This window comes from Amborella trichopoda, chromosome 7 (genome assembly GCF_054954075.1).
Source record: "Amborella trichopoda isolate Santa Cruz 75 chromosome 7, AtrichopodaSantaCruz75HAP2 v2.0, whole genome shotgun sequence".
NCBI lineage: Eukaryota > Viridiplantae > Streptophyta > Magnoliopsida > Amborellales > Amborellaceae > Amborella > Amborella trichopoda.
The window spans coordinates 21294467-21438645 of NC_142342.1; the positions used below are offsets into that span (position 1 = coordinate 21294467).

General features: G+C 40.3%; 1 protein-coding gene and 1 pseudogene across 1 annotated transcript; both read left to right on the forward strand.

Annotated features, from left to right (window-relative positions):
* The first annotated feature begins 52175 nt into the window (after nt 1-52175).
* On the forward strand, nt 52176-117018 carry LOC18441104 (bifunctional dihydroflavonol 4-reductase/flavanone 4-reductase-like; annotated as a pseudogene).
* A 15518-nt stretch (nt 117019-132536) lies between these two features.
* On the forward strand, nt 132537-135415 carry LOC18441103 (alpha-L-fucosidase 1). Its single transcript, XM_006851213.4, has 2 exons — nt 132537-134249; nt 134923-135415. Exons 1-2 carry the CDS (start codon nt 133714-133716, stop codon nt 135161-135163), a joined length of 777 nt encoding a protein of 258 aa, XP_006851276.4. The 5' UTR covers nt 132537-133713; the 3' UTR covers nt 135164-135415.
* The last annotated feature ends 8764 nt before the right edge of the window (nt 135416-144179 follow it).

Below are 144179 nucleotides of genomic sequence, written 5' to 3' on the forward strand. Positions count from 1 at the left end.
TGTAAATAAGATTTTTTCAATAAGATGGTATTATAATATATTTATATTTGTTCTTATTTGTGTATTAAATATTTATAAAATATAAACCCATGATTTCAATTTCAGTATATGCTATTATAATTAGTTAGGTTGTGATAATTTTGGACTAGAAAAGTGAAATAATAAATGTTTGATGCTTTGATGAGATATTAATTTTTTGATGCAAATATTATAATAGTATATTATAACTAATAATTATACAGATATCCAAATAAGAAAACAACATCTCAGTAATCACCTATTTTTACAAAGTAATAAAATTGCATAATGCATCACTGCTAATTTCTTTTACAAAGTAAAAGAACACTGTTTTTAGAGATTTAGTGATTTTTTGAACTTTTTTTGAGATAGAAATTGTCAACTCAGCCGATTCTCCAATCCGATCCGCCGATTCTCCAATCTGACATGGGTATGGGTGTCACATATTTGAGTCACTAATCTGTTTCTTTAAACATTGCTTTCATCCAACAATTCCATTATTTTTAACCACGTGCTCCATGAGGAACTTTTCCTTGATGGACAAGTAAAAACTCTTCTTGCCCTTCATCCAACAATTCCATAGTGATTTGTAATTTTATGGTGTTTTAACCGTGCAGTGAAATATTTCCTTAGGGCCCGTTTGGGTACATGGATTTTGGGGCATAGATTTTTAATATCGTGGATATTATTGAAATTCACCGTTTGGTTTGCTCAATGGCTAGGCTATTAGAACTCCATGGAAATTAAAAATCTTGGAATCACCTAACTTTTCCCTGATTTCGTATCCAGACAAAAACATGTTTTTTTTAATTTCCAAGCTTCATGGATTCCACTCGTTGGCCCCCTCGACCCTAAACATATGACACATTTGGTAAGTATGAAAATTTTAGAGAGAGAGTAGCTAAAAACTGTTAAAGATAGAAACTTTCACAAAAAAAGTTTAGAGAGAAATAATCTCAAATTTTAACTTTCAAGTATGTTAAAATTTTAGAGAGAGAAACTACATCAAATTTTAGAGAGAGAAAGTACCTAAATTTTTTTAGAGATATAAACTTGGACTCTCTGAAATATGAATGTCGTAAAAAAGGGATATGGATGTTATAAAAGACAATAGAACTTAAAACATACAAAGACTCCAATTAAATGTTTTATCAGAGGACATCACACTCGAGGCCAAATTCGTAAATGTATTCCATATAATATAAATACAGGTTTTTCATATATCACATACTAGGAACAAAATAGTTTCAGGAGTTTAATCCCCTATTACGATTTACAATGAGCAAATAATACAATAAAAGCAAATAAGGCAAATTACCCTTGATTATACCTCAAGAGCTATACATTCACTTCTAACAAAACAAGACGCATAGATATATTAAATAAAATGAGATAACATCAAATGGGATAACAACTTATATACATGATCTATGGCAGGGATGCTAATCCGACATCTTCATCCATTTTTAGAGAACATGCCTAAAGCTGGTATTTCAGAGCACGAAATCAATCTCTTTCTCTTTCTCTTTTTATCACTCCATCTGAGCACTGCAATCAATATTTGAGCAACCTATGGCAATGAGATATGTGCTCGCATGGAGTGCCTATCTCAAAGAAAAATATGTGAACCCCTTTCTCATCTGCTTTCTCGACTTTTATAATCCTTTCCAAGTGATGAACTTCAATATCTCTTTGATAACCACCAAAAATCATCTTGACGTCTCCATCGTTGATCTCTTGATGATGCTTATCCTCTACCTAACCTTCCACTGAATCCTTACTTCTGTCTTTATCCTTTATAAAAATTTGAATATGTGAGCTAATCTTCCAGTTTAAACGAGAAAATTTCATAGATTTGAATTTGAACTCAAGGCTTCATGTGAATTTAAATCCGCAAGTAAATCTATTGAGCCGAATCTCAATCACGTGTAAAATTGAATTTGTGCTTATCGTGTGTAGTTAGGTGCCTCGATCTCGCCCTTCGAACCCTTTGAGGATTGGGCGACACGAGTCTCGAGTTTCGAGGGAAGACTCAAGACGTTTTTGAGATCGCTCTCTCGAGAACCTCAATAGAGAATGGGGACAGGTGTTACCAACCTGTGAGAGAGGAATTTGAGGTGGGTTCGGGACTTACTCTGGCTGGCTTACGTGGGCGCCCTCTTAGATCACGAAGAAATCCTCCCAGTAATGAAACTGGTGCGAAATCACCTCCCTTGACTTGTATTCTTCTATTTTTTACAATGACACACATATATTGTAAAGGTTGTAAGACAGGTGTGTTAGACCTCACCCTTTTCCTCTTTGATGAACGTACACTACAAGCATGCACATTCAAAAAGAAGAAGAGAAGAAAGACGAGGGAGAGAAGAATTCGACTGAGCAAGAATATCAGAGCGGTGACTAAGCTGGTGAATAATTGGCCTGACGTGGTAGTAAAACGGGCTTGGTAACTAAGACCGACTCATAGGATTACTACTAGATTTCACTAGCAATACTGATTAGCTAGGCATGATGGTCAGTCTGTCGTTATAGTAAAGCGAGCCAAGTAATGCTGGAACAACAACATTACGGCTAGATGACAGGACTACCATGAGAGGCTAAACTCAGTCCCTCTTAGTTGAATGAAGGAATAACAGAATTAAGGCAATGAGGAAACAATAAGAAGAGAAGAAGGGAACAAAAGTGAGGAGGGAGAAGAAACGAAGAGAAGAGTGCAAAAGGAAAGACGATAAAAGAGAGAGAGGGAAGGAAGACGCAGTCAGCGTTAAGCATTGCCAACTGTGTTACAAGAAAGAGAGAGAAAACACAGTCAGTGCTAAGCTTTGCCGACTGTGTTTCAAAGGAGAAGAGAGAGAAAAAGTAGTCAGTGCTAGGTTTCATGTACTGTTAGAAGAAGAGAGAGAAAATGTAATCGGTGCAAGGCTTCATCAACTATGTCAAAAGAGAAGAGAGAGAAAAAGCAATAGGTGCTAGGCATCACCTACTGTTAGAAGAAGAGAGAGAAAATACGGTCGGCACTAGGCCTTGCCGACTTTTTTAGAAGAAAAGAAAGAAAATATACCGATGTTAGGCTTCGCCATCTGTGTCAAAAGAGAAGAGAGAGAAAAAAGCAGTCGACGATAAGCTACACCGACTGTGAAAGAAGAGAAGAGAGAAAAAGGAACTCGGCGTTAAGCTTCGCCGACTGTGACAAAAGAGGAGAGGGAAATCCAACCGGTGCTAGGCTTCGTCAATTGTGATAGAAGAGGAGAGAGAAATTTAGTCGGTGCTAAGCTTCACCGATTGTGACAGAAGAGGAGAGAAATCCAACTAGTGCTAGGCTTTATCGATTGTGACAGAAGAGGAGAGAGAAATCTAGTTGGTACTAGGCTTCACCCACTGTGAAAGAAGGGGAGAGAGAAATCCAACCGGCGCTAAGCTCTATCGATTGTTACAGAAGAGAAGAGAAAAAGAGAAGAAACCGGCACCATGGTTGTGCAGGTTGGGATGGGAGAGAAGCAAGGAAAAGAGATCGAGCTGGCATTAGGTTTCACCAACTGCAACAACGGAGAGAGAGAGAGAGAGAAAAATCCAGTCGGTGCTAGGCTTCACCAACTGTGACATTAGAGAAGAGAGAGAATTCTAGTCAGTGTTAGGCTTCATCGACTGTGACAAACGAGAGGAGATGGATAGAGACGAGAAGAAGAGAGATAGAGATAGAGACATGAGAAAGAGGAGAGAGAAAGATATAGAGGCATGAGAAAGAGGAAAGAGAAAGATGTAAAGGCATGAGAAAGAGGAGAGAGAAAGAGCGACGAGAAGATGAGAGAGATGATAAAAGGGGCAAAGAGAGAAAGAGGGGAGAAGAGAGAAATAGGGAAGGACAGAGAAAATTACCTGCTTGAAGGGTACCGGCCCTTTTCTTCTCTGTCCTCTCTCTCTCTCTCCAAGACGTACTCACAAGCTCAAGAAAAAATCAGAATTTTATTGATTGATCCAAGAAGAATAAATCCGTCCTTTGTACAATGAGGCAGTGCTTGTTTATATAGAATTGGGCTAAAGTTTTGGTGTACGCCCAAAAATTGAAGATAATTACAATTTAATTGAATTTAAAGAAAATCTAAAAATGGGTGCAAAAGGACTATTTTTCCCCCGCCTAACAATATGTGGAATTTCAGAACAGTCCCTGCTGCTGCCCGAGAACTTGCATGGTCTTTCAAGGTTGACCCAAGGTCGTTCTGAAGCTCATTTGATCGAAAGATTATTGTGTTCTTGTAGGGCTCGGCATGGCGAACATTTTGATACCAACTTCGAGCCATGAATCATGTTTTTGAGCCACGATCTTGAGACTTGAATTTTGGATGAATCTAGAAATCTTTGAATAAATTGTGTGTTCGTTCCTTGATGTTTTTTTGTGACTTCTTCACAGAATCACTCTGAGCATGCCATCACAATCACGTTGCAACAACGTAACTTGATTTCGTGTCCGGATGTAGATTTTGTCGTCTTGAGTTTTTGACCGAAATCTTGAAATCCGGCTGCCGGAATCTATAGAAGCTTTGATCTCTTCGTGTGTGAGATCCAATTGTTCATCCAACGAGAGGTTTGGACCAAAGATATCCTCGGATCTCACACACATAACGCAATTGGTTTCGTGTCGATCGGGTATGTGAGTGTCGTTAGCTGGCTGCTCAAATGAGGCATGCAGCTGCTGAATTTTTCTCAACTTCCTTCACAGATCAGCGACTTTCATTTAGTTTTTCTCTTCGCTTGGGTGTCGTCACGGAGCATACCACATATCGAAACGCTCGTCTCAACGAGACGAACACACTCACAAAATTTGATTGCGATTCAACTCTGAAAAAGTGAGATATGGGCTTCAAATATTACTTCACGTGACCGTTAAAACAACCACCTTTCATGGTGTTTTGGTGCAGTGAGGCGACACGGGAATAGTATGTGACCTACCCCTTTTAGTAATTTACCCATAATTTTGTCTTGGAGTGCTCGATTAACCCGAAACTTGACCCATAAGGGTTTTTTACCGTGCTAGATCTAATGGTGGTGCTCCCACAATTTTTTGATGCACCAAAAGTATGGATCTAGTTACAGAGTCCATTTCAAGGTGCTAGAGACTGATTTCACTGAAATTGTTTTATTATGTTCACTACCTTTGACATGTCTGATCGTGTGAAACTTGGCAGGTGGTCTTTTAAAATGCTGATGAAGATCTTGACCAATTTTGGAGCCATTATAAGATTGTCAAGAATTTCACTGTTTTGTAGGCTTTATTGACCTGCTTCCTATCAGGGACCAAGGTGCTGAAAAATACGTTTAAACAGCTTGGCCCGTCGAATGTTGTGCTTCAAGAGAAACGAGAAGGACAATCATTTGAAAAATTTCCTTCGGCTTTTACTTTTTTCCTTCCTAGCCACAGGACCACGTTAACATCGAGGAGAGTCACTTAATGGTGTAACTAAGCTACTCAAACGTAGGGATGCATTGTTCACGGGTCCGGCTGTGGAGACTTTAGGGGGAGAAGACACTTTTTTCAGGGATCTTGTGGAAGTCCTCACCCTCGAGCGGACTGTTGGTGATTTTGACGCTAAGGATTTTGTACGGACTTCGTCAATCAGAATTAGGCCTGTCTTGCAATTGAATGCCATGCTGAAGGGAATTGTTCCCATTTGGTCTGGGTTTGTTTGTTTGCTTTTGGTCAGCACAGTTTGCTTCTACACCAGGTTTGCTTTTGACGATCAGAGTACCACTATAGATCTCATCTACTGAGTCCAGTCGGAGGCAGATTTATTAGCCGATCTCGAAGTTCTGGGCACGTCGGCTAAGAGAGATGAAGTCTCTGGCTGGTTTCCCCCTGGCTTTGTCAGTTTCTTACCTTTTTAATGGTTGTTTCTAGAGTGTATTTGTGACCTTGTGGGAATAATGTATTTGTGACCTTTTTAAGTGAGGGCTAAAACCGCCTCTTGAGGCGAACGCTGCATCAACCTGTTTATTAGTCTAAGCATTCGTTGTGGCTTGAATTTAGGAAGCGGCATCGTAGAGATTTTCACCAACTTCTTTTTATTTTGGGGCTTTTTTACCCGTGACCTTTCAGCCATGTCCACCCTTTTCATCCATTTTTACTCACGAGCCCTTTTGAGTTTTCACCATGCCCAATTCTTTTATTCACAGAACTTACTCAAGGTTTAGCGTTCCCTTGTTAAGGTATATATTATGCCCGTTATTTCATCATGTTTTTGTGAAGGCATGTTTAAGGTCATGCCTTCAAAACTTGTACAAAATAGTTTAACGTCATGCGACCAGGGCATGCACTATGGTTTAAGGTCATGCAACTGGACCGTGGTGGTGATGAATGATAGTCTGTGGAGGCCATAGAGTGAGTATGGTGGTGGGTTTGACTCACTTGGGGAAATGACACTCGGCTACCTATGAAAGATGGATGATGTATGAAATGTGAGTAGATGATGGTGACCCAATAACTTACAACGAATATGGATGGCGGGATGGTTCACCATTTTGTGAGTACAGGTGAGACTCACTGGGGAATGAGGTATGGTGATGAAGTGTATAGACACACTGGGGAGGTAATGAAGGTGGCGCGCACACACTAACAGGTAGGTTAGGGAAGGCATACGTGAAAGTGCACGTAAAGGCTTGTGCACGTAAAGGCTTGTGCACGTATGTGGGGGCAAGTTTTAAAGGTCATGATGCCTGGACCTGTGCTAAGCAGTTTATCGTCATGAGATTAAGGTGTGCACTATGGTTTAAGGACGTACAGGTGGACTGTTGTTATGCAGTTTAAAGTCATACAACTAGGACCCAGTACAAGGTAGTGCAACTAGACCTCCACTACAGTTTAAGGTCATATAGTTTGGACCAAAGCTAGGCAGCTTAGGGTAATGCAACATGAACCAAGGCTGTGCAATTTAGGGTCATGCAACACAGACCATGCAATTTAAGGTTGTGAAACTAGACCTCCGCTACACTTTAAGTTCATATAGTTTGGACCAAAGTCATGCAATTCAGGTCATGCAGCACGGACCATGCTTGGGTCTCCATGTAAGTGGAGCTCCATGGAGACTAGGTCTATGGATGGCAATCCGACTCCCTGGGAATAAAATGGTTAAGACCATTCACAAACTGAGGGCTCAGATGAAAATGGTGACCTGATGAAGGATGGCTAACAAAAGCGGACTTCACCAGGGCTTAGGGAGGGTAAGCATACTTCTTGAGACTAGAATAGCTTGGTGTGAACCAGACCCACTAGGAATTGAAGATGTAAGAATGACCCTAACTCCACTGGGGATAATGGGCTGCAGTATGGGTGTGACTCCTATGGGGATAATGGATAGCTCTTGACTCCATTAAGGATGATAGGTCACAGTTTGGGTGCAATGGTCTGGGTGCAATTCCACTGGGGATGACAGGTCACGACTTGGGTGCAACTCCACTAGGGATAGTGATAAGACACACAAGGCTTCAACTTGGAGTAGGTGACAATATGCTACTTGAAATACAACCGGCACCAGGTGTAGCGCTAATGGTTTCTTGCGAGTATTCAACCGGCGCAATCGGTGCTGGATTGTTAAAAACTCAGCTGGCGCTGTGAATGGCCCATGATATTGTTTGAACACAACCGGCTCTAAGTTAACCGGCACTAGGGTCATTCTGAAATTCACCCGACGCCAAGTCGACTGGTACTAGTGTGTTTGGAATTCACCAGGTGCCAAGTCAACTGGTGCTAGGATTGTTTGGAATTCACCCAACGCCAAGCCAACCGGCGCTAGGGTTGTTTGGAATTCACCCAACGCTAAGTCAACCAGTGCTAGGGTTGTTTGGCTTATATAAGGCAGTAAAATCCCATTTCCCTCACTTTTCACCACGGGTAAAAAAAACTTAAGCAAAAATTTCCTTAACGTTGAGGAGAGGGCGTTCGGTTGAATTCGTACGAGCAATGGGAATCTAGCAATGGTTTTGTAGGGAAGGTTTTTGGTAAATATGGTTTTGCAGGGAAGGTTTTCGGCAGACAGTGGTACTCCCAGTGGTTTTGCAGGGAAGGCTGTCGGCGAGCAGACTTTGCAAAGAATTTGGTGAAGTTGCACGGAAAGAAGAAGGAACGGAGAGTTCTTCAGGGAATTTTCGGGAAACAGAAGAGGTTCTGAATGCAATTTTTTTTTGTAGAAGAGGCAGGAAGTGAAACAGTGAGCACTTCCGCACATCTTGGGAGTTTTTCAGGGAGTTTTAAGGGGTTTCTCGGGGGTTGTGGTAACTTTTCGACACTGTTAGTGGTGTTGCAGAGGTTCCCAAAGACTTAGGGGAAGTTTGTAGAAGTTTTCGTTGAGGTTTTGGTGACATCTAGGTGAAAAATGCAGGCGAGAAATTTTTTTGGTGGGTTTCCGGCAATGTAGAAGAAGTTCTGGTGGGAGACGAACAGTCGCGAGAGGTGGACCGTCGTGGAAGGTGTACGGTTGTAGGAGTTGAACCATCGTGGGAGGTGAACCATCGCAGGGAAGGTGTACGAGTACCTCTTTCGTATGTCCAGTGGATCAGTGAGACTTGGTGACGGTTGACATTCGCTCGTGTGTCAAGCGGCGCCGAAGAACTTGGAGACGGTTGTCAGTCGGCACAACTGAGTTCGAGGTGTCATGATTAGGATATGTGGCACGTGCGAGAGATCCTATCACAGCCGGCGCTGGCCTTTGAAAAGCTCAAACAACGCTGGGTATTGGCAATCTAAACTGACGCTGAGTGTTGACAGACTCAACTAGCGCTAGTCGCTTGGCACGCAACAAGCGCTGAGCATGGACAAGTTGAACCGACGCTGACCGGCGCTAGTCATTGACACACAACCAAACCTGGGCATTGACAAGCTCAACCGATGCTAATGGTTAACAGACTCAACTGACGCTAGTTGTTGGCATGCAATCGACACTAAGTATTGAGAAAAATAACCAGCGCTAAGAGTTGGCAAACTCAACCGGTGCTGATCCAATGTCTTAGCAACATTTGGAAGTAAACCACCGAGCCCTTTATAATGGCTGGTTCTTCTAACCAAATTCCTCATGTGAAGAGGCTTTCAAGGGAGGGAGAGATCGATGCCTTTGATTTTACAAGCGATATTTTATCAAGGGGTGAGCCCATATGGCTGACTCAGCCAGTATGCGAACTAGAGTGCCCTCAGTGTCACTTTAATTATTGACCCCGTTTGTTTCGAAGCACAGGAGGGCAATGACGACAATATCAGTAATAACGAAGGGATGGCGCTTCTTCATTGCATGCATAGGAACATAGCTTCCGGGGAGAACTTGCCTACCTTAGGGAAGCGAATGGTATAGGCAAAGGGACTACTAAAGTGGTCAACAAAAGGCCTTCTGATTCAGGGGGAGCACCAATACCTGAAGGGATACACCCCAGAATTGCCAAGGTATTGGCGTTGTACAGAAGCACTCTTGAACATGCTTCCCTATTAGCAGCGGTTCAGTGTTCAGGCAGCTACTATGACTGTTGCTCCAATATAATAAAGGTGTTGCTGGAGACATGGAGCCATGTTAGTAATACTTGACCGTTGGGCATGGGGAAGCAGGAATCTCTCTACTAGGTCGTCATTTTATTGGAGGTCTACTGATGATCGGGGCTATGTAGACGAGTATGTGCCTTCGAACTCGGTCATCTTCGGTTGTGCTAACTTAGGAAATGAAAAGTTGTCTGCCCGTCTACAAAAGATCTTCGAGGCCTACCAGTCGACTGCCAGTCAGTCAAGTAATGGCAAGGTCACTTTCACAGAGTGGGTGAAATTCTTTTATGGGGATTATCTTGAAGGTGGTCAGGGCACCCCGAAAGGGAAAGGGAAGGCAGATGCAAAGGAGACGCCTCCCATATATCAACTCGAGACCGTTGATGATAGTGTCTTCTTGGCCATGTATTTAGCCTGATTTTTGTGCAAATTCGTGCTTTCTGGCTAGAGGGACGTCCCTCATCCAGGCGTATTATGTGTGGTCTGTGACATGGCCAGAGGGCGTGAGTATGCCCTTGCTCAGCCGGTCTTGTGCAACATATACCATAGCTTGGGGGCCATCTCCCGTGGAAAGGCCTACAGGGGAAAAGATGGAGGGAATGGTATTATCGGAGGAGAGGCATTTCTCTAGGATTTTAAAACTCCATTCCCTATGCATTACGTGGACAGGTGGCTAGGGGCCGATTTCACCTACATCAAGCATTAGTGCTCAGGAGATAAACGGTGGCCCTTCTTGATGAGGATTGTCAACCATAGGGCTATCTTTCATACCCCAGGAGAGGCTCAGGGTCTATTTGAGAATGATTCTTTGAACGTGAGGCAGGTGCCCTTTCCGATCGGGAGCTTCACCGACCGTGCTTTCATTGATGAGTTGGGGAAGGAGCTAAACAGTGCTCCAACAATGATTAAGGAGCTCATGTTCATTCTGAGCATCAGAGGGGGAGTCTTACCTTATCGGACTCCGCACAATTTCAGGTTAGAGGGGTATTTCCCTCATCGCTTCGCCCGTCAGCACTGCTTGATCAAGGCTGCCCGTTCTCGATGTTTTTCGAAAACAGACGGAGTAAGGTGAATAAGGGGAGGATGAAAGAGTTTGGAACATTTTGTGAGTGTTAGCTGCCAGAGCATATATGGATCGCTTGGTCTATGTGTCTAGAGATGATAGAGACCAGCAAATATGTGTTACCTCACTTCGACTGGAGGGTCTGCACGACCAAGGCCTATGTGAACTGGTGGAGAATCACGAGCAAGGGATATTAGAATAAAGATCACCCTTGGAAAGGGGTGAACGGTAACTGGCGTAAGGATACCAAGCAAAGGAGATTGGCGGATGTTCTTGCTCCTAGTGTGGTATTCATCTTAGATTATCCCTCTAACTAGCAATCTTTAGGGCTTCCGTGTGAGATAGCTATTGATGAGGCCTCGCCAGAATTTCTTGAAATGAAGACGAGGACTGGGAGTGTCTTCGACAATCTTAGTTCGAGGGGCGACAAGTCCCTGGTTATGAGAAGTGTCCCCCAGAGGACTTGAACTCCCCAATCGAGAGTGGTCTCCACAGTAAATTAGCAGGAGGGCCTTCTTTGGGAGGTGGATCTGAAACGGCTGCTCCTACTCGAGCAGGGGGGAAGAAAAGAAAGCGCTCGACCGCTGCCAATACCCGTGCACCGCATTCAGTTAGAGGGCGTACTCGGAGGCACAAGAGTTCCAAACTTCTTATGATGTCAGAATTCAGGAGGTAGCTCTTCCTCTTCTGATCTTTTAGGAACTACTCCAGTATCACCTTCTGCTCTCTCTAGACCACCTTCTGCTTCTCTTGAATTGTTTTGTTTTTCTTCAGAAACTGAGGCAGACGACTCCGGCCACCTTGATCCCATTGTCATTGCTTCTAATCGGGAGGTGACTCCGGATCTTGGGGAGGTACCCTTGAGTCCAGGGGTAGTTCTTAAGTTAGAGGCGACTTGGATGGAGACTGACGAGGATGAAAGCCTTGAAGCAACTGCTCCAGATAGGGGCTCTGATGTTGATGTGGCCTCCATGCCTTAGGAACTTAGTGCCCCACCCGAGGCAAGGGCTATGACTCCAGGAGAAGAGCCTTAAGCTGATGACATGCCTGAGCACCAAGAGGTCACTGCCCCCGTGGACATAGGTCGTGAAGATAAGGGAGTTGAAATCTTCGTGGCCGAGGTTCTGGTTATTGAAAGCACAAGCTAAATGGAAGAAACTGTGGCTAGAGATGAATTGGCTGGCAAAGGCCAAAGAGAAGAGATGGTTCTTGAACTTAATAATGTCGAGGCGACAATTCAAGAGGATGAAGAGCAAGTAGAGGTCCCCATAAGAGAGAGTCAAGACAGCGAGACTGGCATTGAAGAACCCAGGCACGTTGAGGCTGGGGTTGCTTATGAGTCTGAGGGGCAAGAAGCTCTATGTTTTGCCCTTGTTTCAGAGGAGCCAGTGGCTCAGATGGCCTCACTTCAACAAGCCCGTTCCTTGAGGTCGAGGTTTCCTCAACAATAGTGGTCTCAGTAGCACCAACTAGGCCTGTTTTCTGTGGTGTTTCTAGCATGATTGCAGGCATGGTTAGAGTTTCAAGGCTTGAGGGAGCTACCTTTCAATGAGTTGGACAAAGCTTTTGCAAAGCTGAGGGAGTTAGCTCCGACTACTATGGTTGAGAGTGCACCAAAAGTGCTTTCCCATTTTGATGCCACTCTAAACGAGTTGGGGAGCTGGCGGTTGGGAGCACTACATCATGAGGAAGAAACTCGGAGGCTAGCCTCTTTGGAGGAGTCGATCTTGCACCATCGCGAGAAGATAGATGCTTGCATTGATAAGAAGGCCACAATAACTGGCTGTTAGCAAGATCTTAAGAGGGAGGCACAAGGAAGCTTCAAGAGAATGATTGAAATCCAAGAGGAGATGAGACTATTGAGGCAGGAATTCAAGAGCCTTGAAACAGAGATCATTCAGAGGAGGGCCATGGAGGCCTCTTTGGTTGAAGATTTGTCCGAACTCAATGGAACAATTGTGTAAGAAACTGTGGCGATGACAAAGGAGACTCAAACGGTGACGGAGCTGAAGGAGAGTGTCTAGGGCATTGAGACATCTCCTGCAGTGTAGAGATCAATAAGATGATTGATCGTTTCTGAACTTGACATTTCCTCTTGCCAGTATTGTAAAAGTTTTAACTGATGAATAAAGCACTTCTCTCTTTTGATTGACTTTGCTGCATGATTTCATTCTCTTCTTACTTTTACTGCACCTCATGTGATTTTTTTTTTCAAGGCCTCTCAACACTGTTATCACCGCAAGAGGCTAATACCCTAGGCCTTGTTTAGCCCCATTGTGGGCTGCCACAGCTTGGATAGCTTCGAAATGGGGAGTCATTGCTTTTTCTCCCCTTAATGTCTGATCAGCCAAGGGTCATAGTTCATTTTCCTCATGATTTGGTGAGCCTGGTTGCAACAGATAGTTCAGTTAGGAGGGGCCTCGGCCTCTGTTAGTGACACATTTACCTCAAGCTCATCATAGCCGTTAGTCTCCGGCATGAACTCCTTGAAATGTTTTGAAGCGATACGCATAACCTCCAACTAACTCTGGAGATTGCGAACTTCTGTTCTTAAGTTTGCTAGGGGATCCTGCCCTTGAGGGGAAGAAAGTTTCTCTTCATCAAACTGCTCTCCTCCTGAGAGTTCGGGGAAAAGTAAAACTTTTAGTTGGTCAACGGTCTAAGGAGCATCCTCTATACTTATAGCAACCAAATTTTGAAACACATTTTACGGTGGTTGTCATGCCGCTTCGGCTTTCAAGAGTGCAATGGGGATATCTAACACTTTCTACTGGTCCGGAGTATAGGTGATCCTTGGAGTTGGGAATTCTACCCTCTTGGCTTGCTGGATCTCAGGAATAACCTTTGGTTCATCTTCCAGTCAAGGTGGCTCAGAACAAGGAGAAGAGGGCAAAAACTCCTTTTCAAATGAAGAAGGTGTTTCTTGAGAGATGATTGTTGGGATGTTAGAATGAAGGGTGGTTAGGGGTAAGATTCTGCCCTGCATTTCATCCTCTTTGAACATGTTCTCCCAACATCTTCGACATCTTCATGAGACAAAGACACTATCTTGATTGTAGACATGTGACCTCCATCATTCTGCTTATGAGATGATGTTAGATCCGTGAAGTAATATTTAGATCCCCATGGTGGGCTGTCGCGGGTTGGAGAGCTTCGAAATGGGGAGTCATTGCTTTTTCTCCCCTTAATGTCTGATTAGCCAAGGGTCATAGTTCATTTTCTTCCTGATTTAGTGAGCCTGGTTGCTATAGATAGTCCAGTTAGGAGGGCCTCGGCCTCCATTAGTGACACATTTACCTCCCGCTCATCATAGCCGTTACTCTCCGGCATGAACTCCTTGAAATGTTTTGAAGAGATACGCATAACTTCCAACTAACTCTGGAAATTGCGAACTTATGCTGTTAAGTTTGTTAGGGGATCCTGCCCTTGAGGGGAAGAAAGGTGCTCTTCATCGAGCTGCTCTCCTCCTGAGAGGTCGGGGAAAAGTAAAAATTTTAGTTGGTCAACGATTTAAGGAGCATCCTCTATACTTATAGCAACCGAATTTTGAAACACATTTTACGGTGGTTGTCCTTCCTCTTCGACTTTCAAGAGCGCAATGGGGATATGTAAGACTTTCTGCTGGTCCGGAGTATAGATGATCCGTTTAGCTGGGAATTCTACCCCCATGGCTTGCTCGATCTCATGAATAACCTTTGGTTCATCTTCCAGTCAAGGTGGGTCAAAACTAGGAGCAGAGGGTGAAACTCCTTTTCAAATGAAGAAGGAGTTTCTTCAGGGATGATGGTTGGGATGTTGGAATGAAGGGTGGTTAGGGGTAAGATTCTGCGCTGCCTTTCATCCTCTTTGAACATGTTCTCCCAACATCTTCGACATCTTCATGAGACAAAGACACTGTCTTGATTGTAGACTTGTGACCTCCATCATTCAGCTTGTGAGATGATGTTAGATTCGTGAAGTAATATTTAGCAACGGCATAGTGAGTTTCGACTACAGGGAACAATCTCTTATCAGCGTAGACCGTATGCTGTCTCCCATCTCGACTATATTTGAATCACTAATGCAATGTTGATGGAATCAACCCTTGGTCATGGAGCCATGGCCGACCGAGGAGAATATTGTAGGAAGTGTCGATGTTGATTACATGAAACTGGGCGTAAGTGTTCAGCTCACCGATCTTAAAACGAAGGCATCTCGTGCCAGCTAGCTTCACCCTTGATTGGTTAAACCCTTGAACTGTGACGTGGGTCGGGGTAAGATCTTCGAACCCCAACCCTAATTGAGCAAGGATCCTCCTTGGAATAAGGTTGACTGTCGACCCTCCGTCTAACATAATTCGATTGATGGGGCATGCATGTAATTCACCAGTAACATAGAGAGGGTGATTATGAAACTTTTCCCCTAGGTGCAGATCGTCCTCTAAAAAGGTGATTGGCATACATCCTTGTAGAAATGTCGGTCTACCTCAATGGATTCTACTTTGGTTTTGTACACTTCTGGGTTAGAGAGAGCTTAAACCAAAGCCACCTGGTAATACTTCGAGAGCATGAGGGCATCGTAGACACTGTGAAGAGCTAGAAGCTTCCGTAGATGCTCTATCACATCATATTTCACCTTTTCTTGATCAAGGCCTTGTCCTCCTGGTCCTTCCACTGATTTGGGTGGTATATTGGGTTGAGGAGTAGGTTTGGATAGAAAATGTTTTTTTGGGCCGGTTGGTTGACTTGATTCACAGCGGGCTTGGCTTGAGTGATGGAAGTTTGAGGTTTTGGATGAGACTGAGTGCATGGGATCAAAGGAGTCCCAAGGAATTGGAGAATAAGTGTATTGTTTGAAGTATTGGGATTAGGAAGGAGCCCAGGGAGCTGTAAGATAGGACGACTAGTCTTTGGATTAGGGGGTAGTGGCAGATTGGGGAACTTCAAGGTACCCGACTTCTGCGCTACAGTCTGCCACGTCTTCCCTGATCTAAGATTTATTTGCCCAAAGGTGAGTATTACTCTTGAAATTTTCACCATGTGGAAAGCTCCTTGAGAATTGGAGCGTTGTCCATTTGACTCTCTCAGTCTCTGCTCGAATTCAAGCTTAGGGGCCACTGGGGTTTCTTAGGCTTCGACTTCTTATGCTTATTTGACGAAGGTGGCTCTGCCTTGGCTTTAGCTGCCAGGGCATGGGCAACTATTAAGAATCCTGCTGCCTATGCCAAGGTCTTTCTCAATCGCTTCCATTGTGTCTTAGTTATGTTTGATCCCTCAAGTTCTCTGTCGAGAGCCTCGAAGTCCGGACATATCAAGGTTGTACTTGTAAGACACATAGACAAGGAAGAATGAGAAGCAGAAGAAGGGTTAGAAGGTGGGGGACTTTGAAGGTCGTTCCCCACATCAGACCGATCTGGGCAGCTTTCTACATCATCATTAGGGCTGGACGGGCACAGGGGGTCTTTTAGGCCTTTCTTTTGGTTGACTATTCAGGAGTGCTTTTAATGTCGTCACCCTCATTGGACATATGATGAGTGGGAGATGGCACGGGGATGTCTTCTTGGCAGGATAAAGAAGGAAGAAGGATCGTGTCAGGGATTAAGTTCCGTAAAGTTGGCAGTGGGGGAAGGGGCCTGAGAAATTTCTGCTCGACTGTGGGTTGAGTGGTCTTATTTCTTTGGAAAGTAGCCCTTGGTGCCTGTCTCTTTCTAGTTTTCTGAGGTGATGTTTGATTCGTCTCCCTAGGCTGGTGAACAGCTCTAGCTTCGCGAACTGGTTCTCACCTTAAGGACTTGAGTCTGCTTCGGCTATGGTAGACTATCCATGACTGGGAAGGTGAGAATTCGGTGGAGTTCAAGTAATTGATAGGAAGGTCCTGCTTTGTGAGACCTTCTTGACCCGATAGAGGAATGACTTAGGGATCACTTATAGGGAGATTGGAACACTCCTGACACTCCCTCATTTTCTTTGTGAATATATCAAGGAAACTTGTGCGTTCTGACAGGTAAGGGCCTCTAATTTGATGATACAGGCACCAACAATCTTCAGTCCCCATAGCAAGGCAATGGGGTTGCCTTGCTTACTTCAATGTGATTATGCCTTCTTGAAGCATTATAATGAAAAAGGCATAAAGTATATCGGTCATTTTGTCTTCCACTTGGATGGTTACGGCATGGGAGGCATCTGCTGCCCCAAAGGCCTTCTTTAAATCTTCAAGATTTATCTGACCCTTCTAAATCAGGGCCTCGATAATATCCTTCAGTGTGTAGGCACAATAATTCGCCTGGGTGTCAAGGCCAGGTTGCTCAAGGAATTTGGTTTCTTGGAGCTGGATCATAATGTTTTCCAATAATAATCGGAACAGTGCAGGGACTCATTCCTTCTTGAAGGGGTAGACCTTGTCCCTACGCCTATTGAAATAATCACCCCGATCAAGGTTGGCTGGTGGGGGTATCCGATTGTAGGACTGTTGTTGCTTGCCAGCCTGGGGTGTTACCTTTGCCGTGCTTACCCCTTTAGAGAGGTCTAAAGTTTGGGATGGAGCCTTCTTTGAATCAGTGACCATGATGGCTGCACTGATTACCCCTTTCTGTTGGTTGCCCCATGTGTTATTCCGAGAGCTACTATTGCCCCGATTGTTTGCTGAACTTGTAGATGGTTGTCATGTCCCACCATGATGGCGTGATAAACTTTTTATGAGAACTAATTTAGCGATCAACTCTAACATGGAGGTCGGATTAGCAGCCTCGACATGTAGAGCGATCTCAAGTCGCTTGCTCCAGATGCAAGTTTGGATTGCTTCCTTCTCAGGTGTAGGATTAAGATGGCGGGAAGCCAAGCCTTTTCTTCTTGATATGAACTAATCCACGGGCTCCTCAGGGTCTTGAGTCAGGGTGAGAACTTCGATGGTTTAGACCTCTATCTCGACTTCATAGAAGCGTTGATAGAACAGTTTCTCCATCTCCTCCCACGTATGCACTGGGTTTGGAGGAAGTCGGGCATACCATTGAAATGCTGGATCATCGAGGGTCTCAATGAACTGTCGGAGAAGAAGTCTCCTGTCAGCCGCTGTTTCTTGACATGCTACCTGAAAGTGGGCAATACGCTCATTTGGGGACGCGGTTCCATTAAATAAAGGAAACTTCCCTTTCTTATAATATGAGGGAAATGTGACTTGATCAATATACGAGGGGTATGGCCTTTGATAAGGCGACTCACCTTGTATCCCCGAAATTTGTCTGTTCTTTAAGCTATAGGTGACCATAGCGTCAATGTTTGTTTGAGAGACAAGATGAGGGACATAATTGTCCTATGAGGTAGAGAGAGGGGACTGCCGTGGAGGTGTACCATCAGAGTGATGGCAATTAACCTCATGGTTAGCCGACTGGCGTGCGACGTCGATACGATCAATCTTTTCCATCATCACGTGCACCATATCCTCAAACTTGTTCATGCGCTATTCCTGCGCATCCTTGGCTCGCTTTCAACGATTCGCTGATCGTTTCTCTATGGTGGTCAACGTTAGAGGCAACTGAAGGCTTGTGAGTTTGACGGGTCGTACGTGGTAGGTCAGTGAATAGGGGGTAACTAAAATCGACTCTTGTATGCTGATCGTGTTTGGACCGGTTCTCGATGGTCTTGGGATCATGGCTGCTGAGTGGCTAGGTCTTCTTCTATGACAGTAACCACAACACAAGGCTCATGGAGCTCTTTTTCAAGCTTCATCATCTGAAGGGAGTAGAAGCGATTCTGGTGAAGAGGGTCATCAGAATTGGTTATTTTGACTGCCTTGGTCACCTCCCTAGTCAAAATTTACAGGCCTCTATTGCATTTAGCCTTGAGGTTTTGATGGACCTCGCGCTAAAATTACGATCTAGGTTGCGGCTAGTCAGCTCTTCTTGCACATGAGAGAGTTGTCTCCATCAGGTGAAACTGGAATCATCTTGGGCCGGGGAGGTTGAAGGACTCGATATTCCATCAGGTCAATGCCTCGAGCTCTCTTGTGGGCTCCAGAGACATGACCCAAGTAATGGGGCTGGTTCAGGATGACACTCTTGAGTTAAACCTTCGAGTGACCAAGGCTGAAAGCGCTTGATCGATGAAGGAAAAGTGGGTCGGAGTAGTATTGACTCATAAAGGAGGCCTGAGTCGAGGGCGAAAGGGCGTTTGTGATGGTGACGCGTGTGCACCCCTTGTAGAAGGATTACGGGAGACTAGGGGGTCAGCCAGGGCTTGTGCAAGTGATCTGGCCTTAAGAGGCCGAGAACTAAGAGCAGGTGTCTGTACGAGAACAGGTGTAGGCTTTCCCCTTACAGGGTGCGCTTGTGTGTGCAAAGTAGGAGGACGGGGAGGTTTTCTCTTATGTACTCAGGTTAACATAACAATGGCATTGCCTCGAGCAGTGGGATGCAAATGGATAGCATGCACAAGACCTAACCTTGGAAGGTTCGATCCGGGACACAGACTCGAGGTAACATAAGGGTTGCCCTGAGGTGTGACTCGAGTGGGTAACCCATGAGCCTTGTGGTGTGTGTGAGGGATGAAGACCATGGGGTTTTTGCCTTGATGTGTTGAGCCTCTAGGGATAGAGACCAATGGTGCAGAAATGTCGGGGGTAGCCTTATGGCGACCCACAGAAGCAAATGGCAAACTATTTGCCACTTGCAGAAACGGAGTGGGCTGCCTTCCGACATACCTTAGGAACTCGACCAGCAAGTGAGTTGCCGGTGGTTGGGTGCATGTTGTGTGGGGCAACAGAAGTGCAATTGATGCAGGGCACTTTGATAGAGTTTCCACCAGAGCGAGGAGATGGGGAATGAGGGATTTTTAGGTCTCGCCTCACGCCGGTCTAGGTTAAGACCTAGGAGCTAGACAAGGGGTCTTTGCTCAGAAGGATAGCTGGGAATGAAGTTGAAGGAACTTGTTCCTTAGGGACACTCTCAAATACAGGGATAAGAAATTCCCTGAACTGGATAAATGGGCTACCGAACCCATAAGCCATAATAGAATGTGAAAAGATAATGAAAGCAGATAATAAATGAAGAAACTTATCAAACAAGAATGATCCGACTAAGGGAGAGTATGTCCCCAGTGGAGTCGCTAAGCTGGTTAAGTGCCTCGATCTCGCCCGTCGGACCCTTTGGGGATCGGGCGGCATGCGTCTCAGGTTCCGAGGGAAGACCCAGAATGTTTTTTAGACCGCTCTCTCAAGAACCTTGCTCAAGAACAAGGGCAGGTGGACCAATCGATGAGAGAGGACTTTAAGGTGGGTTTGAGACTTACTCGAGCTGGCTCATGTGGGTGCCCTCTTAGATCATGAAGATAGCCCCCCAGTCGTAAAACTGGTTCGGAATCTCCTCCCTTGGCCTGTATTCTCCTTTTTCTGCAATCGCACACATATGGAAAATGTTACGAGACAGGTGGGTCAAGGGACCCCACCTTGCCTTTAGGGATCATACACGAGTCTGCACATTCAAAAAGAGGAAGAGAAGAATGAGAGAAGAAATATTGGGGTTAAAAGAATTTGACCAGATAGTGAGACTGACACAGTGACTAAACTAGTAAGTAATTGACCCGACATGGCAGTATAATAGGCTTGGTAACTCAGACCGGCTCAATAGAATTACCACTAAACGACAATACCAATACCAACTAGCTAGACACAATGGCTAGTTTATCATGGCGATAAAGCGGGCATGAAAACTATGACTGGCACAACGACATTACTTAAATGATAGGACTACCATGAAAGGTTGTTCTCGACCCCTCTTCATCAAACGAAAGAATAAAAGAAAGAATAAAGGTCAGGGAGAGAGAGAAAAGAAGAAGGATAAGAGAAGAAGAAGATAATAGAAAGAAGGGGAGAAAGAGAAGGAAAGGAGAAGTAGAGCATGAGAGAGGATAGAGGGAAAAGAAAAGGTAAAGAAAGACACAAACGACACTAAGAGAAGGAGAGAGAAAACTTAGACAGTGTTGTGTCCTCTCCGGCTATGACGAATAAGGAGAAGAAAGAAAAGAGACAGGCGGCGATGCACTTCCGCCGACTGTGACAAAAGGAAGGGAGAAAAGACACAAGCGGCGCTGAGCCTTCACCGGCTGTTGTGTTAGAAGAAGAAGAAATAGAAGAAATAGAGGGCGTCAAGCCTTTGCCAGCTGCAGTGGAAGAAGAGGAAAGAGAAAACACAGGCAACGCTAAGCCTTCGCTGGCTATGTTAGAAGGAGAAGAAAGAGAACACATAGATGACATCGAGCCTTCACTGGTTATGTTAGAAGCAGAAGGGAAAGAAGACACAGGTGTCACTGAGCATTCGTCGGCTATGTTAGAAGAAGAGGAAAGCAAAGACATAGACGATGCTGAGCCTTCGCCGGCAGACGGAATTTATAATCACTTCATCTCCTTTGTGTACAAATTTCAACCGTTCATCATGTGTGGGGTTTAGACTAATGGTAGCCCTAAACCTTATACACATGATGGATTCGATAAGCGAGCGTCGTGATTTGGCTGCTTGAGCAAGGCGTGTTGCTGCTGAATTTTTTGAAACTTCTTCACGGATCAGCAACTTCTCTCTAGCTTTTCTCCCTGCTTGGGTGTCGTCACGGGGCATACCACATATTGAAACGCTCATCTTGATGAGACGAAGACGCTCACAAAATTTGAGCACGATCTGACTCGATACTAGTGAGATATGGGCCCCAAAACTCATTACCTATGATTATGAAAACATTCACCTTTAATGATGTTTTTCGTGCAGGGTGCCCATATGGGAATAGTGTGCGGCTCCTCCTGTTTCAATGTTTCTCTCATAACTTTATCTTGGATTGTCCGATTAAGCTAAAACTTGACTCATGGAGGTTTTCGACCATGCCAAATCCAATGCCAGTGGTCCCATAGCTGTTTGACGCACCAAAAACATAATTCTAGTTGTAAAGGTCCATTTCAGGGTGCTAGAGGCCATTTTCTCGAAATTGTTTCTTTGTGTTCACTGCCTTAGATATGTTGGAATGCGACAAAACTTGGCAGGTGGCCTTTTAGAGTGGTTACAAAGATCTTGACCAATTTAGGAGCTATTCTTAGACTTGTCGAGAATTCCACTTGTTTTGTCAGGGTTTATTGACCGGCTTCCTCTTTATTCCGCATCAGGGACCAAAGTGCTGAAAATTGTGTTCAAACAACTTGCTCCACTAAATGTTGTGCTTCGAGGGAAGCGAGAACGACAACATTCGAAAAATTTCTTTTGGATTTTTTAATTTTTTCTTTCAAGCCACAGGACTACGTGAACACCGAGGAGATTCATGCAATGCTGCAACTAGGATGCTCAGACGTTGGGATGCATTGTTCGCAAGTTCGTCCATAGAGACTTTAAGGGGAGAATAAACTTTTTTTAAGGTTCCTGTCGAAGTCCTCACCCTCAAGGGACTAGTGTAATTCTAATACCTGAGGATTTTGTACAAACCTCGTTAATCAGAATCAAGCCCATCTGTCAATTGAGTGCCATGTCGAAGAGCATTGTTACCACTTGGTCTGGGTTTGTCTGCATCCACTAGTGTTGAGCTACATTTCAAGGATTTTGTAAATGGTGTGCTTGGTTAGGTGCCTCGATCTCACCCTCCAGATCTAGGTGACCTGGCGACATGTATCTCAGGTGTCTAGTGAACCCAAGGATTGAGATCGCTCTCTCAGGAAGCTCAAGACCAAGGGCATGTATACCAATCGATGAGAGAGGAATTTAGGTGGGGTTCGGGACTTACTCGGGCTGGCTCGCGTGGGAACCCTCTTAGATCACGAAGAAAGCCCCTCAACTGCTTTAGCTGGTTCAGTGACCTACGATAACCTTGTTTTCTGCACAACAGTACTATCATTAATTTGCAAGACAAGTGGGCCAAAAGGCCCACCCTTGTCTTAAGGCAAGGCACATTTGCATGGCTAAGAATGTGAGAAGTTTGAGTGATGAAGTGGAAAGTTCAAATCAAGATAAAAAAGAGAAGAAAACTTGATGAAGAGGCGAGACTAGCATGACAACTGGAAAGTTATTTACTTGAATTGGTAGCAAGATGGGCATGGTACTCGGGACTAGTGCGACGACAATACTACTTGAAACCCAGGCAGATATGGCAATGCTAGGCCAAGTCTACCCTCAGTCAAGTGAGAATAGAAAATAAAGAAGAGAAGAAAAGGAAATGAAAAGAGAAAAAGCGAGATGGAGAAGGGGGGAAGAATCAAGACGACAGTGGACCTCGCCGTTAGCATCATGAGAAGACAACGCGTCCCTTGCGGGTGGCAATGGCTTCTGGTGAGGCTCGCGGTGATAGCTCCCTGTGAGGCACACGATGCTAGACGTGGGACATGAGAGAAACCCATGGACTCTAAGAAGCATTGATGTTGGCAACGCGAGAAAGCCACACATCTCTTGCGGATGGCGATAGCTTCTGACGAGGCGCACGACAATAACTTCTCATGGGTCATGCGACGATTACCTCTCGTGGAGCGAACGACAATAATCGTGGGGCACAAGGGAAGCTTGTGCACGACGATAGACACAGAGAGGCGCAGAAGGATCCTACGCACGATAATTCTAAATACCTTAAAAGTGCCCCAACATCCTCAACATCTTCATGAGACAAGGACAAAGTCTTGCTTGTAAACTCGTGACCTTCTTCTCTCATCTTCTGACGGGACGCCAGATCTGTGAAGTAATATTTTGCATCTGCATAGTGAGTTTCGGCCACAGAGAATGGTCTTTTGTTAGCATAGACCGTATGTTGTCTCCCATCTCGACTATACTTGAAACATTAGTGTAATATTGAACCACCCCCTGATCATGGAGCCATGGCCAACCCAGGAAAATCTTATAAGAAGTGTCGGTGTCAATTACATGAAACTGGGCATATTCATTCAGCTCATCGATCTTAAGATGAAGGCATATCGTGTCAGCCGGTTTCTCTCCTGATTGGTTAAACCCCTTAACTGTGATATGAGTTAGGATAAGGTCTTCAAACCCCAACCCTAATCGAGTAAGGATCCTTTTTGAAATGAGCTTGACTGTTGAACCTCCATCTAACATGATTCGGTTGATGGGGCATGCATGTAATTTTCCAGCAACAAAGAGAAGGTGATTGTGAAAATTTTCCCCTAGCTGCAGATCGCGCTCTGAAAAGGTGATTGGCATACATCCTTGTAGAATTGTTGGGACTACCTCAATAGGTTCTACTTTGGTCTCATACACTTCTGGGTCATAGTGAGCCTGAACCAAATCCATCTGGTAATCCTTTGAAAGCATGAGGGCATCATAGACACTGAGAAGGGTTGGAAGCTTCCATAGATGCCCTATCACATCATATTTCACTTTCTCTTGATCTGTGCACTCAGTCCTACCACTGGTTTGGTGGGTATATTGAGTTCAAGAGCTGGTTTGGGTAAAGAGGGTTTATTTTGGCTGGTTGGTGACTTACTTGCACAATGGGCTTGGTTTGAGTGATGGAAGTTTGAGGCTTTGGAAGAGACTGAGTGCATGGGGTCAAAGGAGTCTTAGGAAATTGGAGAATAAGTGTATTGGGATTAGGAAGGAGCCCAGGGAGCTATAAGATAGGTAGACTAGTCTTTGGATTAGGGGGCAATGGTGGACTGAGGAAGTTCCAGGTGCTCGACTTTTGTGGTGGAGGTTGCAGCGTCCTCCCTGATCTGAGATTTATCTGCCCCCGTGGTGGGTATTGCTCGTAAAATTTGTATCATGTGGAAAGCCCCTTGAGAATAGAAGGTTTGCCCTCTTGATTCTCTCAATCCCTTCTCGAAGTCAGGCTCAAGGGGCCACTGGGGCTTCTTTGGCTTTGACTTCTTGTGCTTTTTTGATGAAGGTGGCTGTGCCTTGGCTTTAGTTGTCAGGGCATTAGCAAATGTTAAGAATCCTGCTACATATGCCAGGGTCTTTCTCAATCACTTCTGCTGCATCCTGATTATATTGATTTCTTCGGATTCCCGATCGGGCGCCTTGAAGTCTGGGTACATCAAGGTCGTATCTGCAGAAGACAGAAGAGAATGAGAAGTAGAAAATGAAGTTGGAGAAGGGTTGGAAAGTAGGGGACTTTTAAGGTCGTTTCCCTCATCAGACCGATTTGGGCAGCTTTTTACATCATCACCAGGATTAGAAGGGTGCAGGGTATCTTTTAAGTCATTCCCTTGCTCAGACCGTTGGGGAATGCTTTTAACCTCGTCACCCTCATCGAACGTTTACTGAGTGGAAAATTAGATGGGGCCATCTTCTTGACATGACGAAGAAGGAGAAAGGATCATGCTAGGGATGAAGTCCATCAAAGTTGGCAATGGAGGAAGGAGCCTGAGAAAGTCCTGCTCAACTGTGGGTTGAGCGGTCTTATTTCTTCAGCGAGCAGCCCTTGGTGCCCATCTCTTTCTGGTTTTCTGACGTAATGTGTGATTCATCTCACTGGGCTGGTGAACAACCTTAGCTTGACGAACTACTTCTCACTTCAAAGACTTGAGTCTGCTTCGGCCATGGTAGATAATCCATGACTGGGAAGTTGAGGGTTCCGCAGGGTCTGAGTAATTGATGGGAAGGTCTTGTCTTGTGAGATCTTCTTGCCCCGATGAGGCAATGATTTGAGGATCACTTATGGGAAGATTTTATAATTCTTGATACTTTCGCATCTTCTTTGCGAATATGTCAAGGAAAGTTGTGCATTCTGACAAGTAATGACCTCTTATGTAATGGTATGAACACCAACGATCTTCAGTCCCCTTAACTAGATGAAGGGGATGCCTTGCCTGCTTTGGTGTGATTATGCCTTCCCAAAGCATTATAATGAAGAAGGTGTAGAGAATTTTAGGCACTTCATCCTGCTCTTGGATGGTTACAACATGGGAGGCCTAAGCTGCCCCAAAGGCCTTCTTTAGGTATTCGAGCTTTATCTAACCATTCTGAATTAGGGCCTCAATGATGTCCTTTAGCGTGTAGCAGTCATCTGTAGGATGATTAATCCTTTGATGGTAAGCACAATAATTCACCTGATCGTCGAGGCCAGATTTCTCTTGAACTTGATTTCTAGAAGCTGAATCATATTCTGCTCCAATAATAACTTGAAACACATTGGGACCCATTCCTTATTGAAGGGATAGACCTCATTCCTATGCCTGGAGAGAAATTCCTTCTTGTCAAAGTTGGCTGGTGGAGGTACCCTATTGTATGACGGTTGCTGCTTGATAGCCTGGGGTGTTACTGTTACCGCGGTTATCCCTTTAGAGAGGTCCAAGGTTTGGGGGGAAGCATTCTTTGAATCAGTGACCAAGACGGCTGCACTGATCACCCCTTTCTATTGGCTTCCCCGTGTGTTATTCCGAGAGCTACCATTGCCCAGATTATTTGCTAAACTTGTAGATGGCTATCATGTTACACCATGATGGTGTAAAAAACTTTCTATGTGGACTAATTTGGAGATCAACTCTGACATGGAGGTTGGATTGGAGGCCACAACATGTAGAGCGATCTCAGGTCGCATATTCTGCACGCAAGTTTTGACTGCTTCCTTCTCTGACATAGGATTAGGATGGCGGGAAGACAAGTTTCTCCATCTTGATATGAACTAATCTACTGGCTCATCAGGGTCTTGAGTTAGGGTGAGAAGCTTGATGGTTTGAAGCTATCTTTCGACCCCATAAAAGCATTGATAAAACCATTTCTCCATCTCCTACCATGTATGCGCCGAGTTTGGAGGAAGTCGGGCATACCATTGAAATGTCAAGCCATCAAGGGTCTTGATGAACTGGTGGAGAAGAAGTCTCATATCAGCTGTCGTTTCCCGACATGCTGCCTAGAAGTGGGCGATATGCTGGTTTGGGGAGGTGGTTCCACTGAATAGAGGAAACTTTCCTTTCTTATAGTCTGAGGGAACAGGACTTGATCAATATAAGAGGGGTATGGTCTTTAATAAGGCGTCACCCCCTGTATGCCTGGAATTTGCCTGTTCTTTAGGCTATGGGTGACCATAGCATCAACATTAGACTAAGAGACTAGATGAGGGACAGAATTGTCATGTGAGGTAGATGGAGGAGGCTGCCGTGGAGGTATACCATCAGAGTGATGGGAATTGACCTCATGGCTAGCCGACTGATGTGCAGCATCAATACAGTCTATCTTCTCCATCATTGCGTGCACCATATCCTCAAACTTGCTCATGCAATCTTCATGTGCATCACCGGGCTCGCTTACAACCATTACGCTGACCGTTTCTCTAGGGAGGTCAATGTTAGTGGCAGCTGAAGGCTTACGAGTTTGACGAGTCATACGTGGTAGGTCAGTCAATAAGGGGTCAACATGCCCTGATTGACCTCGACTTTTGTACGTAGATAGTGTTTAGATCAGTTCTCGACGATCTTGGGATCGTGGCTTGGAAGCCGATGGTCTTGGGACCACGGTTGTTGATTGGCTGGTCTTCTTCTGCGACAGTAACCACAGCACAAGGCTCATAAAGCTCTTCTTCAGGATTCATCGTCTGAAAGGGGTAGAAGGGATTTAGGTGAAGAGGGTCATCAAAATCGACTGCTTTGACTGCGTTGGTCACCTCCCTAGTCAAAATTTGCAGGCCTCTATCGCATTTATCCTTGAGGTTTTGATGGACCTCTTGCCAAAAATGTGATCTAGGTCGTGGTTGGTCAACTCTTCTTGCACAAGAGAGAGCTGTCTCCATCAGGTGTGGCAAAGGATGAGAGCCAAGAACTGGGGTCATCTTGGGCCCGGGAGGATGAATGACTTGATATTCTGTGAGGTTCATGCCTCGAGCTCTCTTATAAGCCCTAGAGACATGACCAAAGTGTTGGGTTGGTTCAGGATGGTACTCTTAGAGAAAACCGTCGAGTACCAAGGCTGAAGGTGCTTGCTCGATGAAGAAGGAGCGAGCTGGAGAAGGGTTGACTCATGAGGAGGCTCAAGTCGACGATGAGGGAAGCATCTTGAGGGACCTTGGGGCCCGCCCAGGCTTGTGTGTCCTTAAGAGCCCAAGAACTACAAGCAGGTGTCTGTAAGAGAACAGGTGCAGACCTGCCCCTTACAGGGTGTGCTTGTGTGTGCGTAGGAGGAGGACGAGGAGGTCATCTCCAGTGTACTCGAGTTGGCGCAATAATGGTGTTGCCCTGAGTAGTGACATGCACATAAGTGGCGTGTGGAGGATGTTGCCTTAGAAGGTTCAATCCTAGACACAGACTTCAAGTAACATAAGGGTTGGCCCGAAGTGCGACTCGAGTGGGTGACCCACAAATCTTGTGCTGTGTGTAAGGGATGGAGACCGTGGGGTTTCCGCCTTTCTATGTTGAGCCTCTAGGGATAGAGACCTCTTATGTAGTAATGTGGGGGCTAGCCTTATGGCGACCCACAGAAGCAATGACAACTCGCTTGCCTTTTGCATAAGGGACTGAGCAGCCTTTCGGCATACCTCAGAAACATAACCGGTAAGAGACTTGTCCATGGCTAGGTGCATGTTGTGTGGGGCAACATAAGTGTCCCCCATGCAAGGCACATTAGTAGAATTTCCACCAGAGCGAAGAGATGGGGAGTGAGGACCTTCATGTCCCTCCTCACACCGATCCAGGTTAAGACCTGGAAACCGGTGGAAAGTCGGGAATGAAGTCAAAGGGCCTTGTTTCCCTAGGGACACTCTCGAATAAGGGGATAAGAAAATCCCCGATCCGGATGAATGGGTTAAAAAACCCAGCAGCCATAAGTGAATGTGAAAAGATGATGAAAGCAGATAAAGAAGAAATTACACTAGCAAGAATGATCCGACTAAGGGGTGGTAAGTCCCCAGTGGAGTCGTCATGCTGGTTATGTGCCTCGATCTCGCACTCTGGATCCCTGAGGGATCCGGTGGCTTGCATCTCGGGTTTCAGAGAAGACCTAGGACTTTCGTGAGATCGCTTTCTCGGGAACCTCATTCGAAAATGTGGGAAGGTGTTACCAACAGGTGAGAGAGAAATTTTAAAAGGTGGGTTCGGGACTTACTCGGGCTTACTCACGTGGGCGCCCTCTTAGATCACGAAGAAAGCGCCTCAGAAATGAAACTGGTTCGGAATCGCCTCCCTTCTCTCGTATTCTTCTTATTTTCTGCTTTCGCAATCACCCACATATATGGCAAAGGTTATGAGAAAGGTGAGTCAGACCTCACCCTTTTCCTCTCTGATGAGCATACACAAGCATGCGCATTCAAGAAGAAGAAAGAAAGACAGGGGGGGGGGGGGGGGAAGAATTCAACCAAGCAAGAAGGTCAGGGCAGGGACTAGACTGGTGGATAATTGATATAGCGTGGTGGTGAAACAGAATCGGCAATTGAGACCGGCTCATGGGATCGCTACTAGACGTTATCGTCGACATCGACTAATTAGGCACGATGGTCGGTCAGTCATGGCAATAAAGCGGGGCAAGCGATCCTAACACAAAAACATTACGGCTAGATGATAGGACTGCCACGAGATGCTAACCTCAATCTCCCTTGGTCAAACAAGAGAGCAGTAGAGAAATGCTTAAAGGGAGGAAGGGGATAGACAGAAGGAGAGAGCAGAAGGAAGAGGAGATGCATTCGATGCTAGACATCACTGACTATTTCAAGAGATAGGAGAGAGAGGAAGCAGTCGACACTAAGTTTCACCGACTGTATCAGATGATAAGAGAGGAAGGGAGCCGACTGGAGCTTAGTCTTGCTAACTGACAGAAGAAGAGAGGGAAAACCAGTTGGCTCTAAGCCTTGGCGACGGACAGAAGAAGAGAGAGGAGACCAACTGGCGCTGGGTCTCACTGACTGGTAGAAGGAGAGAGAGGAGACCAACTGGCGCTAGGTCTCACTGACTTGTAGAAGGAGAGAGAGGAGACCAACAGGCACTAGGTCATGTCGACTAGTAGAAGGATAGAGAGGAGACCAGCCAGCCTAGGTTTCATCGATTGATTGATGAAGAGAGAGGGGACCAACTGGTGCCAGGTCTCGCCGACTGATAGACGAAGAGAGAGGGGACCAACCGGAGCTAGGTCTCACCGAGTGATAGACGAAGATAGAAGGCACCAACTGGCGCTAGGTCTCGCTGACTCGTAGACAAAGAGAGGGAAAGCCAACTGATGCTAGGTCTCGTCAACTGATAAACAAAGAGAGAGGAGACCAATCGACACTAGGTCTCACCAGTTGACAAAAGAAGAGAGAGAAAGCCAATCGACGTTAGGTCTTACCGACTGATAGACAAAGACAGAGGAGACCAATCGGTGCAAGGTCTTGCTAGTTGATGGAAGAAGAGAGAGAAACGGAGAGAGAGAAGAGAGAGAAACAGAGATAGAGAAAGAGAGAGGGGAGGAGAGAGAAAGTTGCTTTCTCAAAGGGTACCGACCATTTTCTTCTCTCTCCTCTCTCTCTCTCTCCAAGACGTACACATAGGCTTAAGAAAGGAATTAAAATTTTTTTTGAATCTTCAAAGAATCCACTCAAAATCGAGAGGTTGTGGGAGGTTTGCGTGCTGTACTTTTACAATGAGGCAGTGCCTATTTATATACAGTTGTGCCCAAACATGGGTGGATTGATCAAAATTAACCTAATTGCTGAAAATTAAGATTTAATTGAATTAAAAGAAATTCTAAAAATGGGTTCAAAAAGATTGTTTTTCCTTGCCTAACAATGTGTAGAGTTCTAGAACAGTCTCTGTGGCTGCTCGAGAACTTGCGTGATCTTTCGTGGCTGATCCAAAGTTGTTCTGATGCGCAATTGATCGAAAGATTATTGTTTACTTGTAAGGCTCGACATGGTAATTTTTTTTATACCAACTTCGAGTCATGAATCATGTTTTTGAGTCATGATCATGAGACTTAAAGTTTGTTTGAATATTGGAAACTTCAGATTGATAGTGTGGTCTTTCCTTAATGTTTTTGTGTGATTTATTTGTCGTAGAGCAGTAAGCATGTCATCATGATCGCATGGCAACAATCAGAATGCTATTTGGAGCCCGAACGAAGATTTCGTAAATTTTGAGTTTTGGCCAGAACATAGAATCAGGCAACCGAAACTTCAGTAACTTCATCAGCTTTGTGCATGAAATCTGACCGTCTATTACGTGCATGGTTCTGTCCAATGGTAGCTCTGAACCTTATGCACACAATAGAATTGGTTTTGCGTTGATCCATTGTACGGGAGTTATGATTTAGTTCATCAAGCGACGCGTGTCGTTGCTGAATTTTCTGCAATTTCTTTACTAGTCTTCTCTCAAGATTTTCTCCCTACTCAGCTATCTTCCCGGGGCGTGCCACATATCAAGTTGTTCATCTTAATGAGACAAATATGCTCACCAAATTTGGGAGCGATCCGATTTGGAACGAGTTAGTTACAGACCTCAAAAGTGACTGCCCGTGACTGTAAAAACAGCCACCTTTAATGGTGTTGTGTTAGTGAGGCCATACGGGAATAGTGTGTGACCTCTCTTGTTTCAATATTTTTCTCATATGTTTGTTTTGGAGTGTCTGATCAAGCCAAAACTTGGCCCATGGGGGTTTTCGACAGTGTTGGATTCAATGGCGGTGGTCCCACAGTAATGTAAGACACTGAAAATGTAACTCCAATTGTAGGGTCCGTTTCAAGGGGCTAGAGGCCAATTTTCCAAAAACTGTTTCTTTGTGTTCATTGCCTTACACATGTCTGATCGTGACGAAACGTGGCAAGTAGTCTTTTGAAGTGCTAATGACAATCTTGAGCAATTTTGGGGCCATTATGAGACTGTGGAGAATTTCCCACTGTTTCGTAAACTTTCTTAACTTGTTTCCTTACCAGGGACCAAGGTGATCAAAAATACGTTCAAACACCCCAGCACCAGTCGACTTGGCATTGGGTGAATTCCAAACAACCCTAGCACTATTGAATTAGCTCCGGTTGTGTTCAAACGATTTCACGCGTCGTTCACAGTGCTAGTTGAGTTTTTAACAACCCAGCGCCGGTTGTGTTTTTAAGAACTCAGCGTAGGTTGAACACTCGCAAGAAATAATCATTACTACACTTGGCACCGGCTGTATTTCAAGCCATCTATGGTTGCTTATTTCCAGGTGAAGCATTGTGTGTCCTATCATCCCCAGTGAAGTTGCACCCAAGCCGTGACCTATCATCCAATGGAGTCGGGAGCAGGCCACTGTCCCTCATCCCCCATAAACGTCACACCTATACTGCAACTCATTATTTCAGTCTAGTTAGGGTCATTCTTACCTCTTCAACCCCCGGTGGGTCTGTTTTACACCAAGCTATCTTATCCTCAAGGAGTCAGGTTTCCTGTTGTAAGCCAATTCTCCATAGAGTCTCATCTTTCACCATAGGGAGACAAGCTTGCCCCCCTAAGCGCTGGTGAAATCCGCTTCTGTTGGCCATCCTTCATCAAGTCGTTATTTCCAGCTGAGCCCTCAATTTGTGAATAGTCTTAAATATTGTATCCCGAGGGAGTCGGATTGCCATCCATAGACTTATTCCCCATGGAGCTCCACCTACATGGGGACCCAACCTCGATCCAAGCTGCATGACCCTAAACTGCATTGCCTCGGTCCGAGTTGCATGACCCTAAAATGCATAGCCTTGGTCCGTGCTGCACGAGCCTAAACTGCACAGCCCTGGCCCGTGCTACATGACCTAAACTGCACAACCCCGGTTCAAGCTGCATGACCCTAAACTGCACAGCCTCGGTCCGTGCTGCACGACCCTAAACTGCACTGCTCAAGTCTAATTGCATGACCCTAAAACTGCATGGTCCAAACTATATGACCATAAACTGTAGCAAAGCTCTAATTACACGACCTTAAAATGCACGGTCCTAGTTGTATGCCTTTAAACTATATAACCACGGTCCAGTTGTATGACCTTAAACCATAATGCATGTCCTAGCCGCATGACGTTAAAAGGACTCAACACCAAGGTCCAAACTATATGACCTTAAACTATAGCGAAGGTTTAGTTGCATGACCTTAAACTGCACGGTCCTAGTTGTATGACTTTAAATTGCATAACCATGGTCCAGCTGTATGACCTTAAACCATAGTGCACATCTTGGCCGCATGACGATAAACTGCTTAACACAACTCTAGGAGGCATGACCTTTAAAATTTGCCCCCACATATGCGAACACGCCTTTACGTGCACTTTCACGCACACCTTTCCTAACCTACCTGTTAGTGTGCATGTGCCACCTTCATTACCTCCTCAGTGTTTCCATTCACTTCATCACTATTCCTCATTCCCCAGTGAGTCTCACCCGCGCTCACAAAATGGTGAACCAACCCGCCATTCATAATTGTTGTAAGTTAGTGGGTCACTATCCTCCACTTACATTTCATACATCATTCATCTTTCATAGGTAGCCTAATGCCATTTCCCCACATGAGTCAAACCACCACCATACTCACTCCATGGCCTCCACAGACTGCCATTCATCACCACCGTGGTCTAGCTGTATGACCTTAAACCATAGTGCACGTCTTGACCGCAAGATGTTAAACTATTTTGTATAGGTCCCGAAGGCATGATCCTAAACACGCGTTCACAAAAAATAAATGATGAAATAACGGCCATGGTGTATACCTTAAACAAGGGAACGCTATGAGTAAAATTGACGGACGGGCATGGTCAAGAAACCACGAGTAAAAGATCTCCGTGAATAGAAAAAAAATGAGCATCGTGAAAACTCGAAAGGGTATCGTGAGTAAAAATGGGTGAAATGGTTGGACATGGCAGAAAGGTCATGGGTAAAAGAGCCCCAAAATAAAAAGAAGTTGGTCAAAACTGTCTCTACAGTGCGGCTTCCCAAGTTCAAGTGAAAATCCGCAAAGGACGCTTGGACCAATAAACAGGTTGATGCAGCACTTACCTCAATAGGCGGCTTCAGTCCTCACTCAAAAAAAAAAAAACCCTAGTAACACAATGTCAGGAAACCAAAAATACAAGCTTCAAGGAAAAGATTCCAACAGCCTGAGTCCAGCTGCAAAGGACTCGAAAGACCGAAGACTCGCCAAGATGGCAAGACAAGTCTCATGAGGAAGATTATTATTCCCACGAGGTCACAAACACACTCTAGAAACAAACACTACAAATGTATGATACTAACAAAGCCAGGGTGAAACCTACCAGAGACTTTAGCTCACCTGGCCAGCACGGCCAGACCTTCGGGATCGGTTAATAAAACTACCCCCGACTGGACCCAGTAGACGAGACTTACAGTGGTACTTTGATCGTCAAAAGCAAACCTGGTGTAGCAGCAAACAACGCCAACCAAAAGCAAACAAACAAACCCAGACCAAATAAGAACAATGCCCTTCGTCATGGCACTCAATTGCCAGACGGGCATGATTCTGACTGACGAGGTCCATACAAAATCCTCATATTCAGAATCACAAACAGTCCGCACGAGGGTGAGGACTTCAACGATGTCCATCAAAAAAATCTCTTCTATCCCAAAAGTCTCCACGGATAGACTTGCGAACAATGCATCCCTACATCTAAGCATCCTAGTTACACCATTACGTGAATCTCCTCGACATTCACGTGGTCCTGTGGCTAGGAAGAAAAAAAATTAAAAGTCGAAGGAAATTTTCCAAATGATTGTTTCTCGCTTCTCTTGAAGCACAACATTCAGCGGTGCAATCTATTTGAACGCATTTTTCAGCACCTTGGTCCCTGATAGGAAGCAGGTCAATAAAACCTACAAACAGTGGAAATTCTTGACTATCTCAGAATGGCCCCTGAATTGGTCAAAATCTTCATCAACAACTCAAAAGACTACCTGCCAAGTTTCATCGCGATCAGACATGTCTAAGGCAGTGAACACAAAGAAACAATTTCAGCGAAATCGATCTCTAGCACCCTGAAATGGACCCTATAACTAGAGCAATAATTTTGGTGGACAAACAATGGTGAGACCACTACCATTAGAACTGACATGGTCGAAAACCCCCATGGTTCAAGTTTCAGCTAAATCGGGCACTCCAAGATAAAGTTATGGGCAAAAGACTAAAAAAGGGTAGGCCGCACACTATTCATCTGCATCAAAACACCATTAACATTGGTTGTTTTTACAGCCACGGGTACTCACTTTCAGGGCCTATAACTCACTCGTTCCAAGTCGAGTCGTCTCAAAATTAGTGAGCGTATTCGTCTCATCAAGACGAGAAATTCGATATGTGATACGCCCCTTGACGACGCCCGAGCAGGGAGAAAAACTAAATGAAAGCCATTGATCAATGAAGAAAGTTGCAAAAAATTCAACAGCAGCACTCCTCGTTCGAGCAGCCAGATCACGACGCTCGCATACATGATCGGTATGAAACCAATTGCATTATGTGCATGAGGTCCGAGGCTATCTCTACTCCGAACCTCGCGTACAATGAACAGTTGGATTTCATACATGAAGGCGTAAAATTTGCTGTAAATTCCAGCTGCCGAATTTCAAGATTTCAGTCAAAAACTCAAGACGACAAAATCTTCATCCGGACACGAAATCAAGCTACGTTTGTTGCAACATGATCATGATGGCATGCTTAGTGTGATTCAATGAAGAAGTCATTAAGAAATATCAGGGAACGAGGACACAATCGATCCGAAATTTTCGAGATTCATCCAAAATTCAAGTCTCATGATCATGGCTAAAAAACATGATTCATGGCTCGAAGTTAGTATCAAAATGATCGCATGCCGAGCCCTATAAGAAAACAATAATCTTTCGACCAAACAGGCATCAGAAAGACCTTGGGCCGGTCATGGAAGATCACGCAAGTTCTTAGGCAGCAGCAGGGACTGTTCGAGAATTCCACACATTATTAAGCAGGGGCAAAACAGTCCTTTTGTACCCATTTTTAGAATTTCTTTAAATTCAATTAAATTGTAATTATCTTCAATTCAAGGTAGTTTTTGGGCGTACACCCACGTTTTAGCCCAATTCTATATAAACAAGCACTGCCTCATTGTTCAAAGGAAGGATTCATTCTTCTTGGCTCAATCAATAAAATTCTGAATTTTGCTTGAGCTTGTGGGTATGTCTTGGAGAGAGAGAGAGAGAGAGAGAGAGAGAGGAGAGAAGAAAAGGGCTAGTACCCTTCGAGCAGGTAACTTTCTCTCTCCTCCCCTCTTTCTCTCTATGCCTCTCTTCTCTCTCTTCTTCTCATCTCTATCTCTCTCTCTCTCTTCATCTTGTCTATATCTCTTTCTCTCTCTTCCTCTCATCTCTATCTTTATATCTCTTCCTCTCGTCTCTATCTCTATCTCTCTCTGTTCTTCTCATCTCTTTCTTTCTCTTCTTCTCTTCTGTTGCAGTCGGCGAAGCCTGACGCTGGTTGGATTTCTCTCTCTCCTTCTCTTCTGTTGCAGTCGGTGAAGCCTAGCGCCGGCTGGATTTCTCTCTCTCCTTCTCTTCTGTTGCAGTCGGTGAAGCCTAACGCCAGCTGGATTTCTCTCTCTCCTTCTCTTTTGTTGCAATCGATGAAGCCTTGGGCTTGCTGGATTTCTCTCTCCTCTTCTATTGCAGTTGGTGAAGCCTAGCACCGGTTGGATTTCTCTCTGCTTTTCTATCACAGTTGGTGAAGTTTAGAGTCAGCTCGATTTTTCTCTCTCTTCCGTAACAATCGACGAAGCCTAGCGCTGGTTCGATTTTCCTCTCTTCCTTTTTTTCCATCACATTTGGTGCAAGCTAACGCTGGTTGGGTTTCTCTCTTTCTTCTCTTCTGTCACAGTCAACGAAGGCTAGCGTCGGCTCGATCTCTCTCTCTCTTGCTTCTCCTCCACCACAACCGGTGCCAGCCTAGCACTGATTGGGTCTCTCCTTTTCTCCTCTTCTGACACAGTCGGTCAAGCCTAAAGCCGACTGTATTTTCTCTCTCTTCTTCTGACACAGTTGATGAAGCCTAGCACCGACTGCATTTTTGCTCTCTTCTTCTGACACAGTCAATGAAACCCAGTGCCAACTGTATTTTCTCCCTCTTCTTTTGACACAGTCGGTGAAGCCTAGTGCTGACTATATTTTCTCTCTTTTCTTCTGACACAGTGGATGAAGCTTAGCACAGACTGCATTTTCTCTCTCTTCTTCTAACACAGTCGGTGAAGCTTAGCACCAACAGCATTTTCTCTCTCTTCCTTTTAACACAGTCAGCAATGCCTACCGCCGACTACGTCTCCCTTCCCTCTCTCCCTTTTATTCTCTCGCCTTTCAACTCTTCTCTTCCTTTCTTCTGTTCTCTTTTTCTCTTATTTAGTTCCTTATTATTTCCTCATAACCACTATTATGTTATTCTTTCATTCGACTAAGAGGGATAGAAGTTAGCATCTCATGGTAGTCCTGTCGTCTAGCCGTAATGTTGTTGTGCCAGGATTACTTGGCTTGCTTTATTGCCACGACAGACTAACCATTGTGCCTACCTAGTTCGTACTGGTAATGACGTCTAGTAGTAATCTCGTGAGCCAGTCTTCATTACCGAGCCCGTTTTGCTACCACATCAGGACAATTATTCACTAGCTTAGTCACCAATCTGATCCTCCTGCTCAGTTGAATTCTTCTCTCCCCTGTCTTTCTTCTCTTTTTCTTCTCTCCTTTTTTAATGCACATGCTTGTATGTTCATCAGAGAGGAAAAAGGTGAGGTCTGACCTACTTGTCTTATAACCTTTGCAATATGTGTGTGATCGCATAAAACAAGAAGAATACAAGCTAAGGGAGGCGATTTCAAACCAGTTTTATTACTGGGGGGCTTTCTTCATGATCTAAGAGGACGCGCATGCGAGCCAGCCCGACTAAGTCCCGATCACATCTTAAATTCCTCTCTCACCAGTTGGTAACACCTACCCTCGTTCTCGAACAAGGTTCCCGAGAGAGCGATCTCAAAAATGTCCAGTGCCTTCCCTCAAAACCCGAGATGCATGCAACCTGATCCCCAAAGGATCCGGAGGGCAAGATTGAAGCACCTAACTAGACTCCCCAACGGCAGTAGCAAAAAACGTGAGGGTTCACACTCGAGCTCTAGGGAGAGAAAATTGGGAGAAGAAGAACGGAGATGAGCAAATGGCAGAGGGGTAAAGAAGAGTGGGGCTTAAGAACCCATGGATAGGTGGGGTTCGTTGTGGCTGACTCTGGTTATGCACGGCGCTGACAGGTATGGCACGGCGCTGATAGTTGTACAACTTTGACCAAGCACACACAACGCTACACTCGGGGCGATGCCTTTCCCTCTCTCTCTTCACAGTCGGCATTAGGCCTCTTCTACAGACAGCGATGCTCTTCCCTATCTTCACGGGCGACGCTGACTTCCTCTCATTTCTGCCTCCTCATAATAGATGGTGTTAAGCTCTTATACATGTGAGGCATTCCTCTAATACACACACGGTGTTTCCCCATGTCATGCATGACGTTGACCCATTCACGCTCAAAGTTAATCCAGTTCGCACGCGACGTTAGCCTCTTGCATCTGCAGCGATGCACAGACGGCGTTAGGCCAATTTACACAGATGACACTAGGACAATTTCACGTGCTGCAATAGCCTTACGCACACAGCGTTAGCCTTCTTCCTTAGCGTCGGGCACGCAATTCCTTCTCTCTACTACCGTGAGGGTCTAAGTCTAGAAATTTGTGGTCCTTACGCTATTCCTCCCCTGAAAAAGGATTTTGTCCCCAAAATCATACATATGAAATCCAACAATCTGGGGAGGGAACCCACACATCCACTACCATCTCATCCAATTGTCTAAAGTCTTATCTTTAGCATCTCATAGTCTTTCACATTTCACACAGTGTCATGCACCAACCATTCAGATACCTTAGTAATTCAGACACCCCATTAACCCAACCAGTCAATATTAACAAGTTGACACACATAAATCAAATCAAGCCATTCAACTTTAATCAATCTCAACCAATTCAGCCACTACCAACTGACTATCAGTATTAGTCTCTAAATAAGGTTTGGCAATACTCACAAAGTGCAACCTTACAAGCATCAAGCATGTAATACACTCAAAACACACACCACAGAATCACAGTCACAAAACTAGGCCCTACAATGCGCCCAAAGCAAGCACCTCACTACTATCAATCATAAGGTCAAGCCCTATTACAAGCTTAGAGCAGGCTTTCTGTCAGTATCAATCACAAAGTCAGGCCCTACAATATGCTCAAGGTAGGCACCTCCGTACAATCACAATATCAAGTCTTGCAATACGTTCAAGTTAGGCACCCTATCAGTGTCAATCACATAGTTGGGCCCTACAATACACTCAAAGTAAGCACCTCAGTACAATAACAGTATCAAGTCCTACAAGACACTCAAAGCAAGCACCCTATCAGTACCAATCACATAGTTAGGCCCTACAATACGCTCAAAGTAGGCACCTCAGTACAATCACAAAATCAAGTCATACAATACGCTCAAGGCAGGCATCCTATCAGTGTCAATCACATAGTTGGGCCCTACAATACGCTCAAAGTAGGCACCTCAGTACAATCACAATATTAGGTCCTGCAATACGCTCAAAGCAGGCACTTTATCAGTATAAATCACATAATTAGGCCCTACTCACAGTAGGCACCTTAGTACAATCACAATATTAGGTCATGCAATATGCTCAAAGTAGGCACCCTATCAGTATAAATACATAGTAAAGCCCTACAATACGCTCAAAGTAGGCACCTCAGTACAATCACAATATCAGGTCCTACAATACACTCAAAGCAGGCACCCTATTAGTATCAATCACATAGTTAGGCCCTACAATACGCTCAAAGTAGGCACCTCAGAATCACAAAGTCAGGCCCTATAATATGCTCAAAGCATGCACCTCAATACAATCAACTAGGGTCATGCAATATGCTCAAAGCATGCCCAAGAGACCACGTAGCACTCGCTACATTCACACCTTGTTTCGTACATCGAATTCCATTCATTACACCATTTGGCCATACAGGTCATATCATACAGTACTTGTTACTTCAATTACATGGCACCTATTAGCCCTCAACTAAAAGTGATAAGGATACCCCTCAAGTGAAGTTCCACACAGTTATCATATTAAAGGATCTCTATAGGATCCCCAATCAGTTGTACACAATTTAAACACAGTCAAACAATAAAATTTCAAATTCTATTATATGTGCCAAAATATGGTGTTACAATAATAGTGAGAGGAAACAAGGTCCAACAACATTTTAGATTTCACACTACAATCAAAACACATTCTAGTTCTCTAAAGTTGAGGCCTTAACTCCTTCCCCGTGGGTTTGGGCTCATTCTTCAATATCGGACAGTCTCTATCAGTTGGCCCGACTTGCCACAGTTGTAACATGCTTTTGTCTTTAGCCAGCACACGAAAGCCACATGGCCTTGCTTCACACAAGAGGAACAATGCATAAGCTGGCTCTGCTTGAAGTTGCCTTGTGAGGTCTTTTGGGTCTTGTCATTCGTCTGGCTTTCCTTTTCTCGTGGACCCCCAGGGGGCGGAGGTCTTATCCTTCGCTTCTCTTTCCATTGTCGATATTCATCACAGTCTTTTTCCACCTTTCTAGCCAAGTCCACCAATTGAGAGAAGGCCTTAAGATTGACCGACAAAAATCTCCCTCTGATGTCGGGCCACAAAACTCTCTCAAACTTGCTTGCCTTCCTAGCCTCCGTGTTGATGATATGCGGCGCGTATCTAGATAATTATGAAAATTTGGCCACATACTGATCAACAGTTAGATTCTCTTGTTGTAACTCTATGAATTAAACCTCCTTCCTCTTCTTTATTGATTCAGGGAAATATTCATCATTGAAGGCTTCTAAAAATCATTCCCAAGTAAGTACTATCTCATCCTCTTCCTATGCCTACTGGACTGAACACCACCAATGTTTGATGTCCCCTTTTAACATGACAGAACCTAGTCTCAACTTCTGCTCATCAGAGCATTGTAGAACTACAAAGATCTTTTCCACTTGCATTAGCCATCTCTCTGCTTTCGCTGCACTTCCCTGCCTTAAGAAAGTTGGGGGTGCCAACCTCTTAAACCTCTCTATCAGGTTACTATCATTATGTTCTGGGGTAGGGGTGGATAGGGTCGGCATTGAATTTTTCATCAATTGTGTCATAACCCCCAGATTTCTACAAAATTCACTGAGGGCCTCAGTGTTATAATCACTGGAAGTCGCATAGTAGCCATGACGTCTCAACATCTTCAACCTAGTCACAGGAAGACCCAGTCACCACTCTACCCTAAACCACTCTAAGGACACTCCTAAGGCTCCTTAAGCCAAGGAACTTATCCTAGTTGCTCTGATAACATATCTGTCGCAACCCCGCCCCCGACCCCCTTGCTTGTACTCGATGGAGGGTGATCGAGCATGGGTTCGTGATTCAGAGGTAGCGAATGCCGCTCAAGTCGAAGTGAGCTCATCGCGTCAATAATGTGGTAAACAAAGCAAGCCATGGAAAAATAACTAAAACAATAAATCTAAATACAGGAAGACATAAGTTAATAACCAAATCCCATATTCCGAAGATCCACTCTATAAAATTTTTCCAAAATTATACACTTCAGTTTGGGGAATCAGGGCCCACTAGTACAAGTGTTCCACAATAATAATAACTAGGGCCACACTACCCACTAACGTACAACGAAGGAGGGTGTCTTCGTCAGCTCCAAATCCCGACCGTCAACTGCTTCCACTAAGCCACACCTTCCACCTATGACTATTACTCTACAGAGATGGTAAAATAATAGAATGAGCTATACAGCCCAGTAAGTAAGTCTAGATACTAAGCATCATTAATCAATCTATCACCATATAAATATCAGATAAAACGGGAACCTCATCAGTGTATCAATCACAGACATCATTTCAGTTATCAAAATTCTCATTCATTCGATATTCGATACAATAATCATTATTCACATTCACAATGTGGATAATAGATATCATAAGAACTAACAGTCCAGAAAACCTTTCCTTAATGAACACCATCATGATGCATAACAGTCATGCACTTCACATTATCATTCATTCACGTTTCACAGTACACGTCTTTGTCTTAACAAAGTATACTCTTGCTTAATCATAGAGCACATTTCATTTCACAGTAAGCAGAAGGTTAGGTAGTGCAATACGCCCAAAGCATGCACCTCGCTGGCATTAGTCACATAAGAAGGCCCTACAATACTCTCAAAGCAGGCACCCCTCAATCTCAATCTTGGCCATACGATACGCGCAAAGCATGTCAAGGAATTCTCTTAACATTAATCGCATTAGTTCCACTACCAATGGATGGCGCATTGTGTAGTGATCAGTATAACAGTATCAAAACATAATAGTAAAGCATTAATCATTACTTCGTACTTAGTCAGTACCCTGTGAAAGATAATTTTGGTTTCGTTGCTAAGGTCTGAGTCTCATTCAGAGCTATCAAATTAGCATGTACACTATGCCACTCAGCATAAGGCATCCATCATAAAAGGGCTATCTCATGACATATCTACTCGTCAATTAACATTCATAACTTGGTAGTCTCATTTATGCAATATGTATTACAGGGCTATCACAGAGCATACACATTTATCAAATGATCGCTTATTGCACGGTTGCATAGCATTATTCGTACAGGTCCAAGGCAGTTAATAAGTAGCACTCATCACAGGGAGGCTATTCAATAACATTTAAATTTATCAATTATCAGTCTACACTTGTTACTTAAAAGCATCAGCGAATCGCTCAGCAAGTGAATATAATTTCATTTCATCCACAATTGTGACGTCCTCATATGAAAAGAGCACTATCTTCACACAGTGGAAAGGATTTTGAAATAAACTCACTTAAGGCTCATCAGAAAGTTAATTGAACGCATTTGAACAAAGTTCGAGTGAAAAGCCATATATTTCTAAAACATGCACAAATCTGAAAATCTCCATGTTATGTAACAGTGATGTACCCCCCCCCTTCTCGGAGGCATAACTCCCAATCTAAGGAGAATCTCAAAATGATTAAAATATGCAGCTCTAGGCTTACACACATATCTTTAAAATGGCGGTAGTTTGAGAGCATTTGGAAATGATTAGGTAGGTTAAAAGCTTCGTACAAAATGGATGATGGCCGCTGGGATTTCCTGCCGCTGTTAAAAGTGACTTACTCTCACATTTTGGGACGTAACTCACAAGCCATAGAGAATTTCAACATGGTGTCAACATGATCACTCACAAATATTTCAAATAGTGGTGGTTTGAAGACATTTGGACAATGTTTCATGGTTCAAAACTCAGTATAAAGTGAGTGACAGTTGCTGGAACTCCTGCAACTGTTGCAGTGACACACCCCATATTTTGGGGTGTATCGCTTAATCCATACACAATTTTGAAATGGTGAAAAAATCATGATTAGAATAGACAAGTATATCTTTCATTTAAAACTAGTTTGAGCTCATTTGGATATTGTTTGCTTACAGAAAAGAGCGATGCAAGAGCAGTTGTAGTTCCGAAAATTCTCATCCTCATGCTTAGCATACATTCAAGGACATTCAATACTGCATAAGCCAAAGAAAATCTTGATGCAGAAAAAAGTTCATATTAAACTAATCCCATAAGTGAACTACTTCGCACATTTCCACTACAAATAGAGTTATATACAGGGCTCAATCAATCATACCATATGAAATTTCAAGCTCATCACAATGCATTCATACTCATACATTTCATCTTAGCATTTTCCCCCACTTTCAACACTTAGCATAAATTCATACAATTTTATTGATGAATAAAAGCTACACTCACTTACCTGATGCTCACGGTGCTCCTAAACTCCACACACACAGGCCACTTCAACCTCCTTGGCAGGGCTTCCCAACGGCAGTAGCAAAAAAAAGACGGGGGGGGGGGGGGGGGGGGGGGGGGGGGGGAGGTCACACTCGAGCTCTAGAGAGAGAAATTTGGGAGAAGAAGAAGGGAAATGAGAAAATGGTGGAGGGGTGAAGAAGAATGGAGCTTAAATATCCGAGGGTAGGTGGGGTTCACTATGTATAACGTTGGCGGTGCACGGCGCTGACAGGTATGGCGCGGCGTTGACAGTTGTACAAGTTTGACCAACCACACACGGTGCTACACTCTCGGCGAGGCCTTGAGCGGCACTACACTCGCGGCGATGCATTTCCTTCTCTCTCTTCACAGCCACCATTAGGCCTCTTCCACAGATAGTGATGCTCATCCATATCTTCACGCGTGGCGCTGACTTCCTCTCATTTCTGGCTCTTCATCACAGACGGTGCTAAGCTCTTATACCCGTGCGGCGTTCCTCTAATACACACACGGGGTTGCCCCATGTCACACATGGCGTTGATCCATTCATGCGTGACATTAGTCCAGTTTGCACGCGGCATTAGCCTCTTGCACGTGAGGCGATGCATAGACGGCACTAGGCCAATATACACAGACGGCGCTAAGACAATTTAATGCATGGCAGTAGCCGTACGAATGCAGCATTAGCCTTCTTCCTTAGCGTCGGGCGCCAGCTGCCTTCTCTCTACTGTTGTGAGTGTCTGAGTCCAAAAATTTGTGGTCCTTACCATGGTCTAGGGAGTTACTAGGATAGTGTGGTCTTAAAGGTTCAAGAATATAACAAAATTTGCCAATTTTAAAAATGGGGTGTCTACAACGAGGTACTTGAGGATTGTTTGAGGCTTTAAGGGTGTCTTTGGCTGCACACAATGCCACAAATGGGCATGGTGGCATTCCGGGAATAACCACCACTCATTGTCACAGTCGAGTCCATCCACAAGCTCGATGTGTCTCCATTCTACTACCCATATTGATACAGTTTCTTTCATCGATATCTAGACGTAGCTTAGTGAGCACATCTGCCTGGGAGTTGAGTCTTCATAGAATGTGCTCGAGGGAGACTTCTTCAAGTTCCACCATCTGGGATTTGGCAGTGTTGTAATAAGGTTTGAAGCTGTCTTTTCTCACATCATATATCCCTTTGAGTTGGCGTACAACCATTTCAGAGTCTCCAAAGATGGCTAGGCATTTTATCTCCATGTAAGAGGCAATGTCCAGGCTTATAATGAGTTTATGATACTCAGCCTTGTTGTGACATTCCACCTTTTGAAGGAGGGAGTAGAGAACACCACTCCGGCAACGCTACGCTCTGCTTGGAAGGCTCCATCAAAGTGCATCTTCCAATCAAATGAGAGTTCGATGTAAAACACTTTTTCATCTGGGAGACCATCTGATAGGGGAGAATTTGCTAGGAGAGGGGTGTGCAACTAAGAAGTCTACAAATGCCTAGCCTTTGATAGAATTTTGAGGCACATAGGTTATGATAGAGTAGTGACCATTTCGCAAGATGACCCGATAGACAAGGACCCGTCATGAGAAACTTAATAGGATCGACTAGTGAAATAAGATGGATTGGGTGTGCTAACCAATAATGTTAGAGCTTTGGCATAGCAAATTTTATGACCTGACACATCTTGTCAATTGGAGAATAATTCCCCTTGGCTTAATGTATCCTTTAGCTGAGGTAGTACAAGGTTGTCTCTTTTTCCTCTCCATTGTTTTGTGCGAGCAAAGCACCAAGTGACTCACCAAGAGCTGTCATATACAGTATGAGAGATTTCCCAGGGATAGGGGCAGATAGAAGAAGTGGGTTCAGAAGATATGGTTTAATCCTCTTGAAGGCCACTTGACACACTTCATCCCATTCGAAGGGCATGTCTTTCTTTAGCAGGCCAGCAAAGGGTTTGCATCTTCTCATGTATGCGAGCTTACCATGGAGAGACCTAAGCTCTATAAGATTTCAAGGAGATGAAATCTCTTGTATAGCCTTGATTTTAATAGACTCGATTTGCAAGCCATGATATTTGACAATGAATCCCAGGAACTTTCCAAATCGCACGTTATAGGCATACTTTAATGGATTCATCTTAAGCAGATAGAGATGAGATCAGTCAACGATCTTGTATATGGGTGCTCCTTTTGCCTGATTTGATCAAAGACACATCCACGTAGCTTTCCACTTCTTCATGTAGCATGTCTTCGAACGGTGCTCATGGCTCGCTGATAGGTAGCCCCCAAATTCTTGAGTTCATAATAATAGCCCCCTTAGGAGTCAAGAAGGCTATAGCTTCCTCATGTTCAAGATTCATCCTTATCTGGTTATACCTCGAATAACCATCCATGAAGGAGAAGACTTGGCAATTGGCCATCGAGTTAATTAGAGTTTCGGTGAAGGGAAGTGGCAAGTCATCTTTCGGACATGAAAGTCTATGGATACGCAGATTTGTCCATTCATCATCTTGACTGGAACAACAATGGATAGCCATTTTGGATATTTGACTTCCTTGATGAAGCCAGCTGCCTTGAGTTTGTTCATCTCAGCATCGATCTGTGTCTTGAGCTAGGTTCAGAATCTCCTCGACTTCTGCTTTACGGGTTTAAAACATGGGTCTATCTCGAGCCTATGTACTGCAACTTGGGGATCAAGACCGGGCATCTAATGATAATGCCATATAAAGACATCTCGGTTGGCTTGAAGGAAGCTGACATACTTTTATTTCTCTTTAGGCATTATGATTGCTAAAATGATGATCAGCCTCAGGTCAGTTTCATCACCCAAGTTTATCTCCTCCAAGTCATCGACCGTAGCTTGACCTCCATCTTCCATCAGTTCAGGAGCTTCTTCTACCTCTACCTCATCAGAAGGGTAGGGGGTCAGCTGGTTCATGGGTTATCTCGAGCAGCTCCATCCTTTGGTCGATGATTGACAGCTTTTCTTCATCCTCTTTCTCCTCCAAGGTCTGAGTTTCTTGAGAACCATGGGGAACATTTGCCTCTTGAGTAGCAGATCTTGAGATGCTACCACATGGGTTGTCTGATCAGCCATAGATGGTCGGGGAGGTAGGTAAGTGAGCCCCAGGTAACCAAGGCCTGGCTTACCAGAGTGCTGCCCCGCGGTGGACTCAAGACTGCAAAGGGTGCCACCATGCCTTCAACAATTTTCATCCCTTGATTAGTAGAAGGCTCGTAGTCCATCTTTCTTATGATTTGATGGGCTTGGTGACTGTAAAGATCCCACTTTTGAGGGGCTGTTGTGTTTGCAAATGTTGAGCTTTGAGAGGACACCGGCTCATCGAGTTTTCGATACTAAGGGACAAATCCGGGCAAGGGATTAGAGGTAATGAACATCAGGGAGAATTTCCTTCCCCAACTCAGGGATACTAATTTTCTCTTTCTTTACAAATTGAGGAGCTAGATGTCAGTGAAGACTTTGGTGGGAGGTGGAGGGTTGGCCTCAATAGCATGGGGAGCAACATCTTTCTCCAACAAAGGGATTGGGATGTCCAAGATCATTTAGTTGTCATCAGAATAGCTAACCCTAGGGGAAAGGCAAGCAATATCTCCCTCCCTCAAATGGATTTAGACATGTGAGACCTTTTTGGAGGTAAGGTCAACCACGACACGACGAGCATCATCTTCTTGCATTAAGGGGATTGGAATGTGTAGGATCGTTTGGTTGTCATGAGAAAGATGAGCAGCAGCATTTCTTTCCATCATGATGTCCATATCAATTCAGGTCTATGGTTTTCTGGCAATTGACACCTTGTCGGGCAGTCTTGTCCTCCTCAATGTGATGGCTATCTCATCATACTCCTTGACCTGCTCTGTTTGGGCCACCATAGGGGGTAACACTTGGAGATGAGGAGTGGATGTTTTCCCTTTGTGGTACTGAGGCAACACCTCCAAAGGGGAGTAAGGTATACTTACATCAATCGGGGTCAAGGGGATTGTTTTGCCACATCTCTCCTCTTTTTTAAACATATTTGCGAATAATCTTGCCACATCTTTAACATAATCATGGGGGGAATTGTCAATCTTCCTCATGGTGTGGTTTGGTGCAACTATTGCAGATGGCACTTGCTCTTGGGCTTGCATTGCATTCGTAAAGTAGTACTTGGCATCCGTATAATATGATTCAGCGGTGGGAAATGGTCTCTTGACAACATAGACCGTGTGCTGCCTTCCATGTTGGCTGTATTTGAAACATTGTTGGAGTGTGGATGGAACCACCCCATGATCATGGAGCCAAGAACGACCAAGCAGTATAGGAAATAGTATCATTATCGATCACGTGGAATTGGGCATAAGTGTTTAGATCGCGAATTCTTAGGCGAAGGTGAACGGTTCCGACTGGTCTTTCCCCTGACTTGTTGAATCCCTAGACCAAGAGGTGCGAGGGTTTCAAATGCTTGACCCCCAACCCTATGTAGGTGAGGATCCTCTTAGGAATAAGATTCATTATAGAATCTCCAACAAGCATGATCCGATTGACCGAGTGAGAATGCAACTCGCCAATCAGAAATAAGGATTGATTGTGAAACTTTTCCCCCAACTGAAGATCATCATTTGAGAATGTAATTTCCATGCAATTGTTAAGGATTGTCGGGTCTACTTCAACTCATTCCATCTCTAGTCGCGAGAGATCTTGAATTAAGGCCATGCAGAAGTATCTTGATAACATGAGAGCATTATAGACGCTCAACATGGTTGGAAGTCTTCTTATATGCCCAACCACATCGTATTTGACCTTCTCCTCATCTAGGTCAAGTTCTCCTGGTTTTACCATAGGGCTTGAGGGTACAGGAGGTGGTGGAGCCACTTCGCCTAAGGAAGGGTTGGTTATGGCCATGGGTAGAAAAGGAGAAGGCTGGCTAGGTTGCACAGTCGGGAGTGGTGTTGGCAAAACAAGGTACTTTGTAGGAATTGGTGGTCCAGGTTATTAAAAAAGAGGTGGTGGACCTAGGTATTTAAGCAAGGTGGATGATGGATTTTAATACTTAAATTGGGTGGATGGTGGATTTGGTAAGGGACAGGTCGTAGAGCAAAGTATTTCAAGAGTCTTGGCTACTTTGGCCTTTGAGGAGGTTGGAGTTTTATTCCCGATCTTAGCTCAACTTGGTCAACTTCTGCCATTCTACTCCCCACAGTAATTCGCATCATATGGCATGCTTCATGAGAAGAGAAGCTTTCTCTTACAATTTCTTTCCATTCTTTCTCGACAGGCCAATGAGACTTTTTGGGCTTTGGGTTTTGGAAGCACTCCGTCAGCTCATCAAATGAGGGAATGGCTTCTTCTTATTGGCGAAGGCCATGACATCACTAATGCTTAAGAAGCCAACCTTTTGAGCCACCATCTTTCTCATATGTTTTCGATGTCGTCAGCTGGTATTGCATTGTCTTAGCACCCCATCGAAGGCCTCAAAATCTAAGCATTCAAGAGTGAGTTATGAAAGAGGTGTTGTGAGAGAAGGAGGTTTGAAGAATATGGGGTAAAAGAGGAGGGATGGGTTTTCGGGTCATCACTCAAATTGGACCGAGCCGAGTAGCTTTTGGGGGTCATGACGTGTATTGGACTCAAATAAGCTTTTAACATCTTCACTCTCATTAGACTTGATCGAGGATCTTTTAACGTCATAACCCTTATTGCTCGAATGTGAGGGGTCTATATCATTTTTCGTATTGAAAATTTTATAACTAAAGATGAAAATAGCTTCTCATGCCATTCTAGAAATTTTCAACACTATAATTGAATCTTATAGCAAAATTTAAAGATGCCCCCTTTTTTAATTGTTTAAGGTAGTGATTCAAAAGTCAGTGAGTCGAATCGGACTCTTCCGATTCGACTCGGGAACTGGCAGACCCAATCCGGTTCCAATGAAATACCGGAAATCACCCGGTTTTAGAGAAGATCTGGCGATTCCATGCCGTAAATAGCCGTGTGACGTCATGATTCTCCCGATTCTTCGATTCATGATGTCATGGCCCGCCGATTCTTCAATGGCCTTTTTTGTAAATTTTCTTCAATGGGTATTTTTGTAAATTTTAAAAAGTACAAGTAACTTAAGGTCCGCACACCTCGTCACGTGACTCTCCTCGCTTCGCATGTGTTATCCTCGTTAACTACAAAGAGGTATTTATTCACTACAACTTTGCTTTTTGTAAATCAAATTTCTTATCAATAAAATAAAAGGTTTCTTATAAAAAAAAATGAAAGGTTCTTATCAATTATTTTTCTTGTCAAATTTCTTTTTTTATCAAAAAATAAAATGTTTTGTCAAAAAAATAAAAAGTAATAAAAAGTTATTGTCAAAAAAAGAAGTTCTTATAAAAAAAAATAATACAACAAGCATTTTTTGTCAAAAAAATGTTCTTGCTAAAACCAAAAAAAAATGTCATACGACAAACATTTCTTGTAAAAAAATAAAAGGTTTTGTCAAAAAAACTAAAATGTTCTTATAAAAAAATCATTCTTTATTGTAGTTCATGTATGATTATATAATTCATCCATGATAGTTCTATGATTTTTATTTTGTGTGATGTAATTTAATAGTTAAAATAAGTTCATACAGAGAAAAAATATCTCAATATTCACATATTGATACAAAAAATGAAAATTAATAATATAGTACCCCGATTTCTTATTGGATTCCTTAAAAAAAACATTTATAATAAATTTTAATATATTTTTTATATTGTTTTTACTATTTAATCCGACCGATTCGGCTGATTTCCTATCCGGGTCGCCGATCCACCGATCCGAATGGGTTTCTGAGATGCTCGATCCGAGCCACCGATCCGTTTTTTAAACCACTGGTTTAAGGTGATAACGTTATACAAACCACACTTTAAACATATAGATATTTGTAGCGGCGATTTGACATAAATACCATATTTCACCGTTGCATGAAACAACGATATTTGACATAAATACCATATTTCACCGTTGTATGAAACAACGATAGTAAATATAAAGACCTTTCTCCGTTGTATGAAACAACGATATTTGTATCATGAAACAATATACAAGAGACCCATCTTCGTTCACTAAAACAACTGTCATCCGCTTTTGTTTGCTAGATAGAAGAATTAGCTATTTCAATTATGGAAGAATTTTATATAAGTGTTAACCTTATATTGTATGAGTAAGGTGTACCTAAAACACCCACTACAGGCTGTTTTTATATTGGAAACCTCTCAAATCTATCATCTCGACCTCTAGATTCATAATATAAAACAAAAGGGATTTTTAGTCCTAAAAATAGTTAATCTTCTAAGATATTATCTGGACCATCCATTTTTAAGGTTTTAAAGTGTTTATAGAACTGTTTGATCGTCGACATTTCTTAAATTTTAAATTTAATAATTAAGGGCAACAATTGGTTTTCATATCATTGCAAGGCTTTGCGACACCAAAACTGTATTTTCAGCATTGTTTTAAGGTCCACCTTACTTCAATAGTATAAGGTTGACACGTTTACAAACCTCACCCTTCAATTATTATTTTTTCATAAAAGCTATGGGGCCTCTCTTGATGTGTGGCCAAAAAAAAAGCTAAACCAACGGCCCAATACAACCTCAAGGAATTGGGGAAAGATTACATGCAACAGTTGTATAATAATGCAACAGTTGTATAATAATGTAATGCAACCACATTTCTAGAAAACTATGTGTATAGCATTTATATGACCCAAAAATTGCACATACTCTCTCTTCATCCCAATAGATATTTTTTAAAAAATAAAATTCAATTTGCATCATAGATATGGTTAAAATGAGTCCCTTCCAATATTGATTCTACACCGTCCATTTTATGAATTTCAAGATCTAGGCCTTTACGAATTCAAAACTTTTTATTTATTTATTTTTGAACATTATTTATCTAATTATAACAAAGCTATCTAAAAATTTCAAAAAGAGAAGAATCCTTCTAAGGTCTAGATCTAAACATTGCAACAAAATGGACGGCTTATATTGATTGGGCTAAGAAAACACTTTCTAGAATGCATTTTCAAATTTTGTTTTTCTGTGAGTGTTCAATAAAATGAAAAGAGTGTACCTTTCAAGAATGGGATCAAACAAATGGCACTAACATGGTTTTTGAAGGTTGGTACATTATATTACTATACAACCGTTGCATGAAATCATTCCCCCAAGGAATTTGTATATGGCATTGGTGAAAGGGAAAAGACCTGGAGAAAAATAAGAGAATTCATTTATGGCATTCTTATGAATAAAGTAAATGGAAGAAATTGGAATGGGGCTAGGAAGTATTATGATATATTTTTTATAATTTTTTAATGCAACTTGAAACAATTTTGAGGGTAGATACCATGAAATCAATGTTTTAAAACTTGGATAGGTGGATTGTTTACCCACATATTCGTGTCAGATCCCTGGGTTAGTGACCTAGATTAGGTTGGATTGATATGAATCAATGAACTAAAAAAATATTAAAAATAAATAAAATAAAAATTAAAATAGAGGTTTACAACGGGGACTTAGAGAGGACTTAAAGAATATTAAATAAGTTTAAAAAAGAAAAGAAAATATAGAACGGAGGGGGCGGAGTAGGAAGTCCAGGCCGATTTTCACCTATTTGGTGATCCGGATCAGAAATGGTCATGTTTCAAAACGCTCCATGAAATCGATTTAAAAATTATTGTGATATTTTTTTCGAAAAAAAAAAAAGTTTTGAGTAGTTTTTGTGGTTTGTGCATAAAGAAACCTTTACCCAACTCCATTTATCTAAAGCTCCATCATTTTAAGGCCCCATAGCACGGACTAAACTGTGATCGCCAGGAAAATCCCAATTTTCATCTCGCATTTCATATCCCGTAGAGGGGGAAAGAGAGAGAAGACGTAAAGAGTGAGAGAGAGGGGAAGGGTTAAAAAGAGAGTGACGGCTCAGCAGAAGGGCAGTGTGTGTGCAATGGGAGCGGCTGGGCTCGTGGGTTCAAGGCTGGTGAAGCGGCTTCTTGAGGAGGGCTACACCGTCCGGGCCACCTTCCGCGACCCAAGTAATTCTCCATTCCTCTCTCTCTTCTTACTGTTTTATTTTTCATCTCCCTTACATGTCTTTTTGGTAAAGTTTTTTATTTCATGTCATTTATGTATCATTTGTTAGTTTTCACCCCGTCCGCTGCCCATTGCCTTCAATTAAATGAATAGAGAGAGGGTTGAAGATACAAGAATGAGAATACACCTAAAACTTATCCCTTGCAATCTCTTAGTGGGTCATGTTTGTAGAAGGTGTTTACCAATGTTTTAAAAATTGCCGGTTCAAAATGGTTTTGTACTGGTTCTGGGCTGGTCCATACAAGTTTTCCGACCTGTTTTGTCAGAGAACTTGTTTATGTTATTTTTTAATAAATATTTTTTAAAAAATTGCTATTTGGAATCCGTTCATGCTTTTGTTTAATTTTTCAAACATGTTTTTTTTTAGGATACGGTTTCTATGCGGCCAGCATGCATATTGTAGAAATGCGAGCACGGCAATAAATATATTTTTTAAATATAATTTGTTCCTAATTTTTAGAGAATATATAATCTTTAACATGGAGATCATGAATATGAAAAAAATAAAAATTACAAAATTTAAAAATAGAAATAATAATTATATAAAAAAGATATTTGGGCTGTTATTTACAATTGTTTTTAGAAGGACCACCTACTTGCATCCATCTTTAATATGGATGCTTTATAATAGTAGCTTACGCTAAATGGCAAATAAATGTTCACATTTAAGTTAAACTACCATAAATAAATTAATTTTTATGGCAAAATTAACCCACCTTTTTCTTAAATCTCTCGCTCTCTCTCTCTCCTTAACAATCTATTCCATTAAATCTTTTTTCTCTCTCACCCTCTCTATATTAACAACCCTTCTTTCTCTTTATTAACAACCTATTCCACTAAAATTGTTTTCATATAGCTTCTTTTAAGAACCAAAACTCCTACGGTTATGCCTATCCAAAAAAACAATAAAAAATGCAAAGTAAATTGAATGAGAGAGTTCCATTTTATTGCCTTAAGTTGCAATTTTAACTTCATTTTGACTATAGAACGAATTTCATAGATAACAAAACTCTCAGACATGAGACAGGTTCTCAATATTTACATATTTTTTATGCAGTAATGAAAAGTTATAATGCAATTGTCACTTCTTTTTTTAAAAAAAAAAAAGAAAACTAGAAAGCTAGATTTTTGAGAAATTATAGTAAATTTTTAGAATTCTTTTTAGACTGGGACCGGCTGATTCACCGATCCGGGTCACTGATCCACCAATCCGACACGGTTTGTAGAGTAGCCAATCCAAGACACCAAATGGTGTTTTTAAACCTTGGTGCTTACCTTATACTATACAAGTAAGGGACAACTCTAAATTTTGCTACTAGATGTAGTTCTAATGTGAGATACCTTACAATAGCCTGAAAATACATGTTCAACCTGAATTATGAATTTGAAATTTTGAAATGCGATGCCAGTAGAGTAGATCTATATGCACTTGAGAATCGTGAAAAAAAAAAGATTGTACGACTTCTTATACTATTTTAAGGACTTAAAATTTATTTTCCTTTCTATATCCATACATCTGTAAGCTGGATATCCATTAAAATTTCTTTTCCTCTTTCAAATTTTACTTCAAACTTACGACCCATAGGGTCTAAATGGGACATTTGAAATAAAGGATGACTTCTCCACAAGCCTCGAATGAAAAAAAGAAAAGTGTTGGGGAAAAACTTGTAAAGACGTTTACCTCTCACTTAATAAAACTCTCTCTCACCTGATGAAAACAACGCAGCAACTCTGCCTCTTTACTATATAAAAGGTTGGACGTATAACACCAGTCATTCTTTTAACCTTTTAAATTATGTACGGACCTTAATGTTTTTTTTTTAAATATGTAATGTTCTATTTATAGGTGGAAATTATAAAGAATGTCAATCAACCTTTTTTTAAAAAAAATAAAAAATTGTCTCTCTGTTCGAGGACATCTAAGGACCAAATTTTAATTTTTATATCTTTTTTAGTCTTTTTTGTTACTAGGGAACTACTCTAAAGCTTTGGGGCATTACCCGAATGATGAAAGAACTAAAAAAATTAAAACTCAGACCGAGTATTCTATCCTTAGACTGCAGGGCAATTTTGAAAAAATTTAAAAATAAAAGATAGCTGACTTTTTACCTATAAATAGAGCATTTCGTATTTTTTTTAAAAAAATTAGGGTCTATATGTAAATCACTCAACTTATAATGTCCCAGATGAGTACTCAACCCGCACATTTAGCTAACTAGTAAGCAGGCTCTACGAACTTTATAAAATCTCAACTAAGATAACAATAGATGAATACTTTCATAATAAAAAATTTATATCATATTGATAGAAGGAAATAATTGTAGACAAATTTATAACATTAACATAAATATAGCTTATTAAAAGATAATTAATGAGATAGAATGAATTATATGATGATAATAATGATGATTAAGTCTTTGTTATTAACTAATAATAAAATAAAAAATTACCCCAAGACAATATTAGAGTATATTAATTGTTGATTTTATCCAATAATATATAGAGAAATTTACTAGAACACCTTGTTGAAAAGTCTCTCACATCTACTGTGCAAAAATAGTTTTTTTATCAGTGACCTAGGGTACTTTTTCAATTGTATTTATGATAAAAATTCCCTTATTATTGACTCTTACAAAAAAATAAAAAAACAAATATTTATAATTTTTTGTCTCTTTCCTTATTTTCTCTCACTAAGCCTACCTTCACATTCATAATCATCTCTCTTTTCTTCTCTAAAAATGTAAATAAGATTGTTGGTTGCTCTTTTTAAAGCCTACCTTTTCCATTCCCACCACTAACACTACCCACTAATAAAATTCAAAAAGCTAACTTCTAATCTATTTGAAAAAATGGGTAGGGCATGCCTTCCCCGCTGAATTCCCCAAAAAAACGTACAAAACAAAATTTTTTGAATATTGTAACATACTTTCATCTACTGAATTTTATGTCTAATTGCTAATAGTGATTGTGACCTCCTTGAACAAAAAATAAATGGTCTCGTAGTATACAATCCCTAGATAATAATATCAATTAAAATTAATAGCATAACAAATATATGAAAGAAATACCTATGTGATCTTTTGCTAGAGAAATACAATTTCTTTTTTTTTAAATAATAATCACCCCTTATAATTTTGGTAACAAGATCACTCAAAGATGGTCTTATTACAAACAATAGAAATTCCAAAAATAAATAATACATCAATAAAATAAATCTCAACTACTTGATGCCATTCATGCAACCTAATATTGTGCTTGAGAATATAAAATAAAAGAACAAACAAATAAAAGCAAAGCTGCCGGACATTACTTCAACAGGGCTTTTTACACCCCACAACGAGTCACCATATACAATGGCGCGGGATCAGCGGTCTAGCTTCAATTTCGAACTGGGAAAGCTAATTTCGGCCAAACTAACTAACCACCCTTAAATCTCTACAATACCCTAACTCCAAAATAATTAAGCTCAAACCCTAATTTTCCAAACCCTTAGATTAGATCATGAGAGATAGAGAGAGTCCCTATGTTGGGGCATGCCCTTGAGGTATTTTGGAGAGAGAGAGTAGAGAGAGAGGGGAGTGGCCCCTAGGGAAGAGAGAGAGAGAGTTTATGAGAGAGAGAGAGGTGTGTACAGATGGGGGGAGAGCACCCCTATTTATAATGAAACTTAGGTCTAGGGTTTCATTAAGGTTTCTCATAGTTTAGCTCTTTCTTGAGATTGAATATAGACTGTTGATCAAGGAGATTTGTGGGGTGAGACATCAGAGTCATCCATTCCATAGATAGGTCATTAACATTATGAAAGGTACATGAACCATTATCCTCCGTTCTTTAAACCGTTTTTCCAATCAATATATTTAAATAAGCTAAATCTATTAAAATATCATGCATTCCATAAAATTGCATAATCTATCACATATTTTACATAAGAATATTTCAATAATATCAAGTCAAGATATTCCTTCAATAATCAAGATAAGATATGTTCATTATTTCCCAAACAATATTTGACCATATGCTTATAAGATGGACTTTCCAAAAATTACAAAACTTGATATCAATTCCAAAAATCATTAAATAAAATATTGCAAGATTCATAAAAATTCAAGTAATAAATCTAAAATAATTTCTATAATAAAATGAACATAATTAAATTAATATGGTGGAAAGTGGATCCATATGGTTCAGGAATTCTATCAACAATCACGGGGTACTCCACCTTCAACTGTGGACTACAGACCACACTTGCTTTATCGAACCGACCAAGTGTTTCTCATGACCCACAGTCCAAGCAGGTGCTCATTAGCCGGTCATCAAAGTCTGGTTGATGAGCCAAGGAGTGACAATCCCTATCTGTGGATTACAGGTCCTCCCCTAGAGACAAGTCAAGGTCACCATGACCTAATGCGACCATAGCTCTTTGGCACATAGGGGTATCTCTCGCACATACATACGCTTTACCCAAAGGTGGATATCTGGCTTTCTCGAACGATCTATCTATATACATGTCATGTGATGAAACATGGATGAGGTTTTGGCCCCCATCTCTGTAGGCCTACCATCACACACAAGGGTCACACAGTCCCTCGACTCACTCATCTAAGTATAAGCTCCGACCTCATCAAGGGCTAACCCAAACACCCTTCTCGGTTTATTTTTTATGCCCAGGTACTTGGGGTTTTCAAACCGGCTGGCCTAGATCGTCAAGCACAGTCCGGTATCAGCAAACATCATTTGCTTAGTATGGTTCTCGAGGGACCACACTCCCTCTGAATTTATGTTCCACTATAATAAATGTTTTTCATTACACACTCATAAGGCCTTTAAAGGCAACATAAACCCAAAAATATCTACCTTATAGGATTACCATCATAGATATCAATAAAAAGAATTATTATGTGATACCAAATTCAATTATTCATACTCATTCCTGTTATATATGAAAAATACAGGATAGTTATTATAGAGTAAATGTGTAAATAAAAATGTATCAATTCAATTATTCATACTCATTCCTTGTATCCATGAAAAATATGGGATAATTGTTGTAAAGTAAATGTTTAAATAAAAATGTATCGCAATTAAGCATGAATAAAGTAATTTATGACCAAAACATTTTCTATTATAATACCCTAACTCCAAAATAATTAAGCTCAAACCCTAATTTTCCTAACCCTTAGATTAGATCATGAGAGATAGAGAGAGTCACTATGTTGGGGCATGCCCTTAAGGTCTTTTGGAGAGAGAGAGTAGAGAGAGAGGGGCATGGCCCCAAAGGAAGAGAGAGAAAGAGTTTATGGGAGAGAGAGAAAGGTGTGTAGAGATGGGGGGAGAGCACCTCTATTTATAGTGAAATTTAGGTCTAGGGTTTCTTTAAGGTTTCTCATAGTTTGCCTCTTTCTTGAGATTGAATATAGACTGTTGATCAAGGAGATTTGTGGAGTGAGATATCTGAGTCATCCATTCCATAGATTGGCCATTAACATTATGGAATGTGCATGAACCATTATGCCCCGTTCCTTAAACCTTTTTTCCAATCAATATATTTAAATAAGTTTAGTCTATTAAAATATCTTGCATTCCATAAAATTGTGTAATCCATCTCATATTTTCCATAAGAATATTTCAATAATATCAAGTCAAGATATTCCTTCAATAATCAAGATAAGATATGTTCAATATTTCCCAAACAATATTTATCCATATGCTTATAAGATGGACTTTCTAAAAATTACAAAACTTGATATCAAAGCAATAACAATGGGAGTAATGGGTGGAGCGTGCCACCCATATGTGGCATATGTGGGCCCCCACCCATTTTCCACATGGTGGGCCCATGTGCACTATGGGCCCCCATGAAAATTTTATAAATATTTTAAAAGTTTATTTAAACATTATTTGAATTTTATATAATTTATAAAATCAATAACTTCATATTTATAATTCCAAAAATCATAAATAAAATATTGAAAGATTCTTAAACATTCAAATAATAAATCTAAAATAATTTCTATAATAAAATGAACATAATTAAATTAATATGATGGAAAGTGGATCCATATGGTTCAGGAATTCTATCAACAATCACGGGGTACTCCACCTTCAACTGTGGACTGCAGCCACACTTGCTTTATCGAACCGACCAAGTATTTCTCATGACCCACAGTCCAAGCAGGGGCTCATTAGTCGGTCACCAAAGTCTGGTCGATGAGCCAAGGAGTGGGAATCCCTATCTGTGGATTATAGGTCCTCCCCTAGAGACAAGTCAAGGTCACTACGATCTAATGCGACCATAGCTCTATGACGCATAAAGGTATCTCTCGCACATGCGTATGCTTTACCCAAAGGTGGATATCTAGCTTTCCTGAACGATCTATCTATATGTATGCCGTGTGATGGAACATGAATGTGGTTTTGTCCCCCATCTCTGTAGGCCTACCATCACACATAAGGGTCACACAGTCCCTCGACTCACTCATCTAGTCATAAGCTCCGACCTCATCAAGGGCTAACCCAAACACCCTTTTCGGTTTATTTTTTATGCCCAGGTACCTTGGGTTTTTCAACCGACTGGCCTAGATCGTCAAGCACTGTCCGGTATCAGCAAACATCATTTGCTTAGTATGGTCCTCGAGGGACTACACTCCCTCTGAGGTTTATGTTCCACTATAATAAATGTTTTTCATTACACACTTATAAGGCCTTTAAAGGCCACATAAACCCAACAATATACACCTTATAGGATTACCAGCATAGATATCAATAAAAAGAATTATTATGTGATACTAAATTCAATTATTCATACTCATTCCTGGTATATATGAAAAATATAGGATAGTTATTATAGAGTAAATGTGTAAATAAAAATGTATCAATTCAATCATTCGTACTCATTCCTTGTATCCATGAAAAATATGGGATAATTGTTGTAAAGTAAATGTTTAAATAAAAATGTATCGCAATTAAGCATGAATAAAGGAATTTATGACCAAAATATTTTCTAAACATTACATTGATCTATCTCAATAATCAATGAGAAATTACGTATTATTTGTAACAGAATGTATAATTCCCCTATTTATGCCATTATTCATACCCATAGATATTTTTTTCCTTTTTTAAGAAATTTCTAAACTTTGTAGCATATTATCTTATCTTTGTCAAGGCATTAAATTAATCCAATTGCAATAGGAAACAATAAGTGTATTATTTCTTGATTTTAATGTTTATTTTGATTTAATTTTTGAACTGTGATTTATACACTTTGGATAGGTTTTGTTTCTTATTTTTCGTTTTATTTTTTTAGTGCATTTGCTCGGAATAATTGAATCAAACTTTTATGGCATGCTATGTAATTACTTGTTTCCATTGTCTCTACATAAGATGATTCAAAAGCACAGGGGTAAATTTCATGTTTCATATGTTTTAGTTCTTTTGTTTTCAGTTGACCAAGAATACATATAAAGTACAAGGCTAATGAGACAAAATTTTATTTAGAAATGCATACGCATGGGACTCAATCACAAGGAAGAATTTGAGTAAACCTCTATTATTAAAATGTGATATATATATATATATATATATATATATATATATATATATATATACAATGAGACCATTTATCTTTTGTACAAGGTAATCACAATTAATCTTGACCTTTGGATGTGAAATTAGGTGGTTGCATTTATTCCAATTACCAAATACGAAGTTCAAAGAAACAATTTCTCAAACTTTGTGACACATTCAAGCTATAGTTGCATACATTTTGTGAGATTATGGTTGTGCTACTATTTGTATTCATAATAGGTTGACTTTCTTATCGATTACGGATTTATTAGCAAATATAAAGAAGGGAAAGCCTCTTCTTGATTTGTCGGAGGCGAATGAGAGACTTATGCTTTGGAAAGCAGACCTTTGTGAGGAGGGGAGCTTTAATGAAGCCATCAACGGGTGCCATGGTGTTTTTCATGTCGCCACGCCTGTAGATTTTTCTCCAAAGGATCCTGAGGTCAACGTTCTGTTCATTTCTTTCAATTTCTAGGGGTTTTTGGGGAATCCATATTTGAGATGAAATTTATTTCAAAACTTTTTTGATAGTTAACTCATAAGAATTTTAATAAGGGGTACCGAATATATATGAAATATATATGAGATCATTTATTTTTGGTACATAGAGTTCACAATTAATCTTGCACATTAGATGTGAAATTGTGGTTTCATTTATGCCACAGACCAGGCTTCAAAAGAAATTTTCTTGAATTCGGAAAAACATCCAAGCTGCTAGATTTCACCTTGGATGGTTATAGAAACTTGTGACTTCCTTGTACCAATGGTAAATAATCTTATAGTATACAATCCCATATATATTTATCTTATTATCAAGACCAGATTGGACTGGCAGGTTCAACCTTTTATATCACTACCTGGGTTCTTCGGTGGGATTAATCCATTTGGTAAAAAGTTAGTCAAAATTAGTTTCATTAATTTTGATAAGCTAAACCAAGTGGTTTAGTCTGATTCTTAGAACATTGGCAAGAAATGAAAATTAATTGAAAAGGAGAAGATGTTGTTTAATGGGCAGTAAAACATTACCTACGTACGGTAAGATATTTCTATCAAGACTTTGCTTTGCGCATGCGTATTTTCAATAATAGCTTGGGTATAAGTTCTCAAGGTTTTAAGTTATTGACTTATTTCTTTACATGAAAAATGACTTGGCTTGGTGCATACGTGTGTTCTACAGTAGTAGCTCCGGTGCAGGTTGGGGAATGTTTAATAGGTTCGGCAAAGTTTAAGTTATGGAAAATTGTTTCATGCGGGCTGGACCGCATTCCTATATTATGCGGTCCAGACGTATAAAGTAAGCATACAGTATGATCCCTCTAGCTCACAACATATGCAATCCTCTCCCACTTCTCAAATCTCTTATTCACCCAAGCACCTAACTTGTTTATATATTATAGAAGTGTAGAAACCTTACTCAAAAACTATATTAAAATAAAAAAAATAAAAAAAATAAAAAAATAAGAAATGCAAAATCTTGAGCTTTTCCCTTGATGAGTACGCTTGGATTTATGGACTACACTTGAGTTGAATTGGATTATGGGACCAAATTGGATTTTTGGACCCACTACAATCCAAATTAAAGAAACATCTATGGAAAAGGTAAAAAATTACGAAATAAGCCGCTTCCCTCTCCATGGATGCCTAGGCATCCCACGTTATTTTTTTCTCGCATTTACCGGTCGCTGATGAGCCCATTCTTTCTCTCATTATCGCCCTCAAAATTCGGATTTTCCAATTGGGTTCTCTCTTTGTAAGTATTTTAGTTTTGTTAAATATTGGGTTTTATTTCATAGCAATATAATTTAATATTATAATTTTTGTAAAATAATTTTTTTTATAAAGAGACGTTGTGGGTTTTTTAGTCATCTTGAATAATAGAACAAGGAAAGTTATATATTTCTATAGAAGAACTTTTGAGTTTTATGTTCATGAAACAAAGGAAAAAGGACAAGGGCTTGCACATATTTACATATAGCATGCGACCCATGCACATGAGGGCAGTTGAGGTACACTTTGCTATGCTCACAGAGCACTCTTAGCCCATGCATGGGTGCTGATCAAGCTCGCGTCTTGTTATCTTTTTGTGAGTCATTATGTGTACTCATTTTACTCAGTCATATTGGAGATGTGCAAGTAGCGACACCATATTTCTTTTTCAGTCATTGGATATTATGCGCTAGTTGAGGCAGTTAATAGTTTTTTGAAAATTGATTGTTGGATGTTTGAGGGTTAATGATTATTTGAAAATTAAGACAATGTCTTTGTGTTCCTAAAAATAGAAAGCTCCATCCTTTGTTGGTATTTTAGAAACCTCCACTATGCTTTATTGTGATGAATCAAGATTTTACCAAACTTGATTGATTTAATAGAACAAACTTCAAAAGGTGGCAATATAAATTAATGTTCTTATTGATTATACTCAAGGTGATTTATGCTAGCATTGATCAATTCTTAGAGTTACCACCACCTAGTGAAGATGAACCCTTGTACTAGTTCCAATAGTGACAAACGTAGAAGAAGGACAATTATATATATGCAAAGAACATATCTGCTTATTTTCACCAGCCTATTGGAGACAAGATTCATACAGAGTAAGTGGACAACAAAAGATTTTTAATTTTGAATTGTAATTTCATTGGCAATAAGTGGAGACTCAACCCAACCTATGATTTGCAACTTATTGTAATTGAACTTAAAATTACATAATTGATTTAGATGAATACTTCTAAGTGGGAACTACTACACACAAGTTTTCCCCATCATAGAGATGAAAATGAAGTAGAAAAATTGTTGATACTAAACTTCAATATTCACTTTGAATTGAGGAAAAGTATTAAACTTTTAGATAAGAAAGAGGAAATATCAGAAATTCTGACCAAGGCAAATCTTGTAGAGCTCAAATTTAAGGACAATGCTCAAAACCAGAGTTCAAAAAAGTGGTGCCCCGATAAGGAATCGAGCGATCCAAATCGGGTATCAGTGGCACCCATTTGGATCCACTAAAGAAAGGGGATCTGGATGATTTTTAATAGTAAATCGCTTGATGGCATCATGGATCACTGAGTCCACCAAAAAACCGCCGAGTCCATGAAGAAAATTTGATGAACTGTTCTTATTCATGGGAATCACCTTTTTGTTGATTCATTGAGCCCATTGCAAGCTTTTCTAGTCCATTATTGTCAACAATAATTGGTTTTTACAAAAGAATGAAATCACAAGATTGAATCATGAAACGCATTTTCCAGCCACGGATTTTGAAAAGCAGCTCATGGCATACCTTTTTTTGGCATTATTTGGATTTCCAGTGTTATTGTGTTTGATTTTAATTCAAATTAAAGGGGTTTTGAAGGAAAGTTTGTTATTCAGAAGGTTGTAGAGCGTGTTTGTGTGATTAAGCAAGTACTGTGGCTCTATTTTTGAAGCAAATGATTTCTGGCTGCGGATTTTGAAAAACAGTTTACGACATACCTTTTTTACCGCCTTTGTTTGAATTTCTTAAGATATTGTGATCAATTTTGATATAAATTAGAGGGGTTTTGAAGGAAATTATGTCATTCAAAAGATTGTAGAGCATGCGTGATTAAGCTACTATTATTGCTTGATATTTTAAGAAATCGATTTCTTGCACCGTTGTTTGAAAAACAGTTCACGGGTTCCATTTTGTTTTTTGCCAAACTGTTGATTTTAGGTGATTTTTTGCATTATTTTGAATGATAGTAAAGCTGTTTTGAAGATAATTGTGTTCTTCAGATGATTGTAGTACTTATTTGTATCATTAAGTAAGGCTTGTTGGTCTATTTTTCAAGAAATTGTGCTCTTCACTAGATTCCGAAATTCTTGATTTTTTATCATTATAAGTTGATTCAAATCCAAGTAAGTTATGTACTTTGATCATGATTGTTTCAATTGGTAATTTTTGCAGTATTATGATTTATCATTTGGTTTTTTGTTATATGAATTTGTTTTTGAAATACATTGTAGTTTTCATAGCAACTTAGGGTTCACCACCATTTTTCGATTATGGCCTCAAATTTGTTCCATGTTCTGTAAAGTTTGAGGTGTTTTGAAGCAACTGATTTTCTCCACAAGATAATGAAATTAATTTGTATGATTGAATATGATTTCTATGTTGATTTCACAAGATATATATTGGCGCATTTTCGGATTTTTTGAGTAATTACTGTTAAATTAATTTGTAGATTAAAATTAAGAATTTTAACAAATATACGTCATGAATTTTGAGACACATAGTATAATAATACATTTTTTGAATTTTCATGTAATTATATTCAATTACTTCATTTTATAATTATCATGGGAAAAGAACTTGTATTTCTCAATTTTTTCGTCAATTTTTTTAATAAAATAAAATGTATATTCTCAATGCATTATTAAATTAGTCTTAATATATAAAATGTATGTATATTCTTAATATATAATTTGTAATTAAATTATTTTGCTAAATAAAATTAAGGATTTTGACAAATATATGTTCTTGTTTCTCTCACTATAAAAATACATTTTTTGGTATTAGGTTGTATTTTGGTTGTTGTATGCTCCATTTTGGACTTTGTTTTTATATCCTTGATTATTTTAGGCTCTTTTTTCTAGTGATATGAATGAATGATTAACATACATCTAGATATGAAAACAACATCTCAGTATTCACTTATTTTTACAAAGTAATGAAAGTACATAATGTACCACTTCTAATTTCTTTTAGAAATTAAAAAAACACTATTTTTAGAGATTTATAGTAATTATTTTAAAATCATTTGGGACGAAGCTTACCAATTCAGTCAATTCTTCTATCCGACACGTCGATCGATGGATCCGACATGATTTTGGGGAAGGCTGATCCAGGACACCGATCTGTGTTTTTTAAACATTCCTCAAAACAATAAGCTTTTCTTTCACTCTAAAAATATGCATATGAGGATTAGAAGTTTATAGCCAACAACAAAAAAACAGAAAAAGAAGCTTGCTTCATTTGTTGCAAATGTGATCATAATTCAAAGGAATGTCAATACCAAAGAAGACCTTAAAGGCCTCAAAGCCAAGTAAGTATGATTATTAAGGAAAATCTAGTGCTTATGGCCAATGAAATGAATATGATTAACACAGAGGAAGGTTGGTGGGTGGACATTGGGACTACTATTCATATTTCAAATACTTGAGAGCACTTTTAGTGATGTGAACTTGTGGGTAATGGGAACTCATGCTATTACAAAAGTGCTTGGAAAATGTACTTTTGAATAAAATTCAATTTGGATAAGGCATTAACTTTGACAACTGTATTTTATTTACGTGAAATTAAAAGGAATTTGGTTTTAGGTTTCTTATTGAATAAGACAAGTTTCAAGATGGTCATAGTGTCTGATAATATTATTCCAACTAAAGATGATGTTGGTGGAAAAGGATATTGTTATAATGGTATATTTAAGCTTGACTTGAGTCATAAAATAAAGAATTCTTCTGTTTATATCGTGAGTTCATGTAATTTACGGGATACGCAAGAATAGGATATTTTCAATTAAATTCATGGTTAAGTTAGGCCAAATCTCTTAATGTAATAATTTATCAAAAATAAAAAATGTCTGGCACACATACAAGCCAAAATAACTCGAAAATATTCCCTTTAGTTGGAAAATAATATTTAATTATTAGGGCTTGTACGTAGTGATATTTGTAATGTAAATAATGTACCGACAAGAGGGGGGAAAAGATAGGTTATCACATACATAGATTGATTCTCACGACACACTTAAATGTATTTTCTAAAGTTAAAGGTTTTAAAAAATTTATAAAATTTATGATTTTTAAAGCCAAAGTTGATAACCATCTTAGTAAGAAAATTAAAATTATAAGAAGTTATAGGGGTGGGGAATATTTATCAAATGTATTTACTAGTTTATGTGAAACAATGGTATTATACATTAAGTAACTTCTCTTTATACTCCTCTATACAATTGCTTAGCGGGGAAAAAAAAGGAACTTTGGTAGAAATGGTTAATTCAATACTAATAAATTCTTACTTCCTTTTAATCTAAAGGGTGGTGTTGTACATTGAGAATGTTTTATAATTAATATAATTTCATATACAAAAGTAAATAAAATCCATATGAGTTCTAATTGATAACAAACCACCTTTAATTTTTTTTTAAATTTATTTAAAACTTCTTGATTTAAAAAGAAATAAACTAGGACTCAGAACCGCTAAATGTGTATTTGCGAGGTACACTTTATAATTAAACATGCATATTCTTGAAACTAAGTTCAAATACAATCATAGAATCTAGAGATGCCGAATTTTCGATAACTTAACCCATAAAGGTGGACCTAAAAACTTCAGTAACCTATTAATAAGTGCAAAAACGTACATTGAATCCATATAAAGCAATAAGGAAGAGGTAATAGAACCAAGAAGTAAAGCAAGAAAAAGTATTAGGTCTAATACCTATTGCCTTAAACAAGAAAGCAAATCTTTTGGTATTTGATGAAGCCGTAGCATCACATGATACAACATTTTGGAGAGAAGCCATTAATAATGAATAAATTCTATACTTGCTAATAAAATATGGAAATTGGTGAACTAGCTACCCTGTTTTAAATCTATAGGATATAAATGGATAATTAAAATAAAGTGTAATGCTGGTGGATTTAGTAATAAGGCTAGATTAGTAGCCAATTGGTTAAAACAATGTTTGAAATTTCGGTGACTTGATCCGAAATCGGAGGATCCAGCTCAAGTATCATCCAGACCATCTCGAATTTGTCTATAAAACGGGATTCGGTCGGATCCCCTTCCGTCCAATCGGTTCTTGGACTTTTCCTATTAAAAAATACACGTGGTGGCCTCCCATTGTCAGGTATTGTCACATTTTCAATTTTCCATTAAAAGGCACACATGGTGGCCTACATCGAGAATCATGACATCATTATCAAAATTTACATTACAACTTGCTACAACTCTTTGCACCATCACGTGTCCCAACCTGCCCCTACGCGATGAAATTTCAAAGTGGGTGCATCTTTTTTGTAGGCCAATTTCTTCCCATATATGTTCGATGTAGGATAAAGCTTCGTCGTCCATTGTAGCAAAACCTGACTCGAAGATTTCATAACTTTATTCGCTCATGGGATTATACTTACATATTAGATTATATATTTTTGTCCACATTAATAATTATATATTTTTGTTTATACTTACATATATTTTTGTCTACATTAATAATTACATATTAGATTTATTTATTTTTTAGAGACATACCCTTGTTTTTTGAATCACGTTTATTGAAATATCACAATTAATAATTATATTAATTACATTGAGGAAAAAGTTTACATAAGGATGCTACCTTATAATGTAGAACTACGGATGCCCCTCAAAAATCCATCAAAAAAGGTACTTTTAATGTTGAAAAACCCTTTGATTGATCATCTTGACTTCGAGATGTATGACTATGAAAAATAAAAAGATTTTAAGTCTCAGAAATAGTGCATTTTACAACATATTATCTACACCGTCAATTTTCAAGATTTTCATATGTTTATAGATCTACTTGATTTTAACCATTTTTGAAGCTTAAAATTTTATAATTAGATATAAAAATAGATTTTGAGATAATCCTAGGAACATTTTACATCAAAATTATATACCATGATAAAATTTGAAGGCGCACCTTACCTCTACACCTACGAATGCATCCGTATACAAATTGTTCCCTTACATTGATAACCAAATCTTATATTTTATGTATTAATTTATTTATATTATAAATAATGAACTATTTTTTATTATAATTTTAAATTAGATTTTTTAAAATTAGAAAATATTATAAGACAAATTTCAAAATTTATTCTTATTTGTTTAGTAAAATGATTATAAAATATAAACTAATAATTACAATTTCAATGTATAATATTATTTGTTAGTTAAGTTGTGACAATTTTGGAAGAGTAAAAAGTATTTTAATTTCAATGCATAATATTATAGTTAGTAAGGTTGTGATAATTTTCAACGAGTAAAGAGAATTAATAAATATTTGATGTGATACTAAATTTCACTTTACATAGAAAGTTATTATTTTTAATATTACAATATAGAAGTGTTTTCTAATATTTTTAATTAGTTTGATGTAATATTATAATCCTATATTATAATTAATAACTATACAGATATCTAGACAGGAAAACAACATCTAAGTATTCACCTATTTTTACAAAGTAATTAAAGTACATAATGAACCATTCCTAAATTCTTTTAGAAACTAAAAGAACACTATTTTTAGATATTTACAGTGCTTTTTTAAATATTTTCTAGGTTCATTAGGCTTGTCCATCATTAAGGCACTATCGAGCGTGCATTAAGACCCTTGTCTCATAAGCACTTTGATCTTTATTGATGGTTAGTTAAAATGTACGTAGTCTTATATGTAACTAAAATTACACCCAACAAGGTTTTCTCTGATGCTTCCTAAAATTTAATCAGCATTGCTAATGATCTTAATTTTGCTTGTTTGCCTTCTAAAGGAATTCTTATTTGGAAGATATGCAGAAGTGCAATTCTTTAGTAGAAATGATAACGATAAAATTCTGCAAACCCTCTGGGATTGGTTCTCTATCACCAGTGAAGGTAGAGGAGTCTCTCAGGTAGACTTCTTTGTTAATTTGAAGAATTTAGCTTTTTTATTTTTCCGCAAATGTCGCCCTCACTCCACTTGGAAGCCTCCTCCAGAGGTCTCTCTTAAACTCAATTTTGATAGGAGCTCCTTTGGGAATCTTGTTCTAGCTGGAATTGGAGGTATATTAAAATATCATGAAGGGTCTGTTATCTTCTCTTATGCAGGGCCGTGTGGTCGAGCTTGGATCTACCTCGCTTGGGCTCCATCGGGGACCTAGGTTCGATTGACCCCTTCTTGAACAAACGCCTGACTTCATGAGCATGTGTGCAGCTCATGTGTCACATCCAACTATGAGAAGATTTTAAAACAATGAAGAGATGGACTCGAGCACCTACCTTGCCACGGTTTTGAGTTCATGGGAAAAGCTTGGGCTATTGCCCAATGAATGCCCTATATCTTTCTAGCAGCGTGGTTTAAATTCGGTCTCCTCTCTAAACTCAACACCTCACCTAGACTCTCACTTGAAAACCGCTAATGAATTCCAAATATAATATACTCATCTTTAATATACTTTATGGGTGAATGGTTCGTGTATTGAGGGTAGAGTGGTTAAAGAAATAAGAAAGGGAGAGAAGAAAGAAGAGAATAAGAATAGGTGAATGAGAACTTGGTTTAGAAGAGAGAAGAAGAAGACAATGAAGTAGAAGAAGTGAAAGAATGACCCAAAAAAATTTGGGCAGCCTCTCGACGTAACTTCTCTTAAGAGGTATTACCTGAGACGAGGAAAAGCACCAGGGTTTGAAGCCTTAATACCTAGAGGATTTGGAAAGTGGAGTTACAAGACTGAGCCTATAACTATGTCACTAAACCAAAGAGGCCCCTTGAAGTGATCAATGAAAAGAAGAAAGTGAAAGAGAAGGCGAAAGAGAGAGAGATGAAAGTCTCTCACAACCCAAACACTATGTGACTCGGTGGTTAGAGTAGTGAAAGGGTCAGAACTTTAAAGAAAGTTAATGGCACGTACTGAGGAGAGTTCTTCTTGCTCTTGACGTACCCATCTTGCTAATGCAACAGAAACAAGAGCATCTAATGAGTAGTGAGTAAAATAGGTTTAATAGATGAAACCTGGCCGTGTTAAAACATGTGTTGGTTGGGGTTCAAAAGCTTCCCCTCCCAAAAAATTACTTCTCATTAAATACTCAAGCCATGTTGATTACAAGAAAAGAGCTAAAAGATCAGCTTCTATTAACTACTCATATAATCTACCTGATAAACCCAAGAAAATGGCCAAAATATCAGCTTCTATTAACTACTTATATCAATCTACCCAAAGACTCGATCAACTCAATATACACGACTCTATTAATTACTCATACATGACTCTGCATGATGTCTGCCTTATTTACCATGCTTATCATTAAAGAAGATGAGCTAAATGTTAGGCACTTAACATCTCCTCTCTCCTTAAAATTCGGTCTTGTCCTCAAGACTAAATTCTGGAAAATGCTTCATCATGGCCTCGAGGTCTTCCTATGTAGCTTCTGTAGGCGACATTCCCTGCCAATGGATGAGAATCTGTTTCCTCCTTCTGTTAACTCTCTGATCAAGGATAGCTTGTGGCTAGGGATGGAGAATGTCGTCGTCTTCTCGAACTGTTGGAAGTTCACTTTTAATCAGAATGCCTTCACCCACCCTTTACTTCAGTAAGGATACATGGAACACTGGGTGAATGTGTGATTCCTCGGGCAAATCTAACTTATATGCAACGGCCTCGATTTTCTTGACAATCATATATGGCCCATAGTACCTTGGAGATAGCTTGAGATTTTTTCTCAAGGCTAAGGTGGACTGTCTGTAAAGTTGAAGTCTGAGATAAACCCAATCTCCTTCTACAAATTATCTCTCAAAGTGATGACTGTCATATACTTTTTTAATGGATTTTGAGCCTCCTTAAAAGTGGCACGTAATTCCTTAATCATGAGGTCCCGATCTAGCAATTGTCTCTCAACAGTTTCAACTCGAGCGGTGCCCGAAATGTATGTTAGCAAGGATGGTGGTGGCCTGCTATAAACTACTTCAAGTGGAGTTGTTTTGATCGTCGAGTGCTAGCTAGTGTTGTAACAGTACTCTGCATAGGATAACCACTTGCACCATCCTTAGGATTTGAACCAGAGAGACACCTCAAATACATTTCCAATATACGGTTAACAACTTCGCTTTGGCCATCTGTTTTAATTAAAATTTGTACCATCAAGTCGAAACACATACAATTTGAACACTTGATCGAAGAAGACTTGTGCAACTCCCGTGGCTATGTGTGGGTGAAATAAGGGAATAAACTGTGCATATTTTGATAACCTGTCAAAAACCACCAATACGACAAATTTTCCTTTAGAAACTGGTAACCCCTAGACGAAATCCATTGAGATGTCCTCCCATATTTGGAGTGGAATTGGTAATGGCTGGAGTAGCCCAGCAGGAGATACTTGTTTCGTGTTGTGGTGCTAACATGTGTCACTCTGGGCAATAAAGTTCTTAATTTTAGTCCACATGCTCGGCCAATAAAAACTGGTTTTTATCCTTTGGAAGGTTTTATGATAACCCTCATGTATGCTGCTGTGGAACTGGACAATGATATCTTTAATTATGGATGAATATTCAGCAACGTAAATTCTTTCCTTAAAAAAGATAAGCCCCACCTTAAACTCCCATGGGCCCACTGTTTTACCGTCATGTATTCGTTGAACTAACCCTTGCAAAGCCGCGTTTGAGTTGATCTCCTCCTTAACCGCAGCTACCCAATCAGGTACTGGTTGAGAAATAGCAGCCGACCTTCCTTCCTTATCTTCGTTATTTTCTCCATATTCTGCCCTTCTAAATAAGGCATCGGCCCCAACATTTTCCCTTCCTTTTTTATATTCACACAAAATCATAGCTCATCAACTTGTAAAGCCACCTCTATTGTGCTAAAGGAGTTATTTTTTTAGCCCATAAATACTGCAAACAACGTTGATCTGTTCTAACTATAAACTGTCGCCCCAACAGATATGAATGCCATTTTCGAACTGCTAGCACCAGCGCCAATATTTCCTTCTCGTAGGTGGATAATAACAGGTTTTTTCCTTGCAAGGCTTGGTTATACAATGCTATTGGCCTTTCTTGCATTAACACAACTCCTACACCCGAGCCACTAGCGTCACATTCTACAATAAACTTCTTTGAGAAATCAGGCAGGGCTAATACGAGAGCCTTAGTCATAGCTTACTTTAATTTTTTAAATGCCTCCTCAGCAACTGGGGCCCAGTTGAATGAATCTTTCTTGAGCATGCTAGTAAGTGGCTTGGCTATCTTAGCAAAATTTTGAATAAATTTTCAATAATAGCCTGTTAGACCAAGAAATCCTCTCATGGCCTTGGACGTTTTGGGCTTAGGCTAGGTCAACATTGCAGAGACCTTATCCGGATCGACAACCACTCATGTGTTAGATATTATATGGCTAAGGTAGTGTACCTCATTTTGGCCAAATTGGCACTTCTCTTTCTTGACAAACAACGTGTTAGCTCGTAAAATGGCCAATGTAATTTCTTAATTCTTAAAATGCTCTTCTCATGATGTACTACATATTAAAATATCATTAAAAAATACTAAGATGAATTTCCTTAAATGATTTTGGAGTACTTGGTTCATCACAGACTGAAAGGTTGACGGAGGCGTTGGTGAGACCGAAAGGCATCACCAAGAATTCATATTGGCCATGGTGTGTCCGAAATGCTGTTTTTGCCGTATCGTCGAGCACTACTCGAATTTGATGGTATACAAATCGTAAGTCGAGCTTTGAAAATGTATGTGCTCCATTCAACTCATCCAATAACTCATCAATTACTGGAATCAAAAACCGATCTTTGAGTATAATATTGTTGAGGGCACGATAGTCTACGTACATCCTCCAAGATCCATCGTGCTACTGGTGAAGAATACAGACTGTTGCTAGGTTGGATGACCCCTGTGGAGAGCATCTCAATCACTAACCTTTTAATCTCCACACTTTGATAATATGAGTATCGATAGGCCTTGACACATATAGGGCCACTCACTGCCACTAAGGGAATCTTGTGATCATGGGAACGTGGAGGTGGAAGATCCATGGGCTTTTCGAATACGTCTTGGAATTTCTCTAAAATTTGCTACAATCGGGGAGGTTCAAACATCGCCTTGGGCGTAGACCTTGGAGTTCTCAACGTGTATAGTTGTAACAATATGCCCTACTTGTTTTTCCTTGCTTCACGGTTGAACTCCTGGTCCCCAATAACCTTATCATCAGTAGTTGTGACTCCTTCACTTCTTTTCCTTCTATATTAAATTTCATCAATAGCCTTGAAAAGTCCCATGCAATTGGGCCTAGTGTTTGCAACCACTGTGCCCCTAAACCCACGTCGCAGCCTTCTAATGACAGCAAATAGATGTCCACATAGTCTGGCACACCTTGCAATAACAAGCTAACGTTTGAGCACTTACCCGCACTAAGTAGTTTCTCCTGTGACACCACCACCACTTCTAAATGGTTACCACTGGCTGGTTGTAATTTCACTTTTTTAGCAAGTACTTCACTCAAGAATTTATGAGTGCTTCCCTAGTCGAACAACATTGTGGTGGATACATAACTTATGCTACCATTGACTAGCATTATTTCAAGTGCTCTTACACCTGAAATAGCATGTAAAGAGATCTCTGGCACCTCAAGGAACTCCTCAGCAACGACTTCTTCCTGGTCTGTTGCAACATTGCTATCTTCTTAGTCATAACAGGCCTCAATTAAAAACAAATTCTTACATCGACGCCCCAACACAAATTCTCGTTACAATTATAACACAACCCTTTTGCACATCTCTCTTACACTTCATCAAGTGTCATCCGTCGAACTGGAAGCGTAGGACCACTGTTGGTTGCCTCCTTACTAGTTGTGATGGACTTATTTGCATCGGACGTTGGAACAACTCGCCGTTGCAAGAAATTGTGGGCCTCATACAAATGGGCAAGTTTGATAGCTGCTGATAAGGTCGTAGGGTGCCGAGCTAACATGTCTACCTTAATGTTGTTCCTTAATCCGCTGATGAAACAACTGCCTCGGCTGCTAGGAGGAAGATACCCCATCTTAGTGAGCAGCCTTTCAAATTGAGTTTGGTAGTCTCGAACAGTTCCAATTTGTTGCAACTTAGCGAACTCTCCAAAAAAATCTTGGAATTGGGTGGGACCGTACCTAGCATGCAACCTATCACAAAATGTCTGCCAGGTCATTTCGCCTCCTTCTTGTTTGAATAGTTGGTACCACAGCTGAGCATCACCCTCCAAATGGAAGGACGCAAGAGCCACATGTTCTTCCTTTAGTATTTGATGGAACTGGAAAAATTGCTCCACCCTGCAAGTCCAACTCATCGTGTCTTCTTCACTATTAAAAAGGGAAAAATCAAGTTTGAAAAGATTTGTAGAAAAGAACTACTGCGATCCATTTTGACAGTTTCCATTGGTGTTCTCAGGTCGTACTCCATGGTTCTAGAGTGGGGCCCTTGAGTTCTCCCCTACTTCAGGTTCAATATTAGCTGGACATTAACTAAGCTTTTCGAACAACTCGTTAAGCTTGTCCATTATCTGTTGTTGCCCAACATTGAGAGAACTCACATCATCTTCCAATTTCTCTACTCACTAATCCATGTCGTTGTTCTGATACCACAATGGCATGTATTGAGGAGAGTTCTTCTTGTTCTTTAACGTACCTATCTTGCTAATGCAGCGGAAAACAAGAACATATAATGAGTAGTGAGTAAAATGAGTTTAATGGAGGAAACTTGACCTCGTTAATACACGTGTTGAATGGGGTTCAAAAGCTTCCCCTCCTGAAAGATTACTTCTCATTAAATACTCAAGCCACGTTGAATACGAGAAAATAGCCAAAAGATCAGCTTCTACTAACTACTCTTGTAATCTACCTGATAAACCCAAGAAAATAGCCAAAATAGTAGCTTCTATCAACTACTGATGTAAATCTACCCAAAGACTCGGTCAACGTAATATACACGACTCTATTAACTACTCCTACACAACTCTGCATGAGATATACATACCCATTCCTGCGTTATTTACCATGCTTATCATTAAATAAGAGGAGCTACATAGTAGGCATGTAACAACTAACTCAGGATGACCCCAACCTGAGTGAATTAGTGTCTCTTATGACCCGACTTTACTTTACGAGGTAATGATTAGATTAACAATCTGTGAGTTAGAACCCTAGAGCACTATCTCAGAACGACTTCGAGTCAAGTTCTTAAGAAGTGAAGGAAGCAATAAGCAAAGAGAGAGATAAAAGAATGATGAAGTAAAAATAAAGTAAAGTGAATGAGAAGTTAAGATTTAGAGAGAGAAGAGAATGTTTAAGGTGAGAGAAAATGAGATGACTAGGGGTCAAAGAATGATGGACCCATCTATGGGGCGGGGAATGAGAGAGTAAAAGAGGTGAGAGAATTGAGAGCGAATGGAAGACTACTAAGGGAATGTGGAGGAGATAGGGGAGTATATGAGAGTAGGGCGGAAAAGGTAGTGTGAGTATAGGGCGGTTGGAGGTATGGGTGAGGGAGAAGGGTGGATGAAGATAGGGATGAGAGAGGGGCAGATTGAGAGAAGGTGAGATGAGGGGCAGATGTGGAGAGGGATGAGAGGGGCGGATGGAGAGGTATGGGTGAGGGAGAGGAGCGGATGGAGAGGTATGGATGAGAGAGAGGGGCGGATGGAGATAGGTATGAGAGAAGGGTGGATTGAGAGAAGGTGAGGTGAGGGGCGGATGTAGAGAAAGATGAGAGCGACGGATGGAGAGAGGGTGAGATGAGGGCATATGGAGAGAGGGTGAGATGCGGGGCTGATGGAGAGAGGACTAGGTGTGGGTCAGAGAAAGGTGGATGGGAGTGCGGACGAGAGAGAGGTTGGGGCGGATAGAGAGAGGATGAGGTGAGGACGAGAGAGGGGCTAATGGGAGAGAGGTTAATATGAGGGTGAGAGGACCGAATGGGAGTGAGGATGTGAGAGAACGGTTGGGACGGATAAGAGTGAGGATGAAGGAGGATGAGGGAGGGTAGATAGCGAGAGAGGGGCAGATGGGAGTGAGGATGAGAGAGCAGGCAAGAGAGAGGGTGAGGGGAAAAGTGGTTGGGCCTGTCCTAGGTGCGGGTTTAGGTTTGGGATGAGAGTGGTTAGGTTTCTCGATCTCGCCCTCTGGATCTAGATGATCGGGCGGCACGCATCTCGGGTTTCAGGAGAGACCCGGGATGTTTTGAGATCAATCTTTCGAGAACCCCGTTCAAGAACAAGGGCAGGTATTACGAACTGATGAGAGAGGAATTTAAGGTCGTGAGGCAAGACTTACCTCACGTGGGTCTATTACACGCTCGGGCTGGCTCTCGTGGACGCTCTCTTAGATCACGAAGAAAGCCCCCCAGTCGTAAAACTGGGTTGGAATCGCCTCTCTTGACCTGTTTCCCCTTTCCTGCAAACACACACATACACATATATTAGAAGTATCGACAAGTGGGGCAAGATTCCCACCTTGTTATAGGGTGAAAATGAGAGATGAGTTAAAATAAAGATAAAAATAAAATTAAAAAATGGAATTAGAATTAAAATGGAATGAAGTGAAGTGAAATAAGTAAAATAAAATAAATGAGATAAATAAAATAAAAATATGATAAATTAAAATAAATGACTAAAATAAATGGATGAAGTAAATAAGACAAGATAAGGGCATAAAAGAAAAATGGCATGAAGTAAATTAAAGTAAAATAAAATAAAATAAAATAAGTGAAATTTTGTAAAATAAAATAATAATAAAAATAATGGAAAGTTGGTAAGAGAGGGAGAGCTTTTTGTTGGTTACTAGGTGAGAGATAAGGTAAGGTATTAAAATAATAATATATAAAAAAAAGTGGAGCTTCGGTTAAGAGAGAAGAGAGTATTGAGTTAGTGGGTATGAAAGGATGAAGTCACGAGTGACTTTTGTTGGTTGAACGAAGGGCAACAAGTGAAAACGAAATTAACGAAGATTTCAAATGAAATGGAAAAAGAGGAGAGGGGGATTTTGTTTTGGATTTTTAGAGAGAGAAACAAAACGTGAAGGGCTTAACTATTGGGTTTAGGTGAGGGAGGTTGGATGAAAACGAAATGAAAAATAAACGAAAGGACGAAACTTGTTTTCACTTGGGATGTTGTCTTAGAGAGAAAAAATAGGAAGTTCCAGTGAGCAGAGGAGCATGCAGGCGCAGATAGTGGTGGCCGGCAGCAGAGGTTAATGGCAGAAATGGGTGGAAGGGAAACACGGATAGCAGGGAATGGCAGGTAAGCAGTGGCTAGCTGCTGATGGTGGGGCAACATTGGCTGGTTGAGGAGGTAGTTGAGACAACTAGCGAGAGGCTGGGAGGGGCAGCAACGAGATGGCGGAGGTTGCTGTGTGGTGCGGAGGAAATTGAAACAGTGGAGCAGCAAGGTGTGGTGAGTGATTGAGAGGACATGGGCTGAGAGAGGTGAAGAGGACATGGGCTGTGAGAGGTGGCGCACAGGGGCTGTGATGGTGGCGCACAGGGGCTGTAGGAAAGCAGATGGGAGCAGCAAGATTAGGGCTGCTAGAGAGAGAAAGAGAGATGGGAGGTAAAAGGGAGATGAAGAGTGTGAATGATGAGGATGGTTAAGGATGGAGCAGAGGTAAAGAGGTTGATTATGGTGCAAGGCGATGGAATGTGAGTGCGTAACAGTGAGTGAGCTACGAGGTAGGTGCACAGCAGTGAGAGGTGAAGAAAGGGGAGAGACAATGACTGTTGTAGTGGCGCAACAGGTGCTCGAGATAGATGGGGGTGCGAGAGGTTGCAGCCGAATGGGAAGGAGATGATGGTTGGCCAGGGAGATGACAGAAAGATCAGGTAAGAGCAACAACCAGGTTGGGGAGAGAGTAAGAGGTAGCAAGACAGCTGCTGCCTGGTGAGTGGAGACAGAGGTGGTGGTGCTGCAACAGGCTGGGACACTGGTGGATGGCCTGGTTGTAGATGGCAGAGCACGGAGTTTGAGGAAGAGAAAATAACGAAGGGACGTGGACGAAAGAGAAGGTTGTAGGACATTGGATCATACATGGGAAGGGAGGAGAACATTGGATCATGCGTGGGAAGGTGTAGCCGGAGCGCACAGCCGGCGATAGGTTTTGGAGGAACGGACTGGCGCTAGGTTTTGGAAGGATGGACCGGCGCTAGGTTTTGGAAGAATGGACTGGCGCTGGGGGTTTGGAGAGAACGTCTGGCGCTGGGGTTTGTAGAGAATGGGTCAACGCTACGTGAAAATTGCCCAACCAGCCCTACATGAAAATTGCCCAACCGGCACCACGTGAAAATTTTCCAACCACGGCTACGTGGGAAATTGCCCTACGCTAAGTTACAAAGATTTGGGGAATGGTGGTCATGCGGACCACTGAACGTGAGAGAGAAACCGGCCCTACATGAAAATTGCCCAACCGGCACAACGCGAAAATTTCCCAGCCACCGCCACGTGGGAAATTGCCGAACGCTAAGTTACAAAGATTTGGGGAATGGTGGTCATGCGGACCACAAAATGTGAGATAGAAAAGAAGGAAGCAAAGGTGCACGAAGAGGGGAGGGAAGGTACACCAAAAAATAATAAAAAGGGAGATGGTCATGAGGGACCACCAAGAAAAGAAAGAGAAGGTAGACCCGTGGGTGGATATGGAATTAGTGGACATGCAGGAGATAAAAGCATAAGAAAAGAGGGGAATTGTGGTCTTGCTAGATCACAAGGAAAGAGAGGAGAAAGTTGTGTTTATGAGATACCACGGGGAAGAGGGAAGAGAAGGGTTGTGGTAATGCGAGACCACAAAGGCATGAAAGAGGGTAAGGAGGGGAAAAATAAGTGAAAATTGAGTCGGCATTGAGCATGAGAGGAGAGGAGAGAGAAAACTCTACCCGGCTTTGGGAATGAAAGAAGAGGAGAGAGAAAACCCCACCCGATGCTGAGAATAAAAGAAGAGGAGAGAGAAAAAGAGATAGTGATGAGAAGAGAGATAGAGATGAGAAGAGAGAGAAAGAGAGATGAGGAGAGAGAAAAGAGAGATGAGGAGAGAGAAAAGAGAGATGAGGAGAGAAAAAAGAGGAGGAGAGAGAAAATTATCTTACCCAAGGGTACCGATTTTTTTCTTCTCTCTCCAAGACGTACCCAAGAACTTAAGCAAGAATGAAAAATTTATTGAATCAATGAAAAATGAACGGAAGGTCCTTTACAATTTAGCTTTGCATATTTATATAGAATTGGGGTAAAACATGGGTGTACGCCTAAAAACTACCTCAATTGAAGATAATTACAATTATTTTAAATTAAAGAAAATTAAGAAAATAAGGTGCAAAATAACTATTTTGCCCCTACCTAACAATTCATGGAATTTCAGAATAGTCCCTGCTGTTGTCCTAAAACTTGCGTGATCTTCCATGACTGATCTGAGGTTGCTCTGATGCCTGTTTAATCGAAAGATTGTCGTTTTTTTGTAGTGCTCGGGAAGGCGATTAATTTGAAACCAATTTCGAGCCATGGATCATGTTTTTAAGCCACGATCATGAGACTTGAAATTTGTTTGAATCTTGAAAACTTCGAATCAATAGTGTGCTCGTTCCTTAATGTTATTCTGTGATTTCTTCATTGTAGTGCACTGAGCATGCCATCACGATCGCGTGGCAACAAACGGAACGCGATTTGGAGCCCGAACGAAGATTTCGTAACTTTTGGTTTTGGCCAGAATCTAGAATCCGACAGCCAGAATTTTAGTTATTTCATCCGCTTTGTGCATGAAATCTGACCGTCCATCATGTACGGGGTTCAATGCAAGACCTTACGCAAACATTGAAATTGGTTTCACGTCGATCGGTTGTGCGAGTGTCATGATTTGGTCCATCGAGTTGGGTGTATCACTACTGAATTTTCTGCAACTTCTTCACGGATCGGTAACTTCTCTCTAGCTTTTGTCCTCGTTCGGACATTTTCTCGGAGCGTACCACATATTGAAATGCTCGTCTCGATGAGACGAACACGCTCACAAACTTTGAAAGCAATCCGACTCGAAATTAGTGAGATATGGGCTAAAACATCTACTGCTCGGGACTGTGAAAATAGCCCACTTTTAATGGTGTTTTGGTGTAATGAGGTCACACATGAATAGTATGCAGCCTAACCCTCTTTAGTTTTTTACCCATAACTTTTTCTTGGAGTGCCCGATTATGCCAAAACTTGACCCATAAGGGTTTTCAACCGTGCCCGATCTAATGGCGGTGGTCCCAAAGCTGTTTGACACACCAAAAGTATAGCTCTAGTTATGGGATCTATTTCAGGATGCTAGAGACTGATTTTGCTGAAATTGTTTCTTTGTGTTCACTGCCTTAGACATGTCTGATCGCGATGAAAGTTGGCAGGTGGTCTTTTAAAGTGCTGATGAATATCTTGACCAATTATGGGGCCATTATGAGACTGTTGGGATTTTCTACTGTTTTGTAGGCTTTATTGACCTGCTTCCTACCAGGGACCAAGGTGCTGAAAAATACGTTCAAACAGCTTGCCCCACCAAGTGTTGTGCTTCAAGAGAAGCGAGAAGGACAATCATTCAGATGGTTTCCTTCAGCTTTTACTTTTTTTCCTTCCTAGCCATAAGACCACGTGAACACTAAGGAGATTCATGTAATGGTGTAACTAGGATGCTCAGACGTAGGGATGCATTGTTCGCGGGTCTGTCCGTGGAGACTTTAGGGGTAGAAGAGACATTTTCGAGGGATCTTGTTGAATTCCTCACCCTCGTGAGGACTGTTTGTGATTCTAAAGCTAAGGATTTTGTACGGACCTCGTTAATCAGAATTAGGCCCTTCTGGCAATTGAGTGCCATGTCAAAGGGCATTGTTCCCATTTTGTCTTGGTTTTGTGTATATCCTCTTATGTTAAGTCACATTTTGAGGATTACTTGAATGGTATGCCGAAAGGCCTTGCGTCGGCGCCGTCTGCTTCGTGCATCAGTCATTCTTTGGCGAGTAGGGTACCTCAGTTTATCAAGATAACCACTTTAGGTACAACCACCCCTATCCACTGCTTTGCAGCTACGATACTCATCTGATTTGCCGCACCAAAGTTATGACTGACCAGTTATTTCTTAGCGAGTAGGGTACCTCAGATTATCCAGATAACCACTTTGGGTACAACCACCCCTACCCACTGCTGTGCAGCTACGACAATCATCTGATTTGCCGCTCCAAAGTCATGGTTGACTTAGCTCCCTTGGGCCATCTATGACATCTTGGAAGTGTATTTGTGACCTTAGGGGAATAATGTTCTTCCTCATGAGACTTGTCTTACCGTCTTGGCGAGTCTTCTGTCTTTTGAGTCCTTTTGCAACTGAGCTCAAGTTGTCGAAATCTTTTCCTTGAAGCTCGTTTTTTTGGATTCCTGGTATTATGTTACTAGGAATTTTCTTTCGAGTGAGGGCTGAAGCCACCTGTTGAGGTGAACGCTGCATCAACCTGTTTATTGGTCCAAGCGTCCTTTGTGGATTTTCACTTTAACTTGAGAAGCGACACCGTAGAGATGGTTTTCACCAACTTCTTCTCATTTTGGGGCTCTTTTACCCATGACTTTTCGGCCATGTCCACCATTTTCATCCATTTTTGCTCATGATGCCCTTTAGGGTTTTCACCATGCCCGGGTTTTATTCACGAAACTCTTTTACTCATGGTTTCGTGACTATGCCGTCCGTCATTTTTACTCAGAGCGTTCCCTTGTTAAGGTATACACCATGCCTGTTATTTCATCACTCTTTTCTTTTCTTTTTTTTCTTTTTTTTTTTGTGAAGGCGTGTTTAAGGTCATGCCTCTGGGACCTATGCGAAACAGTTTAACGTCATGGGACCAGAACGTGTATTATGGTTTAAGGTCATATAGCTGGACCATAATGGTCATGAATGGTAGTCTGTGGAGGCCATGGAGTGAGTATGGTGGTAGTTTGACTCACTTGGGGAAATCACACTAGGCTGCCTATGAGAGATGGATGATGTATAAAATGTGCATGGACGATGGTGACCCACTAACTTACAACAAATATATATGGCGGGATGGTTCACCGTTTTGTGAGCGCAAGTGAGACTCACTGGGGAATGAGGAATTGTGATGAAGTGAATGAACTCACTAGGGACGTAATGAAGGTAGTGCGTGCACACTAACAAATAGGTTAGGGAATGTGTGTGTGAAAGTGCACATAAAAGGCGTGTGCGCTTATGTGGGGGCAAGTTTTAAAGGTCATACCTCTGGGACTTATGCAAAGTAGTTTATCGCCATGCAGTCGGGATGTGCACTATGGTTTAAAGTCATACAGCTGGACCGTGGTTATTTAGTTTAAAGTCATACAACTAGGACCGTGCAATTTAAGGTCTTGCAACTAGACGTCCGCTACAGTTTAAGGTCATATAGTTTGGACCATGGCTATGCAGTTTAAAGTCATGCTGCTAAGACCATGCAGTTTAGGGACGTACAACTAGACCTCTGCTACAGTTTAAGGTCATATAGTTTGAACCATGCAGTTTAGGGTCTTGCATCTAGACCATTGTGTGGGTTGTCATGCAGGTGAAGCCCTATGGGGAATAGGTCTGTGGATGGCAATCCGACTCCCTGGGGATAAAATGGTTAAGGCCATACACAAGCAGAGGGCTCAGATGGAGATGATGGCCCAATGAGGGATGGCGAGCCGAAGCGGACTTCACTGGGGATTAGGGGGCAAGCGTGATTCCCTGGGGTGAAGGATGAGACACTATAGAGAATTGGCTTATGACAGGTAACCCGACTCCCTGGGGATAAGATAGCTTGGTGAGAAACAGATCCACTGGAAATTGAAGAGGTAAGAATGACCCTAACTCCACTGGGGATAATGGGCTACAGTATGGGTGCGACTCCTACTGAGGATGAGGGATATTGGCCTGCTCCTGGCTCCATTGGGGATGATAGGTCATGGCTTGAGTACAATGGCCTGGGTGCAACTCCACTGGGGATGACAGGTCACGGCCTGAGTGCAACTCCATTAGGGATAATAAGCTGCAGTACAAGTATAACTCTCCTACTGGGGATTAGAAGTTATGGCCTGAGTTGAACGACCTGTGTACCACTTCGCAGGGGATAGTGGTAGAATATTCTCAATGGTAACGGGGCCTAGCATAAGGGCATGCATTACAAGAAGTGGGGTCATGGGCAGTTAGGGTGCATGATGAAGGCTTAAAGAGCCACAAATGGTGCATTTCAATTGGGGACAGTTGCATGCTTTGCTTTGAACCTCACAACAGGAACTGTGGTATGCCTCTTGGAGAGACGAGTGCATGCCTTGATGATTACAGGCTTTGCTTCGAAGCCTCACAGTCAGAACTATGGTACGCCTATTTGAGATATGGATTTGCAGAGGCGGACGCATTCCTTGACGGTTACATGCTCTGCTTCAAACCTCACAGCCGAAACTGTGGTACCCCTCTTGAAGAGATGAGTGCATGCATTGATGATTACATGCTCTGCTTCGAATCCTCACAGTCGGAACTGTGGTACGTTTCTTTGAGATATGGCTTTGTAGAGGTAGGTCGCAAGCTTCGGAGTCTCACAATTAGAATTGCCGTACACCTCTTTTGGATATAGCATTGTAGAGGTGGTCGCATGCCTTGACGATTGCATGCTTTTCTTTTGTAGCCTGGAACTGTGGTACACGTCTTTGTGATAGGCTTTGTAGAGGTGGTCGCATACCTTGATGGTTGCATGCTTTGCTTTCGAAGCCTCACTGCTGAAACTGTGGTACGCTCTTTGAGATATGGCCTTATAGAGGCGAGCGAATGCTTTGACGGTTGCATGTATTGCTTTGAAGCCTCATAGTCGAAACTGTGGTATACCTCTTTAATATATCGCTTTATAGAGGTAGTCGCATGCTTTGAAGTGAATGCTCTACTTCGAAGCCTCACAGTCGCAGCCGATGTACACCTTGCTTAGGGAGGACACGTCGGAGGGGTAGTGTCCTTTCACCCGGGGCTTGTGAAGAAGGATGCATAGGGGATGTGTAGGAGATATGTCATGCGGTAACCCCATGGAGACATGTAGGAAACATGAAGCAGTTTATAGTCGTGCGAATGGACTATATGTCGTGTAGTTTAACTTCTTGCTACAGGGACGTGAGACATTTTTACTCGTGCTGTCCTATAAGGTATGGTCAACATGCTTGTCATTTGAGAGAAGTGCCTCGAAGGGTGAAAACCACACCCCATTTATTTTGACAATCTTGCCCATAGTGCCCTTACGGGTTTTCACTATGCCCGTCTTTTTCTTTTCTTTTCTTTTTCCTGACATATTTTACCAATGGTGGCCTTTGGGGTGCACACCATGTCCATCATTTTTTTCTTTTGACATTTTTACCCATGACACCCTTGGGGTTTTCGTCATGTCTGTCTTATTCTTCTCCTTTTTTTTTTGGGAGTGTGTTTTAAGTCATGCCACCGTGACCATCAATTTGGCTTATTTTAAGGTCATCCACCGAGACCTGAGGGCCTATTTAAGGTCATGCCTCAGAGACCGTATGTTGTGTAGTTTAACGTCATGCCACTAGGACGTGTGCTATAGTTTAGGGTCATATAGCTTGGATCGTGGCTATGAAGTTTTAAAGTCATGCAGCTAGGACCATGCAATTTAAGGTCGTACAACAAGACCTCCGCTGCAGTTTACGGTCGTATAGTTTGGACCATGGTTATGCAGTTTAAGGTCATACAACTAGGACCATGCAATTTAGGGGCATGTATCAAGAGCTCCACTATAGTTTATGGTTGTGCATCAAGACGACCACTATAGTTTAAGGTCATATACTTTGGACGATGCGGTTTAGGGTCGTGCATCTAGACGATCACTATAGTTTGAGGTCATATAGTTTGGACCATGGTTATTCAGTTTAAAGTCATACAACTAGGACTATGCAGTTTAAGGTCGTGCAACGAGACCTTTGCTGTAGTTTAAGGTCATCTAGTTTGGACCATGCAATTTAGGGTTGTGCATCTGGACCACCGCTACAATTTAAGGTCGTATAGTTTGGGCCATGTGTTTAGGGTTGTGCATCTAGACCGTGGCTGTATAGTTTAAGGTCATGCAACATGGATCATGGCATGGAATCATTCAGCTAATTCAATCTCCCCATTGTTTATGAGATTCTGGATAATGTCTCCCATGTAAAGACACTCCTCAATCTTATGACCAAGTAACCTATGGTATTGGAAATAATTAGGCTCATCATCAACTTCCTTTGGTCTTTTTGGAGCAGGCAGTTCGATCACCCCCTTTAATAAGGGAGTTTCCAGCAACATGGGGATCATAGACTTTTGAAAGGAATAATCCCTGTGTCGAAAGTAACCGATTTTATTCTTGGAGACGTCGAGTCTTTGATCTCCTTGTGGTAATAGAGTCTGATCAAGATAAGCTGGGTGAGGTTTCTGGTAGTGATTCAACAATCTTGTCACTAGGGCATCGCATCTTTTCGATGCTCTGGCCACCATGCCTTTTATTAGTCTTCTGTTCCCAATCCGAAGAAAAGATGGGGAATGGACTGGCAGTGAGGGAGGCGAGGGTGGAAGTAGTTCATCGTTTGATGGCCCCATTTCTATGGCCAGGAGCGGTGCTTGAGAGACAGTAAATAGGGCTTGTTTCCCTGAGGGGGTACACTCAAGCTTATGAGACTTCAGTATCGCTTGACGCACGATTTCTATCATTTCATCTTTCCTCCTCATCTCAGCCTGTAACCACCTTACTGTGGCCTTAAGATGTGCAATCTCGTCTTTATAGGCTTTTCATACTTCACTAATCACTACAGTTTCGACACTAGCCGTACTTGAGGGCTCCTTACCATTAAGAGAGAACCTGAACCTCTCATAGAATGGCAAGCCCCCATCATCATCCTCGAGAGGATAAATGAGGCGTTCCCGACATGATGAGTGCTGACAATTAGCTTTGCAGGGAGTCATGGCATTCTTAGGGCATGTAGGGGCCACTTGAACAGAACTATCATTAGGGGAAGTGGGGCTCGTTTTATCCTGTACTAGAGAGCAGCTTTCCTTAGCTGAGAGTGATGGGTTCTTATCAGTGGTAAGAATGTCTAGGGGGAAGCAAGCAAGGGAAGTAGCATCATTATGACCAACGAGAGTAAATGGCTGTTCAACACGTGTCCAAGATTCAGTGATGAATCCCTGGAACGACGGAAGGAAAGTGGCCAGTGGCAGGGTTCCCTTCTTATTCTGAAGGTCGATCTCGACAATGGGTTTCTCAAGCCCTTGCGGCGGCTCAACATTATCAGTTTTCTCTTTGGCTTCATCTTGGGGAGCCTGGATGTCAAGGCAGACTTTGAGAGGAAATGATGGATCATTCTCTTGGACTATAGGAAGGGAACCTGTCTCCTCATGGATCAGACTCTCCATCACAAACGGGTAATGGCCAGTGGCCCTTGGTGGTTTCAGCTTCCATTTCACTTGAGGGACTGAGGCAACCTCGATGCGATGCCTTCGAGCTGAACAAGGGTCTAGGGGAAATTGATTCAGACCCACGAGCTTCCCTGAGCTCAGTCTGCTCGAAGAAACCATTGCTCTCGGTGTCTTGATCCGAAATGGGTTCGAGTGTCTAATTGGGTGATGGCGCCATTGGCTCAGAATTGATGGGGTCACTAGGGTTATACTAGCTCTTTGCCTCGTCTGAAGGCTCACCTTCACCCAGAGTTAAGCTTGGATCTTCATAGATAGATAGCTTCATCATGCCCCGAGTAACTGTTTTGGTGTCCTTTTCATCACCTTCAGAACTAGGGGAAGTTTTGGATCTGTGCATGTGTGCATGTTGCTCAGGCATGCCCTTGGTGGGCGGGGGGATTGGCATGTGTGAGCCCTCTGCAGAAGAACTTCGGTTTACCTGGTGGTCACCCAGGCTCGATCAACATGTCCGGCCTCAAGAGGCCAAGTGCCATGAGCAAGTGTGTGTGACAAAATAGCCGTGTGACCATCCCTCGCAGAGTGAACATGCATCTGCTAGGAAAGGGGACTAGGAGGTTCCCCTTCGTGTGCTCGGGCAGGCGCAGCAACAAAGCTGCCCCAAGTAGTGTAATGCATATGGAAGGGGTGTGCAAGGCCTGGTCCAAGAAGAGCCGAACCCCGACAATGTTCCAAGGTAACCTGAGGGTTGCTCCTAGGATGTGCAGTACTAAGTCCAAGAAAACCCCAACCCTGATCATGGATTTAGGTAACCTGAGGGATGCCCCGAGTTGTAGCTAGAATGAATGGTCCACTAGCTTTGGTGGGTGTGTGTGAGGTGGTGGCCTTAGAGCTTCCTCCTCCTGGTGTCGAGCCTCCTGTTACAGGGGCTCGAAGTGATAAAGAATGGGGGGTAGCCTCGCGGCCACAGGAGCAGCGACAGATGAACTGTCTGTCGCGGGAGAGGGAGGTGTGGCCTCCGGGCTGCCCCGAGCAACCGACAGGTGACTCGCCGGTATCAGGGTGCATGCTGTGTGTGGTAGAGTGTGTGCCACCAATGCAGGGTGCGTTGGTGGAGGGTCCACCATTGCAAGGAGGTAGGGAGTGAGGGACTTGTTGGTCCATCCTCGCCTCCATCTAGGTGATGACCTGGGAGCGCGACACAGGGTCTATGCTTAGGGGCAAGGTCGGGGACGAGGTTTGCAAAACTTGTTCCCGATGAAGACTCATGAGTGCTGGGATTACGAAACCCCTGACTCGGATGAAGGGGTTAAGCAGCCCCAAAGACAAGTGTGTGTATAGTGAGCAAGATCGAAAAGAAAGGAAGGTCAAACAAGAAGATCCAATGATGGGGGTAGCGTGTCCCCAGTAGACTCCCCAAGCTAGTTAGGTGCCTCGATCTTGCCCTTCAGATTTGGATGATCGGGCGACACGCTTCTCGGGTTTCAGGAGAGACCCGGAATGTTTTGAGATCACTCTCTTGGGAACCTCATTCAAGAACAAGTGCAGGTATTACTAACCGATAAGCGAAGAATTTAAGGTCATGAGGCGGGACTTACCTCAAGTGGGTCTGTGACACGCTAGGGTAAGCTCGCATGGGCACCCTCTTAGATCATGAAGAAAGCCCCCCAGTCGTAAAACTGGTTTGGAATCGCCTCCCTTGACCTATTTTTCCTTTCATGCAAACACACATAAACATATATTAGAAGTACCGACAAGTGGGGCAAGATCCGCACCTTGTTACAGGGTGAAAATGAGAGATGAGTTAAAATAAAGATAAAAATAAAATTAGAAAATGGAATTAGGATTAAAATGAAATGAAGTGAAGTGAAATAAGTAAAATAAAATAAATGAGATAAATAAAATAAAGAAAAATATGATAAATTAAAATAAATGACTAAAAAAAATGAATGAAGTAAATGAGATAAGATAAGGGCATAAAAGAAAATGGCATGAAGTAAATTAAATTTAAAATAAAATAAAATAGGTGAAATTTTGTAAAATAAAAAAATAATACAAATAATGGAAACTTGGTAAGAGACAGAGCTTTTTGTTGGTAACTGGATGAGAGAGAAGGTAAGGTATTAAAATAATAATATATATTAAAAAGTAGAGCTTTGGTTAAGAGAGAGAGATTATTGAGTTAGGGGCAAGCTTTCTATCGTTCTCCTACTGCATAGAACTTTTATCCTCCCCTTTATCCAACCGTCCTTCTGAATGGAGGGCTAAGATTGCCCCAATCACAATGTCATGTCTCTACACTATTTTATTTTTAATTTTTTTCTATAAATTATTTTGATACTAAATTTTGGACATCCATTCCTCTATTAAACTTGTACTAGTAAAAAATATAAAAAAAATATTTTCGATGAAATAAAATGATAAACATATACCTAAAAGTTTTAAGGGGTATTTTGGTCATTATATTTTTTTGAAAATTATTTTTAATATTTTTTATTGGTCTACCCTAATGAGAAGAATGAGAAGATGGTACGTACCAAATTTCATATTCATACAATTGGTATAAAAGAAAACTAAAATAAAATACTTTGAGACATTAGATCTAAGATCAAACGATGAGTGGCTCTCTTGATCAAAATTGGATGGCTGGATGGTAGGGGAGGATAGAACTTCTATATTGTAGGAGAAGCATAGAAACCTTTCCCTAGAGTTAGTGGGTACGAAGGGATGAAGTCACGAGGGACTTTTGTTGGTTGAACGATGCGCAACAAGTGAAAACGAAATTAACAAAGATATCAAACGAAATGAAAAAAGGGGAGAGGGATTTCGTTTAGGTTTTTTAGATAGAGAAACAAAACGTGAAGGGCTTAACTATTAGGTGAGGGAGGTTGGATGAAAACGAAATGACATAAACAAAAGGAAGAAAGGAGTTTTCACTTGGGGTGGTGTCTTAGAGAGAGAAAATAGGAAGTTGCAGTGAGTAGAGGAGCAGGCAGGCTCAGAAGGTGGTTGCCAGCAACAGAGGTTAATGGCAGAAATGGGTGGATGGGACACGGACAGCAGGAAATAGCAGGTAAGCGGTGCCTAGTTGCTGATGGTGGGGCAACATTGGCTGGTTGAGGAGGTAGTTGAGACCACTAGCGAGAGGCTGGGAGGGGCAGCAACGAGATGGCGGAGGTTGCTGTGAGGTGCGGAGGAAATTGAAACAGTGGAGGAGCAAGGTGTGGTGAGTGATTGAAAGGACATGGGCTGAGAGAGGTTGAGCACAGGGGATCAGAGAGGTGGAGCGCAGGGGCTGTGATGGTGGCGCACAGGGGCTGTAAGAAAGAACGTGGGAACAGCAAGATTAGGCTGCTAAAGAGAGAAAGAGAGATGGGAGGTAACAGCGAGATGAAGACTGTGAATGATGAGGATAGTTAAGGATGGAGCAGAGGTAAAGAGCTTGATTACAGCGCAAGGCAATGGAAGGTGAGTGCGCAACAGTGAGTAAGGCTACGAGGTAGGTGCACAGCAGTGAGAGGTGAAGAAACGGGAGAGACAATGACTACTGTAGTGGCACAACAGGTGCTCGAAAAAGATGGGGGTGCGAGAGGTTGCAGCCGAATGGGAAGGAGATGATGGTTGGCCAGGGAGAGGACAGAAAGATCAGGTGAGAGCAACAGCCAGGTTGGGGAGAGAGGAAGGAGGTAGCAAGACAGCTGTTGGGGAAAGAGGAAGGAGGTAGCGAGACAGCTGCTGCCTGGTGAGTGGAGACAGAGGTGGTGATGCTGCAATAGGCTGGGACACTGGTGGATGGCCTGGTTGTAGATGGCAGAGCAGGGAGTTTGATGAAGAGAAAATAACCAAGGAACGTGGAAGAAAGAGAAGGGAGTAGGACGTTGGATCATGCATGGGAAGGGTGGAGAAAATTGGATCATGCATGGGAAGGTGGAGAGGGAGCGCATAGCCGGCGATAGGTTTTGGAGGAACGGTCTGGTGTTAGGTTTTGGAAGGATGGACCAGTGCTAGGTTTTGGAAGAATGGACCGGCGGTGGGGTTTGGAGAGAATGGACCGGTGCTGCGGTTTGAAGGGAATGGGTCAATGCTACGTGAAAATTTCCCAACCGGCGCTCCATGAAAAAGCTCAACTGACGCTACGTGAAAATTTCCCAACGCCCTACATGGGAAATTGCCCAACGCTAAGTCACGAAGATTTTGGGAATGGTGGTCGTGTGGGACCACAGAATGTCAGAGAGAAAGGAAGGAAGCGAAGGTGCACCAAGATGTGGTAAAGGAAAGTGCAAACAAAAATAATAAAAAAAAAGGAGATGGTCATGAGGGACCACCAAGAGAAGATGGATAAGGTAGACCCGAGGGTGCACATGGAACTGATGGACATGCAGGAGATAAAAACATAAGAAAAGATAGGAATTGTGGTCTTGCTGGACCACAAGGAGGGAGAGGAGAAAATTGTGGTTATGAGAGACCATGGGGAAGAGAAGGGTTGTGGTCATGCGAGACCACAAAGGCAGAAAAGAGGGAGAAGAGGGGAAAAATAAGTGAAACCCCAGTCGACGCTGGAATTGAGAGGAGAGGAGAGAGAAAACTCTACCCGATATTGGGAATGAAAGAAGAACAGAGAGAAAACCCCACCCGATGTTGGGAATGAAAGAAGAGGAGAGAGAAAAGAGAGAGAGATGAGAAGAGAGAAAAGAAGAGAGAGAAATGAGAAGAGAGAGGAGAGAAGAGAGATGAGGAGAGAGAAAGAGAGATGATGAGAGAAAGAGAGATGAAAAGAGAGAAAAGAGATATGAGGAGAGAGAAAAGAGGAGGAGAGAGAAAATTACCTTACCCAAGGGTACCGGCCTTTTTCTGCTCTCTCCTCTCTCTCTCTCTTCAAGACGTACCCAATAACTTAAGCAAGAGTGGAAAATTTATTGAATCAATAAAAAATAAACCGAATGAAAACTGAACCGAAGGTCCTTTTCAATGTAGCTAACATGTTTATATAGAATTCGGGTAAAACATGGGTGTATGCCCAAAAACTACCTCAATTGAGGATAATTACAATTATTCTATATTAAAGAAAATTAAGTAAATAGGGTGCAAAGAGATTGTTTTGCCCCTGCCTAACAAATCATAGAATTCGAGAACAACCCTTGTTGCTGCCTTAGAACTTGTGTGATCTTCTATGACTGATCCAAGGTTACTCTGATGCCCATTTGTTCGAAAGATGATCGTTTTCTTGTAGTGCTCGGCATGACGATCAATTTGATACCAGTTTCGAGCCATGGATCGTGTTTTTAAGCCCCAATCACGAGACTTGAAATTTATTTGAATCTTGAAAACTTCGGATCGACAGTGCGCTTATTCCTTAATGTTTTTCTATGATTTCTTCATCATAGTGCACTAAGCATGTTGTCACAATCTCGTGGCAACAAACAAAATACGATTTGGAGCCCGAACGAAGATTTCGCAAGTTTTGAGTTTTGGCCAGAGTCTAGAATCCGGCGATTGGAATTTCAGTTATTTCGTTGGCTTCATGCATGAAATTTGAGCATGTACGGGGCTCGATCCAATGATAGCCCTGGACCTTACGCACACAATGGAATTGGTTTCGTGTCGATCGTTTACGCGAGTGTCATGATTTGGTCCATCGAGCGAGGCATGTCTCTACTGAATTTTCTGTAACTTCTTCACGGATCGGCAACTTCTCTCTAGTTTTTCTCCCTGCTCAGACATTGTCTCGAGGCATACCACATATCAAAACGCTTGTCTCGACGAGATGAACATGCTCACAAAATTTGAGCGTCATTTGACTTAAAACGAGTGAGATATGGGCTCCAAAAGTCACTTCCCGTGACTGTAAAAACAACCATCTTTAATGGTGTTTTGGTGTAGTGAGGCCATACGGGAAAAGTGTGCTGCCTACCTATTTTTTATTTTTTACCCATAACTTTGTCTTGGAGTGCCCGATGGAGCCGAAACTTGACCCATAGGGATTTTCGACCATACCAAATCTAATGGCAGTGGTCCCACAGCTGTTTGATACACTAAAAGTATAGCTCTAGTTACGGGATCCATTTTAAGGTGCTAGAGACCGATTTCACTGAAATTGTTTCTTTGTGTTCACTGCTTTAGACATGTCTGATCACCATGAAACTTGGCAGGTGGTCTTTTGAAGTGTTGTTGAAGACCTTGACCAATTCTGAGGCCATTATGAGACTGTATGGATTTTCCACTATTTTGTAGGCTTTATTGACTTGCTTCCAACCAAGGATCAAGTTGCTGAAAAATACATTCAAATAGAGAGAGATAGGGAGAGAGAGAAAGAGAGTGAAGAGAGGGAGGGCTCGAACCCACTCTGGGTTCGAGCAAGAGCAAAGAGAGAGAGAGAGAGAGAGAGAGAGAGAGAGAGAAAAAAAGAGAGAAAAAGTGAAAGAAGAGAGAGAAGAGAGAGAAAGAAGAGAGAGAATGAGAGAAAGAAGAGAGAAAAAAGAGAGAGAAAGAAGAGAGAGAAAGAAGAGAGAACGAGGGAAAGAAGAGAGAAAAAAGAGAGAGAAAGATGAGAGAGAAAGAGAGAAAGAAGAGAGATAAGAGAGAGTGGACCTAGGACGAGCTTGAGCCTAGGTACACCTTCACCGGTCCCTTTGTATGCACATAAGAGAGAGAGGTTTAGGATTGGTGCTTAAGACTAGGGTCTAGGGGTCTAGGTACCTAGTTCATATGGGTTGGGTTAAGTTATGTTGTATAGGAACTAAGGTGTATAGGATACGCTAAGGTGTATGGGACACTATGGTGTGTGGTGTAGGGTAGAGTGAAGGCTAACTAAGGTAGGGTAGGATTGGAAGTTAGGGATTCTATGGGTGTTTGGAAGCTAAGAATCCTAGTGAGTATGGAATTGGAAGTTGGGAATCCTAAAGGAGTTGGAACTTTTGGGTTCTAGGAAGTGTAGGATTCTAGGGGTATTTTCTCTCTTTAGGAAATGTTTCTTTCTCCTCTCATCTTGAGCCTTGAACTTGAAAACAAAGAAAAAGATCAAGTAAGAGCTAAGAATTCAAGAATTTACTCCAAAATGTTCAAGTGTTCAAAAGTTTTCATTACAAATGACTTGGGTTTCTTATAGAGAGCAACCACAAAACAAGGGGGGAATGCTCGAAAACACAACAAATTGTAAAAAAAATATACATGTTTTTAATTAAAATATTAATTCCTTTTTTTGACCAAATGGCCAAAATAGCCCAGGCAGTTTTCAACAAATTACAAAACCATCCTTCCATGAGGGACCTCTTGCCATTACTAGGCCTCAAGAGATTTTTTGGACGCTTATGGTAGTAAATCGGGAGATCAACCGTCGTAGAATCGATGCTTGAACTATTGCGCATGTTTTGATATTCTTTGATCGTCTTGACGTAGATTTTTAAGACAGAACCCAAAATCTGACCAAGATCCATAAACTTGTGATTCTTTAACCACCAATCCGGTACAATCTTTGACGTTCCCAGCCTTCATTTTGATCACAAATTGAAGAGGATACTATCACGATCATTTTGCCATTTTGGACTTCATTTGAGCACGTTCCAATTTTGGAAAGTCTTTGGAAAATGGGATTCTGACGACTAGAAAAGTATGCCATTTTCAACCTCAAAATTCATGTCATCTGGCCTAGGATCATTTGCAAAAACAATATCAAACTGTAGCTCTGCAAAGCATGGACGCAACGGATCTATACTTGCGACGATCTGATATCGGGATCTTGAACTATGACTTCTCAAAGAATTAGATATTCTTCTTTTTAAAATCTTAATTTTCATATTTCGAGCTCATTTTCTCTCTAAATATTCTCTCGTTTTGGGCCACGCCATGGTGCGTGCAGGTCAAAATAAGTGGATCGTTGAGATCTAGCTCGTGTCAGAATTTGAGCTTAATTAGACGAAAAAAGAGCTAGTTATGAGCATTTGAAAGTCATCCCAAAATGAGAAAACATAGTTTTCATAAATGAAAACTGGTTAACCGAGACTACACCGCAATAGTGTATTCCCACCCTTTTATGATAAGTTAAGCCTAAAATAGCCCTGGAGGGTCCGATTGAGCTGAAATTTGGAATCTGGGGGTTTTATGATGTTTCAGATCCAATGGCAATGGTCTGATACTATTTTGAGACCTAAAAAATAGGACAATAATGAGAGGGTCCATTTTCAGCATGATGGGAACTGGATTTGCAAATCAAGTTACGTCTTGATCATATCAAAAGTTGTCAAAACGTGACGAAAAGTTTTGGGTATCCTTAGGGTATCCAAAAATACGCTCTCATGAAATTTGAGGTCATTCTGACACTTCTTCAAAGGTCGTCCATTTTTAAGCTTATTGCTACAGTGTTCCCATGGTATAGCAGCATCTTGGGCACCGGTGGGACCCAATTACTACCGGCTTTCTTCTTATTCACCCTAGGGATAAAAGTACATAAACAATTATGTATAACACTGTGTTCCTCTATGGCGATCCAGGCTGAAATTTGTTCGCTCCTTCAAAGATTGGAAATTATTTTTAGCAAAGGAATTGTGGGGGTCATAATAGTTGATGGTGATTCCCTCAATGTTATAAAAATTATGTAAGCAAGAACAAAGAATACCCTAGTCTCTTCATATTCCTTGGCTGAAAATCTATAAAATTTGTTCTACCTCTGAGCTTTGGATTTCCTTTTCCCATGTTTACCCATAGGGCAATAATGTAACTGATCATTTAGCCAAACACGAAATACCTCTGTTTGTGTCTAATGTCTTGATTCCAAATTTCTAACCTGATGTGTTTTCATCATTATATCAATAAACGTTCTTAACCTTGTCAAAAAAATGATATTTGATGATAAATGACTATTAGGTAGGTATAATTGTCAATTAATAGTTACACTACTTAGTGAATGGTCACATCTCTTTACTTTAAAAGCCATTTGTACTCTACAAATAGGGTTCTGATTTCTCCATTGCTACAGAGCCTTTTGTAATAGATTTTACTTATAAGCACATATGCTATGCTCCCGTATGAACATATTGCACATCTACTCCGTTGGTTAGATTACCACTTGGGAGGGTTTTCTCAATCTTAAATTTTGAGGACCACCTAGAAATCACTAGATGGTTATTTTCTTAAGAAAAAAAAATTAAATTTTGAGATTACTAACACTTGGATCAAATCCTCCACAATATAGATGGTCTCTGCTAAATCCTGTGACATTTTTTTTTTCTTAAGAACATAGAGAGTGCAATTAATATAATTTTTTTATTGATAGTAGTTTATGGGTTGAAGATGCTCCATCCTCAAAATTTTTTATCCTTAAATTATTCCTTACTGGTAGAACTACATACCTTAAGCATCTGAGAGAGTAGGGGTGTTCTATTCTTGTCCTAATACCCCATATTAAAATAGAATCAAACTTGGTCCAAAACTATGAAATGTATTGTCACTCGATACACAGACCATGGCAAGGGCTATCAATTCTTCAACCTTGAGAACAAGGCTCTTCTTAAGAGTAATGATGCTCATTTCTTTAAAGATAAGTTCATCGATGCAAGAAATAGTTAAAAGAACATCGATCTCTTTGAGTTGGCTAGTGACTAGGTCGAGTCACAAGAACCTAGACTATAACCCTTTAGGAGTAACCATATTAGAAGAAAATCCAAGTTTTTAATTCAGCTTGAGGAATTCTATTAAAATAACAGGGATGAACTAGATCATTGATCTACCTCATACTAAAAAGCCTTATCCTATCCCAAAAAGAACTAATGGGTAGTAGCCATGAATGAATAGCATAACTTTATAATTCAAAACCAAGTATGGGAAATAGTAAAACCTATTGGGTCCAAATGGGTATTCAAAAAGAAGTTGAACTTAGAGGGGAAATAGTAGAAATATATGGCTAGACTTGTAGCTAAAGGGTTTAACCAAAAGGAGGTGATTGACTATGATGAAACCTTCTCTCCCTTTGCCAAGTTCACAGCCATTATGAGTTTCATAGACATAGCTGCCAATTTTGACTTTGAGTTCCACCAGATGGACATAAAAATAGCTTTTCTAAATGGGAACCTAGAAGAAGAGGTCTATACGATATAATCTAAGGGATTCATTGAATAAGGAAAGGAAAACTTAGTTTGTAAACTTCTCAAATATCTTTATGATCTTAAACAAGCTTCATAACAATGGTACATCAAATTTTATGAGAACTTGTCAAACGCAGGGTTTACGTCTAATGAGCAAGACTACTACATTTATGTCTAGGTGAGTGGGAATGATGTTGTGTTTATTTCACTAAATGCAGATGACACATTGATCGTTAGTAGCTCAATGACTCTCATGTTGGAAACAAGTCATTCCTTTCACAACATTTAAGCATGAATGATTTAGGGGAAGCTTCATATATGTTGGGCATAAGATAATGACAAATAGAGGGATTTGAACTATTCAATTTTCTCAGTCGGTCATTGTAAAAGGGCATTGGAAAGTTTGAAATGGATAATTGTAAGCTCATATATACTATTATATACAAGAAGACTAGTCACATTTACAAATGTGCTCCACTAACGATAATGAGAAAAAGACCATGAAAATAGTGCCTTATTACAATGCAATAGGGTCGCTCTTGTGTGCAACGTCAAGAACTAGACTGGGTATGTCATTTTCCATGAGCATGATCAGTCAAGTCCAATGCAGCCTCAGCATGGAACATTGGAAGGCCGTAAAAAGTGTGCTAAGATATTTCAAACGGAATGTGAATCACATGCTTATGTGTGGAGGAGGACCGTATATTATAGTACAAGGGTACTCAGATATGGATTATCAAGGTGCCCTTGATGACTTGAAATCTACGTTAGGATACTTGTTTATTCTTGGAGATGCAACAATTTATTGGAAGTGAAAGAAATAGGATGTTGTAGCACTATCCACCATGGAGTCCAAATATGTGGAATGTTGTATGGTGTGGTAAAAGAAGTTCCTTAATCAACTCTGGGTCGAAGATATGCAATGTTCATTTGTAAGGATCGTCTGCAACTAGTCCAAAATCTATATGGCTAAGGAGCTCCTGGTTCCTCCCGAACCTAGTAGTTGGGTAATGCTTCCATGATGTTTAACGCAAGCTTTCGGTTATAGTGGCCTTAGTGATCAAGTCTACAAAAGTGAGGGGATTGTGTGCCTCCACATGCAATTATATCTCTTTGGCATGTTGTGGGTACACGTTTATATGACATAGGTCTCGGGTGTCAGATTGTTGTATTAGACGACGAGGTCCCTCCACTGATGACAAACTTATCAACTGGTTTGCCTCAATTTTGGGTCATGATAGGAATTCAATGGCTTAGATATCTCGCTTCACCTCATAGAAGCAGTTATAGGACTCTCTCTACAGTTCTAACCATGAGTTAATTGAATTCATTGGGAGTCGAGAATGCCACTTGAATGCCATCCCCACAAAGTCTTCACAAATTGGCACAATAAGTTCATCTAAGTCTAACTCTTGGAGAACAGAAAACGAAATGCGCTATATGCTCTCTAGGCAAACCTATGACATTGAAGAATGGTGACTTTTCCTTTTCATATGATGCTAGGAATGCGAGTTGATCAATGTATGTTGGTACGGCTTCCTATACAGCTCAGGAAACTGCAGCCCCAGAACTTGCAAACAACTGACACTTTGATTAATCATAGTTGGATGTCTTCCTAAGTTACTCTGGATATTGACATAGGACGTGCAAGTGTGCTCATGGCAAATTTAGCTTAGGGAGAAATAGGAACTATCAGGGGTGTGCATCCCTTTATACTTCGTCAAACCGATGCTTGGGCGGTGGGTGAATTGCCCCAATGGTGCGAATATTCCACCTGTTGCCTTAAGTTCTCGACCTTCTTAAGCTGTTCCATAACTTGATGAAGAGTTTGTGTGAGCTGAGTGATTTGGTAATCATGGTCGTCACCCATTTGGTTTACCATGACAACGTCAGCTAGATCCTCTTGAACGGGCTCAGGATTGCGGGTGTCAGGCTCGCTTCGACGTCTATAAGGGAAAGCTAGGTAGTAGGACATGCAAATGCTCACTTTTCTCATGGGCATGCGCTTAGTGAATCCCATAAGTCAACATCGATTCTCTTCGCAATGGGCAGCGTGCAGCATCAAGGTCACACCCTTCTGCTTCTTCAACTGGGATGAGTTGTTCTTGATCATTTGGTTGGTAGGGCTCTCTCTCACCATCCTTCCCCGTGCTATTCATGAGAGTTGATAGGATGTCTTCCTCCTCATCCATGACCGTTCTTAGTGGGTTGTGTTGATCTTTACAGGAGAATTTCAAGCATTTGGATTTGGCTGGTCTTTCCTTTTGATTGTCAGCCGGCACTCCTTTTCAACTAGGTCCTCACGTTCTTATATATTCCCTCTCGTAATTAGGATTGGATGGACGAAGCAAGCGGGAGGCTTGAAAACATCAGGCTAGGGTGAAGGTGACCACTTCGGCCAAGGTATGGCCAAACAGAACACAAGCCCCGCATCTCCTTCTTTGGTTGGCTGTGAACTTTGGTATGGGAGTCCTAATGCATAACAGATACAAGTGCCTCGAAGGGTCCCTCCCTTCTTTAGCCTAGGTCCAGCATCTGACATCAAGCAACAAGCGAGGGTTGGAAATTAGAGCACTCTTTTAGAAGGTTTTTTGAGGGCTTAAGGAGGTCCATCTTTACAATCCGACTATTTAACTGCAAAGGGGTATCACCCATGCCCTCAATAAGTGGTGTGGGTATTTGGACAGAGTAATCAGAAGGGTTGGTAGATTCCAACTTTGTACAAGACAGCTCTAGTTCTACATGGTGCGAAGCCACTTATGGTAATGAGGTAATCTAGTTCACTTGAGTGGTTCGTGCATTGGATGTGCCCAGCCCTAAGGCATGCAAATTTATGGTTAAATAACTTCTAGGTGGAATGAAAGGCTAGGTGAGTAGCACCCAGGGCTTGGAAGGACCCAACTCCAATATTTTAATGTGAAGCCATGAAGTAAACCCTATTCAATTTCTTTGTTCTCCCAAGCGGGAGTGAACACTTACAAATAGAGTACCACTCTAGGCCATCACAATAAACTCCGATTTTGCACAAGCCATCTCTAGTTCTTTGGGGCATGAAGCCACAATCGATAATGAGGCGGGCAAATGTACTGAAGTGAGCCATGTGTTAGATTCGCCAGCCTTTAAGCATGTGGATGCTAGGTTGGATGGAAGTATAGTATGGTGATTTGTTTAAGGGGTGACACCCCGTGCTTGAGAGGAGTCGATTTCAAGAGCCAACCGTGAGAGGCCAATCTTATCTAATTTCTCTTGCCTCCAAGCGGGAGCAAAGATAGAGTGATTAGCTTCTTGAGTTAAGATAGTAGACTCCATTTCTACACAAGGTTATTTGGGTTCTAAGAGAGTGATTAACTCCCTGGGTTAAGATATTAGAATCCATTTCTACACAAGTCAATTGGTAACTACAACGCACAAAGCCACCATCGATAGCAGGGTGATCAAGTGCACTAAAGTGAATTGGGCATCAGATTCCACTAACACCAAGGTATGTGAATGGGTGGATAGGCAAAAGGGTAAGGGTTGGTAGTTTCTTGGGTAAGCTTTGGTGCACTTGCACCGAGCTTTCGGACGTAAAGAAGGTCCCTTGGAAGAAGATATAGAAGATGGGCCGAGGGGTTTGGTGCCCCCAGCCTTGATATGCGGAACTTTAACGACAAGGTCCATGGTGTTGATGAGTGGTGATGGATGAGTGGCATGACTACCCTCCTTTTTGGTGCGAGGTGAGACATAGAGCTAGGTTTATGGCTGACCTTAGTATAGTTCCCTCTGTGAGGAGGTGTTAGGGCTGATCTGAGTGTGTTTAAGGAAGGGATCGACAATGTAGCTTCCGGTCCCCTGGCTCAATTTGGTGGACAAGTCACCAATATGTTTTTAAAGGTCAACAGTTGCATTACCGATCCTGGTTTCACTTTGGTGGCTAGGCCACCATTACTTATAACGAGACTGACATTATAGCTATAGAAGACCCCAATGCCTATAGGGATGCTGCCGAGCATCATAAATATGGGGATGGTGGGAGTCACCACCAGCCTTGGGACATTGGTAACAGTTCCAACAAAGGAGATTACGAAATCCTCAGCACAAAGGCAAGTTGGGCTGTTTCACTCCATCTCAAATTAAGGAAATTTACAATAAATTAATTCAAGTTCACAAAGAAGCAATCAGCAAACAAAGTGATGCGTCCCTAATGGAGTAGCCAGTTACTTGGCCGTGCCACTGATAAGGATTGGGGTTAGGTTTGGAACTAGGGTTGAGTGAAAGGGGATACGTACAAGGACTTACCTAAGATTTAGCGAAGGCTAGGGAGATGGGTTAGGTTGCCCAACAACGGTTAGGGGCAAGGGTAGGATTTTCTTTTGCTAGAATGATTCTCTTCTCAAGCTATAGTGATAGAGTTTTTCCTTCAACATAAGAAAGGGGAAAAAAAACACATTTCCTTTGTAAGTGATGGGTTAGGGGGTTTATATAAACACATCTTATACATGGTGGATACTCACTTATTGGTTGGATTGTCGGATGGATAATTAAAGATAATTTGAAGATGAAAGAGAATAGGAGAAAATTAGACATGGCTGATATCCAAAATGACTATCAAGGTCCCCAAAAATGGAACATCTACCTAGACTCACAGGCTGGGGTCTTTGTTTTCTATGTTTTGGCACCAGAGTGGGGCGATCTATCACCAATAAAATGTAAATGAGGGGACCACGATCACATCGAGATCAAATTTGCATGAAAACTTTATGGGTTGACGGACATCCAACACTTTTTTGGTTTTGGTTTTTTTGCAGTTTTCCATTAACACATTTTGATTGATATCTCAGGCATGTCACTACTTCTCATTATTTTTCTGCCAAATAAATGAAGGCAAATGCACCACGATAGTTTTGCATCAAGACTCATGGAAAACTACCTCTATTCAACGACTTATGGCTTCACAAAGTTGTTGGAACCACAAAATTCTGCATTATCTTAAAATCAGCCATGCTCCAAGCCTCAGACGGCCCTCAATCCATGCCTTGATTGTGGCTCATTATATAGCATGGCGAAGATCGTCGAGTCATGGTCGAAATTCCTCTGATTTCAAGTTGAGCCGTCACGCAGATGCGAAGCTATCATGAGAATATTGGTGAGAGGTCATATGCATTGTGAATTGCATCGACATGAAAACCAACAAACTTCTCTCTAGGATTTCTCACTATCCAATGCTTTTTCCCTGTATACTCTATGTTAACCAAATCCCCTAGCAAGAAGTACAATATATCCGAATTTAGGAGCGAACGCCTTTGCTACATAAGAGATATTGAGATAATAAATTTGTCCAGAATTGGGTTGTGTTATAAGAAATTATCTTTTTAAGACCGTACCATGAACCTCAAGACTTGCATAGTATGCATCCCTGTTATTTTTTGGAAGTAGGGCCTACGAGCATCTATTTGGCACAATTTAGGAGTTACGGGTTCTACAACCCTCGAATCCATATGTGAGGGTCATAAGACCATTCTAGACTGATTTCTTTGGGTTTTGTGATTTTTCTCTTTACAACAATACACTGGTTGGCTTCTCTCTCTTTGTACCTGACATCATTTTAAGTTGACGTTTGGGGGATGATGGACAGTGATGGGGGGCTATTTTCAGGCATTCTTTAGGGTTGATTTGAGTTCATTTTTGGGGTTTTGTTCATGGCCCGTAATACTCCACAACAAATCGGGGCTCAGATAGACCCTAAGGGCCATGATTTCTATTGAGGAGAACATATGCCATAGAAAATGAGGGTATTGCAAATTAGGACCCAAATTAGCTCGTACAGGGCCTCAACTGTTGGCATTTGGGGGATGATGGCCAGTGATGGGGGGCTATTTTTACACATTCTTTAGGACTGATTTGAGTTCATTTTGGGGTTTTGTTTGAGGCCGGTAATACTCCACAACAAATCGGGGCTCAGATAGACCCTAAGGGCCATGATTTTTATTGAGGAGAACATATGCCATGGAAATGAGGGTATTACTAATTAGGACCCAAATAAGCTTGTTCAAGCCCCAACTGTTGCCATTAGTGCTTCTAGTGGTTTATTGGACATATAGGGTGACGAAATGCCACAGGTGCTTCCATCACATATTCAGAAACTCCTTGGGGATGATGCTTCCAAAATTTGTGCAAATAAATCCACCTCTAACAAAAGAGGGATACAGATGATGGCATAAATAGAACAATATATAGCCTCTCCAAATTTTCACAGAGCAAAAGAGGAAAGCAACAAGGAACATGCGGTCTCAATGATATGTGGATGGTGTGTTATACTTCATCTAATGTGGTGAGTCTGGATATGACAATTGAGCAGATGATCCAAGAGACTCGAGAAGTGTCACGACTCCACTCCCTGACACTTGCCGGAGGGCGACAGAGCGCGGGATCGCGGCCAGAGCTCGTGAACGTCACTCAGATGGGAGTTGCTCAATGTATAAAAACGCAGAATCGAGAGCAAACCATGAAAGAAAACTAGGATAAATCCATTCATCAAACAAACATCAATCCAAAAGGTACAATAATTTCATTCATTCATTATCAAAATTCTTTACAATTTCTTCAAGGCACTACTGGCCCAAAATACACAAAAAGGAAGTATACATCATGTTGTTGAAACCACCAAAACATACTGTGAAGGTCTTCGGAGCATGACTTCTCAAACCTTCTTAATCTCGAGCTTCAAATCCCCAAACAGCCACCAACCTTCCCTCTACAGTTATGAAAGTAAGATGGAAAGAGTAAAAGCCCAGTAAGCAGATCTACACCATTGCTGTCCAACTAGCATGATAGTGATAACAATATGCAATGCACATATATCCATATATAGACACATGTATCAAATGAAGCCCCTCAATATGCTTTTCAACACTCTAATAGTAATGTGATAAAGGAAGTTCAATATATAATGCATAAGTCACAATCACCTTACTTAAAGCAGAGAAATAAAGACAACAGATCACAAATACAGTTAAAAGTTCAAGCAGAAAGCTTAAATAAGACGGGCAAACAGACCTAATTACTCTTAAGGTAGAATCCATATCGATCAGGCTAAGCCAATCCTGAACTTGGGACTTCTACCCTCACTCAGGAGGGTGGACAATGACAAGTGGGTAAATGCACTTCGTAATGCCTTCACTCATGCACACAATCCCCAACGTGCTTTGGGGTTTCTATAGACAGTGGCCTTGCAAGACACGACCCTCTTCTTATTCTCTTCTGACGATATAGCGTTACACTACCATTAGGTGGACCAATGTACAAAGCCTACGTAGATCTGGGGGGCACGACCCTCCCAACTATTCACATCTTGAGTCTCATCCTATCATGGGGAGTCAAGGGAAGATCGCAACTGCCAGTACCATCATTCACACAGTAGGTACCCTTCCCAACAAGCAGTTGTCAACACCATCATTCACACAGTAGGTGCCCATTCACATAACACATAAACATTGCAGCTGCCGGCACCATCATTCACACAGTAGGTACCCTTCCCAATAGGCAGCTGCCAGCACTATCAATCAAACACTAGGTGCCCATTCACATATCACATATGCAGCATGATACCATCATTCACACAGTAGGTATCCATTCACATATCACATAAATAGGATTATACCATCATTCACACAATAGGTATCCATTCTCATAGCACATAAATAGCATGATACCATCATTAACACAGTAGGTATCCATTCACATCTCACATAAATAGCATGATACCATCATTCACATGGTAGGTATCCATTCACATATCACATAAATAGCGTGATATCATCATTAACACAACAGGTATGTGGCACATCACACTTTAATAGTATCACAATGACAATATCATAGTAACAGTAACATTATTTCAATTAAGTCTTACCGCTCAATTTCCTTCCATTAAGGGCAATGACATGTGCTCACCATTAGGGTTGTAACTCTTAGATTATTTAGAGTTTTAAAATGGTTCTAAAACCAATTTTGTACCCAACCACCTATCTCTCAAATTGGAATGTTTTGTAGATAATTGGATGTCGTTGGACCTCTTAAAGGTTCAAGGAGGTGAGGGTTAACTAGCTGCCCCCTGCTGTGTACAGTAGACAGTGACGTACCCTGCTTCATATCACTCTAACTTTCAAACCGTAAGGCAACTTGTGACTGTTTCAAAATAAAAGTTTAAGCCGAGACATATATCTTTCTAATAAGGCAAATTAGAAAGCATTTGGATTTCATTTTGTGGTCCAAAGATTCATGTCAAACAAGGTGATAGTTCCGAAGACATACCTTCATAAAATAAAATGTAACTTTCAATCAAACCACGTTTGGCTATTGCAAAGTCTCTTTCAAGAACACACATATTCCTGGAATTTCACAGTGGCATATAACATACCTCAAAAGCACATTCCATGGCCTTCATTTCATGGTGAGGAACATGATAACAACCATCCAGTCACAATGCACACACATAACATGCATTTCTCACATAATCTAAGAATCATAAATTCAGTCTTAGCATCCACTTTCATTATAGAACAAAACCCCCAAATTTAGTGAAAAAGGCGTAAGGAGTTTTCTCAAAACTCATGCATGTCAAAAACACAAGCGGCAGTGACCAGCCGGTAATAGCCCATCTTCGTACGGCATTACCACTTGCACGTGCCGTGCACCCTTCACTTCATCACACACTCTCTCTCTCCACCACACGCTTCTTCCTTTCATCGTACCGCGTGTCATTCACTTCACCACGCGCGCTCCCTCTTTGCCGCACGCTTTTTCCTTTCGTCTTGTCGTGCGTCATTCACTTTGCTGAGCACTCTCCCTCTTTGCCATGCGCTTCTTCCTTTTGCCGTGCCGTACGTCATTCACTTCCCCTCACACTTCTTCCTTTCGTCATGCCACGCGTCATTCACTTTGCTGCGCGTGCTCCCTCGTCACCACGCGCTTCTTCCTTTTGCCGCACCACGTGTACTCCCTCTTCACCGCGTGCTTCTTCCTTTCACCGCGTTGCACATCATTCACTACGCCGCGCGCACTCCCTCTTCGCCGTGTGCTTCTTCCTTTCACCGTGCGTGCTCCCTCTTCGCCCCGCGCTTCTTCCTTTAGCTTACCTGCCACGAATACCATCGCCGCGTGACCTACACTCTACTTATCCTGCTGTGCACTCAACCGGTATGTTCCGAGTCCTTACATCATACCCCTCTAAAAAAATATTTTGTTCTCAAAATCATCAGTTACTCAAATAAATAGGGTTACAATTCTCGGATTTCATCTTCTTGCTCCCATGTTGACTCTTCTTTCGAATGGTACTGCCCTAAAACCCGGACTAGGGGAATCTCTTTGTTGTGCAAAACTTAGACTCTCCTATCCAGAATCTCAATTGGCTGCTCCACATAAGTGAATCTTTTCTAATCAAGATTAGCTCATATTTGAGGATGTGGGACGGGTCGAGTTGATACCTCTTTAACAACGACATGTGAATTACATCATGAATATTGGCTAGCTCAGGCGGCAGGGCCAATCGATATGCCACGACTCCGACTTTCTCTAAAATCTCAAAGGGTCCAATAAATCATGGTGTTAGTTTACCCTTTTTGCCAAACCTCATTATACCCTTAGCTGGCGGTACTCTTAGAAAGACTCGGTCACCCACTACAAATTGTCGGCATAACTATTCTGCCAACTTTGAACCATTTTAAGCCTTTCTCGAATTAGAGTGATCTTCTCTGAGGTCTGTTGAACAATCTCTGACCCTAACAGTCTCCTTTCACTGACCTCGTCCCAACATATAGGTGATATGCACTTCCCCTCATACAATGTATCAAAAGGTGCCATCTGAGTACTGGCCCAGAAACTATTGTTATAAGCAAATTCTATCAGAGGCAGATGATTATCCCAGTCCCCCTTAAAATCTATAACACATGTCCTCAGCATATCTTCCAGGGTCTATAATACCCTGCCAGTCCTATGAAACTGTGAACTTCAGATACATTTGTTGGTCTCTCCCACTTAAGTATAGCCTCGATCTTACAAGGATCAATTGAAACTCCTTCTTTGAAAATAATGTGCCCGAGGAAAGCCACACTTGGAAGAAAGAACTCACTTTTATTAAGATTAACATACAATTTCTCCATCCTTAGAGTCTGGAGGATCACTCTTAAATGTTGCTCATGATCTGTCTAATTCCTGGAATACACCAAAATATCATTTATAAATACCACCACAAAGTCATCCAGATAGGGTCTAAAACTATGTTCATTAGATCCATAAAGACAATTGAGACGTTTGTTAACCCAAAAGGCATGACGAAGAACTCGTGGTGGCCATAACAAGTCTCGAACGTAGTCTTGGAAATATCCTCTTTCTTAACACGCAATTGGTGGTACCCAGACCGGAGGTCAATTTTTTAAAATACTTGGGCCCCTTGCAATTGATCAAATAAACTATCAATTATGGGCAATGGGTAGTTATTCTTTACTGTAGCCTGATTCAACTGTCTATAATCAATGCATAACCTCAAAGACCCGTCCTTTTTTTTCACAAATAGAACCGGTGCACCCCACTGTGATACACTGAGTCAGATGAACCCCTTATCCAATAATTCCTATAATTGCTCCTTCAACTCTTTTAACTCAGTTAGAGCCATCCTATATGGGGCTTTAGAAATAGTAGTACTATCAGGGGCCACCTCTATTTCAACTTAAATCTCTCTAACTGGGGGTAGAGAAGTTAACTCTTCAGGAAAGACCTATGGATATTCTCTCACCACCAGTATCTCTTCCAATTTAGGCTGAACAGCCTGGTTTTCTACTACATAAGCCAAGTATCCAACACATATTTTGGCCAACAGGCGAGAGGCCCAAACGGCTGAGATGATATGCAAAGGAGCAACATTCTCAATGCCCTTAAAATGCAGTTCAGGTTGACTCGGGCATTTAAAAGTTACAATCTTATATAAACAATTCACTGTAGCATAGTGGGTAGACAAATAATCCATACCCAAAATAATGTCAAAGTCTTGAATATCTAAAAGTATCAAATCAATAAGCAACAAATTCCCTTCAATCACAATCCCACATTTTTTATACATTATATCAATTTCTATTGATTCTCCCATAGGCATCCATACTACTAGAGTCCAAACAAGTTGTACAGGATTAACATTCAAGTGACATGCAGAGTGTGGTGTAACAAATGAATGGGAAGATCTCGGATCAATTAAAACTTTTGCTTCAATTTCACATACAGAAAACATACCTCGAATCACAAAGGTTTACGCCTTGGCTTCTTGCTCAATCAGGGTGAACACCTGCCCTTGAATCCTTGGTCTATCATCTGATCCATTGACGGGGCTGTATTTTATTAAATGGGCTGGTTTGCCACATCGAAAGCAGGTCTTAACCTTTTTAAAGAACTGTTGTATGATTCCCCAAACCATAGTGAGGGCAGGCTGGACGTCGGTTGCACCTCACATCACTTGGAACAATCCCCGATATCCTAACACCACCTTGATTGTTTCTCCCCTTCAGCTCTCTCCTTGAAGGGAGTCGTGCCTTCTTAAAATTCCCAGATTGAGCAACACCCAACCCTCCATCGCTTCTTGCCCAAAATTCATCATCGTCCCTCTCCATCTTTAGAACCAGGTCCACTAGCGGGGCAAAAGTCTTAAGGTTGGCTTTAATAATCCTTCTCCTTATATTGAACCGATGGCCCCTCTCAAATTTACTAGCCTTTCGTGTGTCAGAACTAATAATATGTGGTGCATATCTAGAGAGTTCAACAAACTTCGCTGCATATTGATCAAATGGCTTGTTTCCTTGTTGCAGCTCTATGAATTCCACCTCTTTCCTTTCCGTTACTGAGTCGGGGAAGTGTTTCTCATAAAAGACTTCTAGAAAATTCTCCCAAGTAGTAACAACTCCTGACCCTTCCCGCGACTGTTTTACTGAGCTCCACCAATGCTCAGCTTCTCCTTCGAGCATAAATGTACCCAGCCTAACTTTCTGCTCATCTGTGCAATTTAGAACTTCAAAGATCTTCTATCTGCCTCCTCCATCTCTCAGCCTTCTCTACTCCCCCATGCCCTATAAAGTTTGGAGGTGCCATCCTCTTGAACCTTTCTATCAGATTACTGTAACTCACTTCAAAGGCAGGGATAGAAGGGGCCATTACAATGTCAAAGCTCTGACGAGTTCACCTAAGGCCTCGGTGTTACCATTACTTGAACTCACATTGTTGGTACGAATTCTTGACATCTCCAACCAAAAACATAAACACTCAGTTACTAGTCTATCAAAGAACTTTCTGACAAACACTCCTAAGATTCCCTTGGCCAAGAATCTTATATTCGCTGCTCTGATACCATAACTGTCACGACCTCACTCCCTGACCTCAGCTAGAGGGTGACAAAGCACGGGATCGCAGCCGGAGGTCGCGAACGTCACTTAGGTGGGAGTGGCTCAAGGCATAAAAAACAGATCGAGAGCAAACCACGAAAGAAAACTAGGATAAATCCATTCATTAAACAAATATCAATCCAAAAGGTACAACCATTTCACTCATTCATTATCAAAATTCTTTACAATTTCTTCAAGGCACTACTGGCCCAAAGTACACAAAAAGGAAGTATACATCATGTTGCTGAAACCACCAAAACATACTGTGAAGGTCTTCAGAGGATGACTTCTCAAAACTTTTAAATCTCGGGCTTCCAACCCCCAAACTGCCACCCACCTTCACTCTATAGTTATGAAAATAAGATGGAATAAGTTAAAAGCTCAGTAAGCAACACCATTGCTTTCCATCTAGCATGACAGTGATAACAATATGCAATGCACATATATACGTATATATACACATGTATCAAATGAAGTCCCTCAACATGCTTTTCAAGACTCTAATAGTAATGTGATAAAGGCAGTTCAATATATAATGCATAAGTCACAATCACCTTACTTAAAGAGATAAATAAGGACAACAGATCACAGATACTGTTAAAAGTTCATGCATAAAGCTAAGCCACAACGGTCAGGCAAAGCCAATCCTGAATTTGGGACTTCTACCCTCACTCAGGAGGGTGGACAATGACAAGTAGGTAAATGCACTTCGTAATGCCCTCACTCAGGCACACAATCCTCAACGTGCTTTAGGGTTTCGATAAGCAGTGGCCATGCAAGACAGACCCTCATCTTATTCCCTTATGGTGAGAGAGTGTTACACTACCATTAGGTGACACAATGTGTAGTGCCAACATAGATATGGGGGGCGCGACCCTCCTAACTATTTACATCTTGAGTCTCGTCCTATCATGGGGAGTCAGGGGAAGATCGCAGCTGCCTGCACCATCATTCACACAGTAGGTACCCTTCCCGACAGGTAGCTGTCAACACCATCATTCACATAGTATGTGATTATTCACGTAACACATAAGAATTGCAGCTGCCGGCACCATCATTCACATAGTAGGTACCCTTCCCAACAGGCAGCTGCCAGCACCATCATTCACACAGGAAGTGCCCATTCACTTATCACATAAGCAGCATGATACCATCATTCACATAGTCTATATCCATTCACATATCATATAAACAAGATTATACCATCATTCACACAGTAGGTATCCATTCACATATCACATAAATCGCATGATACCATCATTCACACAATAGGTATCCATTCACATATCACGTAAACAGCAGGATACCATCATTCACACATTAGGTATCCATTCACATATCACATAAATAGCATGATACCATCATTCACACAGTAGGTATGTGGCACATCACACTTTAACAGTATCACAATGACAATATCATAATAACAGTATCATTATTTCAATTAAGCCTTACAGCTCAATTTCCAGCCATTAAGGGAAATGACATGCGCTTACCATTAGGGTTGTAACTCTTGGATTATTCAGAGTTTGAAAATGGTTCCAAAACCAACTTTTTAGCCAACCCACCTATCTCATGAATGGGAATGTCTTGTAGCCAATTGGACGCAGTTTGACCTTTTAAAGGTTCAAGGAGGTGAGGGTTAACTAGCTGCCCCCTGCTGTGTACAGTAGACATCGATGTACCCTGCTTCATATTACTATAATGTTCAAACAGTAATTTTAAGCCAAGACGTAAATTTCTTTCTAACAAGGTAAATTTGAAAGAATTTGGATTCCATTTTGTAGTTCAAATATTCGTGTCAAACAAGGTGAGCTATGAAATTTATCAACACTGCCCACAGGGACATACCTTCATAAAACGAAGTATAGCTTTCAATCTAGGAATTTAAAAATAGTTTCTACATACAAGTTTTATCCCATTCAAATATATTGCAAGTGGTTGTGGTTTGGCCAAAAATGAACGTCGTTTGATTAGTTAAAATCAGTGACTACAATGGCATTAGTGCAAAAATCCAGGAAAACAGTCAACAGTGATATACTTTCCCATTTTGAATCATAACTTCATTTTCTTAAGGATTTCAATAGTGGGAAAAAACAAACATTTACTAGATTCATATATCTTCCCAATGGTAGTGGTTTGAGGTCAATCGGACCCTGTTTGGCAACTGAAAAGTGTCTTTCAAGAACACACATGTTCTTGAAATTTCACAGTGGCATATAACATATCTCAAGAACACATTTCTTGGCCTTCATTTCATGGTGATGAACATGATAACAACCATTCACTCACAATGCACACACATAACATGCATTTCGCACATAATCTAAGAATCATACATTCAGTCTTAGCATCCACTTTCATTATCGAACAAAACCCCCAAATTTTAGTGAAAAAGCCGTAAGGATTTTTTTACATCACATACACTTTCCTTGCTTATTTCACATGCATATATTCCCATGCATCCTTATGAATACCCTGAAATGGTGATGGATCCACTTAACTAAATAACAATGATATCCTCTCCACTTCTCTTCTCACAGCTCCCACTGCCCAACAATGGCTGCCTACCAACAGTCACTTCTTCAAACCTTTCCTTAGAGAGAGAGAGAGAGGAGGGGAAAAAATGAGTGGCGTGGATGAGAGAAGAGGCTTAAGTACTCTTGAGAGTGGGGTGGCTGTCCAAGTGGTGTCAAAAGGCTTCAAAATCTGGACAAGTGGCTACAAGTCAGCATGCTTCTCCAAATGGCACTCACAACTCATGCATGGCAAAAACATAGGCGGCATTGACCAGCGGGCGATAACCCACTTTTCACCTGCCGTGCACCCTTCACTTCTCCCCCCGCACTCTCTCTCCGTCGGGCGCTTCTTCCTTTCGTCGCGTCGCGTGTCAATCACTTCGCCGCACCTGCTCCCTCTTTGCCACGCGCTTCTTCCTTTCGCCGCATCGCACGTCATTCACTTCGCCGCATGCGCTCCCTCTTCGCCCCACGCTTCTTCCTTGTGCCTACCTGCTGCGAACACCATCACCGTGCGACCTACACTCTACTTATCCTTTCGTTCACTCAACTGGCTGGGATAGTCCGAGTCCTTAAGACTTTTAAAAGATCTTAACAAATATTCTCCACCAGAATCATAATGAAAATTGGCTCGTGATCATGATAGAGGACTCATCATAAATTTGAAAAAGAATTCACTTAGAATATAACAAGTATATCAAGGTGTAACAAGAAAAGTCATCAATAAGACCACAGCATAATAACGACCATCCAAAAATCTACAAATCAAAATATATGAGATCAAAAGGAGAACAAGAAACAAGTTTCACTATTAGAAAATAGTAGTGAAATATGTTTTGCCAACTTGCAATTAATATAACTAATACTATTTGTGGTTTTTATATGACATAGTCTGTTACCAGATTGAAAAAGAAGACAATGAGCTAGCTGTCCAAGCTATTTGCAATAACTACATCGAACTTCATACATGTCAGAGCCATGCTTTCAATAACAATTGAAAAGTTGGAGGTGCGTAGCGATCCCAAGATGATGCATTCTAGCCCTATGAATAGATTCTTTATTCAACAGACTATGCAATTGTACCCTTGCTTGTCTATTCGGTCATTAGCTCCGAAAGGGCAACATCAAAAAATGGAAGAGGAGTGCGATAGAGAATAGATGCTTGAACTAGCTTGAAATCATCTTGTAGCTCCATTAAAACATGTGTCAATCACATCTCTTCTCTAGGCTTATAATAGATTTCCAAATCAGCAATGCCCTTTGGTTCCATTATGGCCAATTGATTCCAAATAACTGGCATCTGGAAATGAAGATCAGAGACTTTTGTCCCTTTTTTTACCTGCAAATTGAATATCCATCTTGAATTTATATATGCAAGTAAAGTTGGATTGAAACCAAGAGGTAAGGAAGTCTTGGACCTCTTAGGAAGTTTCAAACTTCTGAAGCTGCAAATTGATTGGCGGTATAACAGAGTTCGCAATCCATAAGACAATCTTATGATGTTTATCTTCCATCACTCCAAGTTGGATTCAAACTCATCTCCATTCAATTTATCAGATGCTTTTGGACATAATTTGTTACCATTAATATACTTCTATAGTTTTTTCCCTTAAGAAAATTTCTTGTAAGGTAGGATCAATTACTATAGTTTAACCCGTCAAGTTTAATAATGATGGCTTTAGCAAAGTCAGAGAAAGCCATCCGATACAGTTTCAACAAATGACTAAAAAATCATAATATAATAGAAACCTGCCATGAGTTCTAGTCCTCAATAGTTGCATCTCTCTCAAGAAATCAGTCCCCGTTCTTTGACTAGGTGGAGAATAAACAAAAGAATAATTGTTGCACATATGTTGCTCTAGAGTCACGACATTAGAAATAAATGTTTCATTGGAGTCATTGTGCATATTGTAATTGTTGTACTGGAAATGCTGCATTGGATTTGTGGCACAATAGTCTTCAGAATTGTAGCAGCAGGCTTATCTATGACTGATAATGTTCATTGGATTGAACACGGATTGTCTAAATCCAAGAGTGATTTTGCTGCCGCAAGGTGATCTCAAGCAATGGCATAGTCATGCAATAGACCAAGATGATCTATGATTGTCATACCATGATAGATTATCAAGTTTCTCTATAGAGAACTCACTGTATATCAATGTATTCATTAAATATACAAACCTTTTATATATACAGAGCAAGATGCGACAAGAATATGAATATATTGTTGACACCTATAATACATCCAATCTTATCATAAATACAAGATACTACACCTACCTCTCTATATACATTGTCAATGAAATACATTTCCTAACCAGCGTATTCACAATATGCATTTTCTGTAGCACTTCTATAAGTTTAAGTTATCCACTAATAGTCCTTGAAGCAAGAAATGTGTAGCTCTCTAGTTTTGTAGTTTATGTTGCGATGTAGGGGCTTGACTCTATAGTAATTTTGTTGATGCTTATGATAATCTCTCCTCCAATTTCTTAATATCAATTGAGTGACATTGTTGTCGCATGTATTCCTAAACCCTCTGTTTTAAAAAAAAAAATTCTTTTTTGTTGTTTGAACAAATAATGAAGTGATAAAACTTGCAGTTAATGGGACATTGGACATATTGAGTGCAAGCGTCAAGGCCAAATCCATGAGGTGTGTCATTTTCACATCTTCAATAGCAGTTGTTAACGTTCATGATCATCAGCTCTGAGAATATGACGAGAGTTCTTGGACTGATGTTGAGTTTTGCAGAAGTTCTAAGATGTGGAGATGGGTATCGCTCTCTCTCTCTCTCTCTCTCGCTCTCTCTCTCTCTGCATGACAATCAATTTAACACGAGCACATGCTTTAGAAAGAATGAAAGGATTGCTCAGAATTTGGCAATAACATGCGATTATAGCACATAAAACAATTGATTTCCTTTTTCCAGAGCTAATACTCCCACATGTAAACTCGAATGAATTTTCTTCTCTTGTAAAGGTGAGATTATCCAGAGAGTCCTTGTTGAATGTAAGAATTTCACAAATCAAATCTTAGATCTCGGTTTACCAAAATCCTCCTCAAAAAAAAATAGAGGTAATATGTAAAAAATTTTGTTACTAATACAATAATAATAATAGAAATTTGTACATATAAAAATCCTTAATTTATAATAGAATAAATTTTCCACCTAATAATAAAATAACAACAACAACAACAACAACAATAATAACAACTAATGCTACTACTGACGATGTTAGTTTCATTTTCAATGTCCATAACTAAAGAAGCTTCAGTTATTCAAAAGGCCCTTAACCCCTTTGGCCAAAAACGATGGGCAGTTTTTCAAAGATACCTCTTCTCAAGTAATGTCACCCTCAAGATGAGATTACATTGCTTTTATTTTCCTATTTTACACTTTTCATGTCAAACAGGACACTTGCAACTTACATGTGTGTCAATGTTTGATGTAGATTACAAAGATTGTTCTTTCTGTTTTGGGAAAAATAGATTGCAGAACTCGTATATTATTGTAATTTTGTCAATAGATGTATTTGTGTCCCAGGGCTGAGAGACCAGCATTAGACTTTGACGAACAAAATAAGTTGGAGGTTGTTACCATTGCATCCTCCATCATAGTTGGGCCCTTCATTATGCAAAATATTCCCGGAAGCGTCACAGCTGCCTTAGCACTAATCACAAGTATGCACCTCTAACTTTGTTTTTATGTCCCCTAATTGTCAGTAAGTATGAGAACACAGACTGATCCAAGGGCTAGAAAAAAAAATTTCTGGGGAGGGGAGAGACTTACAAAGTCTTTGGACTTTATAGTTTGTGACGTATAAAGATGATTGTCATATCAAGGGTTTTTGTGTTTGATTGACATCATAGGAAATGAGGCTCATTATTCCATTTTGTTGCAACATGGTTTGGTACATACGGATGACTTATGCAATGCTCACATCTTCCTCTATGAGCATCATGCTACAAAGGGAAGATACATTTGCTCTTCACAAGACAAAACCATCCTTCAATTGGCCAAAATGATGAGGGAGAGATACCCAGAGTATGATATCCCTATAAAGTAAGTACTGCTACCACTATTTTTGTTTTTTTTTCTGATAATCCTTGATTTCAAAGATTGGCATGAAGCATCAATGCTATATTAGGAATTGCCAATAAATGGAAGCAAATTTTACGAATTTTACTATGTTCAAATTACAAATCCTACAGAAGATAAGATGAAGGAGGAGGGAGGTATCTCTTTATTTCCTTTTTCTTTTTCTTTTTCATTTTTTTTGTTTTTGAAGGGGGGGGGGGGGGGGGGGGGGGGGGGGGGTATTAAAAAGCAATTTTAGGGAACTTGAGGGTATTTTGGTCATTTTTTAAATTTGAGAGGTTATGTTCTAGCATGCTAGGGAATTATCGTGATTGCAAAGAGAGCTATGGATAATACTTGGCACACTATGAATATAATACTCCTGCCCTTCATATATGTATTAACCTCTATTGTTGAAATACTTGCATGAAAGTATTGGATCACATATCATACCACCTCCCAAAGTACTGATATGTCATATCCAATAGTTCAATTTTCATGTCGGCATTTGTAACACTTAATTTCATGTGAGACACTGATGAACATATCCATCCCCTTATAATCATAGCCTGGATTTCAGATTTTTACTTCATGAAAAGCCAAGTTAGCAATTCAAATAGTCCACATATAAAATGGAAACAGATGCAAAGAATTTCGATCGTCACAATTTCTTTCTTTCATAACTGTGAAAGACTATCCCAAATCTTAATATGTTTTATGCATGGATGATGAGCAATTGTGATCTTTGTCATTTTCTCATGCTTAACAGATTTTACCCAAGTCGATTGTTCCTTTCATTCATTTTTTTTTTTTGCCTTTTCCATCTTGAGGTTTGAAAAACTGCTATGTATTTTGGATGATGTTCCTCCATCTAAAGTAAATAATGTTTGTAAAAAAAAAAAAAAAAGAGAGAGAGAAAAGTGTGTTTTATTTGTTTTCTTTATAAATAAAGCAGAATGAAAGAATTTAACTTGAATTTGACAAAAAAAGTTCTCAATTTAGAGAAGTAAATTATATTTGGAATCAACTAATTCGCTCATTACTATAAATTACTTAAAATTACTTAGGAACATACAAAACCAATGTTAAATGAAGTGGGCTTCGAGTAGAACTTATATCAAATAAATTAATGAGAGGGGAAAATAAATGAAATATTTAAAGGAATCAGTCATATGGCAAGAATAACTATGAATTTTCAATAGCATATTTTAAAGATTAGTATGTTTTCATCATTTTATCCGTATTTAACTTGGTTCCATGGTTATGGAAAATAATTATTTCAATAAATTATTTATCCTTAAAGAGAAACATGAGCTAGTTTGCCCTTCATGTCCACTGAATAGACACTACGGAAGTATTATTCAAGAGAATCATATAAAAATCATGACACCTAGTAAATAACAAATGGGTGTCCTAATCCTAACTATCAACCTCATAAATAAACATGTAAATGAAATACAATCCATGAAATACACAATTTATTTAAAACATTTTTAAAGGAGAATATCTATGGAGAGTTCTCAAATGTTTTTCACTCAACAAAGCAAGCTAATGAGTTGTTGCGGTAATTGCAAGGCTCAAAGATTATGATGAGACATTGAAGCCACTTCACCATTCCTCCAAGAAACTCACAAATCTTTCATTCAAGTTCAAGTATACAGTGGAGGACATGTTTGACCCGGCAATCATGTTATGCCGTGAGAAGGGGTTTATACCACTAACTACAAAGCCCACACAAGCTTGAAGACACTCATGAACAAGTGCAAGTTTTACTCGTGTTGTTTGTTCATATTACATTGCTTTTCTTTTAATGTTTTTCATTAAAGAAGACTCAACATCTATTATATTACTTGCGTACCTTTCCTCTCTTATTTTGTGTTGTATTTAGGCACCGTTGTTTAACATAGAAAGAATACAGGTTTCACAAATGGTAAAAATTTATGTAAGCTGTCCGAGCTATTCCATAGAATTAAAGTGCACCTTTAAAATCCAAGAGAAAAGAGTGTTCTGTTGTTTGAAAACCTTCCAATCAATCATCTAGACCTCAATATGTATAGATATAAGTAAAAAATTGATTTTCCCCAAAAATAGTGCATCTTCTAACAAATCATCTAAAAATAAGATATTTTATATTTGATCTTACAACATTCTTTTAGGCATATTTTATATTCGATCTTACAACATTCTTTTCGGCACAAACAAAGGGTGTTTCATGTTTTTTTTTTTTCTTTTCCTTTTGTTTTGAGTTTGGTAATAAGATTACATCCCCAAAACTTGTGGGTCTAAAATACTCCTTGATTGTATTTTACACAGAGGAATGAATGGAAAAAATGCTAGGGTGGGAGCCCAAAATCCTTCACAATACTTAAAAGCATCCCCAAACATTAATTATAAAATTTCATAATTCAAAAAGCAAAATATTCTTATCCACTTCTAATATGCGATCTACAAAAATTGATGGTATACTCTAGTTGGCCATTTTAGGTGATTATGATAAGCAAAACAATATTGTATTTTTGTTTTGTCTGAATATTTTATGCTTTTCAGGCAAAACGTTATCTAGAAGTATTTCCACGGCAAGTATAATTTTTTCAATATTGTGACCAACCTAAAAAAAATGGGTTCTACACATTTTGTATGTGCCAGAAAAAAAATCCCACAATTGAACCCTAGGAAGGTTAGAACTATTTTTTAGAAACTAAAAATACAATTCTAATTTCTTTCTTAAAAGTACTCATCTAATGATTCTAAAGTTTAGATTCCAAAATTTTATATAGCTAAAATACCCCAAAGTAGGTCATTTAAAAAGGGCACAAGTTTTTAATATGCTGTTATTGAGCTCATTATTGGTGATCGTTTGTTTGTTGATACTTAATGCACCCTTTTAAAAACTTCATATGCTTCCTTGGGTAAATACCCTATCTAGGAGTATTTTTAAGACCTCAAATTCTAGGAATATAATCTTCTCAACCTAGCAATCAGCCTATTAGTCGATGTGTTTTTGAGTCATGATGCAAAGGCTAACACACTTACAAGATTCACAATCAAATATAAGGAGCTATCTAAAGTTAGATGCTGAGTAGACATCAAGCTCATATATGCTTAGCGGACGATGGGTCATGATACGCAGCTAACAAGAATGATTTTATGATGTAATTATAAACCGTTATATATACAAGAATACTTCAAATGTCATAATTGGGTGTAACCAAGCCAAGACTTTCCATAAAGGCCCCCGCTATTCCCTTAAAACCCTGATAGCCGGTCACCATATACATCTTGACGACTGGCCAATTATAACCACTATCAAACCTCTCAATTTGAGACCAAACTTTGGGACTCACATTTCAATGGCTGCTATATGCCTCGCCATACGCTATTGGATGACTTTGGACTTGGTGTGATGTCTCTTCAGATCCATCATCTATCAAAATAGTGTTTGACGGCCAGATCTCATGAAAACTCATCAAAGTATATCAAAATGAGGTGTAACTTTGAAGATATGATAAATAACACTTTTTATGCCTAGTTTAAGAATCATACAAATTGGATATCATTTGGTTCATCATCTAGATTCGCCAGTCGCTAGGATATGCCTTGACTTCCGACCTCATCATATTAGTTGGGGAATTGATCCAAAAACATTGGAAATCATACAAGAGGCACACTAACCCTATCCTTAAATTTTCAAGTCATTTGGAGATGATTTGACCACTTATCTATACTTGACGGTCTCCTAGGTTTATATCTGTCATCTACTAGGCACATTCTTTACAAACAGAATGACATTCGGTCACTAAAATTGAGATCTTTCCCGATCTACAAGGAGTTTTCTCGAAGGGTCTATAATTCCCAAAGAAGAAAGCAGATTGATCCGAAATGGTCAAATTTTCTATCACAATTTGCAATAAAAAATGTGTCAACTTCGATGAACAATATCTCCCTTGTTATTGATCATTAGAAGTGAGATTGGGACCATTGGATTCATCTTTGAGTCCTTTATTACCATGATAAATTTTATATCAAAAGGATTCATCATAAAAAAAAGGGACATCAATTGGATTTAACATGCAATAATAATATGCAGACTTGACTGACAACGGCTCCAAATAACCACTCTCCCTTGATTCGTTCCATCAATATCGTAGCAAATCTTGTCGGTTGTGAGTTCAAATTCATATATCAGAGTCCCTTGACTTCATGAAATTCAAGCTTATCTTCATAATGCCTTGGAGGTGTTCTAAACTTAAATTTGCATGTCATACTTATCTCATCGAACTACTCTCTCAGAGAGAGTTGGCTCAGATAAAAATTACTATTTCAATGCTTATCTCATCCTAAATCATACCCACTGATATAGTGAAAGGGGACTGATGATTTTGTTATTCATGAGCCCATCATTCCATTGATTTCATATGATAGAAAGGGAAAGAATAGAGGAGAGAGGGGAGAACTATTTATCCCTTCCATTTTTTACACATTCAGTAGGGAATACAAGCTTCTAATAGAGCCCTTCAACTACATGTTGATACATCTACAGAGAGAGACAACCGTCTATCTACACTACTTGAAGACTAGATTGCAAGGTGCAGTGTTCAGGTTGTACCAGTGCATATATCCATGTATATAAGCATGATATGCCTCTTGGTATTGATATTTCACGTAATTTCTGTATATTTTATTTCTTAAAAATTTCTATGTGCTTCAAGGAAAAAAACGAAGGGTTTTTAGCTAGAATTATATTGTATTAAAGGTGGAAGATAAGGTTTATGGATGAAATATGTTGGGGCTTCCTAAATTTAAGCGATTAACATGACTAGAAATGGGGAAGTTAAAGAGACTTGTGGGTTGAGAAAGAGAGAGAGAGGGAGAGAGAGAGAGAAAGAGAGTTTTTGTGTATTTTTAACTTTATTTTTTTCATTCTCTTACTTTGTATTTCAAGGGAAGGATGTTTCTTTTTGAAGAGCTTGGTTATTTTTGGGGTGAACTCCATTACGGACCGTGCGATATAATATATTCTTTCATCTATTATTTCTATATTAGTTTCCTACTTTTTTTTTCCTCCCTCTTCTATCTGCAACCTAGTCATTGAAAGTCTATTTTTATGTTTAGTCAAGCCTTTTGTAAAAAACGTATATTACATGTTCATTTGTCCCACAAACTTTGTAAGTAGTCCTTTCTCTTTCGTTTTCTCCTTCACAAGATGTTGATTTGTTTGAATATATCTGATCTTTCCATGAAGCATTGGATCCATGGAGATGGATATTACAGTATAGAAAATACTTTAAAATTTAAGCCTCGTAACCTAGTCTTACGTCTTAAAATTATTATTTTAGCTTTTAGATGAGTTCTGGTTAATCAGGTTTTAATTTATGTAGGAGAAATGACATGATCAGACCATACAAGGAGCACCCAACTAGGGTGGCGCTCCATCCCCAAAACCCAGCTCCGGCGTTTCATGGACAGGATCTCAACTGGAACCCATTTCCAAATTTTGCGAGAGCTTGCTCCTATTTATAGGATTCTCGATTGCATGAACAAAGGATCTCAATCCCAGTATCGCATGAAATGCATCCCTTAAAATTGTAGATCTCGTTCCTGAATAAATTAGATCCCCGCTCCCAGAATTTTAGGAGCACGATCCCTACGTTTCTGGAACTCCATCCCTACGTTCCCGGAACTTCCTAAAAGAAATTTCTTAAATAAAAGTTAACTGTTAAAATGAAATAATTATATTTAAAACCAAATTTTCATAAAAGTGAAGTTATGTGATGGGAGCGCAGACTAATCATGCACGAAACATGATCCTTCCTTGAATAGAGCTTGATCCTTTCTAAATAGCAACGTGATCATTCTTAGATGGGGGCACGATCCTGTGGTTGGTGGGAGAGTAATCCTTACTAATACTGGAATACGATCCCATTTGACATGGAACATGTTCCTATTAAATAAGGATCTTGATCTCGATGTATTGGGAACGCGTTCCCTGCTCATACGAGATATTGATCCATTACTTTTACCCTCACCGGAACTTGCTCCCTAAGCTTTGAAACATTGGGCAAACATCGATCCCGAGCTCCCGCTCCCGGAACCAGAGCCGTTCTTGCTCCCACTCCCGATAACTACGGATCGGACCTCTATTATCCAAGATTACCTTTCTCGAATGTTAAGATTTTTAAGACTAAGAGTTTTCATGCATGTCAAATTGAGAGAAAAGATAGATTTTCTTTAGAAATCTACATATACAAATGGGGAATTCAAGAGTGAAAAATTAGCATTTAGAATTCGTATGAGGCCATGAAACTCATTTTCCCCAAAAAATTCATTTTCCGAGAAGATGCTCATAGATGAGAAAGTATCTATTATTATACATTAAGCGAGAGTTCCTCCCTTTATTTTATTGATGTGTGTCATTTTCTTTTTCAATATTTCCCTATGTTTTCTTAAATTTTCTCTATTTTGACCTTCTATTTGTTGCAATTGTTTCTAACTCTCTTCTATTAATTGCTATTAATCTCTCTCTCTCTAGGTAATTACTACAAATGTTATCTGTATTCTCTAGTATTATTTAAGTACTTAGTATAGCTCCCAACTTTCTATATCTCTCTCTGCAATTAATTAATGCCTTCCTCCTCATTCTCTTTCCTCTCAATGTATCGTTCCCATCCATCTCCACTGCATCTCTTTGAAAGTTTTTTCGTATATTATATAGATTTAAAAATAAAATATTTGATAATGTAAATGTTATAATTAAACAATTTCTATCCAAATTGTAATTTTATTTATTTACTATAACTTATTTATTGAAATGATGATAATTATGTAGTATTATTAGTTAACTATTAAAAGTCATCAAATCAAATGTTTATTGTTTTTGCTAAGAGATGAATTTAGAGAGAGAATACCGTAATAATGGAGTAGGCGAAACTAAACTACCAATTAAAATGAATTATGTAGTATCATGAAAATAAATCAAACAAAGAATCAAAGCCAAAAACCATATTTATAGGTACCATGAAACCCTTTAAACCACTTGGTGTTCTGTACTAACAGTTTGGTTTATCTTGTCTGTGTTTTTTTTATGAATATAAAAAGCCTATTGAAATGTTCCCTATTTATCTCACTCCTCTATGGAGAATTCTCTTTCTAACTCATAGGTTTTGCTAAGTTTTCTTATTCTCTTTCCAAATATGCTACCTGAAAAACCAAAATGGTTTGCCCTCTCTCTCTCTCTCTCTCTCTCTCTCTCTCTCTCTCTCTACAAAAACTCTGATCAATCTCTAAACACGTTGAGCAATGTTTTCTTGTTCTCTCTACAGAAAATTTAGACGTTATTGTGTTGTTTTCTTGTTCTCTAACTCTATAAAATTCAGAGGATTTGTTGCATGTTCTTATTCGCTCTAGAAAATTTTGAAGTTGTATGTGGCTATTTTTGGTAGTATTCTTTAGTTATTGACTTTGGGACGTGATGCTAAATTCCCTCTTTCATGATGGGTGTTTTCATCATAGAAGAATGGCCTTTTATGGAGGAGCCCATAACAGTTAATTTTAGAGAGAGAAAACATAAGAAAAGTGTAGAGAGGTAGAGATTGGGAGTTCTGAACAAATCCTAGCATATTGTGCCCTTGTATTGGGTCAGATTTCAATCGGATATTCTTATAGTGACGATGTTAGTCAATGGAGACAAATCAAAGAGTCGATCAATGGTGTTATTGTAGTAGGAAAATCAATTTGATATTTCTTTACCATTGTATGAGGTAATCTCTATAAAACCTACAAACTTGTAAATTTCTGACTATTGATAGTGAATCATTTTCTTGCCAGTTGCCTGTGGATGTAGCTTGATTTTAGGTGAGCCATGTATATTGTATATTGATGGTGCTTTGATTATAGTTTGTAATGTGTGGTTGTGCCATTAGAGTCCTTATTTTACTTTGTGTCATTAGAGTTCCTATTTTACTTTTTCTTGATTTCATCATATATTTACATCATAAATTTAAATCTTCTGTGTTGGATTTCTTGGAATCAATTTGTTGGTGATTACCAAGTTGATTTTGAGGTATTATATTTGTTATAGTCGGTGGTTCACTACAACAACAGGTAATCACGGTGGACTTGTTCCCAACAAGTGGTATCGAGCCAGATTCAAGGGAAGTGTGTAATAATTTGGCAATTGGCTAATTTCAAATTTGAAGTAAAGAATTTTGATGGAAAAAATGATTTGAAACATTGGAAAATAACAGTTCATAATATATTGGTACAACAAAGTCTTGATAAAGCACTAAAAAGGACTATTTAAGGACCTGAAAAAATGAACGATGATGATTGAGAAGAAATGTATAGGAAGGCACTCGCCACTTGGTACTTGTATTTAGCGATTGAGATACTATTTAATATATTAAGAGGGAAAAAGGTTGCGGATCTATGGTTGAAGTTAGAAATCTTGTATCAAACAAAGTCTCTCTCAAATAGAATTTTCTTAAAAAAAAGTATATTATTTGAGGATAATAGATGGCATGGAAGTGTCAAAATACTTGAATGAATTTAACAAAAATATTTGTCAACTCAAGGGTACCAAGGTGAATTTGGATGAGGATTATAAGGCTCTAACATTGCTATGTTTGTTACCAAAGTCTTATCATAATCTTATTACCACTTTGAGCTATAACAATGAAGAATACTTCAAATTGGATTTGGTTTGTAGTGCTCTAATTACCAATGAATTTCGAATGAATGTATCAATGGATGATTCGATGGGCTCAAGAATAGATATGCTTGTGGCAAGAGGCCGATTGGATGAACCGATTAGTTCATCAAGAGATTCCTCAAGTAGTTGATCAAAGTCGATGGGGTTTTATGACAAAAGTTGTTGGTTTTACAGTAAACTTAGTTAAATTCCTCACACATTCCGATTCGAGAATGGAAGGTCTAGGCAAGACAAAAAATGCGGCACATCATGTTGAAGAATCAACATTCAATTATATTGAAGAAGACATGGTGATGGGTGAGATACAATCTCAAGTAATAGCAAAGTTGTGTTCTTGAAAGTGGAGCCACACATCATATGTTACCGCATAAATCGTGGATTGATGCATACGAATGTGAAAGCAGTTCGACATCAATAAGAAATAATTCAGTGAGTAAAACAATTGGAATGGGCTCAAATTGCATAAGGATGTATGATGAGATGATTCGAATACTTTAAAATGTGAGACATGTGTCGGGTTTAAAGAAAAGTTTGATTTCACTTTCTTCTCTAGGAAGGTTACAAATTTACAAATGAAGGTGAAGTGCTCAAAGTTTCAAATGAGGTTTTGGTTATGATGAAGGGAGTCCAGTACAAATACTTGTATAAATTATTGGGGGTGAAGTATTGTGAATGAAAAGGTAAATTTGGTTATAGAAGAAAAAGAAGCTCAAGGGGTATATGATTTGGCAATGGGAGATCTTAGTAGCATAAACAAATTCACAGCAAGGTGGAGAAATTAAATATTTGAGACTTTCACAAGAGGATGTGAACTGGAAAGCACCTCATAAATTTTATTTGGCCCAATGTGCAAAGTTTGATGAAGGAAAAGCCGATGTGACTAGAGTATTGTATATTACTGTAATGTTGATTTTGATCATTATCATATTTTGTATAAGATTTGTTATTTCACTTGTTTGTAGTTTTCTTGATTGGCTTGTGTGTAGTGTGGGAAGAAAAATTTGGAACGGAGTGAATTGGGTATTTTAAAATTTGATACGTATGAACAAGCATTGCCAAGGCTATGAACATAAACAAGGCTTCGTGGGAGAGAATTATGGAAAAGATCTCGGTCATATGCGATCAACCACCTGTTGCGCTTGTAGGTTTGTCGAAAATGATTAACCTAGTACATGTTTGAAGGCAAGATGACCTTAAGAACTCAAGGAGGAAAGTATTGAAGAAGGTGGACTTTGCATAAGAAGAACAAACATAAAGGAAGATGTACAAGGCATGCTCACAACGGTTATTACGATAGAGAGATTATAATATTGGCTTAGTTATCTAGGTTCTTCAAAAGGGAATAACCGGATATAATTAGCAAGGCAAAGGTGTGATTTTTCATCAAGGATGAGATTGTTGAATGTGATGCCAAAATCACTCTCAACTAGCATTCCCTCTTGCATAAGGATATTTTTATCATAGAAGAATGGCCTTTTATTAGGCCCACAAAAGTGAATTAGAGAGAAAACATAAGAAAAGTGTAGAAAAGTTTTGGGACATAGGGATTTGGAGTTTTGGACCTGATTTCATCGGGATTTTCTTATTACGACAGGGTTAGTGGATATACACAAAGCAATGAGTCCCTTGCTCTGGGTTAGTGGATATACAAAAAGCAATGAGTCCCTTTCTTGTTACGACAAGGTTAGTGGATATACACAAAGTAATGAGTCCCTTTGCAAAGTCCCTTGCTTTGGGCCTGATTTCATCGGGATTTTCTTGTTACGACAGGGTTAGTGGATATACACAAAGCAACGAGTTGATCGATGATTTTATTGTGGTAGGAAAATCAATTTGAGTTTTCTTTACCATTGTATGAGTTACTATCTATAAAACCCAAAAACTATAAATTTTTTCTATTGATAGTAAGTCATTTCCTTGCCTGTTGCCTGTAGATATAGCCCAATTTTGGGTAAACCACGTATATTGTGTGTTGATGGTACTTTGATTATAGTTTGCAATATGTTGTTGTACCATTAAATTTCTTATTTTATGTTATCTTGATTTCTCATATATTTACCAAATTTTCTACACCATATATTCAATTTTTTGGGTGTTGGATTTCTTGGAATCAATTTGTTGATGATTAGCAAGTTGGTTTCAAGGCATTACATTTGTTGTAGTTGGAGGGTTCACCTCAATAAGAGGTAATCGAGGTAGCTTCGGTTTCCAACAATTGAGAGTCACGAAAGAAAAATATGTCGGAAAAGATAGCAAATTGTTATTATTTGTGCTTAAAGATGAACTTAGAGGGAGGCAGAGAGAATCCTACGATCATAGGGTGCCATGAAACTAAATCATCAATCAAAATGAGATGTATAATACCATAAATGTAAATCAAACTAACCATGAAAATAAGCCAAACCAAGACTCAAAACCAAAAAAACCATGAAACTTGAAACTAAACCAAAACCTATAAAAAATAAACAAAAGCCCATGAAAATCAATCAAAAAAAAATGTACTTGAAAAATAGCAAACAGGGAAAGTAAACTAAGAGAGAATGGTACCTGAAAAATATATGGAAGCGAGATAATAAGAACGAAGAACTTGTTGGAATTTTTATGTGTCTTGGGAAAGAGTGAGGAGGTTGAAATATGTTAATCTTTCATAAAAATCTATTTTTGTGGGTTTAATGAGAAAGATTATGTTAGCAACTAAATGTTTCCATTTTCTCCTTGTATGAGCTATTCACTATTTGGAAGAATATCAACATCCTCTACTTTTTCTTTATCATTCTATATAAAGTAAATCCTACCAAAATCTTAAAATATCTCTCAATCGCATCTCTCTATACATATCTATCTATCCACACTCATTCGCTTTTCCTATATCTCTCCCCTACGGATATTTTCCATAAAACTTTCCTATCTCTCATTAAATCTCTCATTATCAAGAACTCCTACCTTATTTTTTAGAAAATCTCTCTATCTCAAAAAATAAAATATTTGTTTTTGGAGTTTAGCTCTATCTGCCCTTCAAAAGCTTCTATAAAAATATATCATCTCTACTAAAATCTCTTAATCTCATGAATTTTCTATTTCCATTTCTATCTTTCTCTCTCTCCACTTTTTTGTCCCTCTGTAAGCATTCACTCTCTCCGTCTCCCTGTCTCTCTCTTCCCCTATGCATAAGCTTGCATAAAATCTCTCTTTATCCATTATAGGGATTTCTCTCTCTACCTCTCTCAACCTTTCAAAAGTTTCCATTAAAATCTTATGTCCTAAAATCTCTCAATCTCAAAAAAAAAATTTAATTTTTTATCTCTTTCTACACATCTCTTTAAAATTGTTGTGTATTCTCTCTTTCTTCCCCCTAAAGATAGGAAATGTGTTCTACAATCTCTATAGCATTAGGTCCTTTCTTATTCTCGTGATACGTGTCCACCCCTTAAACTCTGGTTTAATAATGCAGTATACATAAGTATAACCACACATGCATGCAATTTCCATAAAATTCTCTCATCAAATCTCTCATTAACAAGAACTCCGACAATTTCCATAAAATTCTCTTGTCTCTCATGAAATCTCTCATTATGAAGAACTCCTATGTTAATTTTTTATGAAATATATCTATGTCAAAAAATAAAATATTATTTTTTAGGAGTTTAGCTATATATCTACCCTTCAAAAGCTTCTATAAATCGCATGAATTTTCTATTTCTATTTCTATTTCAATCTTTTATTATATTTTTGTCTCTCTCCACTGATTTGTCTCTATGCATTCACTCTCTCTATGTCTCCCTATCTCTCTCTTCTTCTATGCATATGCTTGCATAAAATCTCTCTTTATCCATTATAGGAGTTTCTCTCTCTCTCATTCAAAAGCTTCCATTAAAATCTTGTCTTAAATCTCTCCATCTCAAAATAAATTTATTAATTTTTTCTCTTTCTACACCTCTTTTAAAATTGTTGTGTATTCTCTCTCTTTCATCTCCTTAAAGATAGGAAATGCTTTCTCAGTCTCTATAGCATTGGGTCCTTTCTTGTTCTCAATATACATGTCCACCCTTTAAACTCCAGTTTAATAATGCAATATATGTAAGTGTAACCACACATGTATGACACCCCCTGCCACACACACACAATTTTGCATGTATAACCACACATATACTCATGTATGACACCCCCCCTCCCCCTCCCCCCACAAACTCTGGTTTAATAATGCAGTATACATAAGTATAACCACACATGTATTCATTTATGACATCCCCTCCCCCACCATACACACGCAATTTTGCATGTATAACCACAAATATATTCATATATGACACCCCCACCACACCCCCGCCCCCCACACACGCAACCCCCCCCCCCCCATACACACGCAATTTTGCATGTATAACCACACATGTATTCATGTATGACACCCCCACCCCACCCGCGCCCCCTACACACGCAATTTTGCAGCTTTTCTCCTCCTTTTTGGTAGCATCCATTACCATGCATGTATGTGTGGCCGTAAAAATAACAATTTTGAAATTTAACATACAAAAAATTATAATAAATTTTTTTTTTTGTCTCACCTAGATTCTCTTATTATTTTCTAATTTAAAATATTAGAAATTGAATTCCCGATACTAGAAAGAAGGGAAAACTTAAAACTTTTTATTTTAGAGTATGACTAGATATTTAATGTTAAATAGTATACCTATTTCGGTTTTCGAAATTTCGTAAAGAATTATGTATTTTAAATTATATTTTACAAATTTTAATGGCCATGTGCTAATTAATTTTACGTTAAATTGTTTTAATTAAGATTACAACCCTTCTGTAGAATATTCTAATGTGGAGATGAATTCATTGATCTCTCTCTAGGACTATGTTTTATTGAAAATATTTTCAATAGAAATATAATTTTGTGATTAATATTTAATGTAACGTGCATCGCAGATGCATTTTATTAGTTTAATTTAAACATGTGGATGTACACATGATGTGGATAGGAGACCTTGTCTCATTTTATGAGCAAGTACAAATGGCTGGGCTGGGTAGGTTTCTTAGTCATTTTCCATGAACATTAGGTGTATGACAGTAGTAACTTGGGGGAAAGTACAACGCATCTTGCTTACGCTATATAATAAAAAAGAGGGGCATCAACTTTTTATTATCTATGGGGACGATATGGATCCACCAATTGAAAACTACAGGGGGATTCTCTATACTTCCTTAAATACGAGTTTGAGTGGCTCTCAAGAGGAGTGCTTGGTAGGTACATCATCAAAAGTCATTGCCAGGAGTATGCAGGCTCGAAAAGTTCAATTTTTAAATTTACCAACAACCTATTATTATTATTTTTTATTTTTTATTTTTCCCTAAAGTTATAGACCCCACCCCTACCCAATTTTATAGGCATGCCATCCCTCAATACTAAATGACTTACTCTCTTAACCCACAAAACATTTATAAGTGCTCGTCCGACACATTTTTTATGCCCGTCCGGCACAAGCAAGTCCAATACATTTTTTTGTAGGATGGACATATGTTGGGTAGCATGTTTTGGAATCATGGGTTAAAATTGGGGGTATTTTAGTTTAAAAAATTTATATATTTTTTAACTTATAGAGAGGGTTGCAAAGAAAAATATTAATGATCAAAGTGTTGAGGAGGAGGATGCTTAGAAAGTACAAATTGGGAAGTCTTTATAATTTTCCCTTTAATTTTTATTTTTTTTTAATATTCAACAGCCAGTCATTTTGTGTGATTCAACTTTTATGGTCATCACGCCGTCAACTCCAAGGGCCAAGCACTTGCATCTTGAAACCAAACTTCTCAAACATTTATCCCTAGATTTCATGATTTTAATAGAAGAAAAACCCTCCTTTGCACCAATCAGATAATATTGTGTTGTGTTAGTAACACTGAGAAATTATCTTACGAGGATTTATAGCATTTGATTTTTCAAACACTTTTTTATCCACCTTGTCATCAATTTTCAAAAAAAAGGAAAAAGATACGAAGTGACTATTTATTTTTAGTACAAGGACATCAACATGACTCTTGTTTGTCATATTTTTAAATTGGGTGGTTATAAGTGTGTCATTGATCTCAATATTTAAAAAACAATTCTCAAACTTTGTGGCGCACCCCAAGCCATTCAATTTGATATTAAATGGCTAGAAGTGATTGTGACCTCCTTGTAACAATGGTAAATGGTGTTATAATATAAAATTATTTCAAAAAGATAAAAATAAGACTCATCGACACAATAGATCTAATTTTCTATTAAGTAGATAGTGCATAATCTCTTTCATCCATTGTTTAGAAAATCGATGATCCAATCAGAAATCGGGCTAATCCAAAATCGGCCTAACTGTTCCGGATCTAGCCAAAGATTCAGTGTTTTTACTATACAAGATCATAGTGCAATCACGACTCTGACACATCACTACTTCCATGGTGAAAATCGGACATTATCATTGTTAAAATGGGATATATATTCTTTAAAAATTATTGACGCAGCACACCATTTCACCACCTGTTCCCAACCCAACCACATGACTTTGCCCCTCTATCACAAGTTGGAACCGCTCTAAAAGATTGAATAACTTTTATATGGCTTTGCACTCCCGCAATTTTTCGATGCGGGATAATGTTTGGACACCATGTTTATATGGCTTTGCATTGTTAGGAGCGCCACGTCAGGAGCATGCATCTATATGACTATGCATTTAATGATGCATTCATTAAAAGTTTTTATTTAAAACCTTCTGTATATGACCATGGAATTATACACATGTTTCCAACTATAAGGAAGGTTTAGGAATAGTATTTAAGGCACCATGCTTTTATACGACCCATTTTTATAACCTTATTATTGGTGTATATTCAATGGTATTTTAAAACCTTATTTATATGCATTCAATAGTATTCTAACAATTTTTAAACCATGTTTATTATAGTATTATAAGTTTATAACTAATAATTATACATTGATAACTAAATCTTGTAATTTATTTATTAACTTATTTGTATTACAAATTATGTAATGTATTATTTTTTTATAATTGTAGATAAATTTTTTTCAATTAGATGATATTATAATATATTTTAGATTTGTTCTTATTTGTGTATTAAATAATTATAAAATATAAACCAACAATTTTAATTTCAATATCTGATATTATAATTAGTTAGGTTGTTAGAATTTTGGATTAGTAAAGAGAAATAATAAATGTTTGATACTTTGATGTGATACTAATTTTTTGTCGCAATATTATAATATTATACTATAACTAATAATTATACAGACATCCATATAGGAACACAACGTCTCAGTAGTCACCTATTTCTACAAAGTAATAAAAGCGCATAATGAGGGAGTTCCTTTTAAAATGCTTTCAACTGAGGATGTATCTTTCTTAGAAATAGGGGTTGGAATGGATGAATTGCGACATGCGGTTTTTGCTTTGCCCAGGGATAAGGCCCCAGGGCCAGATGGTTTTCCTCGTTTATTCTTTCATAAGTTTTGGATTTTTCTTAAGGATGAACTAGTGTTGATGGTTAATGAATTTTTACTTAGGGGTCTTTGAATAAAGGTATAAATTTAACTTTTATTGGTTTGATTCCTAAGAAGTCTACAATTGCGAGTATCAATGATATTCAACCTATTAGTCTTTTGACTAGTTTATATAAGATCATATCCAAAGTGTTGGCTGAAAGAATTAAAATTGGTTCTTCCTAGTATTGTTTCAGGTGCACAATCTACTTTTATCAAAGGTAGAATGCTTATGGATGGGGTTTTGATTGCCCTAGAGTGCATTCATGCGAGAGCAGTAAATGAGTCTCTAGGGGTTATTATTAAACTCGAAATGGAGAAAGCATATGATCGTATAGAGTGGGCTGTGTTAGATGAAATCCTTCTTTCTATGGGTTTTGGTGATAAATTGTGAAAGTGAATTTCGTAATGTTGGTCTACGGCCCACTTTTCAGTTCTGGTTAATGGATGCCCAAAAGGTTTCTTTTAAGCTTCTAGGGGTATTCCAAAAGGGGATCCTTTATCCCTTTTCTTTTTTACTTTGGTGGGTGAAGCTTTCAATCTGATGATTAATAATGTGGTGGATAGTGATATTTTTTCCAGCTTTAAGGTTAGCTCCAAGGGTCAGTCGATTTCTCATCTTCAATACACAGATGACACTCTACTTTTCTATGAGGCAAGTTCTCAATAAATGTTGAATATTCAGAGATTTTTGAGATGTTGTGAGTTGCCATTGTGTCTTAAAGTTAATTTCACTAAAACATCTATTATTGAAGTTTGTTGTAATCAAGTTCTGGTGGAGTCATTGGTAGGTGTGTTAAATTGTAAAGTAGAGTCATTTCCAATAAAATATTTGGTAATACCTCTTTTAGTTTCTAGGCTGTCGAAGGAGATTTGGGACCCAGTGGTTAAGCAGGCTAATTCAAAACTTGATATTTGGAAAGAAAAACATTAATTTTTAGGCGGGAGAGTTACTTTGATTAAATTTTCATTTTCTAATCTCCCTATATATCAAATGCCTCTTCTTTTAATGCCTGCAGAAATCATTAAGAAATTGGAGAAGTTCATGAGGGATTTTTTGTGGGGCTTTGATGCTGAAACAAAGAGATATCATCTTGTTAATTGGAATAGAATTTGTACACCCAAGTGTAAAGGTAGTTTGAGCATTCACAAGTTAAAATAAGTCGGGAAGGACATCTTTGGATTGAAGTTTTGAAAGCCAAATATATATTTGATTGTTGTCATAATATGGTTGCGGTAGGATTTGTTGGTGGAAGTTCTCTCACTTGGAGGGCCATCGTGTCAATGCCTTCTTTTTTTCGGCATCATTTGAGATGGTTGGTGGGTAAAGGTGAGATGACCTTGTTCTGACACTCAAGGTGGGCATCTGAGTTCCCATTTAAATTACAATTTCTTGACATATATCATAGAAGCTCACAACAAATGGCTATTGTGCATGAAGTAGGCAGTGGCCATCGATCAATATATGGAGTTGCAAAATATTTTGGGGGAGTTATTTATCTCATGCTCAAAAGAGGATGTTGCAATTTGGGATTTGGAACCTGATGGTGTTTTTTCAGTAAGGTCAGCATAATATATTGTTCCATGATCGAATAAGGTGTAATCAGCCTTTTTTAAAGGAAATATGGAAATGTAAAATCCTTTATAAATTGTAGGTTTTTATTTCGATTTTGGCCCAAAGCAAATACCTTAGAGTGGATAATATGAGAAAACGATGTAAGAGCATTATTAATGTGTGCCTTTTTTGTAAAAATGATGAGGAGACACATGATCATTTATTTTTGTATTATCATTTCACCTCTTTGCTTTAGCATTGGGCAATACAAAAATTGGTGTTATCTATGAATATTCCTTCTTCGGTATAGCCTATGGTGAATCATTTGAAAATTGATGGAATCCCAAAGATTGGTGGAATACTTCAGAATATTTTGCGTGGTTCTTTGTTATGGGTATTGTGGTGAGAGAGAAATAGGAGGAACTTTGATGGTATGGCATTGGATTTGGCAACTCTAAAGAATAAGATCTTATTTAATACGTGAAACTGGTTAGAATTACTCAAGAAGGAGGGCGATTTCTGAGCGGATGTAGAAGACAATCTAGATCACTTAATTTTTTTAATATTTATTAATGCAAGACCTAGAAGTGTATGACATCCTCCATTGAATGGCTTCTTGAAGCTAAATGTTGACGGCTCTTCTATGGGAAATCCAGCTAGAGCTAGGGTGGGTGGAGTTTGCAGAGATTCTTGTGGGAATATAACTTCCTGCTCTGCAATCCCTGCCCCTCTCCCATTGCTGCCAATTCCCTCTGCTTCCCAACTCTCATGGCAGCCCGGAGAATCCACCATGTTCCTTCACTTCGGACCCAGCACTTTCACCGATTCCGAATGGCGCACCGGCCACTCTGACCCATCTATCTTCAACCCTGTTGCCTTGGATCCGAAGCAATGGGCTCAAGTGGCTAAGGACGTTGGTTTCTCCAGGCTCATTATCACCGCTAAACATCATGACGGGTTTGGCCTTTGGCCTTCTTCTCTCACTGATTATTGGGTGAGGTCAAGTAAGCGGCGTAATGGCACCGGGGATGTAGTTAGTGAGGTCGCAGAGGACTCTAAAGAGATGGGTCTTTGGCTCGGGCTTTATCTCTCTCCGTGGGATCGCCATGAGTCCAGTTATGGCCAGACGTTGGAGTATAATGAGTTCTTTTTGGGGCAGATGACTGAGTCGCTTTCTGAGTAAGTTCCAGAAAGGATGGGATTTTCGGGTTTTTTGCCCCTCAGTCTAGACAGTGAGATAGAGAAATGAGATAGAGAAAACATGGAGTTTAGAGAAAACATGGAGTTTGTGATGAGCTTTTGTTGGTTTTGATTCTTCTCTTTTTTGGTTTGAGGGAATTACTTGTTTTCCTCTCTTTTTTTCTATTTTTTTTCCATTTTCTTCTTTTCTTCTGTTTTTTCTTCCGTTCTTGTTTGATTGTAGAACTCTTTGGTCTCTGTTTGTATTGGTTTCATTTAGTGAAAAGAGTTGGTTTTCAACACCTGTTTTTCATAGTTGTTTTGAATTCTTCTCTGCAAAGCGCCTTCATTGGTATGAGAGAAATTTTTTTATCTCAAACCCTTGATGGCGATTGCATAAACCAATGGCTTTCCAAAGCTTTACTGTGAATTTATCGATGGCCTTTAATGCCCTCAAACCTAAAAGATGATTAGTTTTCTGATGCTCAGTTGGTGGGTTGTTGCATTCTTTTAGTCTATTGATGGTAGGTGATGTAAAGATTTGTTGCTCAAGCTTTCTAATGTTTTTACCCAAAAAAGAGGCTTTTGAAGCCTTTTGTTTTTGTGCAGCCTTTTGTTGGATCAGTTTCTATTTTTTGACGGTGTTTGGTTTGTGCCTTTGTGGCTGTTGAAGTTACGGGGAGATTAAGGAGGTATGGTTGGATGGTGCCAAGGCTGAGGGAGAGAAGGATATGGAGTATAAATTTGAAGAATGGATTCATGTGATTCACCAGCTTCAGCTTGGGGCTGTCATCTTCTCTGATGCTGGTCCAGATTGCAGGTGGGTTGGTGATGAGGGTGGAGTTGCAGGTTCTACCTGTTGGTCCCTGTTCAATGCCTCCTCTGGCACTACTGGTCATACAGATTACCAGTAAGCCAGGCTCTCATTTACGTCTCCTCATTCTTATGGTCTTCTATTCCATTTCAATGTGCCTTTCTTTATTCTTTTTCTCTCTATGCTTTGCTTTATTTTTATATGTACATTAATTATGATTAGCTCTTGATCATGTCATTTACTGAAAGAAAATTGTTGCTTACAAATTCAGTTTCATGTGGAAAAGAAATAGCCACCCATTTGCATATGCATGTATACATTTATTAATACATAGTCCAACATCTTATTTGCATATGTATGTGTATATATGCGTATGTATGTGTTAACAGATGTATATACCCATAAGAAACGGCATCCTGCACACGAAAATTTATGTCTGCCTGCGTTTACACCACAGAGGGTTGAAGTTCCAGGAGGCTGGGGGTTTTCTGAAGTTATCGCTAGGGTTTCTAATCTCTCTGAGATTTCTATTTTCTATCTCCAGTTTGTTCTCTCTCTATCCCAGGTTTTCCCTCTCTCTCCCCAATCGTATTCTCCGTCCCCCTCCAAATGACCACAAAAAGAGGCCTTATAAGGGTTAAAGCTTGTTAGGAAGGATATGCATGCATAACAAACAAATCCCTCGGTCAAAGATGCACATTTTGAGGGTTACAGATTTGGGCGGCACGATTCGTGTCACCTGGGTGGCACGCCTTGTGTCGCACACACCAATTTTGGTCCAAATTGAGATTTTTTTACTTCTGGTGTATTTCTCAACATCTTGTGAAGCTCTTAGAGAAAATTTGGGTCAAAACTAATTTTATTAATATTTTTAATGATTTTTTAGTAAAGCAGAGCAGTTGCCGGATGACTTGGGTGACCGCTCTGTGTCGCTTGGGCAGCACGCCTCGTGTCGCCCAAACAAAAACTTGCCCAAATTTATGTCGTTCAATTTGAGTGTCTTCCTTAGCCTCTTGTGAAGCTCTTAGAGAAAATTTGGGTCAAAACATATTTTTTTACTTTTTTTAATGATTATTTAGGTAAAACAAGGCAATTGCAAGATGACTTGGGCGATACGACCTGTCACCTGGGCGGAACGCCCCGTATCGCCCAAACCAAAACTTGTCCAAATTGATGTTTTTCAATTTGAGTGTCTTCCTCAGCCTCTTGTGAAGCCCTCAAAGAAAATATGGGTCAAAATCGATTTTTTCACTATTTATAATGATTTTTTTGGTAAAACAAGTTTACGGAAATCTGGGTCAAAACAAGTAGGGTTCTGAACAGACAAACTGATTCTAAATTTATGGATTTCGAATTACTAGGTTAAGTGTGATCCTAAAGGTTCAGAAAAACATAGAATTTTTCATATTTAAAATAGGGTGTCTAAAGTTGCCCCTCTTTGGCACTCCCTATCCTTCGAGGGACAAGTGAATGGCAAAGAAGTAGATACTCGACGTTCCTTGTCCTTCGAGGGGTAGGTGAACGTCAAAGATAATCTCTTCCTGAGGTCACGTAGTAGGAGGGCACACCAATTGTCCCTCCAAGTCATTGCGCTCATCGAGCTCTCCCCCACCTAGGGCATTTTTCCTCCTAGGGTTTTTGGCGTGAGATGTCAATGACTTACACAAGCTCGAAAGTTGAGTTGGATTTTCTGGCCATGCCACTTAACTTAATGGGTTGAAATTTTTACCCCTGGCATCTTCTTTGATCTCCTTAGGGTTTCCTAAGGTTGTCTATAGGTTTAAGAAAAGAGAGGATAATGCAGACATTGAAAATTTGTTACTGATGTCCCGTAGTTAGAGGAGAGGGCACACCAACTATCCCTCCAAGTCATTACGCTCATCGAACACACCCACCTAGGGCATTTTTCTTCCTAAGGTTTACGGCGTGAAATGTCGGTGAGTTACACAAGCTTAAAACTCGATTGGATTTTTCGGTCATGCCACTTAACTTCAGTTTCAAATCTGCAAACCTGCATTTCCCTAGATTTTCTCAGGATTTCCTAAGGCTTTGTATAGGAAAATGCTTTCTATAGGAAGAGACTTGTCTAGCCAAATTCGAAGAGAGAGACGAGATAGCAATACGGTAATCGCGGCAACATGGTGATCATCATATATGGGTGTCCAAGCTCCTTCATTTTTTTTAAAGTCATTTTAGAAATTTTGAAAGTAGGGGGAGATTTCAAATAGAACCCGGAGCAGGGACAGGTTACGATTTTAACAAACAAATTAAAGTTTTTGAAAACACAAACATATACTGAAAATTTTGAAAAGAGTAAGATAATTTCGAAGAACAAGGTTGGTTAGCAGTTTTAGCTCCTGCAACTATAGAGCCCTCTAATCCATTTAATGTCATGCAGCGATGGACAGTGTAGTCGGTAGTTATACTCATACGACCGTGGAGTTTTTATTATTACTATATGTTTTTTTTTTCCTTGCTGCCCCTGTTGGGGGCTGGTTTTTTTTTAATGTAGGTCTTACAGTTTAACCACTTGTGACCCCTTTGGTGGACCCTATGTGAGCGTATCGGGTCCTTGCCTGAATCTTCGGGACGAGGAATCATCAAGTATTTCTTTATCTTCCAACCTCAGCTCTTGTGTTGTAATTCAAGGAGAGTTCTATGGGGTTTCAGCAAAACAGAGTCTTGAAAATACAGGATACTGCCCTTGGATGTTCAGAATCTCTTTGGATTTCCGATTTCGTTCCTCCACCACCCACCTTTCGAAGTTTCAGATGATCTAGGTCCTTAACAACGTTTCGTCAGGCTAATGCCTATTGATTTTTCTTTTAACACCACTTTGACTCAGGGGAGGAAAAGTAGATGTTTAGATAGAAAAGACCTTGGAGATTAGAAGGAAGGAGAGAACTTCTTCTTTTCATCGCCCAAGGGTCCTTTTCGGGTGTTCAACTTGGTGGCCTTTTTTCCAACGCTTGGGGTTCCTCTCGAATTTTTAGCCCAGTAGATTTTTTTTATTTTTTCCGCTCTGGGGTCCCTTTCCGGTGTTCAGCCTAGTTGCCTTTTTTCTAATGCATGGGGTTCCTTTCGGATTTTCAGCCCAACAGATTTTTTTTTATTTTTGAAGAAGAAAAAAGTGACAAAGGAAGAGGAGGAAAAGAAGAGTTAAAGGTGCCCCTTTTTTTTTAGCATTTCGCCTTAAGATTATGTAAGAATTCAATCATCTTTCTCTCCTCTAAGTGGCAGGGAGGTTCTAATATCGGTCTTCCTCTGATTTCCTGTGACCTAGGTTAGCATCCAAAATCTCTTTGATAATGGTTCTTGAATTTTTGTTGAACTTTTCCTTTAAACTGCTCAATTTGAACCTTGATTTTGGGACTAAAACTCATTGTTAGTTTCCAAATCTCTTAGCCTTATGTATGGATGAATAAACTCATCAGGGTTTTCTTGTTAATTGAGTACTTCATATTACACATTAGGCGTTAATGCCTTTTGAAGTGTGAGGCATGAATGCCTCATTTGGTTATTTGCAAGGGGTGAGTGATCACCCAACTCCTTTTTGGTAATCTTTTTCATTGCAAATTTTGCATTGCTTTTCTGAGGTTAACTCCGTAGTAGACTCTTGCTCAGTTCTCGAGCTTAGGTGAGACTCTCGCACCATAAGAGTGATTAAGTTGGTATTAAATGGACTTACGGCATGTTGGGAGTCAACGAAGAAGGGTTCAGTGGCCCCTATTGTATCCTCTTCATGAGAGGAGTTTGCCCCTATTGAATATTTTGATGGGGTTGCCCCTACAGGGCTTTTTACTCCATTGGGAACTTGTTCTTCACAGGATGAATTCTCTTGATATGGTGGTGCTCCAGTTATCGGAGTTGTGCTCATGTTGTTAATGACTTTTAGAGAGCCTGCCTCTTGAGTAGGTAACATGGTCAGATTTTCAACATCCAATTGTCGATCTCAGATTGGTGGATCATTCAAGAACTCTTGTGAAGATGGCCCAGGTGGGCCCCTTAGAATTTCTTAAGATTCAAGCTCTATCAACTATAGTGAAGATGTCAAATCTTTGGGAATAGTTAAATTTGGGCTCTTTGCTTCTCCATCATCTATAACTGTTCACCTCGAGAGGTGACTCGGTTAAATCTTTTAAGCTTGGCTGCTCATCCTATGTAGGTGGGTTGGCGAGGAAGTCTAATGAAGGTGGCTCACGTGGGCCATTAAAATTCCAAAGGTTCGACCTCTTTTGATATTTGAGGTTTTGGCCCCTTATTTGGAAGCGTAATAGGAGACTTTGGGGTGTTGACCCCTTGTTTGGAAGATGATCCCTTCTCATTGATCTGGATCACATCAATTTCTGAAACGTCGTCCTCATCATATTGATCCCACTTAGGTGGGTCGTCAAGGTTTTGAGGTGAAGGGCTTCCTTTTAACACTTGCTCATTTGCCCCCTCACGAGTTATTTTGCCAAGATTAAGGTTTTTCTTGTCATCTTAGGCTTGGGAATCCATAGCTTCAAAACCTTGGTTGAGCTTAGCCCGAGTTCATATTGCTCTTGCGAGTTTGATTCGTTGCCACACACGTATGAACCATTTATTGTATTAACTTGAAAGTACGGGTTGAAGGGTTCATATGCCCTAGTGTGACTCTTGATGATGGGGATTTCTCGTGTCATTTTTTGGAGTGTATCTTGGAGTGGAATCCCATATGCGATACCCCTTTCTTCTCCCCCTTCTTAGTTATGGGCTTGGAGCTAAGGTCATCCTCACTGTTTTGATCTTGAGTATCCTTAGTCATTAACTCCTGGGTAAGGTTATGCTCGTTTTGTTCTTCATCTACTGGACTTTCCAGTTGATTTCTTCTTGTGCTCCAAGGCCTTTGTGGATGCTCTTCGGGTTTGGGGAACAGCTTGGGATTCCTTTGAGTTAATCAGGTTGACATCAGAATTGTTTGTCGAAGCATCTAGAGCTTCTGGTTTTTCTATGTCATCAGCCTCTTTCTTTTTGACACTTATCGTGCCATTATCAATGAGGTCCTGAACTCTATGTCTAAAAGCTCGACATTCCTCCGTGCTATGGGCATAGTTTTGATGCCAATCGCACCATTGAGATGTATCACCTCCATGGAAAGGAGGAATCTTGGCTCCTGTCGGTGATTCTATGAGCCTTGCCTTAAACAACTTCTTCATGACATCGGTCATAGACTCATTAATGGGAGTGAATTCTCTTAGTATGGAAGTTTGCATTCTCCATGTGATAGAATGAATTTTAGTCTTTTCCTATGAATGGTTTGCAGAAGGGATGCTTTTCTTGATCATATTCACCTCCCCTTCTTGAGAGGGTTTTTCGGCTGCGGCTTTATCTTCCTTAGCTTGCTTATATCGTGATACGCTTTCAAGCATATGATCAAATGAGTAAGGGACTGCCCTCACACTGAAGAACGTGACATATTCTAGAGTCATGTTCTCTAATGCTATGCTTACCTTCACGTCTTCAGGGAGTGGAGTTTCAATGAATCGCATAACGACCTCTCTGAATCTGGTTATAAACAGGGAAGGAGACTCGATCGACTTCTATTTTGTGGAAATTAACTCACCAAGGGTGATGGATCTTGGCTTCCTCTGCTATAACGGGAGGAAAATTGCCTAAACATTTCGTCAGAAGTTGCTTGAGGGTTATCCTTCATGAATCTTTGGTACGACATCAAGGGTTCTTCTGATAAGCTATGCGAGAACATGACCTTAAGTTGGTTGGGTCAGTCTCGCAGTGTGTAGACCATCAATAAGTAAGCGTTGATGTCTGCCTCAGGATCCTCTTTCCCTGAAAATGTGTTTCTGAACTGTGGTATCATAAACCACACTCGTAGATCTTCTAGGTTTCCTAGAATTTCTTGTGCATAAGCCTTAAGAGTTGAGAAATCTCATATTCCCATTTCCTCTAAAGAGTCTTGGAGATATTTCATACGAGCGAATTGAGCCATCATTGTAGCTGTGAGCTGGCTCGATTGTATGGTCTGTTGAATCTAATTTTGTGGTATGTGGCTCGTATGAACCGTCTGTTGGGCCCATGTAGCGGGTTGCCCCAAGGACTGAGCCTGGAGAATGTGTTGAACTTGATGTACCGGTTGTCGGCTTGTAGGCTCACCCGAGTTGAATTGAGTCAGAGCATACCCAATACTCAGAGGTTGCACAACTTGCCCATATAAGGAGGTCTGCAGGATAGGATCACCACTTAACTTGGGTGAACGACTCAAACTGCTATGATGACTAGAACTCTGACCTTGGGCAACTTGGTCTACCTGACCCTGATCTTGGTTGGATGATCTATCCCTAGGGTTAGGGAATTCTCTTGTCGTAGCACTTGACTGAAAGAGTGAAGGGATGTCATAACTACTGCCAGAGAGTGATGATTAAAACTAGACCCCTAGCCCGTAGTGAATTGGATTGGCAGACTAACAGCTTTAGGATTATCCTGGTTTGAGCCAAAATGTTGGATTTGGCCTACTCCTTGAGTTTCTGACCTGACTTTCTAGAACTGAGTGTGCTGGATGGTGTATCCTCTATTGACGAGGTCTTGAAAGTAAGCATGCACTTTAGGATTGTCTTTATATCGAGTTTGATCAAAACCCTGATCTTTACTGTTGATGGGTTGCTCAGGTAGACTTTCCCTAGTTTTGAACTCACTCACCCACTAACTGGCTGATTGCCAAGACTGGAATGTTGGGCTGCTATATGACCATCGGGGTTCATACGATTGAGATCGGCTGACTCAGAGATTTGGGTTGGGGCCTTATTCTTGTTGTGCCAACTGGATTTGAGGTTAACCCCTATGTCTTCGAGGATTGCCCCCTGTCTAGCCCCTTGACTATTCAGGGTATTACGTATCTTATTAACCTGTTGGCTCGTGACTTCTAAAGGGTGGCCTTGAACGCGGCTTGGACGGCTAGGTTTGGTTCTATGCAGGTTGAGAGTCGGCTCACTGACACGAGTGCTATGGATGATTTGTGAGGGAGCACTGTGACGGTACCTCTCAGACTGACTAGGTTCTCTAGATCTAGACTGAGCAGGGGCCATAGGGTTGGACTTTGCTCTGCCATGGGTCTAATTCCTAGACTTGGTGAGATCTAGACTCAACGCCTCATGGTAGACCTACTATATCTCTAGGGGTAAAACCCTAACTAAGATCTATGCTAGGACTAGACTGGATGAAACCTGTTAGACTCAATGGGTTTTGGTTTGAACTCTGAACTAGGGTAAGCCTAGTCTAGCGCTAGAGGCAACTTTAAGCTTAGACCTATGTTAGAACCTAGACCTAGACTAGATGGGTACGAGTCTCGACTGGGACCAATAGTAGGTCTGGTTTTAGACCTCGGTGTGAGCTTGGTTCGGACCTAGACTGAGCTGGGTGCAAGCCAGGCCTTGAACCAAGAGGGTTGTGATAATCAAAACAGATGTGGACCTAGACTGGATCAAAGTTGGTTTAGGTATGAGCCCTTGGCTTTGAACAAAAGGGGGGCCTAGGTTCGGACCTGGTTGTGATCTTGGTTCGGACTTGGGCTAAGATGGGTATAAGCCTGAACTTGGACCCAGAGAGTTTTGATGATCAGACTAGGTGTGAACCCGGACTGGATCAAAGATGAACTAGGAACAAGCCTTCCGCTCGGACCAAGAGGGGCCTAGGTTCGGACCTGGGTGTGAACCTGGTTCAGACCTGGGATAGGCTGGGTACAAGCCTGGACTCAGACCCAGAGAATTTTGAAGATCAGACCCGATATGGGCCCGAACTGGGTCAGAGATGAATCAAGAACGAGCCTTTGGCTCGGACCCAAAGGGGGCCTAAGTTCAGACCAAGGTGAAACCTGGTTCGGACCTGAGCTAAGCTGGGTACAAGCCTGGACTTGGACCCAGAGAGTTCAGCTTGGACTAAAAGCCGGACTGTGATCTAAGATTAACCAAAAGAAATAAGCAAGCAAGCACACAAAAACTTTTGGCCTAGTATTATAGGTAGGCTTGACTTGGGAGTGGGTTCCCAACTGTTGAAATGTGACTAGGTTGATATAGGTCCCCACATAGGTCCTAGCCTCCTGTTATAGGATGTTCACCAGGTCCTACTATGCCCGGAGTTGCTTTGAGGCAAAATATTACGGAGGGGTGGTCACAGTTAAAGTTACGCAAATCCCAATCACCTTGACTCTCAAAGCTAGGTTCCCCTCACGCCGTTAACTTGAATTTTGGGGGTTTTTGAAATATTTGTTTGCTGGTTTCCTGGGCAATCCCGTTCCGATGTGTGTTGGAGTGTGTAAAGAAGCACACAATTAAAATAAAATCAAGCACACAAAACACGAAAGGAAATAAGTGAGCGATCGACACTGATTGGGCTTAGCGATTTGAGGCGAAACTTGCTCGCAGCACAATATAGATGGAGGGGTAAGCAACCCCTCACAAGGTAAAGTCTGAACTATGAGACCAGGCACGGTTCGTGCTAAGTCGAGCGCGGTCCGAGTCAAGGGTGCAAGCAGCCCTCGATGTATATTTATTTTTTTATTTTTTATTTTTTATTTTTTTTAATTTTTTAACCTTGATGACATACAATTAAACTAAGTACCGGTGAAAGTAGGGAAAACATGGTGTCAGTCAAAATTAACAAACTAAAATAAAATAAAAGAGTCAGAAACAACACAAACCTATCTGAAGTAAAATTTTTTTTTTATATTTTAAAAAATTTATTTTAAGTCAAAAAGTTGTCAACAAGGAGCCAAAAGTCCCTGGAATGGGCCTGTGGGGTCCCAGAATTTTTCTATTACACTCGCAGTTGGGCGACACGGGTGGTGTCGTCCAAGCGACACTACTACTGCCGCCCTTGTAGGATACGCGACCCTGCGAGTGTCGCCCAAAGCAATTTTTTTTTTATATATTTTTATCTTGTTAATCTTGATGAAATAAACTACTTTAAACATGGAAGAAGTATGAAAAATTATTTATGATGAAATAAATTAAAACAAAGTAAAGTAGAACAGTGTAGCAGAACAGTAAACTATTTTTTTGGTATTTTGAAAAATTTTATTTTGCTATGAAATTTTGTGGACAGTCACAAGAGAGTCCCAGGTCCCAGCTTGCAAAAGTTTTGAC

Bases quoted from the DNA above. Each gene is read 5' to 3' on its own strand.
- LOC18441103 (XM_006851213.4), top strand. From the start codon at position 133,714: ATGGGAAATCCAGCTAGAGCTAGGGTGGGTGGAGTTTGCAGAGATTCT. The intron at 134,250-134,922 runs GTAAGTTCCAGA...TGGCTGTTGAAG, and splicing joins ATGACTGAGTCGCTTTCTGA to TTACGGGGAGATTAAGGAGG.